This window comes from Podarcis melisellensis (assembly GCF_964234715.1).
Source record: "Podarcis melisellensis genome assembly, chromosome: 15".
NCBI lineage: Eukaryota > Metazoa > Chordata > Lepidosauria > Squamata > Lacertidae > Podarcis > Podarcis melisellensis.
Genome location: NC_138532.1, coordinates 10711625 through 10821567, shown reverse-complemented (window position 1 = coordinate 10821567; position 109943 = coordinate 10711625). Strand labels below are relative to the sequence as shown.

Here is a 109943-nt window from a genome sequence, read left to right as displayed (position 1 = left end):
AACAGGTGAAAGATGAAGGAGCTGTTTCAGAGTATACATACATGTAAGCTCAGGCAGCATGACTGATATTACATTAAATGATATGAGCCATTGATGCTTGTGCGGCTGAGCCATAATCTTGGCAATGTCAGTACAGTGGACACTCGGGTTGCGAACGTGATCCGTGCAGGATGCACGTCTGCAACCCGCAGCAGCGCGTCTGCGCACGAGCGGGTTGCGATTTGGCACTTCTGTGCATGCGCAAAGAGCGATTTAGCGCTTCTGTGCATGCGCGACCACCAAAACCCATTCCGGTATTTCTGGATTTCGGCAGTCTGCAACCTGAAGTCTGTAACTGTATGACTGTATAGGCAATGACTGTATAGGCAATTGTCTGTATAGACTGAGGTATGACTGTATAGGCAATTGTCAAGAGCCTAGGCAGAGACAGGATTAACAATCCATTACCTTATATCCAATCTTCTTAAGATCTTATCATTTATGTAAATGCTGCCTTTCAGCCAAAATAGCCCCTCAAGGCAGCTCACAAAGAATAGAGAAACATAACTGTAAGAGTGGGAAGGACTATCTAGTTCAACCCCACCCCCAATGCAGGAATCTCAACTAAAGCATGCATGACTGATGTCATGCAAATGTCAAGGATAAAAATTCAAAACAATGTATTTAGCATTTTTAAGGTATTGAAAACCAAGTACATTCCTGTGCCTGAAAAAAGGGCAAAAAGCATTCCCCACAAAAGTATTGAGAGAGAGCAAAAGTTAAAAAACAACAACACCTGGGCAGCTGGTCTTTCTTATAAGGGTCCCGGGCATCACCATCACCGTGTTGTAAACTTACGAGCAGCAACTTTTTGCAAGGTCTGCTTTGTAAATCAGTGGTCAGGGTGGGTGGGATGCCTTCAAAAAAAACCCCATGAAAATCCCTGGGGCACCCATGGCTCTAAGTAAATGTTTCAGAAATCCTCGGAATCCCCTTGCTCCTCAGCTTCTCTTCATTTGGGCATTTATACAGGAATTTATGTATCGTATCCTTAAGATTTATACAACAATTTATCTCTGCGTGTGCTAACTCTTAGCATGAATAAGATTATAACTTTTTTGTAACTGTGAGAAGCCACTCAGCAGTGAGGAGGCTGGAGAAGAAATACACACCCCTATACGCTGCTTATGTACTGTATTTTTACGTCTATAAGACGCCCCCATGTATAAGACACCTCCTATATTGGGGGACTCAAAATTAAGAAAATGGGGGGAGGTTGCCCCCATATATAAGACTACCCCCTTTTTTAACATAATTTTTTAGTAAAAAAAAGAAAACCTAGTCTTATACATGGAAAAGTATGGTAAATTGATCTGAGCAGTCAGAAAAATAAACACACAAGCTCATTTTTATCTCTGCTAGCACCGCAATGCTCACACAAATGCTACAGCGAAGTTGCCTTCCCAGGAAACAATTCAAGGTCTAACCAACACAAAAACCAGGCTGTGCACTCACAACATCTTTTAAAAAGCATATTTGAAACCACCTTCTTTCCCTAGAATAGTTATGGGCACTGTACATTACCACCCACAGAAATATGATTCTTAACTAACTATAGGGCCCAGCATTCTTTGATGGAAAGAAGGTGCTTTGAAGGTGCTTTAAAATCAGAGTGTGTAGAGAGACAGAGATTTAGTTGCCGACAACTTTCTTTTTCTCTCTCTAGGCCATCATAAAATAAAGACTAACAATGCAACAGCAGGCACAATCTGTTTCCCAGCAGGAATGATAGGTCTTAACACATGTGGAACTCTGTGGCAGTTAGCTTCCAAACTGTATGTAGCATTAGCCCCACAATATTTTGTCCACACCAGTAGGCATGGCATAGATGCTGTGAGTAGGTGCTGGAGCAGTACAATCCCAAAGTGCTATTTTATTTTATTTTTAAAAAAGAAATAAAATACTTGCCAGTCACCAACATTTTAGAAACATGGTTAATGGCAGCAACCAGAAATGGTTTAAAAACTAATTTGTGAAAAAAGAGAAAAAGTTATGGAATGATGTTATAGTGCTATACTCAATTTCACTAGAAACATACATATATACACATACACATACACATACAGGCACATACACACACACACACAGAGAGAGAGAGAGAGAGAGAGAGAGAGAGAGAGAGAGAGACCCTTGTGCAAATTAATTGAAACAAACAATGAATTTAGTACAGTAGTTTATTCTACAAAACTCACATATGCATATACAAAACTCACATATACGTAACGGATATGACCTCCGCTATTTTTAAGCAGCAAGCTGACTCTTTGGTGCTTTTGCCAGGGGTGGGAGGGTTTGCAGAATATTGGCGGCTGCTCTGTGTGTGTGTGTGTGTGTGTGTGTGTGTGTGTGTACATATATGTTTCTGCAGACTGAAAAAAAAAACAGGATCTCAATAATTGGATGATGGCCTTGAGTGGATGTCCCAGGGGAGGAAAAAAAGTCAAGGAAACATGGCAGTTTGACACCTGCCAAACAAATATGAGTGCTTTAGTGGATGGATTCACATCAGAGCTTTTTGGGAGCCGGAACTCACTGACACCCAGTTCCAGCACCTCTCAGGTGGGTGCCATTGCCATCACAAGAGAAAAAGGGAGGCATTCGTGGTGAGTTCCAGCACCTCTTTTTCTAGAAAAATAGCACTGATTCACATGATTCACCCCCCCCCCAAATGTTTAACTAGCATGTGCTGAACCAACTCTCATAACTAATTTCGGCACCAAACTGCAGGGCTGCATGCATTCCTTATATAGAACTGATTTGTCCTGGCTTCCTCTTGCTTTTCTCCATAACTACACTGAATACAAGGAAGCCGTCCTATATCCTCTTGCAGATTCCTCTCCTCCTGCTGCCCTGGCAGCCATGTGACTACAATTGGAAGCTCTTTAAGCTATAAATTTCTGCCCAGGGAAGCTGAATTAATTGGTTCCTCCTGCGGAACCCATTCATACAGGCATTCCAGTATCAAACTACTCTGGGAGGCCACCACGGCAGGAAGTTCATGAACTAGTTTAAATGACTTTTTTAAAGGCTAGGAGAGAGATGCAGTCCCATGTGAATGCCGCACTAGTTAAATATACCTCCATTCCTGTTAATAATAATAATGATAATAACAATAATAACATCTGGCTGGGTTTCCCCAGCCACTCTGGGCAGCTTACAACACCCAAAAATTGTAAAAACATTAGACATTAAAAAGTTTGGGAAATGCTGATCTACTGCAACCGCCTGCAATTCAAGAATATGCAGAGGCTCCATACAGGGTTTGAACCTGCAACCTTGACATTATCATCACGGTGCTCTCTAACCAACTGAGCTCGGTGCAAGTAACATTAAGTCATCTTAGCTAGACCTATCAAGGAAGAAAAAACTATTCTGCAGCATCATACAAGCACAGCATATTCGTTTTGTTGCCTCCAGTGGCTACCATGTCCAAACTGAGGTGTGCCCCAGCGTCCCTGCAACAGTGCAAAGCATCTTGTGGTCTACCTCTCAGATTGCATCCTCCGCCATGGTCAATTCCCCACCCCACCCCATCCTGGCAGCCAGCTTTGCCCATGGGAGTCTCCATCACAATGGATAATGAAGTCTTCACCTGGCTAGAAGCGGTTCTAAAGCACACACATATCATCCCTTTCCTTCCCTGGAGGGTTCATTTGGTCAGAATAGAAGATCAAAAGGAGAAACAATTAGCAAATTGAAAGAGTTTAATGATGCTAATTAAAATGTATTAAGCGTCGCCTCTGCCTCTGCACCAGCTGCTTGGGCAGGCCAGCGGAGGCTGGGGGGAGGCTTCAGCCTCACCCCAGTGTGCAGAACGAGGAAGGAGGACATCTGGCATTCCTCCCCCATGGTCTATCACAAAAGGTGGGTTCAAGGAAGCCCTCGTTTCGTCTTGTGCCGTTCGGTGGTTTTGCATCCAAGTCCCTAATTAGTTCTCTCTCTGCAGGGTCCCCGGGGACCTCATTAAGCATCTCAGTTAGTGGAGAGGGGGGGTGGAGAGAGAAAAGGTTTGATTTGAAGAGAGACTTAGGAGGTGGGTGGGCGCATCTCCAGCACTGACCACAATTAGTTATGCAAGCAAAAGTGGCAGAAGCAAACCTCTGTTCCAAAAGAAAGATGCACAAAGCTAGGAGCACGAACCACAGATGCTACCCACACTCAAGAGGGCCGATAACAAGCTCTTGAAAAAGTGCTTCACCTACCCTCAGCCGCTTAATGAGATGTCCAGTAGATCCCCAAAGAGGTACAATAATAGTTTTAGGACCTGCCTACACAAGCTCATTATGGCAGGGGAAAGGGGGGTGTGGGGGGGGAAACAAAACAACTCCCCCCACCCCCGCAAACAAAGGCTTGGAGAGGGTGGAAGAGAAGAGCAATAAACTGCCACGCAGGCCTGTGTGCCTTTTGACAGCCCAGACGAAGACTATTAAACTCCCAAGGGAAGTCCATTGGGTTTCTAGGAGAGGCTTGGGGAAGTAACTTGAGAACTAACTCTTCTGTTATGTCTGCACAGCTGCTGGAGGTAAGCTAGAGATTTACCATTTCAGTTTCTTATTATTCCCCACCCCCCAGCTCCAGCAGACTGTTCCTCCAAATTGCTGTGCTGGCCTAATGTTCCAGCCCTCGCCCCTGCTCTTGCCAGCACTGATGCTGCTTGGGGCTACCAGAGACAGGCAAACCACAAAGATACCAACAAGAACCAGACAGGCACTGGCGGTACCAACAGCAGGATGCAGACATTACCTGCCATAACCTGCATAACTGACCAGTGCTTTTAGAGGCTTATTTCGGGGGGTTGGGTTGGGTGGAGAGCAGGAAGAGCAAATAGTTATACTGTACACACATTTCACGGGTGAAAATAGGGACAATCTTGAACTCCCCCAATTGTCAAACAAAGGTCACATTCACAGCATACATTGAAAGCACTGTGATATCACTTTAAACAGTCTTGGCTCTCCCCCCCCAACAATTCTGGGAGCTATAGTTTGTTAAGGGTGTTGATCGGTGATCTCTATTCCCCTCCCAGAGCTACAATTCCCAGAGCGGTTTAATAATCAAGCCCTCTTCATAAGGAATTCTGGAAAACCATGCCCTGGTTTGGAGGGAGCCCTTAAACCACAGTTTCCTGGTTCATGGGAAACAGTGGCTTAAGAAACTAACAGGGTCGTTCCTGGGCTGACATAACCATGACGTTTCAGACCAGGATCGTTACAACTGAACTGAGCCAATGGGACGGATCTAAAGAACAGTTTTCAGAAAGGACGCAGCCCCAGAAATGTGCTGCAAACGCCTGAGCAAGAATTTTCACAAGCATATACTCAATGTTGTAATGGTATTTCTTACACATCCACTTGTGCAAGCATTTGACAGGCAAGAATCTGTACTATCAAAGGCACATCCTAGAATTTAGTTTCACTTTTTCTTCAAGCAATTCTTATGTAGTGCAAGGTGTAAAAACAGCCAGGAAGCACCTTCTGTATGCAGAGGGGTACACTCTTTTTCTTTTCTTTTTTAATCCATCCCATCCACCTCACAAACACTGGGTTGGTAGTTCACACTTCTCAAATGCTATAAATAGCACAATCAGTGCCACAGGTTCCCTGTTGGGAGGACTAATGTTGTTAATCTGCTCTTGATGTTTTAGCATGCCTAAGAGAATAGCAAACTTCTGGGAGCTTTAGGCAGCAATCCTGTGCACTTTTACTAATGAGTAGATCCCACTGAAGTCAATGGGACATGCGTATGAGTTCCCATGCACACAGGACTGTGCTGTTAGAGAGCCAACAAGACACAACCTATGATGCCAAGAGACAATGATGCCTATGGTAAACATATTAAAAGAGCCAGCCTAAATTTCAGGGCCAGTTTCACAAACGTTACAAGTCTAAAACCATTGTGTGCTGTCTTCCCCCCCCCCCATCAATGCCATTAAATGCTGAAGAGCCATAGGTCTGTAGAGAAGGTCCCAGGCTCAATCCCCATCAGTCCCCTACCTGAAAACCTGGGGAGCTGATGGCAGTCAAGTGTAAACGATTCAAAGCTAGATGTCCCAATGGTCTGACTCAATACAAGGCAGATTCCTAAGTGGATCACCAGGAAGTGTATCCTACAGCTTCATCCGGGATGTCTCTTCAATGCCACATAACCTGCCTAATTTGCTTTCATGAAGATATCACACACAAACAGTTCCTAGTGTACATACACCCTGAGGTTCTGCACCAGCTTTCACCAATCAGGTGCCCTCCTGATGTCTTGGACTACAACTCCCAACAGCCCAAGCCAACCCTGGCTGGGACTAATGAGAATTGTAGTCCGAAACATCTGTCGAAGGCTGTTCTACCCACAAGCAGAATGCAGGAATACTAAAAGCAATAGGCGACTGATAAATAATACAAGCTAATGAGAACAATCATTCCAAAAGCAAGAACACAGGACTGTTATCACCAAAACACACAAATGGTATGAGCTTTAGAAAACCCTTGTTGGAGATTAGCAGACGCTTCTTGGAGGAGGCTTTGCAAGAGAACATTTTATGTGCGGCTGCTACAGCTGCTGCTAGTTTTCTGGGGCCCGCAGGCCTCTCTTTCTCTTGGTTGCTGCTGTTGAGACAGGCTCCTTACTGTGTGTTGGATCTGGCTAGTAATTCACTTCCTGAGCTGTGACATCAGAGCTCTGGCTGGGTTTTTTCGTCCTCTATGAAAACAATGAAGTGTTGTGTTTCCTCGCAACTCACCTGAGAATTGAATTCTATTCAGTTCAGAAACATAGGGAAAGTGCCTGAAGGTCTACTCTCATAGGGGCAGTGCCCAAGCTGCAAAGCCAGTCATGAATGAAATCTTGTTATTCAGCAACAACTGGGATATCAGAAGCTGCAGAGAAATAGCAAAGGATCTAGGTAGATCTCAATTTGTCTTCATTTGAGTGGTGGGGCAGGACGCTCCCTGCTTGGGGTGTGGTATGAAAAAAAGTCTCCACAACTTGTCATCAAATGGTAACCAGTTAAGTTGCAGTTAAACTCCACAGATGTTCTTTCCAATGAGAGCTGTGGACAGCATCATCAGGAAAAATCCAGGATTCATAGACTTAACATGATGAGAAAAGTGCAGTACTGCTAAGATTGAGACGCTGGTTCTGAGCTTTTAAAAAATAACCAGCCTGCCATTTTTAGTATTCATCTCTGTAGGTTTCCAGCTTACTAAATAGTAAGAAAGACTTGTTTGGGTTGCCTGGTTGAAAAAAATGGCAACCATACTCTGCCACTGTGGTGATCAGCTTAAAGGCAAGGGAGTGCCTAGAACAGCTTCACCCAATCTGCTGTCCTCCAGATATTTTGGAGTGACAAACACGAGCCTGACTATCTTCTTAAAGCCAATTAAATTAACTGGGGCAATTAAAAGATGTTTTATTGCTGCTGCACTGGATGGAAATCTGATATGGGGACACATACCCAAAGACATTTGTACCTGGTAGACTGGAAATTTGTTTTCTTCCACTTCCTCTTCTGAAGGAAAAATACCAGTCCAATGGTGGAGCATCAGGCTGCTCTAAGTGCAAGGAGCAAAGAGAGGAAGTATGCAGGGACTCTGTGGGCCAAGCAGCTTTTCTGAGGGTGTGAGACTAGAGAAACTTAACAACTAAGTGACTTCATGCCATGCTTCCTACTCCAGCCGCTCCGGAAGCAGACAACGTGCTCCTTGGCACAAAGCAGGGCTGTGGGGCTATTTTGCCTGTTGCCCCCCTTTAGCTGGTGGAGAATCCAGACCCAAGAGAGCAGAGGGGCTGTGCAAAAATCATCCAAACAGATGTTCTTTTCCGTATGGGAAAATGCAGTGTAAAACAAAGAAATATTCTCCTGCTGAAGCCCAACATCTGTTTGAAGCTGTCTGGCCCTGGGTCAGACTTTAATTATTCTGACAGGTCGCTTCATGCCCTTAATTTTCCATGAAATCTGATTCAAGAGGCTGCTTGTCTGCAGGCAGCTCTTGGGGTTCTCAGAGCGCGGTTGCACATGACCCAGGTGCTCCTTGCCAAACAGCCAATGTTTTCTTGAGACAAGACTTCTTCTTTTCTTTTCTTTATAAAAATCAACTTGTGCTTCTCAGAAAAAAAGGCCATTGTTGAACGGTTAACAACACGGAACCCTCGAATCCTGTTTTCTGTGGAAAAATAAAAATGATGGAGACACACACACAGTTTCAGTAGCGCTTGCTGGATGATCTTCCTGCCAAGGTTTTGATTCCTTCTTAAAGCTGCATCCCGAGACACTATAGAAAATTCAGATAATTTGTTCCTTTGCCTCTGGACCTGGCTTGTTTCTTCTTCTTTTACTGAAGATCAAGTTACTGATATACGAAGTTATTCTGCTTCCTTCCTTCTCTCTCTCTTTCAGCTCTTTCTTCTATCAGGTACTTTTCTGAGGCAATAAATTGCAAGCCCTGACATGCAAGTGTGCTCTCTGCTTTCTCCCCCTGGTGTAACTGGCAATGAGCACTCATCTTTTTCAACCTCAAAATCCTGGCTTGGGTAAGTCTCATCTTGCTCTAGGAGCATGAAGAGCTTTCAGGAGTGGCTTTCTTTTGGCACAGAATGAGTTTCAGAGTCTGGCAGCCATAAGCTTGCACACCAAAATTCTTGGCAGAAGCCACTGAAATGCAATTTGGAAAAATATCCTTACAAAGGAGGAGCTATAGTATCATATTTGCCCATTTGCAGCCCTTCCAAAGTGCCAGGCTAATAAAGTATTTCATTAAAAGTGGCCAAGAACGCAATCCTGCAAAATCTTGTAACATTAAAGAAGTGGAACCATACCTGCGAACATGGGACTCATGTCATGGCCAATCAGGTCTCATGTGTGTGTCCAGCATGTGCCCTCTATCTAGGTAACAAGTATCTAATGGGACACACACAGCAGACAAGTAGGAAACTGGCTGTTGTGGAAAGTGAGGCTCATTTTCAGAGGGTTAAAACTGCCATGAGGACTACAAATCTCCCACGCACAACAGGCAAACTTGAGCAAAATGACCACAAAGTTACTCCCTTCCCTGCAAAACCTGCACTCACTTTTGGCCAGGAATGCCTGTAGAAGAGGTGATACTTTTACTACTGGATGTCACAATTGTAGATTTTCACCTTGCTACAGCCTTCAAAAACATTGCACATTTTCTAAATGGAAAGCGCTTTCTAGTACAACTTTCTAGTACTATGTCAGCAGATTCCCCATGCATAACAAGCACACATAGTTATTTTGCTACATACAAATACAGCAAGGAGCTACCGTATGTGCTTCCTGATGGTCCAAGAGTGGATCGTTACTGGAGAGACAGATTGAGGGTAGCGGAATGCAGCAAGTACTGAGTATAGAGAGTGGGTAAGCTGTTAACACTGAAGAGCTGGCAAGCAGTCTTGAACGTTCTGATAGCCGTTTGCTTTCATGCTTAAAGGAGCCAAAGCAGAGTCTATGAGGTAGATTTCCACTGGGCAAACGCTCTCTGTAGAAGCACTGTCACCTGGCCAACTGCACTGGTGATGCCCAAGTATAAATGGATAGCTGGCTAATAGCTTTGCCTTCTGATGGCAAAACAAGGCACTGGAGTCTGCTTATCAGACTCCCTATTTCAAGACCCTAGGTGTCATACACTAAGACCAATTACAATTTTCCCATGTACAATAACTCTGCAAAAGACACATGCGCAGTCACCCCATGTTGCAATCTACATACATTTTCCACATGCTGTTTCTAAACAGAGGTGCTTTCTGCACAAGGAAGTCACAGCATATGAAATACTCCTGCTTTGCAATCCTTCATGGCCCAGCCTGCAATTAAAATGCTGTGCAGACTGAATCCAAATCTTAAGTTTCATTTCTCAATGAAACTTTTAGCCCTCCAGTTAAGCAGCTGCGGACCAGATGAGTATTGGGATGGAAGGCCACCGGGAACCTCACAGAAAGCACTTCTTGACATTGCTGAAAAGAGAAAGAGAGCGCTACACTGAACTAACCCAGCCTAGCTTTTAAAGCAAACAAACTATTATATGCTAGTCAATCAATTATATTCGTCTTTGGTACCGAGCTGCATGACTTTTTGATTCAAAGAATTCAAGTAATAATTTTTGTCCAGTTGTGAGACTACAGCACTGTAGTTGCGGGACTACATTGTTAAGATCAGAGATAAGCCTTTGCAGACTTCCATGGATCAAACTTTGAATGGTAATTAATGGATACGTGCTTGTCAAAAGGGCCTGCAGAAACTGGGCCAATTCCAGGCCAGATGCAATTACCCACATTTCTGTAGTCACCTGAGATACATTTTAGGCTCTGGGGTGTGCAAGTGTCATTTTACTAAGGGGCACTTACATGCAATATATTACTCACTTGATCGTACTATTAGGGTTGGAGAAGAGTGGGAATTCAAATTGAAGTCATTCTTTCTTTCTTTAAAGAGAACAGTTTTACATTACATAAACTGAGTAACCATATGTAGTGATTAATAAAATAGAAGAGTAGTCACAATCTAGAATAAAGCACATCTACCAATACCCAATGAAACAGCATATGCGTGCATGAGGGAAATCCTCTTTTTTGTGCTTAATACTCAAGTCTGTATGGTGAAAGTTGTTGTCTAAAGAATGTTAAGGGGTAACTAATCTGTGTGGCATAATGCAAGTTAAAGCAAAACGGGGTGAAATGAGAAATTCCCTAATGTGGCACATATTATTTAAGGCTTATTTATAGTTCATATATGGTAAACTATTATGGCTTTGCAGTAGAAGGCTGTCTTGCCAGGTAGGCAGTTACTGGAGCCTCATTATCTTTCAAATGCTTCGTGACCGCTCAGGCTCATTATCTTCCTATTTACATAAATAAAATGTAAACTAATGCAAATACCTATTAGTGCTGTTCATACTGGTTCAAACCTGGCTGTAGCTGTTTTTTTTATGGCTCATTAGTGCTTCCTAAAAAAAAACCTGCAGGAATACCAGGAGGCAATATCTATTCAGTGACCCTTGAGAAGGGTAAGCCTAACCTTTCCAAAACATGCCTGGGTACTGCACCTATTCTCTACTAATTCTTTCTCCTTTCATGTAGCCTTTGAAAGAGAGATTTACAGTGGTGCCCAAAGCAAACAGGGAGAAGGATGTAACCTAGTTGTGGTTCTTGAGAATGAGGGGGAAGGGGTTCATCACTTCTGGAAAGGGATATGACAAATACCCATTATCTCTCTACGACATGCAGATGCTGAAGAGAAAACTGTTGTGGAATATTAGAAGAGGAAGAGCAAATAAGGAAAAAGGCCAGTGGTCCACAGGATAAAAATAATCAAGGCTACACCTAGAATGCAAATGGAGTACAGGATGGAAACTCTTCCAAGTTCATGTCACTCTCTCATTGAACACTCGCACACAGCAAATTTAGATGCAGATTTATTTTCCTTCGTTAAAATAACAGGCGATTCCCCAAAGCCTTTTCCCCTACTTCCTGCTACACAAAATAATTCTGTAAGGAAACAGGGTGGATTGTCCTGCCATTTTCATGGATCACTCCAGAAAAATATAGGGGCCTCCCCAAGGCTGGGCAGATCTCAACATGACAGCGAGGCACTGTATTTATCTGGTATTGTGTCTTCTAGTAAATGTTGGAAATCTTTTATAAAAATGATGGCACTGCAGGATGGCTGGAGCAAGTAGGTAAAATCAACACTTCGCCTGGCCAAGGGAACGGGGAATAGTAAAAGCAATATAACAAAACATGCAAACACCGTTGAGAGATGATCCATCTGTACAAGTCCATGTGCCCAGGGGGCTCTGACAGGAACATAAGGCTTGGCTTTTTTTTCTTTTCCATCCTGTTCAGGGTTTCATAAAAAAAAAAATATTGTGGGTTTTTTTTGTTTCTGTTTTTTATAAAAATAAAAAAATGGTCTTTAGATAGACTACTGAAAACAACTCTGAGAGTAGAGCACTTTCTTCCTCAAGAGTCACCTTCTGGAAGAGTTCAGAAAGGGTCAAATATTGACCAATAATGGCTTGTCTGCTTTGTAATCTCAATTGTGGCTTCAGCAGGGAGGCGGGGTGGAAATTCTTCCTCATTCAGCCGGTTTGGTTACCAACGAGAGCGGCTGGGCCTGCAACATAGCCAAGGCAGCTTGAGGAGATGGAATGGCTGCAAAGGAAGGAGGCGATGTCAGGAGGGCGGTGTGGGGCATGGAGGCAAATGGAAGGGGCCTCGAGAGGAGTGACGATTGGCTTGTCAGGCTAGAGGAGGAAGAGGAGGAGGCAGCCTTGCTTGACAGGAAAGAAGCAGAGTGCAGAGACAGCTGGGCTCTGGCTTCAGGCTTGGTAGTCAGGGAGAGAGGCTGAGCCTGTTCAGAATGAGTGGCAGCAGGAGCTGCAGGTGATGCCAAGGCTGTGGAGGGAGTGGCTGGAGAATCCAACATGCTGCCATGAGAGGATGCAGGGCTGTCACAGGATTTGTCAGCTGGCAGGTATGGCACACAAGGCTTCTTGCTCTTTGACACCACAGAATCTGTTAGTGACAAAAAAGAAAGTAAGTTATTTATCGGTTCATTTCTATCCTACACGCCCAGTGACTTGCTCATGGCTGCCCCATCAGCGACATATGGCTGTTCAATTCCAAATGCATTACTGTGTTGACAATGCTAGATTCAGCGGCAGATAAATGCCACTTCTATGGCCAGGTAGTAAAAGTAGCCAAATGGTTAGATGGGGGAAAGTTCCTTTGCTACAAAAGCCTGCTTTCTGTATTTGAAAGAAGGCATTCCCAGGCAAGTGTTGCAAACCGGTGTAGGGACTGGCTTGCATCAGAGCAATCTTTCCACAACAGCAGAAGACTCTCTAGAAGGCCACACTGAAAGCCCCTTGAATTCAACTTCAAGGATGCTAGACAGTTTTAGGGATTTTGTGAGTTTCCTTAGCTTTATCTCATAGAATTGTTGAGTTGGAAGCGATCCATGAGGGTCATTGAGTCCAACCCCCTGCAATGAAGTAATCTTAGCTCTAAAGCATCCATGACAGATGGCCATCCATCCTCTGTTTAAATATCTCCAAGGAAGAAGAATCCACCACTTTCCGAGGGAGACCATTCCACTGTTGAACAGCTCGTAAAGTCAGAGAGTTCTCCCCAATGTTTAGTCGGAAGCTCTTTTCTTGTAATTTCAAGTTATTGGTTTGGGTTCTACCTTCTGGAGCAGGAGAAAGCAAGCTTGCGCCACAAGTTTTTGCTCTCACAAAAGCTAAAACTGGTCTACAATTTAAAATGTACAGATCCTGGAAGTTCTTGCACAAACTCTAAAAAGTTTGGAATTACCGGCTTCTGCCCCACATTCAAATCTGGTTTCTTTGGATTCTCAGTTATTTGGAAGTGGCATCCCTTACTTATAAAATGAGAGCAACTGTTCAAAAGTTCAAATGTAGCCATTTGATATTAAGTGCATATCTTGTTCATTATGCAAAGGGGGGGCGGGGACTTGCTCAATGGCTAACTCTTTTCTCCTCTCCACCTGCCTCCTCCATCTGCTTTTCTAATAATCCTAGTTGGCATCTTGCTATCCCTGTGTGTAGAAGGAAGCTATGTAATGCTTGTTCTTAAATGTTTGTCCTAGGATGGGAGTAATTTACACTTCATTTTCTATTTTAGAAGGATTGGAGAGGGGACTGACAAGCAGTAGCAAATATTAGGAATTCCAGACTCTCAGTTTCCCTTCACAGTGAGGGAAAAATTAGAATTGTCATGCCCATTATGGACTGGGGCCAGACTACAGAAGGGCAAGGCATTGGTACTTACTTCCTGTTTCTTGGATTTGTTGCTGAGGTTGTTTCTCTCTTTTTCTCTTCTTTTTCTTACCCTGAAAGGGATAAATTTACAAAAAGTTGTGAAAGGAAAGGAAAGGAAGTCAAGAATATAAGACTACTACTGAGTTTCTCTGAGTTGTAAACTTGAATGAAAAAAACAACAACTGTGAAGCATAGGTAAAGGAAGACAGCAGAGAGAAATACTAGGCCAATAAGAAGGTTTACATACTATCATAACTATGTTTATTTTGGTTATAATAATGCTTGGAAATCCAACTGTTTTTTGCTTAAATAGGAAGAAGACTGCTATGACAAAGAACCGCCATCCAACTCGCAGCATGCATCTTGAAGAAACTGTCTCTTCACAAGGACAATTCCTTCAAGATGCATGCTGCCAGTTGGATGGTGGTTCTTTGTCATAGCAGTCTTCAATGTGGAGTTCCAAGGAAGCATTAAACAAGTACTTAGAAAGCAGTTAGATTAATCCCTCTACAAAAACCCTTGGAAACCTATATGCAAGTGTTCAGCCAACACTTAGAGGTCAGGTGGTGGCTACCAGCAAGGCTTTTTGTTCAGCTGGAACTCAGTTCCAGCACATCTCAGGTGGGCACCATTGCCATTATAAGAGGAGAAAGGAGTCGTTCATGGTGGGTTCCGCCACCTCTTTTTCTAGAAAAATAGCACTGGCTATCAGGGTTATCTTCCCCCTCCGAAACTATTCCATCCCATAATTGGCCACCTAATCCCATACTTCCATTTCCTTATTTTAATATTGTCATCATTCCTCTGCTTTCTCCTTGTTCCACTTCTCTCTCCCCATTTTTTAAAATCTCTCAAATAACAGCAGCAGCAGCAACAACGACAAAATCCATGAAATGCAGCTTAATTTGTATGATCACAAAAGGGTAGACATAGATTTCCTGGAGCCAATTATTTATTTTTTGTAACAGAATACATACATCCCTGATTATAAACTTACATAGTTATCTCGTGCAGACCAAGTTGGGTAGAGCTGAGAATGAAGTTGTCGCTCCTTCCGGGCTAGCTCATAGTACTTGGCTTGCTCCTCACGGGACAGCGAATGCCACTAAAGTATGAGGTTAGCAGAAAAGATATTGTAGAAAGTCATCTAATGAAATTTGGGGTGCCACCTCCCCTCTCTAAAAACATGACTGAAAACTTTCCTTTCCTTTCTACATAGCTACACAGTTTGAAACAATATGCTATGTTTGGCTCAAGGCCTACATATGCGCAGCCATCTTTAACTAGAAGCTTGTAGCCAAAATATATATATACGAAAGCCATCCCCCACCCTGCTTTTTTGTTCCCTTTCCCATCAGGATCATCAGATCACAACAGTGCAGCAACAACTGGTAGAATGACTGCTCTGTGCAACTCTTAAAGGTACAGGAGCCCTTCAGAAGATATATGGAACACAGTGCCCAGCCTTCCTAGTTTGTCCACATATTTCCTGCTGACAATGCAAACCTCATGCCTCTAGGGCCTCTTTGAAATATTGCTTCAGTCTTATATTCTCTTTGATTTCTTTTCTTCGATGTGGTCTCTGTAACAGGTCCCTACTTTTTCAGAATCCTGCCTGCATTGTCCCATCTTAACATTTTCCACAGCACCCCTATCCCTCCACCTATACCCTACAGGACCTCTAGACTTTTCATACTGTGAAGTTTCTCCAGGGCTTCCATTTGCCCCAGTTCCAAGCATCCTCTGCCATTTTCCTCAGGTTCTCCGCCCCCCCCCCCCCAGTTTTCCTTCGGGTTCTCTCTTTGGTCCACTGCTTCCTTCAGTCGTCTTGCGGTGGATTCCCTGCCCCTGGGGACTCTGTCCTGGCCTGTTCCACAAAACCTCTAAGGTTTATATGCAAAGTCTTCATCTCGGCCAAACTGACAGAAATCTGCCTTTCCCCACAAGAAGCTGAACATTCTAACAGCTTGGTTCCCTGAACAGTTCCTGGACATCCTAAACCAATACAGGAGCTCAGCAAATCGGTACGTGAGAATCCATTGTCACAAGAACAACAGAATATGGATGAAACTACAAGCCAACTCTGCGCATGCAGCCCAGTAGCCTAGCTGTCGAGTGAAGAAGCCAATAATTTGTTTTGTACCCTTCTTCCTAGAATCTGGTTGATAGCTGCACTCTCTTTCAGTGTACACTCTGCCACCACCTTGGCCCGCATCTCCTTCATGTACAACATGAATGCATTCAATGGTTTTTTTATATGGGGTTTCTTCTCCTCCTCCTTCTTCACAATAACAGGTGTTTTTCTGCAATAATAATATCTTTCATTACTGTCCCATAGTCCCAGTCATAACCCACAGGCTCTCTCCTACCAACCATGTGCAGGCAACAAAGAATAAGATGTTTGGAGTGAAGAATGCTCTTTCTAACAGGCAAGGTATACTGGTACCTCTGGTTGCGAACGGGATCCGTTCCGGAGCCCCATTCGCAACATGAGTAGAATACAATCCGTGCCTGTGCGTTGTGATTCGTCGCTTCTGTGCATGACGTCATTTTGAGCGTCTGCGCATGCGCGAGCGGCGAAACCCGGAAGTAACCTTTTCCAGTACTTCCGGGTCGCTGCGGGACACAACCTGAAAAGACATAACCTGAACCGAACGTAAGAAGAGGTACCTCTACTAAAAACCAGTCAGTTGGTTAGACCACATGCATATTGTAATGCTCTTTCAATTTATTCCTTGTCTGTGAATTAAGAGGGCATGTTAGCAATGGAAATGGCATCTTTGCAGCAAGTCGCCTATCCCTCAAGTGTAACATTTAGGAGCTCTAGCTGTGTGAAGTATAGCAGTCGTGTTTTGAGAATTCTTGCTCTTGGGTGCAAAAGGAAAATACATGTTGCAAAATGGCTGTAATCATATGTAGGAGTTAATAAGTGTTACTGGAGTTGGGCAGAGAGGTTGTGCATGTGGGCAGAACTTGCTGAAAGGATGCAGTTCTTTTGCAATACCTCCATGGGAAGAGTAACTTGTGCTCCGGTTCATGCACACTGCTTCTTGCAACATATACTAACTGAACCAGCAGCCTGGATGAACAAAAATCTCTTCACCTGCTGCCCAAAATAACAGAGAGAAGGCAAGCCTCTAGGGAGGCTATTCCATGACTGGGGTGCGATCACCAAAAGGCCCTCTCTTTACAAGTCACCCACCCCACTTTGCTTGATTAGGGCCTCCAAAGAGGATATGCGTTCTGGAATGTGAATGCCTCTGCCATGTGTCAGTTGATTCAAACATCTTGTATAGACAGATCTTTTTTGCCCCGGCTTTCCCTGACCCGTACAATTTGACCCTGTTACTACTGAATTTTTTGAGGAAAAACCCACAGTGTAGCATAAAAAATGGCAGTGGTAGCAGCCTTCCACAGCTAGACTAAGTTGTAGTGACCTTATGAGAAGGGGTGGAAATTCAAATTCAAAAAAATAAGGTAATAATTACACTACAGTGATAGTGGCCCCTTTCCCATCATATGTCCTGACAAAATAAAGTATCCAGGCAGCACCTGGCTAGTCTATTACTTACGAGCTTCCTTCAGGACTCAAGCTGGGTTGTGTAGGCTCTTGTTTTACAATGGGTGACACAATGGTGGGATGTGGGATTCCTGAGGGATGAAGTCCATGACCAGGAGGAGGAACCATATGAGGAGAAAACCTGCTAGACATCAAACTGGAGCACAATTGCAAGTGAGATGATGAAAGCAAATACCTCTAAGCTTAACCATTTCAGACTCTAAACATCATCCTCGTGCTCCTATTTCCTCATGCCCTGCTTTCCAAAAATACTGAGTGTCCTATATTTCCTCTCTCTCTTTTTTGTGGTACCTTGCCAGGCTTCTAGAGAACAGTGAAGCCGATGACCCAAGGATTATGCAGAAGGTCAACGGCAGAGATAGGAGGCAATACTATAAATAATCAACTTATTACTGCCCCTACTGAATCACAGATAACTTTCATCAGAGCTAACACTTGAACTATAAAGGGGGGAGGGAATGAATATACACCTGTACATTCTATTTTTTTGCCTTTATTCTGAAACAACTCCATACATTTGTCATATTGAGTATATATGAATGCTAATTTATTTCTGTTCTGTTGATCTCTGTTCATTATTAGAAAAATGTGTTCATTTTCCTTTACAAGCCTCACTCGCTGTTAGTCAAGACATCTATCTGTAAATGCATGCAGTACTCAGCATGCCACAAGCACAAAATTGCCATTGAGTATAAACACAGAATCATGGGCTGAAAAGTGTTCCAGTTTCTCTATCCCCTGTGGCTTTATTTCCCATTCAGTATGCAGTCCTTTTGCTGACATGACAACCCCATGCAATCTAACAGACAGTAGCATCTACTGGAGAAAATGGATGATTTACACACACATGGAACAGTAACCATTTCTGTAGGTGGGAGCTCACATGTCTGAATGCTCCTTCATGGGGGGGAGGGACCCTTCACAGAGAAAACTAGATGCAAGGCAAGAGGCATCTGGGTTAGTCCTCTGACACACAGTTTTTCTATGTGCTGAACTCTTTTTCATGAGGAAGCATGTCCCCATGTGAGCTCTTCCCTGCCATCTAAAATGGTAGGTGCCAGACATAAGTTCACCTCAGTGAGAATTAGGCCTCTTTCTCCTACTTGAACCCACCTGGACATTGAGGCATTCATAGCCAAGGCAGGGTATGGATGTCTGAACCCACCTGGAGGAATGGAATACACTGGCTGTCCTTGCCTAAAACAAACAAGAAAAATGAAATCAAGAGCAGGTTCTTCAGTGCAATTGCCAGCCACAGATCCAAATACATTTATAATCCAAAACTACCCAAAATTACAATTTTTTAGCACTGTCTATGAATTTAAGTATCAATCTAGAAAATGTTTGTGTGTTAAACTAATATTAAAAAGGTAAAGGACCCCTGACAGTTAAGTCCAGTCACAGACAACTCTGGGGTTGCGGTGCTCATCTCGCTTTACAGGCCGAGGGAGCCGGCATTTATCCGCAGTTTTTCTGGGTCATGTGGCCAGCATGACCAAGCCGCTTCTGGCGCAACAGAACACCAAAACTGGAGCAGCGCACAGAAACACCGTTTACCTTCCCACCGGAGTGGTACCTATTAATCTACTTGTACTTTTTGGCATGCTTTCAAACTGCTAGGTTGGCAGGAGCTGGGACCGAGCAACGGGAGCACACCCCATCGCGGGGATTTGAATCACCGACCTTCTGATCGGCAAACCCAGGAGGCCTGTCAAGATTCTACTCAGCCATGGAAACACTAAATATGCATGGAATCTCCTATCAGGCAACAGTTTTTCTTACTGAGAATCACAGCTTTCAATGTTTTTAAAAATATAATTTTTGCAAATAATGTGGCAGTTGTTTTGACTTGGAAAATATAGTATTAATGGCCAGGGAAGGAATACATTAACTGTTTGTTTATATATTGTAAGTTGCTTAGAATTACTTGGGTAAAACAGTGACTAATAAATTTAATAAAATAAAATAAATAGCTCTCCATATACTCAATGTAGTTAGTGTTGCTGATCCTATTCATCATCAGACTCCAAACCACACATTTTGCCCCCCACCCCACTTCAATCCTCTCCACAACTACATTCCATGGCCGAAACGACATGTTAACTGAAAACCTGAATTTTGGAAACAAAACTTATTATACCAAGTAAGTGAACATATACATTGACACATATATACACTTACGTAATTTATTCCAAACACACTTGCTAAAACAACTATCACCACCTCCAGCCAAGGACTCCTTGAATATATGAGAAGCCCAATACACATACAGAGTTTCCACAGATATATACTCTATTCACTTCAGTGAAGGGCGTTGTTCCCTACATGCAAAGGAATACATGCATAGAATACTCATGGAACTCTGAATAAGGGCACTGTCTTTTAACACTTTATGGTGTCTCCCCATTGAGCAACACGCTCAGTTACAGCTACATCAAAATATTGGATTTCTCCACTGATTTAAAGTGAACATGTATCCTTTCTTGGGGGCATTTAAAAATAGTTTCTCACTGTGAACGAGGAAATATCCATATTAAATTGTTTACTCTGTCCTTTTTCATAAAGCTATGCCTCTTTCTCCCTTTCTAGTTACTCCATTCCATTTAATTCCACCTTCTCCCTGGTCCCCAAGCTTTCAGGTTGTTTCCCTTTTAGTCAGTTAATATTCCATGGCCAATGAGTCCTTCCCTTGATTATTTTTTCCTCACTGAAGATTTTTCTTAATATTCCTGCAAACCTCAGAGTAACCCTGAGTCTGCCAATACCTCCCTCTTCTGCATGAGTAGTACCATTTTTGTTACATGTGGATGAGCACGGGAAAGCTTGAATCGAAAATAGAAGAAATGATGCAACAGACTCAAAACTTACCATTTTTTTTAAAAAAAACACCACTTAATGGTCACTTCTAACATTTTTATAATAATATTTTATTCTTTTTTCCATATAGAAAATTACATTTGTTACTCAACAATTATATTCTAATTCAAGAAAACTAGTGACTTCCTCCTCACCCAACATCAACTTCTGACATTTTTACTGACAGTAAAATAATGACTTTCTTGACAGATAAGTAATTTGAAAATTAACACCTGTAGAAGGCAATAAAAAGACCACTAGCCATGTGAAAATTTAGCAAAGTAGTCTTTGTCTCTAAATGCTCTTGATGATCAGAAATCATTTTTCCCCATGAATAAGGGACTGGGCTGGCCCAGTCTGTGCTGTTCCAAAGCTCTAGGGAATTTTGGAACCTTCAAATCCTCAATTACTCAACTGGGTGAAGAAAGCATAGGATACAAATGTGATAAGTAAATAAATAAAATCTAGCTCATCATATTAATCTATAAGGTTTAGTACCTTATGCATGTGACTCATCCTAACAAAGCAAAAACCAGAGGTCCCTTGAGCAGATGAAGAGCTAAGAACCAGAGATTGTGGTTTTATGGAACTGCAACAGAAACTTATTTCAGATGCTCACTGATCATTTAAAGGGGGGGGGATTTCCACAAGACCAGAGAGGAACCGTTCCTACTGGGCAGGGGAGCAAGAAATGAATAGATTTAAACTGGTGGTTCTTACTGTGGTACGAGCCACCCCAAGGGATGAGGAATTTGCCCAATGGCACCAGGAGACAATGGGTAATACGGAGACAGCTCTGAAGGGTGAGGTGGTCGTGGAATTCCTGGTGATGGAAAAAAACCAATGGATGTTAACACAGTTGTGATGCCCCCAGTCCAACTTTCAGTTTCTAACTGGAATCCTACCTTACCTGAATTTAGAAAAATATAAACATGTTTTCCCCCAGGAATTTCACAGGGCACTGTTCAATAAACCTGCATGCTTCTTTTGACTTTGTTCTGCTTCAATTCACATAACTATCTAGTTAACAATTATCTGGCAATTTACCATATGCTGGGTGGGGTTTTTCTGGGGCGGAGGTGTTTCCACGTGTTCTTAAAACTCACCTGTCTTAGGGTCAATTTCAGGGGAGAGATGGGAAGGTGGTGAACCAGGCGAGAAGTGGTCATTACTGTAGGTGATGAGTGGCGTCAGCGGGTGCATATGATGTGGATGCTGCACTACAGGAACTTTGTTTGACTACAAGAGAAAAGCAGGACTTTAATGCACAATTTATTTGAATTTCAAAATCTTCTGTTACCTTAGAGAAAGTCAGCTGAGAAGAGAAATAAGTAACTTTTATTCATACCAGACTTCCTGTAATAATATAGAAGAACTTTTCTCGGGTAGAATGTCCATTAGCAGCCTTGGCAGGGATGTGTGCACTATTAAAATGAGCTATGGCATTTCAAAGTATTTTGTCATGTATTAAATATAAAGTAAATGTTTACGTTTTTGTTTAAGTTTTCAAAATGGCAAAGAATGGTTTTATTCAGCTAAAATCAGTAATCTAATTCTTTTCTAAAGGACAAAATTACCCAGTTTGGAGAGATCCTTCTGGACCTCTTGCAATCCACTAAGTTTTTCACAATCCTGAATCTTGCCAAAAACTCTAGATAATCTATGAACAAGTTAAATACTACCAGTCCCCACATATATCCTTGGAGAACTCCACTGCTTACTTCCCTCCATTGTGAGAGCTGTCCATTTACTCCTGTCCTGTGCTTCCTGTTTAGCCAATTACAAATCCATTATCCCATGACTGCTAAATTTATTCAGGAGCCTTGGCAAGGGACACAGTCAAAAAACTTTTTGGAAGTCAAAGTATATAACGTCTACCAGATCCTGGATCAGCCCTATTTATTTGCTTCATACTCTCAAAGAATTCCAAAAGTTTGATGAGCCGGATCTTGTAGAAGTCATGCTGATTCTTCCACAGTAACATTTGTCCTCCTGTGTGCTTAATAATTCTAGTTTTAATGTTTTCCAACAATGTACTTCAAGCAGACATTATGCTCACTAGTCTGTAATATCCTGGCTTCCCCCAACTCCCTTTTAAAATTTGTTATGTTGGCTAGTCTCCTCTGGCAATTCTTTCACGCCTTTGTCATCTAGTGGTTCAACTGCATACATTCTTTTTCCACTTGTCTTATTAATTCAAATTTACTTTGCCATAGTTTGTGTTCCTGTTTATTCTCCTTGCTTGGATAAGACTTCTACTTTTTAAAGGTGCAAGCCTTCTTGGCTTTCAGTGTCTCCTCTACTTTGCTCATGAACCTCACTGGCATCCTCTTGAACTTGTCCATGCCTTTCCTAATCTGTACCAGGCCTGCTCTGGAGATTATCTCCTAATTCTCCTGCACAATCCAGGAGTAGAACTCAAAATGAGACCTTAAAATCACTTCATGAGAAAATCATGAAACCAGACACAAAAAATTAGGAAGAATACAGGTTCCTTACAACTGGAGATGAACTGAAGTATAATTTTTTTAATGGTCCACCTACAAAAGAAAATGAGGATCATAACCTGCAATACTCATTCTCTTTAAATCAACCTGCTCCTGGTAAAATTTGGGTCATTTGACAAAAACTGTATAGAATATGATGGAAGAACTTTTGCTTTCCAGTTACTAGCACACTGTGAAACTGGTTGAACAGCACACAATATACCAGTCTTGAAACAACTCTGTCCATTTCTGAGCACAGTTCAGTACTGGTTCTCAAAGTCCAAAGTAGCTCAGGACTTTAAAAGACACCTTCTACTGCATGAACATGCCTAGGTTTTAAGATGGTTTTTGCAGGCCCTGTACCATATTCATCTGTCTTTGGAGGCAAGGCAGGTGGTGCCCAAAGTCAGGACCTTTTCAGTGGTATCTTGATTTGGAAGCTTCTGTCCAGAAAGACAGTCCTGGTACAATGCCCTTACAATGCTGAGTAAAGGCCCTTTTATTTGCAAATGTTTTTAAATATTTAGTTTCACTTTTCTTTTATGCAGTAGGTTTAGTTTGTTTTGTTTTAATGATTTCAGTCATTTTACTGACATTGTTTACTATCATTTTAATTTTTAAAAGCTGTTTCTAAAGCTCTTTGAGTGAAGAGAGGGTAATCAAATCAAGTAATTGTAATAAAACAAAATGAATATCCCTCAGTAACTATTCTCTTGCAGTACTCGGAAACGGGATCCATGCCAAAAGACATGCACAACTCCAGAATTGTGCCCCTCAAGGTGACTGCCATGACTGTAACAACTACTGCGAAATCTCCCTGTGATGGGGGTCTCTCCATATTATTACAAATTTCCTAATGATTATTTTATTATTACAACTTTACTAATGATAAAGGGTGCAAAGGGTTTTAGGGGAGGGGTAGTACCTCTGGTAGGGGGCACACTGTGCTCCTTCCCGAGTAGTTGTCCACCTTTGGTCCCCACCTGCACTTAGCTCTCACCTGTGTCTCCTAGAAACTGTCAGCCTGCAACAGCAGCCACACCCTGGGAAACGGCTTTTACTGGCCTGCTAAATCAGGTGAGGGTAGCCAGAGGGTCTCAAACCCTTGGTGAGTTAGGGACTTCCCCTTTATGCAAAGACAGGCTCCAGTGGATTGAGCAGACAAGACCAATAGTGGGCCCAATGGTCAAGAAGGAGGTAATTGCACATGCTGTAGTGAAAAATGAGGAGCAAATGGGGCTCATCAACCTGGGAAGGTAGCCCATCTAGTGGAAGGAAAACCTCTGCTGCCTTGCAGCTATTACTCATTCATGAAAAAGCCTTCAGGAACCCTTCAGGAAAAATCTGTGCCTGCTACCTTGTGGGACATCTTCAGGAGAAGAAAAGGCTAAGGAGTAAATCCTATAAAATCTGGAGTGAAGTCCCCAAGATAGCTGGATGGCACCTTGTATGCCTCCTTCCAGCAAACTCCTGCAGCCAAGCTGGTGCCAACGTATTGCTCTGCTTTCCTTTGGACCACATCAGCAAGGCTGAAAGTGGGGTATTGTCATCTGGGCAACTCAGGACCTCCATACACCCTGCCCAGGCTCCCCCCCCCCTCCCAGAGAGGTGACTTTGGTGCTGCTAACACAGTGTTTTGACTTCACACCCAGAGGCACACTCCACTGTCTCAAGACTGACAGGTGCCAACAACAAGTGCAAGTATGCAGCATGAATTTGTGCAATTTCAGTTTCAATACAATGAATACTTGTGCTTTCTCAAGAAGGTTGCATAAGGCAACAATATGATTTTCAAGGAGACAAACAATCCCTATATGACAGTAGTGATAAAGCCAATGAAAATAGTTTGTCCACACATATATGCCATGTGGCATTTATCTATATGCTTCCAACTTTCCTATCACCAAGCAAACATGGATTCATGATACTGGGTCAACAATTTACCAATTTTAAAGATGGGAAAGTGCCTAGTTGAGTGTGCCTAGCACAGAGGTTTTCAACCTTTTCGAGTCCACAGCTCCCTTGATCAACTACATCTTTCTGCGGCACCCCATGTGGCTCAGGTGCCCCATTATGTCATCGCTTGCTTGCAGAGCTCTCAGCCTCTCACCCTTTTTCGAACACCCTCCCTTTGGGAGTGTTTCATCAGCCTCCTCTCCCATCTCCTTGGGAGTCCTCTGGGCAGCCACAGCCACAGCTGCCGCCCCTGGTCTCTCGAGATGCAACCTGTCCCAAAGAGAGGTGCCTCCTCACACTGCCCCACAGGACCTGGGACTTGTTTGTCCATTACCAACAGCAAGGTTTGGCAGGCTGGCTGGGCTCCCTCACTCATCTGCTTGCTTACTCCAAAGGCCACCTCAGCTCCTGGCAACCAGCACCCCTTGGCCAACACCAGAGACACCATTCACCTGGGGAGCGTGTAGCCAGGGCTGCTGCAAAAAACAGCTGTGCAAGCCTTTGGAAGGCAGAGACGCAAGAGGGCAAAAGAGGAGGGAGGGAAGGAAAGAGGGATAGAGGCCAGTGTTGCCCGCAGCACCCCTGACTATCATTCAAGGCAACCCAAGGTACCAAGGCACACTGGTTGAAAACCACTGGCATAGCAGAAACCTCAAAACCAATGCAAAGTAGAACCCTCAAGGGAGTGAGCCAATAACGCAAACCCACAGCAAAAACCTCAAAGCCCTTTCAGACCAAATCACTCAAGAAAGCAAACCACCTTATCCACAAACTGCCAGTGATAAGCCATTATACGATCAAGGAATTTGTAGTTTAGTCGTTTAGTAGTGTCCGACTCTTCGTGACCCCGTGGACCAGAGCACGCCAGGCACAAGGAATAAACCTCCTGAAAACATTTCTGTTTTCATACACATTAAACTTTCATACTTACATGTTCTTCCCCTTCATACAAACACCCCTCTTCTTCCACTCCCACTCTGAACTCTCTTTTTGAAACCCACTCAGCCAACATGGTTCCACATTTCTCAAGCTTTACCTATCATAGGCTATCGTAGATCACCCAATGTAAAAGGTAAAACTTTATATTAAGATTTAGTTCTTGGCGGGATTAGAACTATTACAAGTGGTGATTTTAGGTGTGGGAAGTGTTCCGGCTGTGCACAATCTCAGTAACTAAAACAATCCACAATCCTAAATATGGAAAGGTCTTTACACTTAGAAATTTTACCACGTGCCAATCCATTAATGTAAAATATGAGATTCTGTGCCCTTACTCCTCGGTATATGTAGAACAAATGAGCAGAGCACTAGGATTACAAATCAGTGTGAATATAAAAGTAGAATTAGAACCAAGAATATTGGAGACCCCGTTAACAGAATATATGAAGTTCATAGCTTCCGAACAGATCCACATATGTACTCATAAAGAGGAAGGTCAGCTTGACAGCAAAAAGAATGTTTAGATTTCCATGTTACAAAGAATAAATTTAAATGGTATGAATGAAAGATTTGATCAAATCAGCTTATTTATAAGGAAATTATTGATATTGCATTAAATTCATGTACCTTTTTGTCATCAGTCTGCTGTGGTTGTCTTGCTCACAATACCTGCCACCAGTTGACACTAAAAAGGGACTGTAAGGTGACCTGAGTAAGCCTATCTTCATTGCCAGTGCTTCAGATGCCCATTACAAGTGTAGAAGCCATTTGATGGTTTGAACACTTGGGTCCACCACACACTATTTCCTATGGCTTTAAAAATTGTATTGGGGGGGAGGCATTGTTTTTGTCTGTTACTATAGTATGTAATTTTTGTGTTTTCATATTCTAAACTGCCTTGTGATCCTCGGATGAAGGGCGGTATACAAGATTAATTAATTAATTAATTAATTAATTAATTAATTAATTATTGGTTCTGTCTGCTACAGTGGTGGTAGACATGTGTGCATAAATACAACATTTTGAAGTAAATAGGGAGTTGAAGGTCTGAAAATGGTTCAATCCCACTTTCCCAGAAAAAGGGAAAAGGGAAACAGCGGATAAAAAATCAACCAAGCAAGTAGTTGCATGCCTCCCCATCTATATCATTTATTGGATCAGGAGGAGAATAGTACATAGGCACAGGTTGCGATATAAATTGCATTTATGCAGAAGATGATAAAGTAGTCTTTCAAGACAAACTCAGGCCAATGAATGTGGACTCGGAGAATTTTGAAATAAACTGCTTCACTGGCGAAGCTTATGGGTTGCCTGAATGGGGAATATGCCTCTTTTCACCCTTCAAGAAGGGTGTTGGTGTTGTTTTGGTTGGATCAAGCCATCAACTTTTCAAACCCCTCTTTTTAAAGGTAGAATTTGAAAGTTTTGTACCCATCCTTTATCCACAGTAAAACATCAGTAATATTAATTTTCTCAAAAAGTTTCGCTTAATTTTTTATATTGATTTTAGATTAATTGGCAACGGACTACAGCTGGGAACACCTCTCTCAACATAAATACATGGACTGCATTTGTAGTGGATACAAGCAAGCAAATAATGTCTGTGAGGATTGGCACAAGAGGGCTGCGGGAGAACTAAAAGGTACTTTATATCACTTATATTGAGAATAGAGGGGTGGCTTTTATCGTTCATTCAAACAAAGCTTCCAGTAATGTTTTTGCCTCATGAATTCCTGAAGCCTAAGTCAAGGTATCATGGCTTGGGAATGAAGTGCCTCAGTTTTCACTCTTTTTGAATACTTGTGCACATGAAGTTAACTATTGCTGAGAAATGGTCATCAATTATTTTCACATGGGAAACTCAGGTTCTGTCTATTCTACCTTACTCTGTGGCAAGTGCGGGGGGCGGGTGTGAGAGAGAGAGAGACTGAAATGATTATCACAAAAGAGGAACCTGAATGCTTAGCAACTTATTATAAGTTTTCAAGGACTTTTACTAAGCATTGGTACCTTGTACTATACAGGCTCTTGAAAAAACAGCTAAAGACTGCAAAAGAATCCTGAATATTCACCCAAATGTCTAGTTCAACAACAACTTTTCTGTTTCTTCTAATTTCTTGAATTATTATTTGGTGGCAGAACTTGACAATTTAATTTAAAATAGCTCCTCTATAGACTGACAGTCCTTCTCTTTTATCCCTAAAGAATCAAGATTTGGGTGCTCCCTCAACAAAGGAAATGCTGAAGAAGAGTGTTTTCAGCTTTTCTGTTGTATCTGTTGGAAAACTTCTAACTCTAACTTTTCCCTGACAACTGTATCTTTGTGCAAGCTCCTCATACTGTCAAGATTCAACAACAATAGCGATTCTAATCTGACAAACCTTCTGATTTTCAACAGTCTTCTTTTTCACTCCTTTAGGCAGAAACTCCAACTTTTTTTAGTTTACATAAGAGTATTCCTATAGATACTGTCTGACCAGGAAGGGTTAACGCAAAACCAAGCAACAAACACTTACCAAGTGTGCAGGAGAGGGCGACCTTGCATCCTTTAGTGTAGCTCCAGCTGGTACATCTAGAAGTGGCCACTTTACCTGCAGATACTGAAAGATATTGAAATAAAGAAGATAAAGCCACAAAAAACCAAATTGACAACAGATTTCACAATAACTTCATGGCCCAAGAAACCAAAGAAATGCAACTTTCAGCATTGTTCAGATACAAAAAGGCTTGAAGCGCAGGATTATGTTTTTCATATCAAAAACCTCCTCACTAGTTATGATGCACTTTTAGTCCATCTCACAGGTCACAAAGATGGCATCATAGTAACGGGAAATTTCTCATGGTTGCCTCCCAGATCACCTTGGTAGCATATGGAAGCTCAGATCATATGGTTTCTTCTTCCAACACAAACTACGGACGCTGGATTGGAAAGAAAAACTGTGACTGGCCCAACTCCATATATTAAGAACATCTAAAATGTTGCAGATACACTGTATAAAATATGTAATCCACATGCAATGACATTAAGGCAATTTCACAATTAAAATGCTGCTGGTGTTTGTTTGTTTTTTTACCTTCTTGCTCATCTGTGATTTATTGATCAGCAATGCTGACTAACAGACACATACAAATACACACAGAGAGATTTGCAAGATAAGGATGGAAATGTAAAGAAAGAGGGAGGAGCATATAACCAAACTTATTCCCAGCAATATTGGTGTAGATGAGCTACTGCCACTAACTTGAGAATAATACCGTCCCATTTAACTCAATGGGGCTTCTGAGTACAGGCATAGTGTCTTGTGAATGTGCACAAGTATTTTGAGTGTAACACAATGATCCAGCAAATTCTTGTCTATGTTGGAGCTTCCACAGAATTTAAGATTAGGGAAATCCGTATCTCAAAGACAATAAACGTGATTTTCCAGAAAGTATTTAGTTGATTATTTTTTAACACCAACTATGTAAAACAATCTGCCAGTTTTGTTTTTTAAAACACTGACATTTAATACAGCATGGCACTAAATTTAATTTAGACCAGTTTCAATGTAGTGCTAACATGGAATTTTTATTTCATTTTCCCGACACTTTGCTAGCAAGAATACTAAAGCAATTTAAATTAACTTGCACTATTGGATCTCTCACACAATCAGTTCCTCTAACTGTAAGACATAATGCATCTTAGAATTACTAGGTATTTTGTGTTTTTAGCAGAGGAAGAAAATTATTCCATGCCCTATAGCTGAACGCAGTATGTCCTGTGAAATGTGGAGATTTGGGAATGTGGACAGGATGAGTTGCAGCTGTGCTCTGGAATTTCCCTAGCACACAAATCTTCATGATGTAAAACAGCTGGAAGGAAATCCCAGCATGCTCTATTTAGAGGCAGAACAACCAATAATTTAAATGGAAGATTAACCCTTCAACTTAAAACAAACCTTCACATTTCCTCCAACATATATTTCTACTATCTGTTGCAAGTAGAACGTGATGAATAAGTGCTGATCTGTTACAACAGGCCATCGGAACAGATTCAATCCTTAGAAGGCCACTATCTTCTGAAAAGCTTAAGTTTGACGATCACAGAACAATGCAAGAGAAGGAAAAGCTGTTTTGCTTCATCAGATGGGCTACATTTCTCCTGCCACCTAGCCCATTCACACTAACACTATACATTTAAATTGCTATATCATTTTAAGCAGTCAGGGCTTTCCCCAAATACACATAGAAGCTGTAGATAGTTAAGGGCACTGAGAGTTGTGTGTAGACCAATATTCCCTTCACGGGGCTACAATTCCCAGAGTATCCTGTGGAAGGACTGTTAAACCACTCTGAAATTCTAGCTCTATGGGGAATAGGGGTTTTATGATGTGAACTGCCCTGAGAACTTCATCTTCATCATCATCATCTTCTTCTTCATCATACCTTATAGTGCTCCTGTACAACAAATTGTGCTTGTAATATACGCTGACTTTTGTAGTGCTTTTCAGTATCAGTTGCTGGGAATCACAAGTGGAGAGAATGCTAATGTGTTTGTGTCCTGCTTGCAGGTTTCCCATAGGAATCTGGCCACAATGAGAGCAGGAGGATGGACCAGGTATGGGGAACTAGATCTAAGTTTCCTCCAATAAAATCATTTCTCCCATTGAGATGCTTGGCTCATGAGATAAAAAATGAAATGAAACAAGTAACAAGAAGTTGAGTTAATAACAGCAATATTTTACAATCTGTACAAGTTATCCTTTTTTGGTTGTGAAGACACTTTTGCTTGAAATGCCGTAAAGGGATCACTGCTGTTGTGCCAATGTTGCCACCCACCACCACTGCAGCTCACCCTAGACTATTCCTCTGAATTTGCTTTAGTTGCTTTTATGTGTTTTATACTGCTGCTTTATTGAGTTTTAGGCTATACACTGCTTACAGATTTTTGAAATATTAAGCCTTTTATCAATGCTTTTAATTAATTAAAAATACACAGGCCTTTCTAGCAGAAGAAAAATGAGGTAGAGCAAATTTCTGATGTGGCTCTGACCCCTTTTGAACCCCTCTTCCCTAACAGTACCCACCCTCATGCAAGAAACTATGTGGAAAATGAGAGAGGGCTGCAAAAGACAAACATATCAGCATATCCTTGTATATGCACAATGCTTTAGGAGACATCTAGGGCTATACAAAGGATAGCCAGCACTCAAAAAAACAAAAATAGTTTTACCCTCTTGCAAGAACCCTCCATGCACTGCACTGTGCCAGGAAAGGCATAAAAAGTCCAGAGGCCAAGCTAATGATCCATCTGGTTTCACTCTGTGTATTGGGACAAAAGCAGGAAAAAGACAGAGTTGTAATGATGCAACAAGCCTAGAAGCAGAAACTTAGTGAAAGGGTGAACAAATAACCTTTGGGCTGACCCATGAAAGAAGTCCAGAAAATCAGGTGGCTGGGCAGGAGATTATGTGGGAGTTAAAGCAAGGGCTTCCCATCTTGAATCAGTACAGTGCATAGGTAGAAGAGGCTGTAACAGAAGTTCCATCTCTCCATAATCAGATGGGGGAAGTTTTAATTGTAGCCTAGGTGTGTTTCTAGTTATTTCTCAATATTTCCCCCATATATTCTTATTCCACTTACCTTAAAGGTAAAGGTACCCCTGCCCGTATGGGCCAGTCGTGTCCGACTCTACGGTTGTGCGCCCATCTCACTTAAGAGGCCGGGAGCCAGCGCTGTCCGAAGACACTTCCGGGTCACGTGGCCAGCGTGATGAAGCTGCTCTGGCGAGCCAGCACCAGCGCAGCACACGGAAACGCCGTTTACCTTCCCGCTATAAAGCGGTACCTATTTATCTACTTGCACTTAGGGGTTCTTTCAAACTGCTAGGTGGGCAGGAGCTGGGATTGAAAGACCCAGCTCACCCCGCTGCGGGGATTCGAACCGCCGACCATGCGATCGGCAAGCCCTAGGCACCGAGGTTTTAGCCACAGCGCCACCCGTGTCCCTTCCACTTACCTTAACCTAAAATAAAACTCCAAAATATATCATGAAGAGTGAAGTGGCCTAGACTGGGAGAGGGACAAAATGTGGCTTCCCTGGGAGCAAAGGTCAGCTAGGTAAAGGCTTGAGTGGAGCTTCAAACTTCAGACCCCAAGTGATCTGATATTAAGGAGGGCAAGTGGAAGTTCAATTATGTCAAAGTGGTTCTCCTGTATTAAACGACCATCTACTGAAAGCAATGGGAGGATGATTATTTTGCAACTGCTACAGACAAAGGGAACCCATTCCTTTACACTCTGATTAGGGTCACCAGACAGAAGGTGATACACTCTCCATTTGTTCTTTACATCACTCAGCCAGTGTGGTGTAGTGGTTAAGAGTGGTAGATTCGTAATCTGGTGAACCGGGTTCAAGTCTCCGCTCCTCCACATGCAGCTGCTGGGTGACCTTGGGCTAGTCACACTTCTTTGAAGTCTCTCAGCCCCACTCACCTCACAGAGTGTTTGTTGTGGGGGAGGAAGGGAAAGGAGAATGTTAGCTGCTTTGAGACTCCTTCGGGTAGTGATAAAGCGGGATATCAAATCCAAACTCTTCTTCTCTTCTATTGTATTCTGTGATGTCTATTACTTAGTAGAAGGAGAAACACTGAAAAACATTGCAGGGTGAAATATTTATCCATACACCCTGTTCCTGTAATCTGAAATTTGGAAGAAGATGCAGAAATATGCATTTTCCTCTGCAAAAAGGAAGCGAGTCCAAGGCTAAATATGCATGGCTGTGAAATGTTCCCAAGACCCAAACAACATTACACATGCCATGGAGTTTGACAAAAACATCTGGTTTGGGTTGAGTTATAGCGCATGAGACATATGAATGCTCCTGACATTGTCCTTACGATGTATGCATCCCTGCCATCTTCAGGCTATGACATAACATCAAGAGAGAACACGCACAATGTTCAACTCCAGCCCAAGCAAAATTATACAACCAATATTACTCCATAAATGCTATTGTGTGTATTGAGAAGCTTGATGACTGTTATGGTGCTTGAGCGTGAAAAGAATGGTATAGCTACGCTGACTGATTAATAGGAGGCATGATGTGTTGGAACTTCCTGTTTTTCTGATTTAACACAGCCTACCAGAAAGGTGAATATTGGGCTTTTCTAAGGTTTGTAGTGGACAAAGACCTCTCTGTACTTCTGTGATGTAGTAAAGATATAGTTAACACCTCCACAGCAGCGTTGAGCTCCTATGGAAGGCTGCTTTATTTGCTCACATTTGCACCATATCCAGGCCAGATTCACATTCCTCTGCAGGAACAGAGCAAACATTTTAAAATAAAGAGCAATTGCCAAAGGTTTGCGAACACAGAAGATTCTGAATTCTCCCCCTCCCTTGCTTTGGAGATTGAGAACAAAAAATTGGAAGGCAACCAATATACCAAGCACCTTTGGACAAAGGAAGCAGGATTTGTGTACGTTTGACATGGAACAGGAAGAGAGCTTATCTCATTCCTATAAAACATACAAACAGTCCACTGTGACAGACCAGTCTTGCCCACAATGCAGAACTGTTTTCCTTCAACCTTTTACATTTAAACTGTAAAACTGAGCCTCCAAACTCAAAGCAGAATATAGCCAAAACTAACAACTCCATAGCACAAGTGAATGAAACATACAAGCGAGGGCCCTTGCCCTGAGAGAAGGAAAAGACAACTGTAACAGCAGCCGCTGCCACCTGTGAGCCAAGAGGAACATTTCCCGAGACAGAAAACTCTGGAAAATATTTAAAGAGTACTGTTCACATTTTACAAAACCTGTCTTCCCTCAGGAAAAAGACAATGCAGGCTACTGCAGTAATTAGACCTTATTCATATAAAATTGGCACCATTGACACTTGTAAGCACTGGTTTGCAAAAGTTTAAGGCAGAACTTTCCAAACTGTGTGTCGCGACACATTAGTGTTTCGGCTGCAGTGTGTAGGTGTGTTGCGTGAACGCTCCCCTCACTCCTCTTGGGGCTGAAAAGGGGTTAGTTTAATCTCCGGTTTGCTGGTAAAACTGAATTACTATGTCGCGAAATGATGCATGTCTAAAAAGTGTGTCACCAACGTGAAAATTTGTAAAGCTCTGGTTTAAGGAGATAGTCTCCACAATTGTATGTGTGTTTTCCTAATTCACTCACTGCAGTGATTTACAGAAGCTAGATGTCTGGCTGTACAATCATAAAAAGTAAATACATATAATCTGGCAGCCTCCAAATATTATCCCATAGTCCTTCAAAAGCTTACTTGCTATGTGCTGTTTACTCACTCACTCGCCTTAAGAAGGTATACTGTGAATGTTAAACCATAACTCAATTTTAATCCTACATACATTCCCATGTAGAGTATGGAAATTCAACATGGGCACAGACAGTACTTGTACATCTTATGCTTTAACCCAGTTGTTCCAGCAGTTTTTGTATATATATACTGTAGTTTTCTGCACACAAAAGCACAAACTGTGGAATGTATCCATGTGTGGTTAAAGAAAGTTCTCAACACACGGTGGCTCAAATCACATACTATTATTGTTAGTATTACAGAGTATATTTTCCAAGTTGCCCTTCTACTACTAATTTGGTATTTCTGGAAATGGTTTTTCAATTGTTTAAGTTTGATTTATATGCTTTTATTGTATTTTTGTCTATTGTTAAATCATCTTAATGCTCTTTTTAAAAAGCGAGTACAGTCCATAACAGTTAGGCAGAATGAAAGGAGCAAATACTTTAGGCCATTACTTTTTGACGGAGTGGAGAATCCGTAGCCCTACATGTTTGCTGGACTAAAATTCCCAGCATCCCTGGCCATGGCCGTGCCAGCTGGGCCTGATGTGAGCTGAAGTCCAGCTACATCTGGAGGGTCAAGTTCCCCACTCCTGCATTAGGAGGACAATGAAGTGAGAGAAGGAAACGATGCATTTGCTCATTGGAAAACTGTGATGATAAAATGTTACTGCGAGATTCATACAGCTAGTGCTGAATTCTTGCCCTTTACACAAAACTGGGCTGAGGATCTGTAATCAGATCTTATTCTTCAAGGCTCCTATAACAGCCAATTGTGGAAAAGGCAGGGAGCCAGGGCTGTCATCTGTACAAGGAGTATGTTTGGTATGCAGCTGGCCCCATGACCCCCAACTAGCTAGCGCAATGACCTACAGTACACTCTGGGCTCTGAGTACAGTAGAAGTAGTTTCCTAAATGACTGCCTTTGATCTGCTCTCCAAGCCCGAAGATCAAAGCATCTGGTTAGATTGGGGAAGTCCCTGGATCTGGCTGCTGTACAGCTCCAATCTGTTTCCAAACATTGAGTGGTGATGTGAGCTCACTTGCCGTTTACTGCAGAGTCATTTTCAAAGACACTCACACCACCCATAACTACTAGGACACAGTGTGCACCACCCCATTTGGTGAGTCAGCTTTCTAGGAAGCACTGGCAAGAGCTGAGAAGCCATGAAACCCAAAATACCCACAGAAGACGTGCAGAAAGTTCTACCCAATTAAAAGTTCTGTGTTGTCGTTTTCCAGCTGGTTTATTTTATGCTCCACCCTTCAACACTCTTGGTCACAAAGGGGGCTTTCTAATCCATTTGGTAAGCAGAGAAGCTGCTGGCGAATGAGGCGGGGGTGCCTCTATGAAGGTTGTATAAAGGCTCCTTCTCATTTTAAACAATTTAAGAGGGCAGCATGTGGGGGTGGGGAAACACTCCGAAAAATATACAAGGAAAGAGACTAAGCTAATGGTACAGGGGCAGTGTGGAAAACTGAGCACCCCTCTAAGTGCAAGACTGTGCCTCAAACAGACGTTCACTGTACAGCCATGTGTGTATATAAAAAAAAGAAGAGTTAATGGCATATTGAAGCTATAAAAGTTTCAAAATGGTTACATTCCAGAGAGATTAGAACAAGCCCTGGTTGCTTGTTACCTTCCCTCCTCCTCTGCAAGTGGGGGAATGAAAAGGATTTTAACCATTTCTCTCCCACATGCTGTTGTGCCACACACACAGTACAATGCACCCTGCTGTCTGCACATTAACCTGCCATTTGCCAAATAGCTTCCCCTCAGCTGGGGATTAACATTCATCAATTCAAACAACAATCCAGTGGTCCTGCAATCTTAGGCAGGAACAATGGGGTGCAGACAACAGGCCTTGGCTTGCCCAGGGCTGCTGTAGTCACTGCATGTCAGCAGTCTCTTCTCTTGGCGAAGAAGCCTGCAGCAAACCAGGAGGCGGAGGAAAGGAAAAACAAAAGAAGAGTTGCTACAACCAATTACAAACGTTAATGACCAGATTTCCTGCCCTTGCTACACACATGGCGTAGATGTTATCTGGACATGAGCAAATTTTACTCTAGTTTTAAACACCCTAATCTAGGGGATTTGGATCTGATTATATATGTTCCTCTTCTGTGTAGACCAGGCACTCACAAGCACCATTCACACATCTCATATTGTATGACATTTAGTTTTATTATTATTATTGCAAACAATTTTAATATTTCTCTCATATCTGTCTTCACAGTTGGGCAATACTATAGATTTTGGAATTGTTGAAAAAAAACCTCTCTATAAAAGCCAGTTCTCTGTGAAAATAAATGTACTTCACTTGAGTAGTGGGGGCAGAGAAAAACCTCCTCCTACTGGCCGCTTCAACAAAAATCATTGGGGCAGTGGATTGTCCATCCTTCAGGTTAACTGCAGGGAGTTGCACAGGGGGGCAAACTATTTCAGATAGTTTATCATCCCAAATACAGCTTCCTGTATATCACAAGTGATACTTACAGGCTCTCCAGGACCTAAAGACAATGTTCTGTTTGGAAGTAGAGGGAACAATGAAATATTTAGAAAGCAGGGCAGAAACCTGCACTGCCAGTCTCTTGAAAGAAACATGTACTCAATTACCCTGTTTTCAGGATAAGATGTGCCTGGGGCTTACAGTATTCTGAATGTTGGCTGATGAGGATAACTGGATTACTAAATTGCTACTGACTCCCCTTAGTGAGTGAAGATGGTGGCAGTCCCTATGGGGTCTTGCTGGGTCTTCCCAGTTTCCACGCCTCATCTATTTTTAGTGCTATTCTAAATTATAATAGCCATTTTTGCTGCAGAGTAAGATCAAGTGATGTAACCTGGCTGATATAATCTAAGAAATATGTATGTATAATAGAAATAATTACATTAGGTTTCCCTGTTTACCCCTGCTTCCCCTCCCCCCCACTGTCCCCCTTGCCCAAATCAAATCTAGATTGCAAGTCCTAACTAAGATGCACATCTATGAAGCGCTGTATGAAAAAACAAACAGCAACAATAATGCTTGAAGACTTTGGAGGAAGCTGAGCTTTTTTTTCAGGAATACTAAATTAATCTGCCAAATTCTTGCCAGATTTGTTTGATTTAGTTGCCCAACATCCCTGTACATGAGTGAAATATGGAATCACTTTTCCAGGTGTAATTGTTTAGAGGGAAGGGCTGAAAACCAATTCAGTGGAAGTTAATGTAACAAGTTTCACCAAGCAAGGTATTTCTGAGAGAACTGCCCTCAAATCAGAAGTGTAGTTAGGACTGGTTTAATTCACTAGAGAAAACAACATCACTGGCTGCTAAAATATCTCAATTGGTTGCTGGGGGGATGAATTGGGGTGGGGGGGGAGAGGTTGCATCTCCAAAAATGGCTGTTGGGGGAGAAACGCCTACCACTTTTCCAAATGTCCTTGGCGTTTTAATCTCACCATTCATTTATGGATACATCCTTTCTATACATCATGGTTTCTATTTATTTGACTGGGCAGAGGAAAGAGATTCACCACTGCAACTGATTTTTTAAAATCATCTTTCAAATTAGCAAATTAGGGGTGTTACATAAATGTTTCAATATATTTTAAATATTGCCAGGAAAGCATGTAATTTGAAAAATTGGTAAAAATTACTTGCTGATGACATGGCACCAACAGGAAAGCTAACTCTTTCAAACTAAGAACCAGTAAGGGTGAAGATGTGCTGAGTGGCAATAGGTTCATTTCTTGATAATGTCAAATACATATGTTGAAATCCCAACCCTTTATAACAATTAAACAAAATCACACTAAGGCTATAGACACCAAGAGAAATCACGCTAGCTTCCAGTCTTCTAAACAAAAACCCAGACTTTATGCAGTCCAAGAAAAGATGGAAAAACCACAGGAAACACAGAAGGACAATGACTGGATGGTGATGTTATGTGGATGCCCCATTAAAAATGAGTGAACAAACCTTGGCAATTCCATGCCAAAAGTCTTGTGTAGAAGCACCCATGTCTTTAACAAGTCAACAGCAGAAATAGTGGGGATTAACACTCTTTATAATAAAATTTATAACCAGCATTTTCTTCTCCAAATGGAGCATTCAAAACAGCTAAAAATACAACATATAAAAAGTAAATCATAAAGCATTTGAGTGATAAAGGAACTAAAAGGAGGCGGATAACACTTAAGGATTTATTATGTTTTCAGAATGTATTAGAAAAATTATACAGAAAGGTTTGTTGTTTTGTGTACATTCAAATGTAAGATAAAACATCTGCAAAGGGACTTGGCAGGAAGTCAAAGTTAAAGAAAAGATTTTGGAAGATAAAAGTGGAAAAATATTTACTTTCATTATTATCATTTTGTGTGCGGGTGTGGGTGTCTGCACATATGTGTGTTGTTGTATGTAATGTTTGGGAGGAAATAAGACGGTAAACAACAAATAACAAACTAAATATTGATGTATGTAATTTTTATTTCTTAATTATATTTGGTGGTAGTCTGGCTGTATTGTTTTTTGTAACATAAAATCATTCAATAAAAATTATATATATATATATATATATATATATATATATATATATATATATATATAGTAAATCCAGTCAATTAAAATACAAATGCATGCACTCGCACCGAAAAATGATTTTTAATATAAACCCAGAAAGCCAGAGCTAAAAAAATAAATAATACACAATTAAACAACAATAAACTTGAACTGAACTGGAAAAGAAATGTCTTCAAATGCCAGCAGAACACAAAGAGAAAAGTCAAGGTGTTCTACATATGAGGCGCTACCACAGTGAAAGCCCTTTTTTGCAATGCCACCAACTATGCCTTGGAGAGCAGTGGCAAGCACATGATGTCATCATCATCAATCTTACGAAGGTGGGCATGTTCAGATAGAAGGAAGTGGTCTTTCAAGTAGCCTGGTTCTAGGTTGTTAAGTACTTTAAAAGGTTGTTAAGGAGAACTTTGAATTGCACTTGAAAATGAACAGGCAGCCAGTACTGCTGATATAATAATAAATGGGTCACATGATCTCAATGCTTGGTACCAGTCTAAATTTTCACAGCATCATTCTGCTCTGATAGAAGTTTTTAAATGGTCTACACAGAGCATGTTGCAATAAAACAGTATGGTTTCAAGTTAAAATCATTCTCCTTCCTAACACCAAAAACAAAGGACAAATGCAAACCAACAGTACTATCAAGACATGGCAAAAGATACTGGGTTGTATTCAACAATGATCAAACAACGGTCAATAGATCTGCTGACATTAATAGATGTGTCTAACTTGGGTCTATTAATTTCAATGGGTCTACCACAAATGTAAGTTAGCTGGATGTAAGTTAGCTGGTACACAAACAGTTTCAGAAAAAGCAAAGTTGGTATACTATTTTCTAAAATGACAGCCGTAATTTTGCAACCAAATTCCTATAAATTTCCAATGCACTAGTAGGGACAAAGAAGTGATTAGGAATTCAATAGCTTTGCAAATTAAGCTATTATGTTTTTAAGCAGCTAGCCTAAAACGTGTCCTCAGTGCCTTTACACCACCCAACCCCCCACACCCACAAGAGGCACTTTCTTTGCCTGTTTACATAGCTACAGTATTAGCTGCTGGGTCACCAGGTTTTCACCCCCACCCTTAACAATTAAATAAAGCATTTGGAGAGGGTGGCGTAATTCAGCAGAGCATATTTGCTCCTTGAGGGATACAAGCTAATGTTTAAACTGCAGTTTGTTTGTTGATGTAACGTGACAGATCACAGGTCTGCATCCTAACAGCTGCAAGAGTTCTAGCAGGACGCTCTGCCTCGGGACTATTAACCCTAGGAATGAAAATGTTTTAGAGCTGTGAATTCCAAAAGCATAACAACAAAAGAAAAACTTTTCCAAATTGGGTTATGTGTGAGGAAATGCAAAATTCCAGGTTATAAACCCGCAGAGTCGCTTACATTCCTTAACAACAGCAAATAGACGGAATCCTTGGGCCTCTGTGGTTGTTCATATTTAGACCCTGAAGAAAAGAAGTGTGTGTATCTCTTCCTCAGTTTTCCATTATGGACAGCATAAGCCCTTGTTTTTAGATTTTCCTCCCCACCTCACAGGACAGTATAGAATGAGCAATTGCACTTGCCTCAAATGGGAGAAAATGTTTGCCCTCCCCGCAAATTACTGTTAACTTCTAAGGCAAAACAAAAACCCTCCAAAGGTATCACAGCAACTATCCCTGCTGCATGTCAAAATTAGGTCAGCTATTAAATTTAGTATCAAATCTGCTGGGTGAAGTGAAAAGCTTGTCTCTTATGTGCAATGAAAGGGCTGTATGACCTATGCGGAGAAGATACACTCACTGGGGGAAGGACTGAAAAAAACTGATGTTGTGGCCATAGACAGAGCTGCAGGAAGCCTCTGAAAGGCAACAGGGCCTCTCAACCCATGGGAAAAGGGAAGAGGCAGAACACTGGAGCTTCAAATCCAGGCATACCAAGGTTGAACAGGATGGTGGCAACAAGTGGGTCAAAGGTCAACCAGCCAGCCTGCTCTGGTTTCCATGGATATGTGGCCTATTCATACAGTGCACAGAGGGCTCTTCACAGCCACTTACACACAATTGAGCTTCTACTCCAAGCTCTGCAGGCCTCGTCTTGGTAGCACAGCACATTAGATGGTAAAGTTTAATGGAGTCAATTAAAGCAGAGAATTAGCACTGAACTAGTCCTAGAGAACTACAGAGACACTGTCAGAATTGTCTCATCACAGGAGAATGCCAGTGTAGCGTGGACGGAATAATCTGAAGATTTTACTCTGGTATGATATTACCTGCGTGTCATCCATGTTATGTGTTAAAACCAAACCGGGTATCATGAATAGCAATAAGTGCTTGTGGAACCCTAGACCCCGGTAGAAAGCATTTTTTGCGCCTTGAGAAAAGCTTTTTTAAAAACAAAAAAATATTATTTAAATTTTTAGTTTGTTTTACAAATATCTAAAGCATCTCACAAAGGAAGTGTAAAGAGTGATAACATATTGATTCTAATATACAATACCAAAACATTTCCAACATTTTAGTTCATATTGAAACAAAAAGAATCTTAGTTCTAAGAAATCTTGGGAGAATAAAAATGTGTTTATAGCAAACTCAGGAAATTTCCATGGGGAGGGAATTACACAATGAAGGTGCAGTAGCTGGGGGAAGCTATTTTTTTTCTATTAGATGTTAAACTTATCTTCCAGACCATGGTTCTAGAACCCTCTTAGGCCTTGTGGCTCATTTGAAAATCTAAGAAATGCTTGTGGGTACCACAAAATACCTATTTCACAGAAGAAAAACTGGTGATACTAAGAACAGCCCCAACACACACACACAACAGGCAGAACACCCACACATACACACCAAAGGAAGTAAAACAGACAAAAAGAGAGAGCAGGCAAACCCCCCAACCCAAAAGAAAACCAGGAAGCCCACATTCAAACAACCAGTCAAAGCAAAAGCCTCAATTTAAAAAAAAATAATTGGGAAGGGGAGGGTGCTTTGGCACATGCCATGAAGAATGTCTAAGAATTCTGTGGTGTCCACTGATGCCATACTGGGTTCTTCAACTCCAAACAGTGATTGCACGCAAAACATGTCTCCTGCAGAGGGGTAGGGGAAGAACCTATAGGAAATCATATATTCCTTTTAATAGCCTGGGCCCATACCCTCTAGGGATGGGGAACCAGTGGCCCAGTGATGGCCATCACCCTCAGACAGCTTGCTCAACAACCAGGGATGTTGGGAGTTGTAGCCCAGCAACATTTAGAAGGCTACATGTTTCCTACTCTTGATTTGAGCCATTAAAAATAGCACTCTGGATTTTTGGATCAGACTTCCAAAAAGCAGCAATTTCAGTTCAGGTTTCATGCAGATATTCAAGAGACTACAGTACTCCAGAGATTAGGTCCGAAGCTTCAAATGTCAGCATTTTTTAATCCTACACAAAGCTTTCTCCCAGGGACCACAGATCACGTTTTTAATCATAGGTTTGTATTTAAGACATTAAAACAATTAAAATTAAACACACACACATATACTGTAAAACCCAATGAAAGGGTTGAAGACTTCTGAAAAAAAACATAACATATACTTTAACAAGCTACTGGTGCATGTTTACCTAGTATGCCTTTGCAGCCTGCAAAATACAAAGCTCTTTAGAAGTGCCAAGTCCTAAAATATTTGCTAGACTTTAGCAAAGCTGTCACTTTTCTTGATTAATCAGGAAACAAATCGTAAGCGGCAATTAAAATTTACCCCTTCATGTCCTTTACTTATCTCCCCCTCTTCCCTATTTTAGACCATACATATGTCCACACTGCCCCCCTTCCAAAGCCTTTAATAATCCTTATCCTCTCTCCTCAAAAGAGGAGAGCTTGTAGTTGTCTGTGAAATTCACAATTTCACAGACAGCACCGGCAGTAGGGAAACTCTATTATTTCCTTTCAGAGGATTTTGCAGAGAAACATTCATGCCAGTATCATAGACCCAGTAAGACTTCATGATCCCATGACACTGTTAAGCTCTCTGCAACCTCTCGAGAAGCAAATGACATTTACTACCAGTGAAACAGGAGCAACAGAAAGAGCCTCCCTCCACCTCACCCCAGCTGAGAGAATGTGCAGAACTGTGAGCAGCTTCAATAAACCACCATTTCCAATCCTGCAGTCTGTTTTAGGCAGTAGGATTCTTGCCATTCCAGTCACAAGATCCTCCTGAGATAAGGGGACAATGAGAGTACACCCCTCCCATCCAAGATATAGATTGCCCCACCTCCTCATTCAAAGCCTGGGGAAATGTCATTCACATAAAGAGGGAAAGTGACTGCATTTTGCATGATTCCCTTTTGTTCTATGAAGAAAAGGCATCATGGTACACAAGCAGAAATAAATACATACCAGTGCTGGGCCTTAGGCAGCAGCTAGGTGAGAGCCAGGAACCAGGCACCGTAGTTATTATTTTACCCATGTGAAGACCCAGGCTCCTTGGAAGCCTTTGCATTTCTTCCAGGTCAGGGGAGACGCACTGCAGACCTTATAAAACAGGGTTGATTGTTTCTGAACTACAAAACCTATGATCTGACCACAGGCCATGCAGGCTGGGCCCTATGGGAGTTGTAGTTCAGCAACATCTGGAAAGCCATAGGCTAGCCACCTCTGCTATAAAACCACTTCACCCCACAAGAACTATTCAACCTATGTAGTGGCTGACTACACAGGGCATTAGGATACAGATCTATAAGTCCCATATTCAAGTACAGGCAGCTCGCCACTTTCTTGAAAAGCTGCTTTTTCTCAGATCGAGAGAGCTGTAGGGGTGTGGGTGTGGTGAGTGGGTGGGTGGGTGGGTGTATTACTCCCAAAAAATATGACCAACCCCCACTCCATTAACACCTCACCTCTCCTTCTTCCATTAAACTTGGCTGCAGCAATGTTTTGGGGGGTAAGCTTCACAGAACAGCTTGCTAAGCTGTTTCCCCAGCCCAGTTAAACCTTCCTGCAGCAGCATTTACCAGGAGGGGAGGTGTTTCATACAACAACTTTCTAAACTGCTGGGCTCTTCACCCTTCCTTGACCCTTGCTGCAGACACATTTAAAAGAAGAGGGGGTGCTTTACAACCCCTCCATTAAACAACTTGGATGGGCTGTCCGGCTGTTCCTCAAGCTGCAGTTGGCATGGCCACCTATTGGTGGCCACATGAGCTGCAGAGCATGACAACATTTTACATTTTTATGTATATAGGAAGATAAGAACACAAGGTTTCGTTTATGTGAACACTAATGCCACAAAATCATGTTCTAAGTTTCTTCAGTTATTGATAGTTCCCCATCTTGAAGGGTAACATTATTTAATCCAAGTAAAGTTATTTCAGTTTTACATACAATATTTTTGCAGCCAGATCACAGAATCAACCACGCAGATTTGGAAGCGGTCTTGTAGGCCTTTGAGCCCTAACCCCTTAAAATCCAGAGCTAGAATATCTCCAAGAGAGAGTTGTCCTCTACTTCAGGACCTCCCAAAAGGGTCTGCCTGCCTCCAGCTAATTGATTTCATTGCTGTGCTGCTTTTACCATGAAGACATTTCTCCCTAAAGCCCATGAGATCAAGCCCTGTAACCCTGGAACAGCAGAGAACAAGTTTTTGCCTTCTTTATGTGACAGCCCTTTGTGTATCTGAAGAATGCCACCACATCTCACCTCTGCATTTTCTTATTCAGACTAACCATACATATCTAGCTCTTTTAATCATTTTTTAATAAGATTTGTTTTCAATATTGCTGACCACCGTTGCCTTCCCCACCTAAACCCTTTCCAAATTTACATTCTTAAAGCACAGCACCCAAAACAAAACACAGTATAAGGGTCTGGTGACTTCTGTTTCAGTGTATCTGAAGAAGTTTGCACGCACACAAAAGCTCATACCAATAACAAACTTAGTTGGTCTCCAAGGTGCTACTGGAAGGATTTTTTTTATTTTGTTTTGACAGTATTCCACATTAGGTTTAAGTAGTGCAGAATGAAATGGAAAGGTTGCATCTCATGGCATGAAAAATGTGGTTCTATGAAGGCAGCCTTTAGCCTAAAATTATGTTTTTATATATGCTATAAGCCGCCTAGAGTGGCTGAGGAAACCCAGCCAGATGGGCGGGGTATTAATAAATTGTTGTTGCTGTTGTTGCATTAGCCTTTTTTTCAGCCACATCGCACTACTGAATCATACTCAGCTTATGATCAACTAGAATCCCTTTACACCTAAACAGATTAAACAGACATTACATATGTATATAGTTTTTATTCTATTAATGTTTAATTGTTTTTAGTTATAGTTTTTTCTATGTTTTTAGAGATTCTTGTTTTTATCTGTAAGCTGCATTTAGTCTGGTCAGAGGAAATGGCAGGGTATAATTATAAATATAATAATAGCTATCCTTTATTAGGCATAGCAAAAAATATAATAAGCCAGGTATTCTCCATCTTATAGCAGTGCTTCCCCCTGCCACCTGCACTAAAATGCAGAACTTCACACTTATCTCAGCTGAATTCTGTTTTATTAGTTTCCGCACAGTAGTCCATTCTATCAAGTTCATTTTAAATGTTATTACTTACTTCTAATATTCCTTACTTCTACTTACTTCTAGCTATCCCTCCTAGTTTTGTGTTATTTGAAAATGTGCTAAGGATTCCCTTTGTCCTCTGATCTAACCTGTGGTGGGGAACCACAGGCCCAGGAACAAAATCTAACTGACCCTTGGGACTCTCCCTAGGCCACACCCCTCACCAGCTCTGTTCCACAACCTCCTTCAGTAGCTTAAATGGGTGAATTATAATGCCTCTTGTTTGTCTGGGTGGAGAATGGAGAAATCTGACTTTTGTGTAGCTGGAATGTGGCCTACTTTACAAAGATAAGCATATCTTCCATTTCTCCACCCACTTTTGCCTCTGGACCCACTCTCCATAGGTATATAGTTCCTGGAAGGGTCCCTATGAAGGAATGTGGCCTCCTGGGCCGAAAAAAGTTTTCCCACTCTTGGTCTAAACTGCTAATAGAGAGTCCTGAATCACCCCAATTAAAAAAAAAACACCTCTCCTGTTTAATGAGAAACCAGTGATGAGCACTATTTGAACATGGTTTTCTAGCCATATATGAATCCATCTGAAAGTATAAAACATATAACCCTGTAAAATGTTTTTCAAAAAGAAAGATACTCCATAGGAGGCCCACAATCTATTGCACTAATAACCAAATCTAAAAGGGCTATTATTCTAGCAGAAATTGAGAGATCTATGGGTGGCATCCAATTATCAATGTGTTGTTATCGTTGTAAAGATGCTAACAAAATGGACTCCCTTGCAGCCTGTTCTAAGAACATAAGCCCTACTGGATCAGACAAAAGGCCCTCTACTTCAGTATCCTGTTCTCATAGCAGTCAACCAAATGCCAATGGGAAGCTAGCACACAGGTCTTGAGCACAACAGCACTGTCCCATCTGATGTACACCAACAACTGGTATACTGAGGCATCCTACTGCAGGTAGCTCACAGCCATAGTAACTAGTAGTCACTGATAGCCTCATCCTCCATTAATTTGTCTAAGCCCCATCTAAAACTATCCACATTGGTAGCCAATGCTACATCTTGTGATAGGGAATTCTATTATTTAACCACGCACTGTGAAAAAGTACTTTTGTCTGTTCTGAACCTTTTCACAGTCAGCTTCGCTGATGACTGAGAGAGAGAAAAGCTTCTCTCTATCTGCTTTCACCACACCATGTATAGTGGTACCTCAGGTTAAGTACTTAATTGGTTCCAGAAGTCCGTTCTTAACCTGAAGCGTACTTTCCCATTGAAAGTAATGGAAAAGTGGATTGATCCATTCCAGATGATGAAAAATACCCCTAGAACAGCAATTTAACATGAATTTTACTGTCTAACGAGACCATTGATCCATAAAATGAAGGCAATAAACAATGTACTTTGCTATAAAATAAATAAGACAGTATTGTAGATGAAAAAAATTAACATTTATTTTATTTCTTACATGCACTGATGATAGTCATTGTTTAGATGGGGGGCTTTTATCCATTTCTGCAGTCACACAATCAACCAGTAGCTGAACTGGGCTCCACAGGACCCCAAAAACAATGGCAGAAGGCACAATCCGCCAGAAGTCCCCCAAACGAAGAAGCAAAGCAGAGACAAAGACACAGGGCAGACTCACATAAACAAATCCCCAAATCCCTTGCAGAATCCCAAAATTTTCCACACACACCCTCCCACAGGGGAGGTGGACCTACTTGGCAAGGTGCCATCCATCTTGCTACAGCTGGGGGTGGGGCAAGGGTTGGTAAAGGGCTTTTCGGCCCAGGCTCATCTTTGTTTTCTTAACAACTTCACTGCTCTTGGTCTTCGTTAGGTAAGTGTTCCTTACCTAATTTTGGGGCTTGGACGCGACCTGCTGGGCATCCTGCGGAGGTCGGGGCCTGGCTTCCGGCATTTGCAGAGGCCTCAGAGTGCTCCCACTACTGGAGCCCACTTGTGGAGCCTCTGTAGGCCCTGCGGATGTCCGGGTTTGGCTCCGGTCAGCGGTGAGGTCTCCAAGAGCTCGGAACACTCACTTCCAGGTTAAAAACGTTCGTAACCCCAAAAAAATGTAACCCGGGGCACTCGTAACCAGGGTACCACTGTATAATTTTATGGAGCACACTGAACAATCATGTTCAAATCACAATTTAGTTTAACTGTGACATAAAAGTAAAGCACAAGCCAGGCCAATGCCATGTCTTACTTTTCAATTATTTCCAAAATAACTCAGGTGAATGCATCAAGCTGTATATTATAACTTTTAATACATTTTAAAACATTTTCTTCTGCAATTTTATTTAAATTTAACATTATTTTTACTGGACTAACTCTCTGTGCTTTCCTTCCCACAGAGGAAAACTTGATCAATCTGATTAAGAGCATCTAGATAGCACAATTATTACCTAAAAATGCAAATTTGGATGATCCTGTGCCTATCAAAATGGTGCCATCTAAAAACAAGATAATTGTTTTTTAATACTCTGGGGACTCCCTAAGTAAGAAGCAGCATGTTTATTTATAAATTAAAAGAAAACATTGCTATAGGTACTTAAACAGAGGATGGATAGCCCTATGCATTCCTGCACTAAGAAGTGGGTTGTGCTTGATAACTTCCCTTCAGAGCCTACAATTCTATTTTTAAAACTTTTGAATATTCTAAGGAATATTCCAAGTGTTTTTGCACTAAGAAAGAAACAGCTCAGACCAGACCAGAATTTCCAAGATTTTTTGTACAACTTCAGCATTTGTAAGAATCAGTGCAGGACTTCTATTTAAGTTCCACCCTTTTTAATACAGAGAAAATATTTTCTCTCCTAGTAAGAAAAGCCTGTATTATAGCCCCTAGAGCAGGTCTGAAATCCTTCCAAGGCCAAAACAATACATCAAGGTTGCCAAACCATTTTGCAGAGTTTCACAATAACTGAGACACCATCACAATGTATGGAGGCCTGCTTGCTGATATATACAGCATATGATCACAATGACCTACCTCAAATCTTTCATCCTTTTCTAGGCCTCAAACCACAACCTGCCCACAAAAACCTGGCCTCTGGTGTTTCTGAATATCAGATTCCTTCAACTGCACTTGGCGGTTTACTGCCTGAACAAATTACATTAACAATGCAGAGAAATGTATACATGGCCTTAAATACACGATTGAGCTGGGACCAAAACAAAAGGCAACAGTAACCTAGCAACAAGCCTGAGCCTGCTCCCTACCGGCTGGGTTTCTGGACCCTGCTATGAATTGGGAACCATTGAGTTTCACTCTTTGCTGCAAACAATTAAGGACCGAGAAGTCCCAATTACAGCTGGGATTTACAGCCAAAGAAACATTCTATAAATCACTGCCCCAGTCCCCCCACTCCTTCCCAAACCAAATAATCTCATCCAGATGTTTAGCTACAGCTGTCTAAATGTGTGGTATATTGTTAATCAGTAAGACTGATTTTCTCTGTAAAATGTCAAGGGCTGAAGCACAAGAGCTTCATATAAGGAGACAAGGTTTTCTAAGCCTGAAGTCATCAGCTACAACATGTGGCGATGATCGAATACTTATCAGCATGGCGGAAAGGAAACTTAGTTATGTTTTCCATTCTCAAGTAACATAATGTAACTAGTCCCTGCTGTAAAGAATGCTCCTATAGCCTCTTCAAAAACTATTCAATTGTGCTAATCCTTCAATCAATGGATACAACCAGGGCTCTTAAAAAAAAAACCAGGGCTTTCTTTAAAAATAAAATAAAAATCTGAATCTAGAAATCCGATTTGTGACCCAAGAAATCAGAATTTTGTAGCAATTTATGCAAGCAATTTCTTACTAATTTCTTGATTCATTTTGCACATTTCTTCTGATTTTGCTAGTCATGAGAAGCAGTAAGAATATGTAGCACACTGAAGCCACATTCCCAGACACTGGGGATCTCATTCTGTAACCCCTTTCCAGTCTACCTGCAAGATCACCTTACCTCATCCATAAATACCCTCTTGAGCGCGTCAATCTACAGAACTGACACTGTTACAAGTGCCACAAAATATCCGTTTTGCATTTATTAAAAGTCAATGTTTTAGCGTGGTGGCACCAACACTTTGGAACTCCCTGTCTACTGACATCAGGGAGGCAGAGGCGGATGAAGGGGGTTCGGTGGGGGCAGGCAGCCCCGGGTGTCACCACTGGGGGGGGTGACAAAACACCAGGCGGCACTCACCATGGAGCCTGCAGCGTGCCCGAGCCACATGTCTCTCCTGGGAGTGACGTGGTAACTCGGGCGCCCGCAGGCTCCATGATGCCCCAAACGGTCCACGCGCTGCCTCCCCCTTAGCTGTAGGGCGGCTGAATGGGAGGAGGCAGGCAGATGCTTCGGAGGCCCTGTGGAGTGTCCTGCCTCAGCTGGCCCCATCCCTGTGGGCAGCTGGCCCTGCGCGCAGCCCCAGGCGCCCGATCGACTTGCTCCGCCGCTGCAGGGAGGCACCTTCATTGCACTCTTTGGCACCTCCTGAAAACACTGTTGTTTGGACAAGCCTACTCAGATATTTAGAATGCTGATGTACTGCTAGTTTATTGCTAGTTTTAATTTTATATAAATGTTTTAATTGTTCCAACTAATGATCCTACTGTTTTATTCTTTTTGTAAACTGCTTTGAGGTTTTGTACAAGTGGTGTATAAATTTATGAGGTTCTTTTAATTATAATAATTACATTTATGAGGTTCTTTTAATTATAATAATTAAATTTCTATCTTACCCTTCCTCTCAAAGGAGCAGAGGGCAGCAAACATCAACATGTTAAAACAAATTTTTAAAAAACAAAACATTTTCTTAAAAAAACATTAAAAGCAGTTGAAAAAAAAACAATTGATGCTCCAGAAGGTAAACTCTGGACCCAGTATCACATTCTGCATTTTTTTCCTGTTTCTGTAAAATCACAGCATATGCAAGTATCTGCCTATAGTCAAGCCCTTTATTGCTCAAGCTAGTCCATTAATACAAAGGTCCTAAACACCACCTAATTCCAAATGAACTTTAGTCTTTAGTCATTCAATAGTTTGCACTTAGTCAGCATGTCCTGTCAGTCTCTCAGCTAGATACTTAAAATTTCACTAATTCTGCAACCAACAACTAAAAAGCTGCCCTTAAGGTGTTATCAGGTAGTAAAGTATTATCAAAACACTAACACCCACAAAGCAATGAGTGCTTCCAATAAGCACCATTAAATAATACCACAAATTTCCTCCTCCTTGGCTGTAAAAGTAAAATTGATGGTGCTCCTCCTCCTGCTAATAATAATAATAATAATAATAATAATAATATAAAAGCTAACCATTTGCTACTCCTTTGTTCACTTAAGTCAATAATTCTCAAAGTGGGTGGTACCACCACCTGAGGGGCATCAGGATTAACTTGGGTGGTGCTAAGAGGCAAGGAAGTGGCAAGGATCACTGGAAGTGTAAATGGCTATCCCTTTGAAAAGCTGGTATCACCAGATCAAGTTCATAATTTTTGTTGACTTAATTAAGCTAATTAGTTTTAATTTTATAAATGTGCAATTAATTGTAACTGTTTTGAATTTTATTGTTTTATTATCTTCCTTGGAGGATCGTGCAAACTGCTATTCTGAATAATCCTTTTTATAGTGTAAGGGGGCACTGGAGAGGAATTTATGGAACAAAGCTGGAGGTGTTTCAGAATCATTGATTTATGGGTTAAACCAGAGCCTAGGACTTGCTGATCAGAAGAGTTCCCGTTGCTCGGTACCTTTGCTCGGTCCCTGCTCCTGCCAACCTAGCAGTTCGAAAGCACGTCAAAGTGCAAGTAGATAAATAGGTATCGCTCCGGCGGGAAGGTAAATGGCGTTTCCATGCACTGCTCTGGTTCGCCAGAAGTGGCTTAGTCATGCTGGCCACATGACCTGGAAGCTGTATGCCAGCTCCCTTGACCAATAAAGCGTGATGAGCTCTGCAACCCCAGAGTCGGCCACGACTGGACCTAAAGGTCAGGGGTCCCTTTACCTTTAATACCACCATATACCCAATATTTGCAGCACAAAACGTCCAAAGGTTTGGAAGATATGACAAGGTTGGGGGTTTTGGAGGCAGCGCAATGTATGTCTATCGCATGGTTGTGAGTGCTGTCAGAAACCTGTGGGTTGTGGCTCAAAACTAGCACAAAACGTGAGCACAGATTTGGAGGCAATTTGACAATGTTGTTTTGGGGGATCGCATTAATTACAAACCTCAATTTGATCTGTCTCTACACACTTGTTTGTTGTGGCACAAAACCAGAGGCTTGAAGCAGAAAAACCAGCTCAAAACTTTGGCATAGTTTTTTTTGGGGGGGGGGGACAAGATGTGGGGTGTTGTAGTTAATACTGCTCTTTAAATGACTTCCTTAAGACCATTTTTTGTATTAAAAGGGGAACTTCTTACAGTGGTTGGGCAACGTGAGAAAGAAACCTGGGGTTTAAAACCCCCAAGTGAGAAAGAAACTTGGGGTTGGGGAACCCAGAGACACTTTTAACACACCATTCATACATGACACGTATGGGGGGGGGATGCTTTCTGGGATGGGGTAGCAATCATGTGGGCAGTGTCAATTAAGTGGGTCTTTCCTACTCAGCAGCTGTGCAGCTGGGAGGGAGGGTTAACCATAACTGGGTAGAAAAAACTTACATTATTAGCCTTGTACATTCCGTACTCTCCTTCCTGACAAAGCAGGAAGATGGTGCATGTGAATGGGATTCAAGGGACAAAACTTGAAGCCAGATACATTGAGGCTGGGGGGAGGGGGCAGAGGAGGTATTGGGCCTGTGAAATGAAGAACAGCGTAGAGTATATGAATGAGGCGAACAGAAGGAGGCCAGAAAGAGGGTTATCGTGAGCAGTCACAATTATGGCCTCTGTTCTCCAGTATCAGATTTAATGGCAGAGCTAGATATTGACCTTAGACTACTTTCTTAAACATCAGGATATTCTTTTCCTATCAGTCAGAAGAAATGAATTCCTTCCTAATTCTAGCCGAGGCCACTGTCTCCAATGAGTTTTGGCAAACCCAAATGATGGAGGCTGAATATCTATGAATTTCTTATACACCTGATGATTGGGGGGGGGGGCAAAGAAAAAAGAGAGGAGCAACAACCGCAGGGAAAGAAAGGACAGGAGAAGCCTTCAGGAGGATAGTAGAAAGGTTTATTTATTGAAAGCCCAATGCATTTTGAACAGTTGTTTTTCCTCAGGGGTATAATAAAAAATAAAATAAAATCATAGTACAAAGATTTGTCCAAGCTTTTCTCACAAAGCTATACACTCTCTCATGATTTCAATAAAGCAATGGAAAGGGACAGTCAAAGTATTTCACACAACATGTACCTTACCAACAGAAATGCCAATAAAATGAACTATGGAACAGAATATAAATAAAGCAAAACATAAATGGCTCCAAATAAACAAACATTGATTGCTTTTGTAAAAAAAAAAAAAAATCCCTATTACATATCATTCTTATATCAAGACTGAAAATCTTCTGAAAAGATTGAAACCTCTATTCTGAAGCTAGTATTTGCATTGGAAGGAAACTTTCACTATTGTGTAGCTTGGCCAGAAAGTTAGGTCTCATAAGACAAAGTAAGAGTTAAATTTCCTATCCAAGCCTGCTTTCTATCTCCATGACTCTTCTGATCCAGTGAATTATCAGTGCTGCCCCCCACCCCCAAGCTGATGAAATTTGCATTTCAAAAACAACAACATCTGCACCTTAAATGCAAGGCTTTTGCTGAATATATTGTCTCTGCTTCCTGAGTATCAGGTAACTTACACTAAAGACACTTGCAAACTGGATTACCGGTAAGTGGCATGTGTATTTTAGATTTGCTTTCATTGAGAGTTTGTCTATCATTTCACATAGTTGCACATTCTCTAGCATTAAAACTAATTACATAGATGTGAAATCCACATTTTATACAGTTAAAGGCTATACAATAAATAGGCACCAATATAAAGTAACCAAATATTTTGAAGAATCACAGCTGACAGTATCACAGAGGTCCTCTAGTCCAACTACCTTTTTCAGTGGAAGATGTACACACAGCACCCCTCACAAATGGTGCTCCAGTCTCTACTACAATACCTCTCCTGAAACAAAGCCTATCAACCCACCAAGCAGTGTTCTACTGTCAAGACAGCTCTTGCTACAGTGGCAACCATTTAAACAAAAATTACCAGCAAATGACTGTTTTACAACATCAATAATGTAACTGTTACACTGAATGCAATGAGGAATTATGCCACTGTGTCCAGGTGAAGCAGACTTTAACTTGTAGAGATAGTAGATTGCACAGATATAAAATTTGGCTTAACAGAATATTTTAATTGCCTCAAATTATCAGGGCCTCAATTTATCAGAATGTCAGCTTTTGGCACTTCAAACTGCTCTCAATCTCACACTACTAAGTACATTCCAAACATAACTTTTTACACCATATAACTGAGTCATTAAAGAGCTGACATATTTATAGAATAGACAAGTTGAGTCTAGGCACACAGAGAAAAACACCTTTAAGACTACTATAGTAGAGCTTTAAAAAAAACAAAAACGGTAACGTCATTTTAAAAATCTGGTAGGTGAATTAATTTACTTACTAGAACAGTTATGAAGTTTGAAAACATATGCAGTGCATACATCCCTAACCTCAGAACAAAAAAGAAATCACAGGTCACATTCAAAATATCACAAGTGGTCCCAAAAATATCTGTGTAGTTCCACTAACTTCTATGGAACTAACTGTGCTGTTATGTGTTTATGTCCAATTGTATTGCAATAATGAACTTCAATGAAATATTTAAATGTCAACATGTGTTCATTAACTGTACACATTTGTTTTAATACTATCAGGGTGACAAGAAAAACTGGGGTTTAAATTTACTGAAACTGATGATCCTATTAAATGTCTTTGTTTGCTATTTAACTATTACTAATTGACTACTGCATTATTATTATTCCTGGGATTTATTTTTGACTGAAGGTGTGGGGTACAAATAGTAATGTAAATAAATAAGACCCAAGTACCCTTCCACTAACAAAAGCCTCTTCCACTTATAAAATGACTGATTCCAACCTAGTGGAAGAAAAGTGGGGAAAAAGTGACCCCAAATCCAGAAAAGCTACTGGATTTTCACAGGCTCTTTCAGAGTCTGTTTAGAGGCCTCTAAAGTTCATATACTACAGTCTTTTCTTCTTTATTCACCACATATCTAATAGGCTGTGTTTGTGCATTAAATCAAGTTTAAGCATTATGAGGATAAGCCACAAGAAGCCTTAGGTGTTCATGTTCTTCTCTTTCCACATCCCAGCATGGCCATAATAATGAAAACCATAAACTTCCACTTCCATTTTAGATTGTCTTCATTTTATCAGGGCACCCCAACCCTAAAATGAGTTTGATCTTAGCTACAGTTCATTGAAACAAGACAACTTCACAATCCATGGCTTGAAGTCAAAGCTGGTAAGAGGCTCTGGCACCTGTGCATCCAGAGATGGGCAAGATCAGGGATAGGCAACCTAAGGCCCGTGGGCCAGATGCGGCCCAATCACCTTTTCAATCCGGCCCGCGAATGGTCCGGGAATCAGCATGTTTTTACATGCGTAGAATGTGTCCTTTTATTTAAAATGCATCTCTTGGGTCATTTGTGGGGCATAGGAATTTGTTCATTCCCCCCCAAAAATATATATATATAGTCCGCCCCCCCCCATGGTCTGAGGGATGGTGGACTGGCCCATGGCTGAAAAAGGTTGCTGACCCCTGGGCAAGATCCAGGGGAATCCCCAAACTGCATACTTGGTTCTTTAGAAGGAATGTAACCCTGTCCTTAATAGGTTGCATACCTCCATAATACAATATATAATCTATTTTGCACTCAAAGCAAACAAATGACTGTTTCTCTTTCTGAAAATATAAAAGATAACTGCTGGATATAGATATATAAGAGGCTTCTCAAGAGGCTTTCTATAGCTTGCTCCCTTTTTACTTTTTTAAAAAGTACTGCTCTCATAGGAATCCCACTGTGATTCAAAAGATTAATATTGGCCATACTTACTTTTACACTCCAGCCACACCCACTTTTACATTCAGCTCTTGGAGGGTTATGACCCTTAGCCCAGAAAAAGCTGATCTCACACACAGTCTAAAATATAAGCTACAGTTCATCCAATGTTCTAAAGTAATTTTGGGGGGAAATTGTGTGACACTCAATCTTGAATATTACATTTTGAGAGATCTAAATTACTTTAAGATTGACCAATTAGCAAAATAAAAAATGAATTAAGTAGGTAAGTCTCATTGGTCTCTCACAATCAGGTGCATAAGAAATCCACAGCCATTCACAATCCACTGTCTCGCTTTGCCAAAACACAATGGAAAAGGCTCAGCTATGATTAGAAAGAAATTCACTGCTCGTGTGTGATGTGAAAGGAAACTCCTAATTGATAAGGAAGCAGTCTGGGTCCAGGGTCAATCTATGCTCTGCTGTTCTTCCTTTCTTGTACTTGCTATTTTCCTAGTTTGAAGCCTCCTCTGCCCACTCACTCTTCTTTCTCTTTCATAGTACTTTATTTTTAAATTACACCCAAACTGAAGATGATACACTTGGAGGTACAGATTGGGGCAGGAAAAGAGAATAGGCAAGAATGCAAGAATGTTCAAGGTCTCCAAACAAGCATCAACCTTGAGACTGGGGCTCATAGCTGCTAACTTACAATGTACAGTGGTACCTCGGGTTAAGTACTTAATTCGTCCCGGAGGTCCGTTCTTAACCTGAAACTGTTTTTAACCTGAAGCACCACTTTAGCTAATGGGGCCTCCTGCTGCCGCTGCGCCACCAAAGCACGATTTCTATTCTCATCCTGAAGCAAAGTTCTTAACCTGAGGTACTATTTCTGGGTTAGCGGAGTGTGTAACCTGAAGCGTATGTAACCCGAGGTACCACTGTATTTGGTAAAACTCCTCTCTGGTGACAGGGAAGCTGCTCCAGTGTGATCCTATCTCAAGGAAAAACGAGACAATGGTATCTTGTCATATAGTGAAATAATCCTTTGCTCCTGCTTCCTCAAGCATTTACATCAACAATTTCCTTTGGCTTGCAGGCAGTACTGTAGATTTAGAGAATCTGTTTACTATCTAAAAGCTAAAAGGACTCGCAGGCATGCAGCAGACGCAAGGCAGCTAATCCATAATTTACTTCAGATATACATACACATGTAAATTGCAAGTTGCTGTGCTTCCCTACATAGATAGGGTTGTAGCAATCAGAAAATGATCGGAACTGTGTTCCCGTGTTTCAGGGAAATCCAGACATTTAAACATTTGCTGAAGTACAGAGTATGAGGGAAAAAATGTGAAATAACTGTTAGTATGAAACCTACATTTTTTTCAAGCACCCACCTACATGTTCAAGCACCCGTTTCATATTTCTTTGTAGAAAAGCATGCATTCCATCAGTGTGGGCAGAGAAATACGGTAGGTTTTAAGGACTTCCACCAACAGGTTCTACAGAAGCTTGAAAGGTGCTTCTGTTGCAGAATTACTGAAGGTTACATTGGCCGATACATGCAAGTTTTTCAGTTAAAAAAGAAAAGGTAAAACTCAAACATTTACTCAGAGCATTAAATTTCAAATGTTAATTTTCTACTATTACATAGCCCTTGATAACAAGGAACTAATATATGAACTCCTTCAAGAATGTCTACCTGAGTTCACCTATTGCCCAGTTTGTACATCTCAGTCAGTAACCAACCCATAATTAATGGCTTTCCATAAACATGGAGGAGGCATGCGGGAGGCATGCGAGAGGCAGTGGAAGACAGAAGTGCCTGGCGTGCTCTGGTCCATGGGGTCACGAAGAGTCCAACACGACTAAACAACAACAATAAACATGGAGATCACTCCTAGTTTGCTCCTATCCCAGAATTAACAGAATCAGCAAGCCACAAACCATAGCTTAGTATTGTGTTCAAACCAGGGATTGCTGTTTGTTGCTCTCAACAGCACTAGGGGAGGACTAAAATGGTTTTCTTCTGCATACTTATGGAAACTATGGCAGGGTTGGGAAACATCAAATTAGAGGGCCAAATGCAGCCCTCCAGGCATCTCTGTGGACTTTCCATAGACCACATCTCTTACTCACCCTCACTCTACACCTTCATTGAGTGCCTTTTGCTCAGTGGAATGCATTTTTGAACAGTGTTAACACTTCTTGCTTCTCTCTCTCTCTCTCTCTTTCTCTCTCTCACTCACACACACACACACACACACACACACACACTGGGGTACTTGACTTTTGCATAGTTGTAATGTAGTTTATTGTACAAAAGTTACATCTGTTGGTCCACCTACTATTGCCACTGTCCGCTGAAAAATGTTCAGCAACTCTGAACTATAGTACAGTGGTACATTGGGTTAAGTACTTAATTCGTTCCAGAGGTCTGTTCTTAACCTGAAGCACCAATTTAGCCAATGGGGCCTCCTGCTGCTGTCGCGCTGCCAGAGCACAATTTCTGTTCTTATCCTGAAGCAGAGTTCTTAACACGAGGTACTATTCCTGGGTTAGTGGAGTCTGTAACCTGAAGCGTATGCAACCCAAGGTACCACTGTATGTGCAAACATACCAGGTTGAACATCAGGCTGAAATACAGGCATATAGTGTGGTTTTCTTTTCCCTCCTCACACATTGTAAATGGCAAACTAATGTAATTCAGATAAATATATAGAACTAGAACAACAAAGTAATAAGGGCACAAACACCTGCTTCAGCTGCAACAGCCTTGGCCTAAAAAAAGTTTTATTAGGAGCAAGTCATGTGCTTGTTGGATCTCCATTTGCTCTGTCCCTTCTCTTCTCTGCCTCTGTGCCCGGTTTTGGCAAAGATGTCCTGACTTTTTAAACTGCAGTTTCCACCAGCGCTGCTTGTGTAGTGGTATCATGCAAGATTCCCATTATTGTGACCTGGGTTCAATTCCCGGGCAGCGCAAAAAGCATTTTATGTTTCAAGAAAAAAAACTAGTCAAAGTTAAACTGCAGTTTCCAATGACATCCAAACAATCAAATTCTGATTTGGAGGGAAATTTAAACAACAGTTTCTCAATTTGGCTTTTACAAGAAAGTATAGCTTAGGAAATCTCAGCCAAAGCTGGATGTACAAGCAAGGATGGGAAGGAATGAGGAGATGGAAGCATCCAGACACATGGATTATTCTTGTATGAACTGGGCAACAGTGTCAATTTTGCATGTCCAATGAAGAATTTTGTTCCTTTCTGTAGTAACATGCTTGACAAGTAAGAACAAGAGATCTTCTATCTTGAATAAATTGTTACAGCATAATTACGTTCTGAAAACTCAGTAAAATATTATGGCGGGGGGGGGGCGGAGAGAGACTTCAACTCCCTTTCCTCAGGGAGGCAGATTATAAATAGCTTCATTCCTGCAAACTACAGAAAACAGATTAAGGAATGTCAGATGGTGAGACAGCCACAGACAGCAAAACAAGCAGCTATATACTATCATACTTAAACTGTGCACCCTTGTGAGAGGGTACAAATTTTAGAGTTATTTGTACACTCAGACAAGTCCACATTTAGACTTTCAGGCATGTGAGAATCATCTATCATCAAAAATCAAATCTCTTTTAAATCACTTTTTAGTGATATGTCAGGGAAACACTAATCAGCATTAGCCACAGAATGCTACTGGCAGCTGCTTTTATTAAATGTTATCAGCCACTTTACAAGACATCAAGTTTGCCCATTCTGTCCCCCTCCGCGTCCTGTGTGCACACACACACACACACACACACACACACACACACACACACACAAACACACACCTCTCAGCTTCTGCATCCACAACTGATTACATCATCAGCTACCTGCCATGTCCATTGCCTTTTCTGGGTGTGGGGAAATGGCATCAATTCAAAGCCCCAGTAAAGCTTGTTCACTGTTCTTTGTTGTTTATCATCCTTGCCTTGCTAAGGCCTAATGCTGAAGCTGCTAGTTCTAGTGACTGCCCAGTGGCTTTTGTGTGCAGCTTTCAGCTCTTGTCCATCAACTTGAATGGCTCTATTCATGCCTATTCAGACATTGTCACTATCCAAGCCAAACTAGATACAATCAGTTGGAAGAGCCTTGCCCAGCAAATGGAAATCCCACCAGCCAAAAATGCCTTCAGGAGTCCATGATTGTTACTCTGTCTTCAGTTTGTTAGATAAACCAAAAGGAAGTGACAGGGAATGAACATGTGGAACCATAAACAGTTTACAAATCATGTAATAGCTCTTTAAGAATTCTGTATCAAAGAAAGTAGAAATTATTAAGAAAAATATCCCTTCACTCTAAAGACAGCAATAAGGTGTGTGCTCAATCTGGCAGCTGAGTAAAACCACCTGTATAAGGCTATATTAGAGCATTGTGATTATGCCTCCATTCCAGCAAGTGCTGAAGTGAAGTTTTGTTATCTTTCACTCACATACAATCCCTCCCTATTACTTTTTAGATATAAAAATACAGAATAATTCAATTTTAACTGGTGCATTTGTGAGAGATATTAGGCTTAAAGAGTTCTCTCCTCCCCCCCCCCCAGAACGATGAAAGACTTTCCATCACTATAAACAGAAATATTTATTGAATCAGTAATTCCATCCAATCTCGTCCATCAGCATTAGACATACAGAATTCACGGGCTAGCTCAGTTGGTTAGAATGTGGTGCTGATAACGCCAAGGTTGCAAGATCACTCCCCATATGGGACAGCTGCATATTCCTGTATTGCAGGGGTTTGAATTAGATGATCCTCAGGCTCCCTTCCAACTCTACAATTATATGATTCTGTTTATTTCTCACAATATTTAGTTCTCAACTCTTATTTCCCTTCTACAACATACTCTTATGAGAAAGAGCTGCATCACTGTGGTTTAGCAGAAAGAGTGCTGGACAAGGAGTTGGAAGAATGAAGATTCATATTTTTATCCTGACTTAGATTCTGTTGGTAGCCACCTTAAAATAATTACAGGAATATATTTTGTAAAATTCATACCATTTTCATTATTAACAGAGACAGAAATAGCATGGGGGTATCTTCCCCAACCACAGCCTTCAGTTATAAGAACAAATAAGTTATATTGAAGGTGGTCTAGCTTTTCGCTGTGGATTTCTATTTATGAATAGATAGATTTCTGTTCTTAGTAGAAAACCTGTCTGCTATTTCATATGAGGTTTGTTTGTTTGTTTGTTGACTGAATTCATATAACGTCCTATACCTGAAGATCTCAGGGCAGTTCACAGAACAAAATCAGAATATAAAACCACAAATATATAATCAAAATAAAAACAGCAACCCAATAACTGCCCAAAAAAAAACATTTTAAAGGGGCATAGGATTGAAACCTACTGATCTGGTTTCCAAGCCCTATAAACAATTTTCATGCAACTCTGTTGATATTCTACTAGCCCTCAACCAGCACCCAAATCACTTGATCAACTGGCATTTTGAGAATGTGCATTGAGTGGGACCCAGAAGAGTGGGTCATGGGTGAAGAAGTCACATAACTGCCTCATTGTGTTCCCAGCTTATAACTTCTATTTTTATTTAAAAGACTCTCAGAGCCTTTTGCAAAAGCTGTGCTGTTCTCAAGGTAAAGCAAGAAGTCAAAAGTGGTAAAGATGCAAGAAAGGCCTATGGAAAAGGCAGGAACCACCCAAACAGTGCTCAGTATCACAATACTATGTAGGCAAGTTATTATTGCAAATTCACCTAGATGTGACAAGTGAGCCTCTTTCACACTAATTATGTTAGGCTTTTAAGGACTGACTAGCCCACAGTAGTGATTTATTAATCACTGATCAGTTCCATTAACTGACCTGAAAGTTATCTTGGCAGTGAGGGATCTACTGCAATGTCATATCTTCCCTTGCCACCCGGGTAATAAGAGAAGACTAGAAGATGGCAGAGAACTCCTTTTACTCCCCAATATAATTCCTCTCTCTTAAGATGAGACTGACAAATTCTCATTTCTGGACTGCTGGAATGATTAGTCTATTTTATACACTTGTTTCAGGATACTCCTGAAACAATAAATGGTTCTTTTGAATTCCAAAATGAGTAATTGTATTCTCCAGTTCTTCTTTCCCTGCTACCAAAGTCAGGCCAGGAGAGAAACAATGGCTGAGTTAAATAATCTAAACCAGCTGCACTGAACAACATACATGCACAACACTCCTCTAATGAGGCCGCTTAAAGTGAGGTACAATGAAGGGCAGCCTGAAGCACTTTGTTGCTGTAAGCTGAAATAGAATTGGGGGAAAACATCTTGTAGGTCTTCTTTAGCCAAATGTTCAAGGTAAATTTTTAACCAACTAGCATAATGTAACAGCAAACAAATGTTAAGTAGCAAGAAACATCTAAAAAGTATCAGCAGAAGTTTTCACCTTCTCTACAAGAATTTCAAAAGGTAGTTAAAAATGACATATTTTGAAATATGAATAACAGAAAAAGTCATAGAAAATTCAGTGTGATAAACCTCCACCAAGAGCTCTGTGCAAGAATGCTACAACACAGACGTGAACTTAAAATTAACATCACAGCACTCACAGGCATAAGGTACTGATGGGATTACCCATTCAAACCCCTAGTAACTTATGACACAAAACCAAAAAGTGGCAAGAGGACAAAAGAAACCTGACAATTTCTATGCTGTTTGATACATTTTTATTAATTATGTAAACAATGAAGCATATGGCAAGGCAGTACCTGCAGTATATAATATTTGATGGTATGTATAAGTCATCTTACCTTCCCTGCTTTTCCTTTTTTTTCTATCCCTTCCTTATTTCTGTTTAGTTCAACTATGTGCAGACAATTAAAGGATGGAAATTAAAATATGTAAAACCAAATTGCTGAAGGCTTAAACTACTGCTTAACTGTGGTCACCAATCTAAATGTAATATGCTACAGCACGTCATATTGTAACTGCTCCAGCACTTTCTCATGAGCCAGTTTACAAAACTTAAGACTTAAGTTTTATTTTAATTTTTCTGTTTGTTGTTATTTACATGCTGTAAGTTATGTTGTTATGCAACAAAGTTCATATAATTTGCAAATAAAAGCCAATAAAAATAAATTTAGAAAAAGCAAACATGATGGTGTGTTCATGCTATTTCCTACAGGAAAGAGAAAATCATACCGGGAAATTGTCTTGTATAGAGAAGTTGTAAGAACTTTAAAGACTTTTTTTTGTAACTTATAAAAGACCTTCTGATGCACCATTCTATGAAAAATATTCACCACAAGAAATGCAAGATATTTTATGGTCTGATGGGGACAGAATGTAAAGGTGACAATTTAAATGGCTGGCTTCAAGTACGATCAAGAGTTGCTCCACCTTATTTTGATAGTTTTCTGCTGAACAACAATGGCGTTTTGCTAAACTTGCAAATTGATTACACAAATATCCAGTTTACTCAAGCTGTCTGTGACAAATACAAGATGGATTCCAGGAGGGAGAGGTAGGCAAGCAAGGACAGCACTAGGAGCATGCTTCTGATCCAACTGGACTGCTTTTTGTTTTAATTCTATGGCTTTAAATGTATTCGTTTTAGAAATGTTGTGAGCCACTTTGAGGACTCTACTCAAAAAGTGGGATATAAAGCAAAATAATATTTATTTTACTTCCCCCAAAACCTTGTTTCTAAACATCAATATTCTCAAGTTCTCTTAAACAGAAAAAGATCAGCCAGAAGGAGGGGAAAGGTATGCACCACTAACAACACATACTCAGGGCTAGTTACCCCAACAGCTACTCTTGTCTAGTCTCAACCTGTTCTCTGAAAGCCAGATCTATATTGTTCTCAACTTAAGATAATAACAGGTGATGCCCATGTTATTCATCACTTGGCAGAGCTATGTTCATTCCAAAAGAGAGAATGTTCTGTTAACCTCACTGCCGCAAGATAAGTAAGCTAATCTACTTTAGTTGCAAGAGAAGGAAATACCAGAACAATGGAGAGAGATTTGGAGAATATAGTGTGAGTAACACAATATTTCCACACTGCCAAACACCTGAGCTCCTAAGCATCACGCACTAACCCTCTATCAACAACAATTGCTGCTTTCATATATGATTCCCAAAGGAGGATTTTTCTATTAAGCTCTTCAGTCTATAAAGTCACCATGGTACCACTGTACTCTTAAGCAACACTGGCCTGGTTTGTATGTAATGGCAAGTCAAAACCATGGTTTCCCATGAACAAGCAGTGCGCTAATGCGAGCTCCTTTATTGCGTTCACCCCTTTTCTCCCTGTGCCATGAGGAAACAAACCAGATCACTAACTTAACATTACAAGCAAACCAATGCTTGTGATTTCTCCCTAAACAAACCACAAATGGCAAACCAAGAACAAACCTTGACTACTACTTGTGGTTTGCTTGAGAAGAAATGAAAAGTTAAGCCAGTGTTCACGTTCCTTTACTCTCAGTGCAGCACAGGAAAGAGAGGGGCAGGTACAATAAAGGAACATGATCCAGCACAGGGCTAGTTTTTTGTCTTTTGTTTAGCTAGTTTTTAGTCTTCAGTCAGATAAGTTTTTATACAGTTAATCATACTCTGGTACTTTTGGGGATGCTTTGAAAAACCTCAAAGACTATCGGCAAGGTCAAACAGCTCTGTGAGCAAGCAGAAGATATCCTCCCCTGACTTGGAGAAGACGAGCAGTAAGCCAACACTTAATTATTTGAGTTGCTTTAACATTCGTGTCTCTTGGCCAGGAATACACAAATCAAAGTGATGGTTCAGGCAGGCAAACAGGAATATAATTGCGTGGAGGCATGTCCCATGAGGAACAGCAGACCCTATCAACCATACACAGGGCTGGTTCAAGTCATGGTTTTAGACCATGGCTTACCATTACAGAGATTGATTTAGGGCATTGGGCGCCAAGTGACACAGAAATTTGAAAGACAAAAGTCCACCCCTGACTGTTATGTGCTAACTGGACCACTGATGATGTTAGAGTCTTTAGAACTTCAGAATGAATTCTGATATTCTCTCTGAAAGCCATATAAGCAAAAAAAAACCAAACACCTAGCATCTGTACCAGACTTATAAATTGTCATGATCCGGGGAGTGAGCAGCAACAGTCCAGGGCCAGTACACCAGAACGAGGCAGTGGTGCTGGTAGCAGAGGCAGTCCAACTGGCAGGTCAGGAATAAGTCCAACAGAGGTCATGAACAATAGAAGATCAGGATGCAGGATAACTGAACCGCAGGACCTGGACCTGGACCTTGGCAGAAGACCACACTATGGCAAAGGCCAAGGGGGAAATGCAGGCCTTATATAGTCCTCCTGAGCTCGCTCCCAGCTGCAGCGCATCTCGTCACCTGACTGCACTTGCCAGCCTGTACCTGATTCCGATAAAGCAAGCACAGCCAGAGCCTGATTCCTGCAAACCCTGACAGGTTTCCCATTATGTAAATCACCATTTCTCAGATCTCCTGTGACAAGTAAAAAACAAACAAACTTCCAGGTGACCAAGCAGGGAAGTTTTTAAGCTATAACCTAGTTTGTTGGATTTTTTACCTTTTAAGTTATCAATGTATAATACCACAAATTACTAGTGTAAGCATGTGTAAGTAAGCAGACATAAAACTTCTGCAGACTTATTCTGCATGGCAAGTTTGCACATAGCATTAGAAAAACATTTCCATTATATAGATTCTAATATCTCCTAGAACTATGCTCTTGTAGCCACTGTAGCTCAGTGGCAGAACATTTGCTTTGCATGCAGAAGGTTCCAAATTCAATCTCCAGCATTTCCCGGTAGGGCTGGGAAATTCTAGAGAGCTACTACCAGCAAGTGTAAGCAATACTGAGCTAGATGGACCAATGATCTGACTTGGAATAAGGCAGCTACATGTTCCTATGCAGAGTAGTAGAGAAAAGGATTGCAAATATGACTTTGAACAATATGTAACTCTCCACACCCTTTCCCAACTATAGCCCACAAGGGATTATATTAGTCATAATCCTACGTCAGTGAAGTTTACAGAAGCAAAGAGGTTGAGTGAGGGTTGTAGAAAACAATAAAATATACGGTAGTTTGTTATCACCATTGGCTATGCACATCCACCACCCAATTTATGTTATACCACTGAGTTACAGGAAAATATATACTGAACTCCCTTGACAAAACTACATGTGAACTAAGGTTTCAGAAGATGGGGAGAGTTACTAGTATATTACTAGCTGTGAGCATCATCTGCATTTATTAAAACTGCTATTATTAGAACAAATTGTTAACAGAGAGAAAGGTAAATAAGAACAATTTTCTTCCTCACCCAACCCACTATTGCATTTATGAATTGGTCCAGCACCTGCACAGACTCTCCCAATTCTGATAACAATGAAAAGGTGATCAGCATGCTGTTGGCACCACACACCCAATTCCTTTTTCTTTCCCCCACAAACTAGTGTTGAAGAAGCTGTTTGAACTGCCCTCACAGTCAAGAGTCACAATTAGGATGAAACTCATCTGTAGAAAATGTAACTTCAAAAAAAGAGACATTGCACGTACTTTTGTAAACCAAGAAATCTTTAATAAAAATACATTTTTTTTTTTAAAAAAGAAGAGTCACAATTAGGGTTGCCATATTTCAAAAAGTGAAAATCCAGACACAAAAGTTGTTGAGTTGTTGAGCTATTTTGCAAAATCTAAAGAAAAAATGAAGTTTTTGAGCTATTTTTAAGGAAATCTACACTTCCGGACATACGGCACCCCTAGTCACTACTGCTCCATAAGTTGGGTACAGACTTCTCCCACACCTTTCCACATTTACTTCTATTGACCTCTCCAGCTAACTTGACTACAGAAAGTTAACACACTCTCCAGTTCTTTTGAGTTCACTCCTGCTACTCCCAGATTGAACTTCTCTCCCCATTAGTCTATTCAGACAGCATCCCCTCACAACTTTCCACAACTGATACTGTGAAATAATCATCCCCTTTAGGAAGGCTTAAGTGTCTCTCACTCCCAGCTGGCAGGAAGCAAGTACATGGCCTGGATGATATTCAGGAAGCCTAATATAGCACAGCCCTGTTTGTTCACAGTGCCTATTTTAGTTATTGGGTCTGTGGAAGGAGAAGATTAGCACCATGCTTGACTTGGCTAGTGAGGAAAGTGCTGACTTCATGAGCATGCATCTCCGCAAAGCAGTACACCTCACAATTTGAGAGCCTGGTTTATTTATTTGACGTAAAGGAAACCAGAACACTAAAGCACAAAATCCCACATTATTGTGGAAAGCTTCGATTGCACAATTTGCATTGCTATGCTGCAAATAAATATTTATCAAGAAAGGAGTAGTTAGCCTGCATTATGGTACTGATACAGAACCTTTTAGAAAGTTGTTAGAAACAATGTTAAACTATCTGCTTTACTAGTAGTAGAGGTTCCTTCCACACAAACCGACATCCATGCATCCAAATCAGAGTCTTAAGTTACAACAGAAGAACTTTCCCAGAGCACCCTCATTCTGCATTTATTAGGTAAGAAAGCAGCTGCAACTCATCCCAAAAAACATTTTTTTAAATGCTACTCAGAACTTGGGGTTTATCTAATGCCTGAAGCAGTTACAGAAAGAATAAGAATGTAACAAAACAATAACTCTAAATAAGAAACAGACTTTTTACCAGGAAAAAAGAGAAGGCTTCCCCGGAGACAAAGCACTTAGGCTTCTATCTAACCTTCTAAACCCTTTCCCAACGCGAGGCACTCAAAAGAGCAGAATAAATTAAAATAAAGCAGCCAGCAAAATCAGCTCCTCAAAGCACAGCAAGGGACTTAAAACATGGATCAATTCCAAGTTCTTCTATTATAGTTGCTCCCAAAAAAAAACTTTGTCATTTGCAAATGACATTCTAGTGGGCTCCAGCTACGTATCAGTGCCACACATCGCACTATCACTACATCTAACCTAAAAGTTTTTCTTTTATCTGGTATCTTTAGGGAGAAAATCCTCAGAATTCTGCCCTTCCAATCTTACACAAGCAACTGCTGTCTGTGCACCCTTTAACAGGGTGAACTGATAGGTCAGTGGATGCAGAATATGAATAGAGTTTCAGAGATGTGTACATTTTGCTACTCTTGTAGGCTTGGCAGCATGGGTGCCAACTTGATTAAATATTGGGGAGCTCAGGTAAGCCCCACCCTGCATATGACACAGTGCACACACACCATTTGAATGTCAATGCCATCAACTGGGGGGGAGGTCCTGGCCCCCTCAAATATTTTATTGGGGGACAAAGATCCCTCTGCCCCTGGGATTTGGCAGTGATCCTGCAGGATATGAGTTTAAGTATATGTGGTTGTAATACTGTTCAATGTGGCTGGTTTTGCTATGAATGCTTGGCTGGTAGAATTATTGTAGGAGACAATGAATGTTGTAGTGGTTGTGTAAACGAACGATGAGTGTGACACTGTGCAAGTGATTATTCTTCATTAGACTTGTTAGTCTGCTGCAGAGTTCTCCAAGCGACTTACAACATATTTTAAAACATAAAGTGGTACCTCGGGTCAAGTACTTAATTCATTCCGGAGGTTGGTTCTTAACCTGAAACTTTCTTAACCTGAAGCACCATTTTAGCCAATGGGGCTTCCTGCTGCTGCCCCGCCGCCTGGAGCACGATTTCTGTCCTCATCCTGAAGCAAAGTTCTTAACCTGAAGCACTATTTCTGGGTTAGCAGAGTCTGTAACCTGAAGCGTATGTAACCCGAGGTACCACTGTATATGATTATATTGATACATTCCTAACAATACACATGCAATTCATAAAAATATATACAAAATCACACCTCACAGCAGTCGCAAGAAGCTTTGGCAGCCCAATGCAAGCTTTGGGGAACGATATGTTTTTACCTGGCTTTGAAAAGATTTCAGTGAAGGGGCTATGTGAACCTCATTGGTTGTTTTAATAGTGTGTGTTATGTCTGCTGGGAGTTTGTATCATGCTGCTGAGTAGTTTTCTCCAGTATTAGTTATATTGATATGGTTTTATGGATATTAGGGATTTATGTATTTTTTGTAAAGTAAATAAGCTGAATTTGCACTTCCCTCTAAATCTTTGTATTTTGCTTTTCAACTCACAGAAAGGCTCTGCAGAACTTCCAATGACCAGAGGGGTAAAGCTGCTTAATGTAATTTTCTTTAAAGTGAGTTTCGTCTTCTAATTGAAGGTAAGGGACATTGCAAAATCAAATAACCATGTGATCTCTCAGTTTGGACATTAACTTCTATTCATAGATGAGAGCAGGAGCAAAACAAACAGAGGGATCCATGCTTATTGTCAAGCTGGAATTCTAGTCAAGCAGTTTCCAACTACTGAGGGATAGCTCCCCAACCCCTAGCCAACATCTTCAGAGTCTTTTGTCATGTGCTTCTGGCTCTAATCTATGCCAAATTATTATAAATTTTGTGAAAATGAAGGTATGTTCAACATATATTACATACTGAACAGAATTGCAGCCTTAATATTTATAACTTATACAACAGTTTTGTTTGTTTTCTCCATAAGGCATATAATGCTCAAATACTTGCAGAACCAAAAGTCTAAATGTTAACGGACACAATCAGAACCAATCTCATGAAATTACTTTAATACTAGATGTAGTGGTTCTCACACTGGTGTAGCAGGATAGGGTGGCAAGTGTGACAGGAAGATTGAAGGACAATCAAAGAAACATTTAAAAAAATCAGTGTAGCATATTTTAGTAAACTATAGTATCAAAATGATTTCTTTTGTTTGCAGACTGTGGGTAAATATATTTTCAGAATGAGATGAAAATCATCAAGTGATACTGACAGCAATCCTAGTTGTGATCCAGAATCACCGTTCAAACAGAGAGCTGAAGACTCGTTTAATTTGACACCAGTAAAAGGCCCACGCAAACCTCCCAAAAATAAAGTTTGTAGACAATATGTGGCTAGCTATCTGAGTCTCAGGTTCACATAGATGAAAAGTTCCTCAGCCTATGTGTTTGATCTGCAATGAGAAGTTTTTTTCTTTTCATTTTAAAATGTATTTCTTATCAATAAAAAATTCAATGTGACATGAGTAATTTTTTAATTTTGAAAGTGGCCCAGAGAAAAATGTTTGAGAACCACTGCTTTAGAGACTGCTAGATCACAAATGTGACTGCCCAACAACTTGCTGGGTTTCATTCCCTTCAAAATCAATGCTCCTGCCTTTATTTCCTTTTCTAGATGAAACCAGCATTTTAAGTTTTGGTATGAATGTTTTCTTTATTTCTTTAATGCAGGGAATATAATGGTTGTACATGCTGGTACCAGGACATTCATGAGGCAGCAGATTCACTCATGTTAGTGACAGTAGAAGCTGTCTCTACTGTATCAACAGGGCTAACCAGACATACTCCTTTATGGCAATCAAGGCGGCCAGACCTCCTTCAATTTTCAATTTTCAACTAAGAAAATAAGATAGGTAGGTAGTTTAGAGACTTTATGGTACAGCAGGAACAAAGCCTTACAGTACTGAAGAGTGGTTTCTTTGACATTTGACTAATAAAGCAGGTACTTCTTTCCAACATGAGCTACCAAAATTGCAGAGAACTGATCTTATATTATTGGACCTGCAGCAACAAATTTTGCATTGCAGTGTACGAAGGAGGTGCAGAACCACGATAAAACAGCAAGAATAATTAAACACACTAGGCTACCTGTATTTAAATGATGTAGATGGCAATCCTAACCCCACTTTCCTACTAGGATAAGCCCCAGACAACTTAACATGACTCACTTCTGAATAGACATGATTTTCCCATACTGTATATTTTATAACTTCCCAGTGAGAAATCAAATAAGACTGCCTGCATATTTTCACCAATATCTCCATTAAAAATATGGCACAAAACTTAATTTATCCACAAAAATGGAACATCCAGGGAAGAAAGTCTAAGGCTCTTTTTATCCCTGCTAAGTATCCTGATGTTCAAGCTTCTATCACATTTATTGTATTTTTATCCCACTGTTCTACATGGAGATGTGTCTCTCAGAAGGCTAACACATTTCCATTAAAACAATTACAATAACTATACAAATAAAATCATGATCAACTACCAGCAAACAAAAGAACAAAAATAGCGGTAGCATCTGATGCATGAAACTGAGGAAGAAGTTCAAAGTCTGGCTGCCATGCCACCACAGAAAAGACCCAAATCACTCTGGCTACCCGCCTTATCTCTGAAAGGCAGGAGAATACTAGGCAAGAGCCAAGTACAAGATATTAATATATGGGCAAGTTCTTGTGGGAGTAAGCCTGCTCCCAAGCCATTTAGCTGTTAACAATAATGTAAAAATGCAGTACAGTGCTACAAATTAACACAGCGTTTCCCACTAATACTCATACAAAGCTGGCTAAATTACTATAGGTTTCCAGCATCTGCTCATTATTAGGGACACAAAGTTCAACTGACTAGGTGTTATAACAAATTGGTCAGCTAAAAAATTCCTGGATTACTTGGGCATAAAGTTATATTCAATATGAGTACTGTACTTAAAATCTGTGGATACCTGCCACCATCTTAAAAGCATTCCCCCTTCTCTTACACACAGGGGCATGCTTCTGGGATTATTGCTTGCTATAACACATGCCTACATCTTATTGAAACAAAGAAAAGTACAGTATACTGTGGTTAAGAGCGGTAGTCTCTAATCTGGGGAACCGGGTTCGCGTCTCCGCTCCTCCACATGCAGCTGCTGGGTGACCTTGGGCCAGTCACACTTCTGTGAAGTCTCTCAGCCCCACTCACCTCACAGAGTGTTTGTTGTGGGGGAGGAAGGGAAAGGAGAATGTTAGCCGCTTTGAGACTCCTTAAAGGGAGTGAAAGGCGGGATATCAAATCCAAACTCTTCTTCTTCTTCTTCTTATACAGTATACAGTATACATACATGGGGGGTCACATTCCAGTGATCACACCTAAACCCAAAACTGCATGTAGTCAAAACACATTGGGTTCAGTCGCAGATGGAACTGCCAAAGTCTTTTTCCTGGACATCCATCCCTTTTCTTTCTTTCTTTTCAATTTGCCCTGTGTGTTCAGCTGAATGGGTACCAGTTAAATGCGCATAAGTTGCGGGCTTAGGTACTATACTTTTTGCCCCAGAGCTACTGCTTCTACTCATAAGAAATGTATGCAAATAAAATCAATTAATTCGTTTATTCAACTAATACTCATGATTAAGCTACCGAGGTTTCTTTAATTGAGTGACAGCCTTATTATTTTAAAACTTTCTGGCACTACCAACATCTCAAGAAACAAAATAAAAAATAATAAAAACCTTCTAGTAGCACCTTAAAGACCAACTAAGTTTGTTATTGGTATGAGCTTTTGTGTGCATGCACACTTTTTCAGATACTTGTTACATCTTAAGATTTATGGATTAGTCTAAATGGAATTTCTTACTCTTCAGAATGAAGCAGTAAGGCTGGTGATCTTTGATGGGAGAACATATCACAGATAAGGTGTTCATTGCACAATTCAGAATAATAATAGGTTTTTGTTTAAGGACGCAGGCAGGGAATCCCCAATGGCCATAATACACAATGAGCTCCTGAGGGTTATGGCATTTGCAGAGTTTGGAACTGGAGTTGGGACATTTGGGTTTGTGCTTAGGGGGATTCAATTTGCTGTCTAAGGCTTGGTCAATTTCCTTAATCACTTCTTTTAATGTCGGTGAGGACACACAATGTCAGCCCATTAACAGCTTTTAAAAGTCTTAAGTCTCCTGCTTAAATGAGAAAAGCAGTGCAAACAAGAAAAGAAAGGTTGCAGTTAAATTTGCCACTGTGTAGTAATCCTTTTGTTTGTTTGTTCCTTTCCAATCAAAATTTAGTCAAATGTTAAGTCATTGCAAAACTTACTTCCCTACCCCTATAAAAGTAGGGAGGGGACAATTCAAAATATGGCAGAGATTTTCTCTTTTAACCACTCACTAAAGAAATCTTTTAGCAAAAACAGCCAAGTCATGTGGCACTTTAATAAGGATAAAATTCTTTATAATATATTCTTATAAAGTATTATAATAAATTTACTATTCTTTAAGATGCCACAAAATTATTTGTTGTTTTTGTTAAAGATATGCTTACAGAGCGGTTTGGTGGGGCTTCTTGGTTTCATTTTTTGGCCTTTTGCTAAGCAAGTTTCTACAGGACAGAAATAAAACAGTAATTGCATCAAGTTCAAAAAATATGCAAATTTGCTATATAAATCAACTTCAGTGGAACATTGTAGTTATAACTGTGTGCAACACAAGCTTTAAGGAAAGTAGCTTCTTTTAGAGGAAGAAAGCATTAATAATGAGTTTATGACCCATAGAATCATAGAACTGTAGAGCTGGAAGGGATCCCTGAGGGTCATCTAGTCCAACCCCCTGCAATGCAGGAATCTCAACTAGGTCATAAATGACAGGTGACCATCCAACATCTGATTAAAAACCTCCAAGGAAGGAGAGTCCACTACCTCTCATGGGAGTTTATTCTACTGCTGAACAGCTCTAGATAAAGCACTACAACAATATAGCCCATTCTTTTTCTATTGAAGCATTTATATTGATTCATTTTGTCTTCCATGAAATATGCATGATATAAAAACTAAAGCTCAAATATAAGGAATGAAAACAGCTTTTGAAATTCACAGAATCAATGACTTGCAACTTTAATTAAAATTGATAACAGCTATCAGTGCAATATTTCACTTCTGTTCTTTCAAGGAAATATCCTACATGCTTCAAAGTTATTTATCATCAAAGTTATTACTCAAAAGTGACCAAACAGTCCTCTTTAACACTGATGCTTACTCTTTGTATGTCTATTGCTATGTTTCAAGCAGCACCTAGATTTTGGTGCTTTGATTGTTTATTTTGAATTGGTAATATTACATTGAAATTGATAAGCGTTTGGTTTCTTGTATTGATCAGATAGTTGTTCACTTGCTGCCCCTCCAGATGCTTTGGTCTACAATTCCTATCATCCTGACACTCTCAACCATGATAACTGGGGTTGATGGGAGTTTAATCCAAAACATTTGGAGGATGCCAGATTGAAAAGGCTGATGTTACAGTTAATCTTAAACATAGTAAAGTCACCTCCTTTCTTGCATACAAATTCCTCTTTTCCATCTATCAGAATGTACCATGATGTAGCATTACATCTGTAGTTAATTTGTTTTAAACTGTTTTTAATGCTGTATCCCGCCCTAGGACCTTCTGGTGAACAGAGTGTAATAAATGTAATAATAATAATAACAATGACTAGGATTAGCTTTAAAAAGAACTTGCAAACCAGCTCACTCTTGGTCTATCAATGATCAGCAGAGTTATATCTGCATAAAGCCCTAGAATACCCTGCTCATCATTATCTGTAGTTATAAGTTGTTATTGATTGATATTAGGAGGACTGAAGCTTAGTTATACAAGGCACTTCTTAAACCCTTCTCCCAATAGGCAGACCTTTAAATCCTGTTGGAGAAACTTTGGTACCTCCAATAAGCACAACTAGAGATTGTTTCACTAAGAAAGTAGCTATAACTTTTGTTAAATAAATATAAGCATGTTGAAACACCCCTTACACCCGTGCAACCAAGTTGTCATAAACAGCAAAGCAATCAAGAGATTCTTATGCCATTCAATGTTTTTATGTGGTCATATAACAAGTGCAGGTACTCACTTCCAGACACTGCCTCAGCAGATCATATTCATTAAGCATCTTTGGCCACCCACCATGAACTAGTCTAAACAAGAACCTCCATGCATCCAGTTTAGAACACCTGGATACACAGCAGGGGATTCTAGATGGCTTGTTCTAAGAAACACACATATTTTACACAGGTCTGTTGAGAATCACTGTTAGGATGCAAGAACCGAGAGTGCATCCCAAAACATGAGCAAAACTCCTCTGTTGGTGCACAATGTGTGTGATGCACAGTGATAGCATAAGTTCCCCAAGATGGCATGCCTAAACTAAACAAGGTTTCTTTGGAATGCAGTTTAAAAATGAGTGCTATAGAATAATGCTTTTAAGTTAGCTGATTTCATGGCAGATAAAATTAGCATCTCTTATTTGCACTCCAATAATAACAAACTTCCTCTCTAAGCCTATCAGTACCTAAATAGACTTTAAATGTCATTCGCTGATATTATTTACTTCAACAATGGCAAGGGTAACTTCTTTTAGATCTAATCCTTTCAACTGAATCCTAAATTCACACCTTTCCCTCCCCAGAACTCTGATCACAAATAAATGAACTCCACAGAAAAATTGAAGAAAGATTATGAAATTCGCACATTTCTTGAGCCTATCAACTCTCTGTAGCAACAGCCTACACACTCATTTAAACAGTGAAATTGGGTGGTGTAGGGAGAGAAAGGATAAAACCCATTAAAACAAATTTTATCTTCTACTCAAACAGATGAAAACTCTTCAGCACTGTAAATCGTTAAGTTGAAAATGAGCAGAGAAATTATTCAGGAGATTGCCTATCTCCAAACTTCCTCACTGGAAAAGAGATATCTTTAACATTCCATGCAACAAGAGTTCCCCTTAAATGATGTTTATTATTCTGTGATATCAGCAGTAATGCAGAACTCTTCAGTGGGGCAAAGGGGCATAAAGGAACATCATCTATCACAATTCAGCTTTATAGAAGAGGAAGGAAAACTTTAATCACACCAATATCTCAAACCAAAACAAAGCACTTACTGTGCGAGCACCACCTGGGGACAAGGCTCCACTGGGCAGGTAGGGGCTTCCTAGTTCTGGGATCATCAAGAAGGGATAACCTGGATAGTGAGTCCCTTTAAAGAAGCCTCCATCTTGCTGTCTTCTGATTACTAGGGAAGAAAAAGACACTTAGCTAAATACACTCAGAGTAAAGGCTGCAAACACAGTTTGTTTCAAAATGCAGCCCTAGGGATTAAGGAAGGTAGGGTTAACTAGAATTACAGAACAGAAAGAAATAAGATGTGAGATTTACAAACCAACTAAGGCATCTTATGTGTATGTGCTCTATTTTGCAGTCAATATAGCACTCAGGTCTTACTTGAATTGACAGTATTTACCTGCAACTGAATTTATGCCCATGCAACTGATGTACAGTTTTGTTTTTAAAAAGGTAAAGGTACCCCTGCCCGTATGGGCCAGTCTTGACAGACTCTGGGGTTGGTGCGCCCATCTCACTCAAGAGGCCGGGGGCCAGCGCTGTCCGAAGACACTTCCGGGTCACATGGCCAGTGTGACAAAGCTGCATCTGGCGAGCCAGCGCAGCACACAGAAACGCCGTTTACCTTCCCGCCAGTAAGCGGTCCCTATTTATCTACTTGCACCCGGGGGTGCTTTCGAACTGCTAGGTTGGCAGGCGCTGGGACCGAGCAACGGGAGCGCACCCCGCCGCGGGGATTCGAACCGCCGACCTTTCGATCGGCAAGCCCTAGGCGCTGAGGCTTTTACCCACAGCACCACCCGCGTCCCTACACAGTTTTGTTTTTACTTGGGGGCAAAACAAAACTCCCAAGTAAGAACAAAAGTATACATATACTTCTGCATGTGATATTAGGCACCTACTTCATACTTGGTAACAGCTGGGTTTCTGTGGTTAGTAAACATGACCTCCAGATGACCAAGCAAGGAAGCATTACAAAAAGTAATGGGGTGGTTGTTGCTGTTTTATTTTTAGGTCATAAAATACTGAAATGGAATGCAGGGTACTGAAAACCCGCTGCGTACGAAAGGTTACTAGAAGACAATTGCAAAGCTGACTTACATTATTAAGTCACAATGAAATCAGGAAGATATGTGTCAATGTTAATATTTTTAAAAATCTGTACTATCAAGTAGATAAAATTACACCACTGCATTACAGGTTAAATCTTTCAGGAATAACTGTTTTCTTAGATACAAGCAAACACTAATGTGGATTACAACTTCTACTGCACTCACAGGTATGCAATTAAACTAAAGTGGAAGAAGCAAAGAGAGATGACATCCCAAAAGGGTGGCTGAAAGAATATAAAGCATAACAAAAATGATTTAAGGCAACAATCAACAAGGGAGTAATTCCCACTGAATTAAATGGGATTTATTTCTGAGTAAAGATGCTTAGGTTGGGTTTTTAATTTTGGTCAAAACCCAATCTATGTTTTCTTATTCAGAAGAACCATTGTTTTCAGTGGAATAACGCTTCCAAAAAAATATGCTTTGGATTGCAATCTTAAATTGTCTATGGGTTGTGACTATTAAAAAAGGCTGAGTAACCAAAATGTTATTTGGTAAGTACAAATATTGGTGTACAAATTCCTACTCCCCCAATCCAATATCTCCAATCTTTTTTTTCCCTTTTCATAAAACTTCGAGTTTCTGTATCTATATGGAAGTATATCCTCCTAAACCCAAAGGGGCTTACTTCTATGGAAACCTGCAATCCCATGTTTACTTGAATTCTGTAGGGCTCACTTCTGCATAAACATGCATAAAGTTCTGCTATACCTCACACTAACCCTAAATCTGTTTATTCAGAAGTAAAGCAACAGATCTGGCTAATCTGTTATAGGAAGCTCAAAAAATGATAGACTTACTGCACACTCTTATATGTTTACTCGGAAGTAAGCCCCACTGTACATAAACGGGGCTTATTCCCAGCAAGTATTGATAGGACTGGAGTCCTCCTGTGGTATAACATACGTCACAATAATCTTGAGAAGTACCACAAGATCTTCTATTTGTGTGTTTCCCCAAAGGCAAGGACTTCAACAGGTCTAACTCCAGAGAAATTTTGCCACTTAATGCTGGCTAAAAGTGGTCCCAACACCAGCATAGCAAACCCGATCAGGCCCCTATAATCCCATTAATTCAAATAACCCTGGGTGCAATCTTGCACCTACTTCCTTTACGGACTCATCTCCATACAACTCAGCGGCTGTTATCTGTGGAATCCAAAGTAAATCCCGCTAACTGGAACCCTCTCTCCCCGTAAGCAGGATCGCAGCTCCTCAGTCAGATGATAGGCGCTGTTTACTCAAACGCAAAGGCCTGCCGAGAATGCCTCGTTAAATTTTATGGCAGCTCAACTTGCGAGCAAGAGAACTTCAGGACGGGGAGAGAGAGAGAGAAGCAGCGACACACATACAAAAAGCGCGTCGCCCTGATTTCAAATCTCGACTCGCGATTCAGGGCCTCTTTCGAGTCAACACAGGATCAGGGCCAAAAGGGGGCAGCAACAAAAGCCAGCGAGGAGACGGGACGGCGCGGCCAAGGGAAGCTCCTCCTCCTCCTCATTCCAGAAAAGTGAAGGCGAGGCGGGGGGGAAACGAGGAGTCGTCGTCGCCGCCGCGGGTCCTCCGTCTTCTGAGGAGAGAGCGCCATCTCCCCTTCTCCGCCGCCCCACAACGCTGCCTCCCCCCGCCCCCCTCATTTCGAGGTTGGGGAGGGGGGAGCAAATATATATTATATAGAGATAGATATTTAAAGAGGGTTCCTCTACCTTCGGCTGGAGAGTCCCGCGGCTTCTGGAAACTTTCCCGGGGCTGCTGAGGCGGCCTCTCCGCCTGTGGGGGGGGAAAAAGGCACAAAGGGGGGCGGGTTGAGGCGTTTGCTTGGGACGAAGCCCCCCCCCGCCGCTCTCCCGTCCCCCCCGCCTCAAAACAGCAGCCTCCCCCCCTCACACTCGCTCTCTTTTGTCGCCCGCCCTTCCCTCCGCCATCAACTTTTTACCTCAGAATCGGAGCCGGAGGCGCTGCCGCCGCCGCCGCCGCCGCGGTTCTCGGACTCGTGCACGAGCGACGACTTGAGCTCGTCCAAGTCGCCGTGCGCCGAGCCGCGGCCCCCGGAGCCCTTGTCCTGCTCGTCGCCTTCATCCTGGAAAGGGATGAGCTCGTCCGGGGCGCCCAGGTCGTCGCCGCCGCCTCCGCCGCCACCTCCTCCTCCGCCGGCCGGTTGCAGCTGAGGCATGGTGCGGCGGGGTCCCGGTGCGGCGGGGGGCCGCTCCCCGCACCCCGCCTGCCTCAGCCCGGCCTCTCGACGCAGCCCCGTCCCGCCGCCGCCTCCTCCGCCCGAAGAAAGTTTTGACACTCTCCGGAAGAGAGGAAGGCGCCGAAGAGCTCCTCTTCTCCTCCTCCTCCTCCTCCCTCTCTCTTTCTTTCTCTCCTTCTTTCGGAGTCGAGGGAACGGGATAGGCGGGAAAAGGAGGAGGTCGAGGGGGAGGCGGCACCCCGGAGGGGGAGAGAGAGAGGAAGGAAAAGGATCCCGAGAGTTGCTCCGACGCAGCCGCTGGCGGGGTCCCCTGCCTAGCCCACCCGGGGAGGGTCGGGAATGCGAGAGCGAGGGGCCGGGAGGGAGGAGGAGGAGAAGGGGAAGGGAGGGAGGAGGAGCTCCCGCTGCAAATTGACACCCCCCCCAGCCAGCGGTGGAGGAGGGGGAGGGTTACGCCCCCCCCAAAGTGACGGCAAGTACACCCACCCACCCGCTTCACACGCCCCCCGCGCGATCACTTTCGCCCGGGGACCCCCCAGCTCGGCTTCACTCGGGTTACCCTGACCCACTCCTACGAACGCATGTCCTCCTTCCCTTCCCTCAAAATTTTTATTTTATTTGTTTTTGAACTACTATAGGGGGGTTTCAGGGGACGTGCAAAATAAAGTGGGGTTCAAAAAAAGGGGGGAGGGAATTGGAGCCCCCTGTGTTTTTGTGAACGCCCCTCTTCCCGCAGGGGGAAAAAGCCGCCCCCTTACAAAAAATATATATGATGAAGGCTCTGCTCTGCTGTGTATTTAAATGAGCCATAACCAGGGGACTTTAGTTAAAAAGGGGAAAAAAATGTTTGCAGCCCCATCCCGGGCTTGGTTGTTTTCAGAAGGCGCAATCCTAAACACGCTTTACTCCCATTTAGTTTAGAGAGGTTTGCTTACTCAAAAGTAAATGCTATGGAATTAAATGGGATTTTACTCCCTTGTCAGTAAGGGTTAAGCTTGCAGCCCTGCTTCCCAGTAAAGGGAGGGGCTTTTGTTCTGCAAGTCCCACAATGGCTTTCGGTGGGACTTACTCCCAGCTAAGTTTGCATAGGGTAGGTGCTTGGCAGCCTGATCATCTTGCATGTTTCTACAAGACTTGAAGTCTCAATGCGAGGCTTCCTTGCCAAGTACATGTGCTCTGAATTGCAGACATAATCCCGCAATGTATCTGGCAGTACTGTACTTATACCTGAAACTCTCAGGCACATTCCCCAACATGTTAGGCACTTCACAGGGGAAGGTGGTAGGGACACAGTCTGCTGGCATTTGTGCATCTTGCATGTGCATTAGAATCACGAAAATATATCCAACCTTTTGCTTCTAGAGACTTGTGGGAGTGGGCTGAAACTAACTAGAATAATTCTGCTGCAGGGTATGTGTTGGAAACCAGATTTTTAAAAGACATTCCCCAAAGTCAAAACGGGCAGAGTTTTACAGGTGACAGATACAAGAACATGAGATTCTTCCTAGAGCATGCACAAATGTTGTCTCCCTCGCCTTGCTCTCCAAACTCGCATAAAAAATAATTATCTCTTCCCTTGCTTTGATTTATCTCTTCAGACTCTTAAAGGCTACTTGTGTGTTTGGTGCTAGCAACTGCCTCCTGCCACACCTGCATTGATTATTGAGAGGCGCCCCAACTTTAAACCTCCAGCACCTATGATTTTAATCGGATTTCCTCAGCTTTCTTGCTTCCGTTAGAGTAGTTATGGGGAACCTGTGGCCCTCCAGATGTTGCTAAACTACAACTCCCATCAGCCTCAGCATGCATGGCCAATGGACACTCGCCTCTTGGTCTCTTGACAGCCATGTGTATTAGCCTTATGGTAAGTCTGACCATTAATCCATCTAGCTCAGGGTTGTCTGCGCTGACTGCATAGGAGCCAACTCCTAGGAGCCAAGGTCCCTTCAGCCCCCCCCCCCAATAAAATATTTGAGGGGCTCCCCCCCCCCAAGTTGATGGGCATTGCCATTCAAATGGGGTGTGTGTGTGTGTGTGTGCACCATGTCATGTGATTGTGCAGGGCGGGACTTACCTGGTCCCCCCCATATTTTATTCAATTTGGCACTCCTGAATGACTGGTAGCTGCTCTCCAGGATTTCATCCAGGGGGTTTTCCTGGCCATACCTGGAGGTCCCAGAGAGTGAGACCTTCTGCGCATACAAGGCACATTATGTACCACTGAACTATGGTCCTTCCCTAAAGACTGCGCCCACAGTAAGAGAACAAGGCTGCGGTTGCACCATACATTTATAGCACCCCTCCAAAAATTCTGGAAACTAGTTTACCTCTCATAGAACCATAATTCCCAGCTACACTTCCCAGAATTGTTTGAAGAGGTTTGAAATGTATGCAGAGCATGCAGCCCAAGTAAATGAGCAGCAGGGACAGCAGCAAGGAGTAAAGGGCTCTGCCCCAAAAGAGGGCAGTGTGTGTGTGTGTGTGCGCGCGCGCGCATGCCACTTTTCCACATAAATGTGCCCAAACTAGCTGAAAACACATTTCTCTTTTGAGGGAGAACTATTGTTCCTTCCTCTCTATCTATCTATCCAATTACAATAACATTCTATTTCATTTCAAAACTTGAAGTTGACCATCGAAATAGATACCGGTAATTCATTTTGATGATATAGATAATAACGTTTTAAATGCATTGTAAAATGAATAGTCATTAAAGCATATCAGCTGATATCAGCTAGTTAAAATCAACCATAATCAGATGTGATACACATCTCCAGTGCAATCATATATTCAGAACTGACAGACAGTGTGTAGCAGTGCTAGCAATTAAAAGGCAGTGTTAACAATACATTGGTGGAGGCACCTTGCTCAAAGCACCCATCCCCCAAAAAACTGGGGGCCAGCACTGCTACAGGAGTTATGGAACAGCCACCTTGCTCTCAGCAAAAAGTGCACTGGAGGCTGTGAATACGCTATACCTTTAAAGCACACCCAAAGCACATTAAAAAAACCCCAAACCCGTCCAATAATTCTGGGCACTGTAGTCTAATGGTTTCTGGGAATTATAACTGTGAGGGGTAAACTAAAGTTTCCAGAATTCTTTAAGGAAAAGAATGTGTGTCAAATGTGCTTTAAGGGTATTGTACAATGCTGCTCTCTATGTGCAGTGTAGAAGCAAGGTTTTTTAAAATTTTGGTTTCACAGGAGCAGTAGTTAGAAAGCAAACAAGGGGTCTGAAAAGGTGTACATGGACACAGCCTACCACTCCAGCCCTGGAAAACATGCAAGTCCAGCAGATATTGAAAAATCACAGGTATTTTAAGTGTTGCAGTACTGAGCTATTAAAAATATCACAGTTTTCTTTTCCAGCATAATCATCAAAGTTGAGGAATTGTGTGTTTAGGCATCTGAAGCTTTCTCAGGATTGTGCCGTTGAGAAGAGATGTACCACCCAATCCTATGCATGATTAGTTCTCTGAAGCTTTTCCCTAAGAGTTCCCTAAGATTTATAGCCTTAGTACAGTAGATTCATTTTATTTTTCTATTTATTTTTCTTCAAAAGCCAGACATTGAGACAAACCCCTTGGAAAAGCAGTCGTATTGAAAAACCATTAAATCTGTTAATGTACCACAACATGTAGGTGAATTCTACATGTTATCTGCTACCCATCTGGATTTGTGCGCGTGTTGGCGAAATGGTAACCTTTGGGGTCCTGCTTGGGAGGCCTGACTTCACGCAAGGAAAATATTTTGCTCCTGCACACAGGAAATCTAAGCCTGCGTCATAGCCATCTATGCAAGCAGTGACACGAGCACTTTTATCATGTGAATTTGGTGTCAGAATTTGGTGACGAGGTGTGCGGACATTAACTACTTACACAAGCACATGTTGAACAGTGATCAGGGTACAGGGCCGTCTTACCCATGGACGCTAGGGGTGCGGGGCACCCAGGCGCCGGGCTCTCAGGGGTGGCAGGTTGAGAGCCCAGGGCCCAAGAGCTGAGTTCGGGGAAGAGCTCGCCCGTCAGTCGGAGCGCCACGGCGGGCTCTTCTGCTGCAGGCAGCTCTGCGCTGTGAGTTCGGGGGCGACTGAGCCAGCGAGATGCTGAGGCAGCTGGCCGGCTCCACCCTCCTGTGTGCCTGGGACTGGGCAACCTGGGGGGCGCCGGGCAGATCTTTGCACCCTGGTGCTGCATATGCTTAAGACAGCCCAGTCGGGGTACATGCAGTGGCCTGCGAAAAGCCGCTCATCATGTGGCCAGCTATAATACACATGGATTCACTCCATTCCAAAACTAATTTCTGGTTAGGTGAGCTGGCTCACACAGCCCCTTGGAATTCGATTGCTCTTTATTGTGTGTGCTGTTTCACTCACTGCTGATTGCATTCCCATGTAGGTCCTCTGAGCCGCCTCATTTAAATGGCTCTCACTGAAGATTCAGGCCTAAAGATGAGCCTCACTGCTATTTAGAGCTAAATTGTATACATTTACTCCTCCAGATTACATTTTGGAGTTTTTCTACTTTTGTCACAGGTTTACTTTGGTGTGTCAACAGGTTGTTGTTAAACAATAATCTCTTTTCTTCTTCTTCTTTTGCCTTAACACGCAGAGAACACCGAAGCCACAAAGATTTATTGGTATTTTTGCCACGTGTGAAATTGCAGCACAGTGTCCAAGACAAATAGTGAAACAGTTTTCCAACTGGCAAAAGAAAGCAAACATGGTATCCCAGCTTATCATGCTCCAGGTGTAACATTTTGCTGAATAATGATGGCAGGAATTAGCTGACTATGCATTTACTTCATTTTGGCAGTGGCCTTGTTCTAGCCTTGCCTTTTCAACCCATCTCTGAAATATTCGGGGTGAGGAGTGCCCACTGAGACCCAAGGTTGTACATGCTCTTAGGCCATGACTGTATATTTTAACTTTTACTTTCTATGGAAGGACTGCTACTCAAAACATTATTTCTATAGTGTCCAATGTGTCTTTAAACCATTTCCACAACACTCTGGAAGTCATGTCTGTCTTCACCTGGAGAGTAAAGTGAAAAGTACTCAACACTTTTAGAGCCTGTTAAGAGCTGGGGAGGTATCACAGCTTAACAGAACACATGCTGTGTATGCAAATAGGTTTGATTTCTGACATATATATATTTTGGTCCTAGGTGATGTGAATGTTTGCATCTCTGGAGACAATATTGGGCTAGATGGACAGATATTCATAAAATGCCTGAGGTATAAACTCAAATGAAAATAGGTTCTGGGCAGGGCACTGAGTCTAAATGTTTGGAATTATGGCCATGAAATTATGTTTAATTGCTTTGTTTTTATGTTTGAAAATCTGGCTAGACAGAATAAAGTACTTTTTCAATGCAGCCTATAGTTAAATGCTGGAACTCGCTCCTGCAATAAGTGGTGATGGGTGCAAACCTGGGTAACTTTAAAAGAGGATAAGACCAGCGGCGTAGCGTGGGTTGTCAGCTCCCGGGGCAAGGCAAGTAATTTGCGCCCCCTAACCCCTAACCTGCTGCCGCTGCCAGCTTCTTCTTGCTGCTGCCTGGACTGGGGTATTTACGGTAAGGCAGCCACGGCGGCAGCAGCGGGTCCGTGTCAGGTGATCTGAGGTGAGTTGTCGCTGGCGCTGCCGCCCAAACGATGCCGCTTGCCCGGAGGAGGAGGAGGGCAGAGAGGCGAGGAAAATGCAACATGGCCCAGCAGCTGCAGCAGCAGCTGTGAGGAGGGGCTGCTTGGCGCGCCCTCCGTGGCCCTGATGTGCGGCGAGCGCTGAGAGCCGCTGCCTGCCGGACGCCTTCAGCCCGGACGCGCGCACAGCTTGTCGGTTCCGCGAGACATGGGGCTCTGCTACAGCCTGCGCCCGAGGCTCTTCGGCGACTCCGGAGGCGACGAGCGCGCCCCCCCCCAGATGTTGCACCCGGTGCGGCCGGCCCCCCCTGCACCCCCCACGCTACGCCACTGGATAAGACAAACTAAGGAGGGGGGTGTCTATGTTCTACCTCTACTGTCAGAGGCAGAATGCCACTCAATGTTAGTTGCTGGAAATCACAAGTGGAGAGAGTGCACTTGTGCTCAGGTCCTGTTTGCAGGCTTTACGTAGGCATCGGATCGGCAACTGTGAGAATAGGTTGCTAGACCACATGGACCAGTTGACTGATCCAGCAGGCTCATCTTACATTTTTTGTTTGCTTATTTTTAATGTTGGTAGGTCAGCTGGTAGAGCATGAGTTGTGGGTTCGAGCCCCATGTTGGGCAAAAGGATTCCTGTATTGCAGGGGGTTGGACAAGATGACCCTCGTGGTCCCTTCCAACTCTCAGTTCTTTGATTCTATGATCTGCCCCGCACCTCTCGGTATCAAAGCTCTCTACAGAGCTTGCAGTTTAGAACAATAACATGTTGGGTTTTGATTAAAAAAAACAGAACAGTGATGCTTTACGTTGTGAACTTTATCTGGAAAATGCCTTCTAAATAAAAAATTAAAAAGTGGACGCGCAAATACTCTACAAATATTTTTAATAATTACATTTATTCATTTAATTTGTGCACTTGGAATCTAGAAACAGTTTCAAGTTCAAACATAAAACATTTGCATCAATGGTATTTGTCCTTGACTGATAAACATGCATACACTCAAGCTGTTAGTTAACTATAAGAGTTCAGTGATATTTACTCCTTAGTAATTATACATGGACTTGTAGCCTGTTAAGATCGGACTTGTTTCACATTTGGTGGAACTTTCTTGTTTTAAAAGTATTGATTAGTAATAATCCACACTGAATACAAAATGGCGGAGGATTATATCCAATTCTATGTCCAATCAGAGTAGACCCATTGAAGTGAATGGCCATGACTACCAAGTTCATTCATTTCAATGGGTCTGTTCTGAGTAGAATTTAGTTGGATACAGTGCTATGTATACAGAGGAGTCCTATATATGTTTGTCTATGATTGCTGCTATAGATGAGAGTTCAGGAAGTGATTTTTTTAAATGTAGTTGCCAAGTGGTGGAATAGCCAGAGACAAAGCTTTGGCAATGTATCTATTTTACAGCTGCAATGATATTCTGGGCCAGGCCCTGGACATAATCACTAGCTCTTAAAAAGCAGTAGAAGAGGATGCAGCAGTTTGGGAAACAACGGCAGTGGAAAAGCCAATCAACTCATAGGAAGGAAATGGATCAGTGGCGGAATTTTGGAAAAGTTTACGATGATTTATATCAGGTGTGGGGGGGAACCTTTGGTCCTCCTGATGTTGCCAAATACAACTCCCATGAGCCTCAGCAAGCATAGCCCATGACCAGGGGGATGGGAGTTGTAGTTCAACAACATCGGCCAAAGTTTTCCCACCCCGATACATATATTGCTGTTGCTATGTATGGTACTGTACAAAATACAAGAGGGCAAGGTCCCTTCCGTGAGATAATAGCAATTTATCAATCAACACGGGAGAAACAGGAAAATGAGAAGAAATGGAAGCAGGGGTGAAGGTGTATGGTCCAGGTTAGGGAATCTGCAGTCCTCCAGCCGTTGTTGGACTACAACTCCCATCATCCTTGACCACTTATCCTGCTGGTTGGGGCTGATGGGAGCTGGAGTCCAACAGTGGCTGGAGGATCTCAGCAGCACCCCCCCCTTGCACACACTGAGGAAGAGGACTGCAGCCTTAGGCTTCTTTACGGCCGGGTATGGGAACTTGGGGATTGTGCCAAAGGGTTCACAAAATAATGATCATGCTCGTTATTATTTTTATCACACTGGAAGGGCAGTGTTGTTCTTGGGCCGTATTATGTTTTGCTGATTTAAAGGCTTAGTAGTTGATGCTGTAGCTTTTCTGCATTAATAATAAAGTACAAAGAGTCAGACTTTTGTGGGGAATGCTCTTTGCCCCCCCCCCCGCCTCTTTTTTTCCCCGGAACAGAAATGTATTTGCTATTCAACACTTTTGAAATATTATTTTCATTTTTGAATATTTATTGTTCGTATTTGCATTTGTATGCTCTCATGAATGCCTGCTGAAATTTCTCCAGAGGAGGAAGTTGAACTAGATGACCCTCATGGGTCCCTTCCAACCCTACAATTCTATGGTTGTTGTTTTTTTGCAAATATACATTTTCAGGCATCATAGGCTACATGCATTTTCAAACATGCACCACTACCCCCTGCTGGCCAAATTATCCTCTTCTGACAGGCCTTACACAAACACAAACACACACACGTGCGCGTGCACACACACACACGTACGTTCATAATGTATACATATTTTTAATATATATCTTGCCTTTCTACTGTTTAGGTGTCCAGGGTGACTTCCAAACTTCTTTGAAAATAACTGGTATCAATCTTAGTGGGGCACTTAAACCTTCATACTGCCCTAGAACAAAGGAACAAATTCCCTTAAGTCCATGCCAAACAGATCAGACCCACTGAGACTTTCTTCTGGTGCATAGTGCTTGTGCCACCTCAGTGTTAGTAGCAGGGCAAAGGCGAGAGACGTCCTCCCTGGAAGCACCCACCCTACAGACCAGTTTTGGAGCAGAGCACATGCAAACATCTGGGTTGGATTAGTTGGGCAGTGATTAGAGGCCAAGCTTGGCTGCTGCCACCCATGTCTTCCTTCAGACAACTGTCTTGATGTCAGGTATTTATTTATGTATTGCACTTATATTCCACCTTTCTTTGCAAGGAGCTCGAAATGGCATACATGATTCTCTCATCATTTAATCCACACAGCAACCTTGTGAGGTAGGTTCAGTTGAGAGGCAGAGACTGACCCAAGGTCATGGCCAAGTGGGGATTTGAACCCTGGTCTCCCAGGTCCTAGCTCAGGGGTCAGCAAGGTTTACCGGCCATGGGCTGGTTCACTCCCATGGAGATTGTCTGTGGGCCTGACTGGCGCAGTGCGACGCCGGAGAGCCAGTGTGGTGTAGTGGTTAAGAGCAGTGGACTTGTAATCTGGTGAACCGGGTTCGCTTCCCCGCTCCTCCACCTGCAGCTGCTGGGTGACCTTGGGCTAGTCACACTTCTTTGAAGTCTCTCAGCCTCACTCACCTCACAGAGTGTTTGTTGTGGGGGAGGAAGGGAAAAGGAGATTGTTAGCTGCTTTGAGACTCCTTAGGGTTTTGATAAAGCAAGATATCGAATCCAAAAAAAGCGCATCTGTGCATGTCCGCAGCACCGGAAGTTGCTTCTGCGCATGCCCAGATGCAGAAAATCGTGCCTGCGCAGAAGCGGTTTTTGGCGTGTGGGCATGCACAGACGCGATTTCTAGTATCTGGACTCGCCAAGCGAGCGGTTCGGTTCGGGGGCGGCTCATGGGCCGGTAAAACAGTCTTTGTGGGCTGCATCCAGCCCATGGGCCGCACATTGCCGACCCCTGTTCTAGACTGACACTCCATCCATTACACTACACTGGCTCTGCAATTGCCCTCTTCCTTCCCCAATGCCAGTGACAGCTCTATCTCTGTTCTGTTTGTGCACATTACTAGGAAGCTTGGTTTTGCTTCGTTTAGCTCTTTCCATGCGCTTCATTTGGATCTTCTGGTACAGTGGTACCTCGGGTTACAGATGCTTCAGGTTACAGACTCCGCTAACCCAGAAATAGTACCTTGGGTTAAGAACTTTGCTTCAGGATGAGAAGAGAAATCATGCAGCAGCGGCGTGATGGCAGCGGGAGGCCCCATTATCTAAAGTGGTACCTCAGGTTAAGAATAGTTTAGGTTAAGAACGGACCTCCAGAACGAATTAAGTTCTTAACCAGAGGTACCACTGTACTCTGTTGCACCTGCCAGTACTGAAAATCCCACTTCTTGCTTAGATGCCTTCCCAGATCACAATTGCACTGCAGCAGCCTTTCCCCAACCAGTTTCTCCCGAGTTCATCCCCATGCTACTTAATCAACTTACAGATGTAAACTGGTTTAAAAACTGGATTCTCTTAGGGAATCCTGAGGATTACATGAAGGAGGGAGCCTGAGGTTCTTAGGAATTTAATGGGACATAAGTTACTTGCTAGGGACGCGGGTGGCGCAGTGGGCAAAACCTGAGTGCCTAGGACTTGCCGATCGCATGGTCGGTGGTTCGAATCCCCGTGGCAGGGTGAGCTCCCGTCTTTCGGTCCCAGCTCCTGCCCACCTAGCAGTTCAAAAGCACCCTTAAGTGCAAGTAGATAAATAGGTACCGCTTTATAGCGGGAAGGTAAACGGTGTTTCCGTGTGCTGCTCTGGTGCCGGTTTGCCAGAGCAGCTTTGTCACGCTGGCCACGTGACCCGGAAGTGTCTCCATACAGCGCTGGCTCCTGGCCTCTTAAGTGAGATGGGCGCACAACCCTAGAGTTGGACACGCCTGGCCCGTACGGGCAGGGGTACCTTTACCTTTACCTTTAAGTTACTTGCTGCTAAGTTGTTCTATTGATTTCAATGGAACCTAAAGAAAGAAAGAAAAAAGATTCACAGGAACTGTAGTTTGTTAAGAGTGCTAGAAGCTGTGGCTTTGGGAGTGGTAAACTACAGTTCCCAGGATTATTAGGAGGGTACTTTAAATGTATGATGTGTACACATTCTTTATCTCTGGATTTGGCCCTAAGAAGCTTTCAGCTTGAAGTGCAGCACAATTTATAATCAGGAAAGGCTAGCCACACTCATTTTTGCAACGAAGCAAGTAATCATTGTACGTTGGCCTGTAGTTTTTGAAGCTTAAAAATAGGAAGTTCAAGGAGAAGTGAATTTGAATCAGCTTCAACAGCCTGGACTAACCTTCCACCCCATTATAACCATTTTGGTCACTGACCTTAGGTTTGAAATAACTATTTTCCCTGCCCTCCCTTCCTCCATCATTCTTCTTTTCCTCTTCTTTTTCCTCTTTGTGCTTAACACTGTTTCCATAATGGACAGGTTCTGCAAATAGTGTCCCCTTCCTCTGCAGATGCAAATATAAGTTTTGAGCTATGGGGGGGGGGGGGATAACACATGTAGCACTGACTGCGTCTTCAACTTGATAAGCACTCTGGGGAGGGGGTGGGGAGGGAGAATCAATTTCTGTTCCTAAGGTTATTTTGTGGTGGGTAGGTGTGAGAGAGGCGCTCTCACAGAGCAACTGAGCGACAGCTTGAAACTGCACTATTCCTTGATCTCAGGGAAAAGAACAAGACAGGAGTCCCAAATCCCAGCTGTGCAGAGCAGGGATCAGAGCGCTAATAATATGACTGTAATGATACATGAGGGAGTCTTCCTGGTCTCAGAGAGTTCAGCATTCCTTCAGAGAAAGCAGCTTCTCAATCTCAAGCATCATGTACACCTCTAGTTGGCTGCAGCGGCTGCTTTGTTACATAGACTGTTTTCTTATTTGGGGTGCGTGGGTGAGTATGGCGGGGGAGAGACATGTTTTAGGCACTGTTTATCTGCACCCCTTCCATATCCAGAGGCTAGAGTCAGGTAGAAAACGCATTTGGTGTTGGGGCGACTGTCAAGAGAGATTCTTGATTGACAAATTGGGGCCCCAACGGAGCTCATTAAACCCAACCTCACGTCTCTCCTGGGAAGCCTGAATACTAGACCCCTGTTTTTCTGCTATTAGAATATTTTGACTCCTCCGTTGATCAATTGAATGTGCCTTTTCTTTTTTTTCCTCCAGTATTAATTCAGTTTGGAGTCGCAGATGATTTTCCTGCTAATGAAGAAACACTGCGTGCGGTCATCAGGAAAGGTGAGGCCGCCTTTGCTAGAGGACCTCAGGCAGAATACAGCGTGATTATTCATGAAGACCTCTGTGCCTGCAAATACCCTTCTTGCCTTCCCTCCAGCGGGTCTCTTTCACCCCATCTCTTGTCAATTGCATTTTATTTTTTAACATGAACAAAAACTTATAAAACTACCGTAAATGAAGAAATGAAGAACAATGCAATCCGGTTTCATTTCAAAATAATTCCGGGTAACATTCATTCTTGCTGCTAGCAGCAAGCATAGCACGGGGTTGGACTAGTTGACCCTATGATTCTGTGAAATGGGCTACCACCAGACGGCATTTGGTTCACACAAGAAAGCAAAGGCAACTGTGTTGGCCTACACAAAAGATTCTAAAATCCACAGGAGGATAATACCTTTATTAGTCTAATCAAGATGTTGTGAGATCAAGAGCCAGGAAGAAGAAGCACATAGTTAATGCAGTGTATAGTTGAACTTTGGAACTCACTGCCACATGAGGCAGGGATGCCCACCAATTTAGATGGGTTTAGGATTAGGCAAGTTAATGGAGGATAAGGTACTTGTTATGTACTGAGTTGAATAGGATTCAGAATGCAGCAGTCTGATTGGTCCTAGAACAATGAGCAGTATGATTGGTCTGCAGGAGCCACCCAATCCAGCTCCAGATGGAAGTGAATCCACAACCTGATTGGCCTACAGGAGAATTCTGGAATTAGCCAATCATGTGCAGCCCATTGTGTAAATAAGGTATATAAAGCAGATACTTTGAGGGGACTTTCATTCCCTCCTCACCACTATGAGCTGAATAAAGAGCGTGAAATCCACTCTCGACTCTGAGTATATTTCAGTTCTCAATGGCTACTAGCCACAGCTGGAGAAATCCCAGTTTCTGGAAACCATACAGTGGGAGGGGACAGAGCTCTTGTGCTTGGCTTCCTGTTTGCGGGTTTCCCACAGGCATCTGGTTGGCCAGCAAGAGGACGGGATCCTGCACTAGGTGGGCCATTGGCCTGATCCATCGGACTCTTAAATTCTTGTGTTTTCATACAGCAAATGGCTATGGGGTCTTGCCCAAACACCAGTTCACAGTACTTAGCAAAGCTCAAACACAAGGCTGTAGCTGGGTGGTCCGGAGTAAGGGATTGTGGGAAAGGGTCCACATTAGCCCTTATGGAAGAGGAAAATCTCAATGCACACACTTTCTCACACACATACACAGTGCTCCTGGTCTTCCTTATATTCCTCACATATTGCAAGCACAGTGAAGATCATTAAGTGTGCAGGAATATCTAGACTGACTAATCCTGTATTTGAATGGCAAAGCAATTAATACAGTGGTACCTCGGGTTAAGAACTTAATTCGTTCTGGAGGTCCGTTCTTAACCTGAAACTGTTCTTAACCTGAGGTACCACTTTACCTAATGGGGCCTCCTGCCGCTGCTGCACAATTTCTGTTCTCATCCTGAAGCAAAGTTCTTAACCTGAGGTACTATTTCTGGGTTAGCGGAGTCTGTAACCTGAAGCGTCTGTAACCCGAGGTACCACTGTACTTACAGTATCTGGAACAACGGCAAAAAGAGAACTCGAAACGAAAGCTGGTTCACTATTTTGTGACCTTTTAGTTGGCCTAATAAAAAGCACTGTCCTATTTATGTTTTGCAATCATTTGGTGTTAGCTTAAGCCTTAACATATAAGAGTGGCAAGGAAGTGGTTTTTTTAAAGGTTTTCTTTCTGTGGTCCTCAGGACACAACCGAAGGATCTTTTAAAAAAATTAAACCAATCTGTATAGGTATATCCGAGTCTCTGTAGGTACAGACAGATTGATTTATGTTTTAAAAGAGCCTTCGGTTGTGTCCTGAGGACTTGGATTCGGAGGTATCTAAAATTAACTCAACATGTACAGCTGTGTTTCTCAAACTTTAGGTCACCATGCCCTAATGGGGAGGTCAGTGGCAAATCACATACTTTCCATGTAGAAGGCCTCAAGGTCAATCCCCGGCATCTCCTGCTAAAAGATCCCAAGCAGCAGGCTGGGAATATCTGCCAGATAGTGTGTGAGGTTGTTTTTAGGCAACTTCTTAGGATAAATTAGCTGGGTGGGTGCCTAGGAGTATCAATTCAAAACACACGAGGCCTTAATAAAAATAACTAATCCCCACACACCTTTTCTCTAAGCCTCCTCTTGATGCCAGTAATAATAAGCTTATATATTCTCCCTACAGAGGAAAGTACGCCTGGCACCATCATTAAACAGCTTCCGGCGAATGCCAAAGACTCTACTCTGATTTTTGACACTCGAGGTGTATGTTTTTAGGGCCCACCTTATTTTTGTGATCGAAATTTGTTTTAAACTGTTTTTTAATATTGTGTTTTACTGTTGTAACCCGCCCTGGGACGTTAGGGTGAAGGGTGGGTGAATAATAATAATAATAATAATAATAATAATAATAATAATAATAAATGGGAATAAGTATAAGGAAGCTCCTTATAGCCTTCTGTTGTACTAAAACATTTTGTGCCCCATCTACACATTATGGTTTGCACCTTCTCTCAATCTGCCTTGTACCACCCTATATTGCTTCACCTCCGGTCTAAGGGGCTCACGGCAGGCAGGGACTTGGCAGTCTCATTCTGGCAGGAGGGAACTGGTTGTTTCTGAGACACAAAAGTGGCTTTTTAAAAAAAGTTTTGCTTCCTATGCCCCACACATACCTTTATTCTGTCTTGTGGTTGCTTTGAGTGCAGGGTGAAAAACCTGCTTACCCCAAAGCAACGCAGAAACCTGTTTACCCAATACAAAAGTGGGACAAGTGCACTTACAGCAGGCATCAATCCTGCTTTTACACCACTTTCAACTCTCTAAAAGCAATCGCTGCCTTTGTTTCCAACCTCACACTAATACTGTGTACAGTTTCTTTTCTGAACGTGCTCTGTGGCGCTGTGGGTTAAACCACAGAGCCTAGGACTTGCCGATCAGAAGGTCGGCGGTTCGAATCCCCATGACAGGGTGAGCTCCCGTTGCTCGGTCCCAGCTCCTGCCAACCTAGCAGTTCAAAAGCACGTCAAAGTGCAAGTAGATAAATAGGTACCGCTCTGGCAGGAAGGTAAATTGCTTTTCCGTGCGCTGCTCTGGTTCGCCAGAAGAGGCTTAGTCATGCTGGCCACATGACCCGGAAGCTGTACGCCGGCTCCCTTGGCCAATAAAGCGAGATAAGCGCCGCAACCCCAGAGTCGGCCACGACTGGACCTAACGGTCAGGGGTCCGTTTACCTTTAATGTAACCTCCAAGTGTGATTGGAAGTCTGTGGAGGCTGCTTCCCTTTGGGGCAGGAGGCAGGGAGGATGACAGTAGGTGGCGCCAGAGCCAACGATGGGCAGAGCCAGCTAGTTCTAGTTTTGTACCCATCACCCTGCTGAGTTCCACTAGGGCAAAACTGAGACCAAGGGGGAGGAAGAGGACAGGCATTGCCATCCCCTTGGCTGGCGGTAAGCCAGAAGGCAGGCAGGTAAGTGGTGGGCTGAGGGCAGAATGAGTTTGGTGGGGCAGTGTCCTCTTCACCCAAATGGACCAGCCTCTACTGCAGCTTGCGCACTCACACACACACACACACACACACACACGGAAGCACCAAGGAGGGGTGTCTGAGGCTGCATGGTGCTCACCAGCACCACATTTGGGGACCCCAGAAGTAGAGAATACTAGGCTAGATGGACAAAGAGCCTGATCTGGTATAAGCTGGGTTCCTGTGTGGTATAGTGGTTAAGAGCAGTAGTCTCGAAATCTGGTGAACCGGGTTCGCGTCTCCGCTCCTCCACATGCAGCTGCTGGGTGACCTTGGGCTAGTCACACTTCTTTGAAGTCTCTCAGCCCCACTCACCTCACAGAGTGTTTGTTGTGGGGGAGGAAGGGAAAGGAGAATGTTAGCCGCTTTGAGACTCCTTCGGGTAGTGATAAAGCAGGATATCAAATCCAAACTCTTTTTCTTCTTCCTGTGTTTCCAACAACGTGAGAGCATCCATTTTTAAACCCTTTTTCTGTTCTCACATTTGTCGTCCACCACCAGCTTGCTTCATCTTCCAGGTGCGACATTCCAGGTGTCATCAATATATGGATGATGCCCAGCTCTACCTCTCTTTCAAATCAGAACCAGTGTCCATCGGTCTTGAAAGAGCTACACTGGCTCCCAGTACGTTTCCAAGCACAATTCAAAGTGTTGGTGCTGACCTTTAAAGCCCTAAATGGCCTTGGTCCAGTATACCTGAAGGAGCGTCTCCACCCCTATCGTTCTACCCGGACACTGAGGTCCAGCTCCGGGGGCCTTCTGGCGGTTCCCTCGCTGCAAGAAGCCAAGTTACAGGGAACCAGGCAGAGGGCCTTCTCGGTAGTGGCACCTGCCCTGTGGAATGCCCTCCCACCAGATGTCAAAGAAATAAACAACTACCAGACTTTTAGAAGACATCTGAAGGCAGCCCTTTTTGGGGAAGCTTTTAACAGACCTCTGTATTTTAATACTTTGTTGGAAGCTGCCCAGAGTGCCTGGGGAAACCCAGCCAGATGGGTGGGGTATAAATAATACATTATTATTATTATTATTATTATTATTATTATTATTATTATTATCCCCAGACAACCTGTTTGGCAGAGGACAACCATGAACCGTGGGAGGTTGTGGACTCTCCTTCATTTTTAAAAGCAGAGGTTGGATGGCCATCTGCCACACATTCCTGCATTGTTGGGGGGGTGGACTAGATGACCCTCAGGGTCCCACTCTGCAATTCTACAATTCTACGAAGATATGCTGTGGTTCAGCAGTGGAGCACCTGCTTTGTGAGTAGGAGGTCCCAGGTTCAATCCCCTGCAATTCCAGGCAGGTCTGGGAGAGACTCCCTGTCTGAAATCCCAGACAGCCACTGCCAGTCGCTGTAGATAACACTGAGTTATATCAACCAATGGTCTGACTTTAGTATAAGGCAGCTTCCTATGTCCCTATAAGTCCTGGTGATGTTAAGGGGGAAGTCTAGGGGGACTGATCCCTAGGTCTTTTCAGCTAGATCTCCTTCCCTATCTCTCTTTTAAAAAACCACAACGTTGTCGCATATATATATATATTTGCTTACAGAAATCCACTTGTACAATAACGCATGCACATTTTATTCAAATTTGGGTCATGGGCCGATGCGCTGAGCCGGTTAAGTACCTACCTAGTAATGCCCCTGCCTTGGGGGGGGGTGGGATTGTTGGTGGTGTATTTGACTAGAAGAACATGATAGGAAGCAAATCCCAGTTCTCTTTTAGGCAGTGCTTTTTTTTCTCTCTAGAAAAAGACATGTCAGTGCTCTCCATGAAGCGGTTACAGGAAGTGCCACACTTTTTAACAACGAAAAGGAAAGAGGAGCTGGTACTGTGCACCTTTGAGAATCCCCGGGGTGGGGGAGCGAGAGGCCCTGTTTTTAGGCATCATTAACTCTACGTCCCTCCAGATTTCCTTTTTATAGCATATCCATGAAAATTTGTGTTCATGGAACTACAGAGGATTCTTATGGGATCCCATTTCCAATGCTTTTCCCCCCTGCACAAGGCAGCCAGTCCCTAGCTTGCAACTTTCTGCCGAAATGCTGGAACTTTTCATGCCACAGGCTTATTCCTGTCCTGCTCCTGTTGTGCTGTAGCCCCTCCAGACGACAACAACGTTGTAGTAGTGGAGAAGCATTGCTGACTGAACCCTCCACTAACACACGGTTATTGCGTCGAGAACTGTGACGTTAACATATGAGAGTGCTGGAGGGGAAATAGTTAAACAGGTTACCCAATCAGGACCCAGGGGGTGGAGTCAGAGGGACTATAAAACCAACTCTGGGAAGGGTGAAGGGAGGAGTTCCTTGGGAGTTGGGTGGTTGGTTGGAGTGGTAGTGAATTGGGATAGAGTCTGTGGGTAGGTGGAGTTAGTGTAGCAAAATAAGCTGAGTCAGGAATAGTTAGGGGCCAGAATTAAGATTGCCAGTAGAAATATCAACAACCTCAGATATGCAGATGACACACCATTGATGGCACAACGTGAGGAGGAATTAAAGAACCTTTTAATGAGGCTGAAAGAGGAGAACACAAAATATGGTTTGAAGCTCAACATCAAAAAAAGAGAGAAGATAATGGCCACTGGGCCATCACCTCCTGGCAAATAGAAGGGGAAGAAATGGAGGCAGTGAGAGATTTTACTTTCTTGGGCTCCATGATCCCTGCAGATGGTGACAGCAGCCACAAAATTAAAAGATGCCTGCTTCTTGGGAGAAAAGCAATGACAAACCTAGACAGCATCACCTTGCCAACAAAGGTCCGTATAGTTAAAGCTATGGTTTTCCCAGTAGTGATGTATGGAAGTGAGAGCTGGACCATAAAGAAGGCTGATCGCCAAAGAATTGATGCTTTTGAATTATGGTGCTGGAGGAGACTCTTGAGAGTCCCATGGACTGCACGACTAAACAACAACAACAAGGAAGACAAGTAAATATCTGAGAGGTGGTTTAGTGAGTGCGAGCAGGTAGCGGAAGTTATAGATCTGGATAGGCACCCCATGATTGTAACTGACCGATACCATTTATGAAACCACACGCTTGTTAAACTGCAATAAATAAAATAAAGTTATGTTCCAATTTAACCCTGACCGGACTCAGTATTGTACCAGGTAGGGCCTGGGTGGTGGCAGCAAGAAGTAAAGTGATGGCACAGGGATCAATAGATGGTGAACCATCCGGGGACCCTGTGTGATCGCCACAAGAACATGCTGCAGATTACACCTGCAATAAAACACCAGTCTGGAGGGTCTCTGTGGACGGCGTTAATTTTTGGATAACTTGTTATTTTAGTTACAGATAGGTAGCCGTGTTGGTCTGCCATAGTCAAAACAAAAAAAAAATCCTTCCAGTAGCACCTTAAAGACCAACTAAGTTAGTTCTTGGTATGAGCTTTCGTGTGCATGTGTGTATCTGAAGAAGTGTGCAGGCACACGAAAGCTCATACCAAGAACTAACTTAGTTGGTCTTTAAGGTGCTAGTGGAAGGAATTTTTTTGTTATTTTAGGACATGGTGGCGTAGGATACAGTACTTTTCAAGAGTTGGCTTGCACATATAGAGCCTGGCGTAGTAGGGACTAAGAGACGGAGCCATGAACCAGGAAGTCTGCCCTAACTGGAATCTCTGTGAACATGCTGTACTTTAAGTAAGCCCTTAAGCAAGCCGTTCCCACTAAGCCTCAGGTCCCTGCACACACAAACACACACACACACACACACACACACACACAGAATTATAGAACCACTTGTTTACTAGATGACATGAAATATAGGTAGCACTTCACTCACCAATGGCATTACACAACTGCACTTTATTTAAACTTTCTAAATAGCATCCAGGAAGAATTTGCGGAAATCATTAAAATGTCTGGGGAAACCAGGGCATATGGCAACCTATGTCGGAAGTGTTTATTTTCTTTTTTTACGAATCTCCTAAAAAATAGCTCCAAAACTTCAAAAACAAATATATGGCTCAACAGCTTTTGTACACAGATGTTCACTTTTTTGAAATACGGCAACCCTAGGTTGTAAAGAATGTCTGGGTTCGACTGCAGCAAGAAAAACAATGCGTACAAAATGCTTGTCCATGCGCCAGAGTTCTGTTCTTTATGCATTTCTGTGCATAGCACCACCTTGTGGCCACCCAGTCACATAGCTTTGTGGTGTCACACCGCTTTATGGTATGTGTGTGTGCTTGGGAGGGGATTTTGTGTCTCCCACTGTCCTTTACTCAGATCCCAGGCTTTCCTTCCCCTCCACGGTTTTGTAAACCTTGCAGATGGCCATCATCTCTCATTATTCAGTCCTTGGAAAGCGCTGCTCAGGTTGTTGGATTTCTTTTTGATAGGTATATACGCCCAGAGCTTTGCCTTCTCTACAAAGCAAACTCTGAGGGCTCTTAACCGTTCTTGTTTAGGAATAGTGTTTGAATAAATATCGCCACTTAGCAGCTGTTTGTGTCTGTGGTTCAACTGTCCCCCAGCTGTGTGAGAAGGCAAAGCATTAGGAATGTTAATCCTTTCAAAACATCTTGTCAGCAAGAAGAATGTGCCTTTTCATGTAAGCATTGCAGCAAATTTGTCTGGTATTTATGAGGGGCTAGAGACTTTCCCAAACAAAAACCTTGGCCTTTCAGAAACTTTAGGCCAGACGGGAACCTAATTCTCACACCTCCAGCATCACAAGCAAGTCGGCAGTGTGTAAATCAGCTCCTTCTGTGGCAACTATTATTTCTGTTGGATTGCGGGACGGAACCTACGATTAGTTTTCTAAGAATTCTTCGGCGAAAAATATGAGCAGAAGTCTTTTTCTCAATGCTGTACCATTTGAATGCAGCTTTTAAGATTCTGAGAAACTGTTTTAAAATGATTACCGGATGGAATTCCTCCGCCGAGTTCTGAATTTGCCCTCTCCCTTGCGTGAAAAATGAAAAGAAAGGTGTCTGTTCAAAGCACCTGCCAAACTAGGGTAGGAATCTGAGATGTCAGAAATTTGGGCTGGATTGTATGTACGTTTAGGACATTTCCAGACTGCCGTTGTTTTCAGGTAGGGTTCGGTCACATCCTTGGAAATTTAGGTTGTGCAATTACAGTGGTACCTCGGGTTACAGACGCTTCAGGTTACAGACTCTGCTAACCCAGAAAGTACCTTGGATTAAGAACTTTGCTTCAGGATGAGAACAGAAATCGCACGGCGGCAGCAGGAGGCCCCATTAGCTAAAGTGGTACCTCAGGTTAAGAACAGTTTCAGGTTAAGAATGGACCTCCAGAACGAATTAAGTTCTTAACCCAAAGGACCACTGTATAGTTGTTTTGGTGCTGCTGTGCAACAAACCGACCTCCCCAAAAGATCGGACTTCTTCGATGACAGGGAAATGTACTGGAAAGTGTGGGATAATGCTTTCTTTGATGCAACAGTCATGTCTCTTCCCCCTAAACAAATCAGAATGGATGCTCATTAAATAGCCAACATTGTCTAATCTTCCTGCAAACAAATAAGGATGAATGCTCAATAAGCAGGTCATTTGGAGGCGCTTAGATCTCAGAATTACTGCCACGGGGTTCTGTGAGCGCACTGTACCCCTTACTAGGCTACAATTTCCACCACCCTTAACAAACTACAGCTCCCGTGATTCTTTGAAAGCCATGTGCTTTAAATGTTGGTGCGTACTCAGGCCTGGTCTTTGGCTGTGTACACACCTCCATTTACTGGTGTAAACACTGGTTTCAGGGTGGTCTGCATGCGATTAGCCACAGTCCATACCTATTGTGCATTTTTGTGTGTAGTCCCAACAAGGGAGGTACAGAAGGTGGCGACATGAGAAAGGACCTTTTAAGTGGTGGCTCCCCATTTATGGAATACTCTCCCCAGGCCTGATTTTATTCCACCAGGCCTTCAGCCATTAGTTTGGGAGGCACTTAGGTATGTGTATGAAATATACTCAGAGTCGCAAAGGGATTTTATGCTCCTTATTCAGCTCATAGTGGTGAGGAGGAATGAATGAATGTCCCCTCAAAGTATCTGCTATATATACATTATTTACACAATGGGCTGCACATGATTGGTTAATTCCGGAATTCTACTGTAAGCCAATCAGGTTGTGGATTCACTTCTATCTGGTGCATGATTGGGTGGTTCCTGCCAACCAATCATACTGCTGCATTGTTCTAGGACCAATCAGATTTTGGATCCTATTATTCTAGGACCAATCAGGCTGCTGCAGTTTGGATCGTATTCAACTCAATACATAACAGTGTATGACCTCTATTTTGAGCTCATCCATTTATGCAGGGGTCACTAGCCCTCAAACCAAACATGGCACCCTGGCCCTCTGAATTGGGCATGCTAGGCTGCTTTCAGGTATGGGGCAGGTGAGGGTGGGATTTCAAAGGAACAATTGGGAGCTTAAAGCTCCCAGTTGTTCCTTGGATCCAGGAAGGCATGCTCCTTTCTGCCTATCAGCTGATGAAAGGATTGGACCATGTCTTCAATCCTGTCCCTACTGAGCATCTCTTCAGACCACTGATATTTGAAGGGGAGATGCAGGGAGGAGTTGGGTGATGAAATACCTTTGTAAGCAGCCCTGTGGGGGAATGTTTTCAAAGGGAAGCATAATCCGACATAAGGTGATAAGACAGGCCAGCTTTGACTTACCAGGGTTGAGGGAGATAAATAAAGTTCTAGCCCTCTGGACAGAAAAGGGTCCCTGATCTGGTTCTGTGGGTTGGATGTGTCCTTTTTCATATATATCCTTTCGGATCAGCGTTTTAGGTCCTTGTTTCATTGCTGCCCTTACGCGTGGCTTTAAATTTCCTTGTTCCTCCATTTCTGTCCTTGAAAAGCGGTGAATGAATATAAAATACAGTGGTACCTCAGGTTAAGTACTTAATTCGTTCCAGAGGTCCGTACTTAACCTGAAACTGTTCTTAACCTGAAGCACCAATTTAGCCAATGGGGCCTCCTCCTGCTGCTGCACCGCCGGAGCACGATTTCTGTTCTCATCCTGAAGCAAAGTTCTTAACCTGAAGCACTATTTCTGGGTTAGCGGAGTCTGTAACCTGAAGCGTATGTAACCTGAGGTACCACTGTAATGATAAACATTCTCCGAGTGCACCCATTTGGGCTGATGGGAGGAGCAGCTTCCAAGCTCCTCTGCTAGGCACTTCCAGAAACAAGGCTCACACACAAAGCCATCAGAGCTGCTGGACCTGAATCACTAGCAACACTAGCAACTGGAGGGGAGAGAGAGAAAGAGAGAGAGAGATGTCCTTCAGGGCAAGACAGTGGAGGCTGGTCTATTAGGGCGAACAAGACCCTCCCTACGAACCTCTGTCTGCTCTCAGCCAGTTCCCACCTGCCTATATACATCCAGTCCACTAGGTGGCACTGCCACTCAGCTTCCCCCTCCTTAGTCTCCTTGCAGAACTCAGCAGGGAGCATAATGGTGGCAAGAGTAGAATTAGTTGGCTTCTGCCTGCCACTGGCTCTGGCTCCACCTATTCTTGGTCTTCCTACCTTCTGCCCCACCAGTCTCACTGGTTGCCAGCCAGCACAATGGGAAAGGGCGCTGCATTCGCTGGGTGACATGTTTTCTGGCCCAGCCCTGTATGAGTGATGGAGCTGCAGATCTGATGCTTGAAACATCGAGGGTGCGCTGTGTCTTAGTTTTCACCTTACGTTTTGAATCAGCATACACATTTCAGCCAACAGTGACATTTCCATGTATGGAAGTGAGAGCTGGACCACAAAAAAGGCTGATTGCCGAAGAATTGATGCTTTTGAATTATGGTGCTGGAGGAGACTCTTGAGAGTCCCATGGACTGCAAGAAGATCAAACCTCTCCATTCTGAAGGAAATCAGCCCTGAGTGCTCACTGGAAGGACAGATCCTGAAGCTGAGGCTCCAATACTTTGGCCACCTCATGAGAAGAGAAGACTCCCAGGAAAAGACCCTGATGTTGGGAAAGATGGAGGGGACAAGGAGAAGGGGACGACAGAGGACGAGATGCTTGGACGGTGTTCTCGAAGCTACCAGCATGAGTTTGACCAAACTGCGGGAGGCAGTGGAAGACAGGAGTGCCTGGCGTGCTCTGGTCCGTGGGGTCACGAAGAGTCGGACATGACTAAACGACTAAACAACAACAACAACAATATCCACCACTGTATAACTTCCATTTGTTGGGTTTTAACTTTCAGAATTTCCCCCCCTTTTGCTCTCTTTCATTGGTGATTGTGTGCAACTGACTTGGCCTCTCCTTGGCCAGGCGAACAGTTCCAGGGCCAGTTAACTGCATTTCCAGATGGTATTAACTGCTGGGACTGGAAGCGTTCACACAGTTTCCCCCCCTAGTGGGGATATCCCTAAGAAAAAGAAAGAAAGAAATTCCTCCCTTTCTCCTGGGAAACTTCCTGCAGTCGGGAACACAGCCAGAAACTTGGGAAGCAGCTGTGTAGACAAGCCTGCAGAGCAGGGACGGCTAACTTTTCCTGGTGGCTTGAGGGCCACAATTACCTTGGGTGTGGCCACCCCACATTTTCTCTCTCTCACATGCAGGATGCATGTGAACACACAGCAGCTTTCCCACCCTAGATGATCCCTGCAGATCAACTGAGGGTGGATCCTACTGCCCCCTCCTTGCCTATCAAATCATTGATGACTGGGGAAAGGGATGTGAAATATACTCGGAGTCGAGTGTGGATTTCATGCTCTTTATTCAGCTCATAGTAGAGAGGAATGAAAGTTCCCCCAAAATATCTGCTTTATATAAATTATTTACAAAATGGGCCACACGTGATTGGCTAATTCCGGGATTCTCCCGTGGGCCAATCAGGTTGCGGATTCACCTCCACCTGGAGCTGGATTGGGTGGCTCCTGCGGACCAATCATACTGCTGCATTGTTCTAGGACCAATCAGACTGCTGCATTCTGAATTCTATTGTTCTAAGACCAATCAGACTGCTGCCTTTTGGATCCTATTGTTCTAGGACCAATCAGACTGCTGCCTTTTGGATCTCAGTACATAACAGGATGCTTTAGGGCATTGAGTGGAGAGGTTTAAATCTCTCTGCACAGCCTTGTGCCATGCCTACTTTAAATCCCCTCCCCCCCTTTTTATCTGCTACCACCAACACCAAAACCAGTGAGATCTTGTGGTGCCAAACACATTCGCTCTGTAGTTCAAGTCAGGCCCCTAATCCTACTGTCAAGAGAACGCTTTCATTTTCCTAGCGTGGTTGAGTCACTGCTAGAATCTGAAGGATGGCAGCAAAGCTTTTCTCATGTAAATTTCCCAATTAAAAATGAAATGTCAGAATATATTGCAAAGGCTGTGGATATTTGGATAGGTATTAGGCGGCAATCCTATATCCATTTATCTGGCAGAAAGCTCCATTAAGCTCCATGGGACACTGAAGATATACTGGTTTAACCGTCATTCCTTCACCCAGAGAATCATGGGAATTAAAAAGAGTAAAGCCAGTTGTGTTGGTCCATGGAGGGTGGAAGGGTGGGTATTAAAAAACCACAGGCAGGCAGCATCTTAGGACCAGCCAAACTAGCAAGCAAGCATTTCAGTTCTTATGAGTTCTCCATTAGGCTGTATGTTAAAGCAGAAAGAGAACAGGCTTGATGTTAAAATACATGTTAAAGTCTGGTCAGTTTCAAAACAAGCTAACATTTAACCACACGTTATGAAGCTATCTTGTTAAACAAGCCAGTTTGTTATAAATCCACAACCCCTGGTTTGCACTCAGCAAGCCAAGAGTCATTGACAATTAAAAGAAAAACTGCTGAAATTATCATCCCTACAGTGTGGAAGATTTACTGTGATATGAGAATATGGCAATTATTTCCTCCTCCTTCTCTAGTCCTGCTAAACCCTGGTTTAATGTGACATGAGAATACAGCCACCCTCTCTCTCTCCTGTTCCTGTAGCTCTGCCTCTTCGTATTTGATTATTTTTTTAAAAAAAAATCAAGCAAATGTTCTGATACTTTTTCAATCAGGCTTCAGTAAAGCTGTGACTCACTGGTAGGTTCAAGTCCACTGGCTGAAGAGCAACAATCTGTAAAATCTTCATTTGTTTTGTGTTGTGTTGGTTTCCCTAAAAGTGACCAGCTGTTAATGTAAGAATAAAAGCTTGTCTTCTGATAAAGGGATTTGTCTCACTCAGACGCACACTGGTAATGAAGCTTTTTGGGTTCACGCTAACATTTTGACATGGATGCAAAAGAGAAAAAACTACTTTTGCCAATCCAGTGGTACCAGCAGGTTGCAATTTATTGTGTCAGTGTTCAGAGGCCTACGAATGTCGTGTTGAAAAGCATAGTAGTAGTGACCCAGTACAAACCTAGACAGCATCTTAAAAAGCAGAGACATGCCAACAAAGGTCCGTATAGTTAAAGGTATGGTTTTCCCAGTAGCGATGTATGGAAGTGAGAGCTGGACCATAAAGAAGGCTGATCGCCGAAGAATTGATGCTTTTGAATTATGGTGCTGGAGGAGACTCTTGAGAGTCCCATGGGCTGCAAGAAGATCAGACCTCTCCATTCTGAAGGAAATCAGCCCTGAGTGCTCACTGGAAAGACAGATCGTGAAGCTGAGGCTCCAGTACTTTGGCCACCTCATGAGAAGAGAAGACTCCCTGGAAAAGACCCTGATGTTGGGAAAGATGGAGGGCGCAAGGAGAAGGGGACGACAGAGGACGAGATGGTTGGACAGTGTTCTCGAAGCTACCAGCATGAGTTTGACCAAACTGCGGGAGGCTGTGGAAGACAGGAGTGCCTGGCGTGCTCTGGTCCATGGGGTCACGAAGAGTCAGACACGACTAAACGACTAAACAACAACAAATTGACCCAGTACGGAAAGTACATAGGTCAGAAGGCAGAGGATGGAAAAGCTCTTTCTTACTTCTTCTTTCAAGGCTCAGATTAATTCTACTGGATCGGACATTGACCCAGATCTTTTGGGAAAGTGAAAGGTTCACACACTTCCTTCTTTTGTCTCTGTTTCAGGGAGGTGGTGGTGGTGGTGGGAATGGTTTGGGGAAGAGAGACAGAAGTGACCAGAAGGGGTGGTGCCAACAGCAGTCAGTCAGAAATCCAAACATGCCCATGTGCCTAAGAAAGTTGGTGACTCTGCCCCCCACTCCACATTGCTTCCCATTTATAATTTGCTTACTGCAACAACAATATCTCTAAACTGAAGGCAACAGCTAACCTCAGTTCTGAGGGCATGTCACTTCAAGGTTCCCAGTTTTACTACCACAGTGACTAATGAGAATATTGCAAAACTTAAACTGGTGCCAAACTTGCTGTTTTCGCTTGCTGGAAAATAAACAGCACGACACCATAGGAGCAATTCTGCCACCTAACGGACAGTCCAAAAATTGCTTTCAAAATAATGGGGGGGGGGAGGCGGGCTATGGGGCGCATGGCTAGATTTCCATTCAGTTTCCTTAGATTAACTCTCCTCAAAGGACAACGGTGGCTAGAAAAGTTTGTTTCATCTGCTTTTGAGGACTATTGACTGCTTCGCTGGGAGTTAGACTGAAACCACTGGGCCATTGGAATATAGTGGGTGGGTGGGGGAAACTAGATGATTTGTAGAGGAACTGATGATGTTTTCAAGCAGCGATGGGGAACCTCAAATATGCCTCTCCCCCCCAGCCTCTGCATGTCTCTTAAGAAAGATGTTCTAGGGTAGTTGAGGAGCTGTTGCCCAATTGGCTAGCCAGCAACGCACGGGATCCTTTGGAACAGTACATTTATTTAATGAGTAAAATGACTGTAAGAATCCTTTATGTCAGGCATAGGCAACTCGGTCCTCCAGATGTTTTTAGGACTACAAATCCCATGAGCCCTAGCTAACAGGACCAGTGGTCAGGGATGATGGGAGTTGTAGTCCCAAAACATCTGGAGGGCCAAGTTTGCCCATGCTTGCTTTATGTTAACAGGGTATTGGACTTCTAGGTGGGGTGCGAAATTCCTTTTGTTGTTACTCCTCCTCCTTGTATTATTTTCTGTGGGCGAGGTGTGTGTTTGTCAGAAAAAAGTTCCCTGCCCCTGTTTTAGAGGCTAGCACACTCTAGGTAAAGGTAAAGGGGCCCCTGACCATTAGGTCCAGTCGTGACCGACTCTGGGGTTGCAGCGCTCATCTCACTTTATTCGCCGAGGGAGCCAGCGTTTGTCCGCAGACAGCTTCCGGGTCGTGGCCAGCATGACTAAACCACTTCTGGCGAACCAGAGCAGCACACAGAAACACCGTTTACCTTCCCGCCGGAGTGGTACCTATTTATCTACTTGCACTTTGACATGCTTTCGAACTGCTAGGTTGGCAGGAGCAGGGACCAAGCAACGGGAGCTCACCCAGTCACAGGGATTCGAACCGCCGACCTTCTGATCGGCAAGCCCTAGGCTCTGTGGTTTAACCCACAGCGCCACCCGCGTTCCACTAGCATGCTCTAGGGGCACCCATATTTAACTTGTACATTAGTAAATTAACCCTGTAAAAGGGTGCCAACTTGAAAAGAATGTTGTGGGGGCCCAAGTAAGCCCTGCCCTGCATAACTGATCACATGATGCAGTGCACATACACCATTTGAATGGGAATGCCCATCAACTTTTTGGGGGCCCGGCCCCCTCAAATATTTTGTTCTGGGGGCCAAAGCCCCCACGGCCCCTAGGAGTTGGCTCCTATGCTCTGTAATATTCCAGTGCCACCTTCTCACAATAAAATGGACCTTGTAGTTAACACCCCTGAGCTTCCTGCTACATTAGGGAAGTGGAGAACTCGGAAATAAAATTATTGATAATAGTGTGCACTATGTACTGCCCTGAAAGTTTAAAAGGCTTTAAATTTAATTTCAATTTTTACAGTGTGTCTACTCAGATGTTGGTCTTATTTAATTTAATCTGGCTAACTCCCATGTAAGTGGGAATAGAATCACAGCCTTATTGTGTATACAGCTTTTGTAGGCTTTAAAAAGGCTCTTATTTATTGAATCCAGCAATTTATTAAAGCTGGGTCCAACAAGGAGTGCAAGAAAAAGGACCTTGAAGTTGAATACCCTTGAAAATTACTACTTCTCAGGCAAGTAGAGAGCTGTACAATAAAATCCTCATCATAATCCTAACAATCACCATCATCATAGCAGCACAATCACTATAAGTTGTCCAATAGTTTAAAAGGTAAAGGTAAAGGACCCCTGACAGTTAAGTCCAGTCGCAGATGACTCTGGGGTTGCAGCACTCATCTCGCTTTACTGGCCAAGGGGGCTGGCGTTTGTCCACAGACAGTTTTTCCGGGTCGTGTGGCCAGCATGACTAAGCAGCTTCTGGCGCAACGGAACACCGAAACCAGAGCAGTGCATGGAAATGCCGTTTACCTTCCCACCGGAGTGGTACCTATTAATCTACTTGCACTTTTTGGCGTGCTTTCAAACTGCTAGGTTGGCAGGAGCAGGGACCGAGCAACGGGAGCTCACCCCATCGTGGGGATTCGAATCACTGACCTTCTGATTGGCAAGCGCAAGGCTCGGTGGTTTAGACCACAGCGCCACCTGCATCCCTCCCAAAAGTTTAAAAAGGCCCCTTTTAATATTTACCCTGTAATCCTGCTCATGTCTGTTCCATTCAATTCAATGGAGCTCGCTCCCAGCCAAGTGGGGCTAGGACTGCAGCCTTATTGCATATAATATTACAGTAGTACCTCGGGTTAAGAACTTAATTCATCCGTTTTTAACCTGAAACTGTTCTTAACCTGAAGCACCACTTTAGCTAAAGGGGCCTCCTGCTGCTGCTGCGCCGCCGCCTGGAGCACGATTTCTGTTCTCATCCTGAAGCAAAGTACTTAACCCGAGGTAATATTTCTGGGTTAGCAGAGTCTGTAACCTGAAGCGTATGCAACCTGAAGCGTATGTAACCCGAGGTACCACTGTACTGCCTTTGAAAAGGCTCTTATTTCTTGAATCCGGCAATTTATTAGAACAAGACGCAACAGAAAAAGCAGATGTGCAAATGATTCTTGCACCTCCTTTTGTCAGTGATGTTGTCATGGCCAAAGAAAGAAGTCATGCGCCTCCCCAGGGAAGAGAAGATGCAGTAATATGTTGCATATCCCAACTTCCCTTTTTCATTGTTGCACCAGAAGCACACGGGGCAAATGAACTGAACATTATGACTAAAAACTGAATGAAGGGGGTTGGGGAATTCAGGGATGCTTTTTCATATATCAGCTAAATTTAGGGTGGGGGGAAACTGGCTGATCGCCAAAAAAAAAAAAAAGCTCAACCACTAACTTTGGTCTCTTAAAAAGAAAGAAAAGCTCTGCCCCAGGCGTGACACACCGGACACACTAATATGTTGCGACACACCGTTTGGAAAGCTCTTCCCTAGACCAAATGTATAATATTAATAAGCAAGATTCAGAGCACTGCGGGAGAGGATGTGTGGCATTTTTATCTTTGGCTGTTACCACCGTATGCCTGCCGCAAATTACTATACTGCAGTGTGGAGTGCTTCTGCCCTTTTCCAGGATACTCCATTTCATATCTGCATCCTGGTGTTTCATTACCCTAGGACCCACGTACCTACGGGACCGCCTCTCCTGGTACACCCCGCGGAGGACCTTAAGGTCTACAAATGACAACACCTTGGAGGTCCCAAGTCGCAAGGTGGTTAGATTGGTCTCAACTAGGGCCAGGGCCTTTTCAGTACTGGCCCCGATTTGGTGGAACGCTCTGTCACAAGAGACTAGGGCCCTGCGGGGCTTGACATCTTTCCACAGGGCCTGCAAGACAGAGCTGTTCTGTCTGGCCTTTGGTTTGGACTCAGTCTGACCCTTATGTTTTCTTCCCCTTATGGTTTTGATCTATGGGCTACTATTAAAGTGAGGCTGCATATTAAATTATATTTTAAACCTGTATTTTAAATTGGTTTTTTAAATTATTATTTTATTTTTTTATTGTAATTTTACTGGTGTTAGCCGCCCTGAGCCTGGCTCTGGCTGGGAAGGGCGGGGTATAAATAAATTATTATTATTATTATTATTATTATTATTATTATTATTATTACCCTACCCCACCCTGTCAGTCAATCAGCAATCCATGCTACTGAACATGCTTGGGCCCAGAGTGCTTTAACTGTATGTTGTGGGTGTGACCAAAGGGGTCACCAGCTGTGTCTTGCACAAGTGGAACCGGTAACCATTCTGAGAGGGTGCTTAGACACATAGCAGTGCCAACTGAATAAACTATTATAGAGCCCTGTCCTGCATAATCGATCACATGACGCGGCACATGCACACCATTTGAATGGCAATGCCCATCAGCTGTGTTCCCCCCTCAAATATTTTATTGGGGTGCAGGTGGGGCGAAGGGACCTTGGCCTTTAGGAGTTGACTCCTATGTAGACATAAAAGCTATACCAAAAACGGTAAGAAATGTTATTTTATTATAGCTGCCCGATTTGACAAAGCATTAACATGGCAGCGTAACCATGGATAAAACCTCCAGCCCATATTAAAGGCGTAATTTGGGATGGTTTCTCAGGGAAGTGGCTCCCATTACTGCAATGGGATAGCTCAGTGGGTGGAGTGTGAGTCTCTTAATCTCAGGATCGTCTCTTAATTTCAGGATCGTGACACTCCCCCCCCCCCCGTGAAAGATCCCTTGCATTGCAAGGGCTAGATGATCCGCGTGGTCCCTTCCAACTCTTAAAATTATTTGATTCCTGAACTACACGGAGGACACCAAAAACAAATCTCAAGCTTCAGTTAGAAGGGCTTGCTTTGCGGCTCAATTACAGTATTTGCCTCCTGAAAAAGAAAAGAAAAAACCAAACCCGTAAGGACACAGCTTCCGCTTGGCTTGAATTATGTCCAAATATTTATTTTTATCGTAGGGGGGGAAAGAAAACAAAAACACACATACACTACAACCATGGAGAAAAGGCATTTTGGGAAACTGAAAGAAACACCCACCCTGGATCAAGCTCAAAATGAAATACAGTGGTACCTCAGGTTAAGTACTTACTTTGTTCCAGAGGTCCGTTCTTAACCTGAAACTGTTCTTAAGCTGAAGCACCACTTTAGCTAATGGGGCCTCCCGCTGCCACTGCGCCGCCACCGCACGATTTCTGTTCTCATCCTGAAGCAGAGTTCTTAACCCGAGGTACTATTTCTGGGTGAGCGGAGTCTGTAACCTGAAGCGTATGTAACCTGAAGCGCATGTAACCCGAGGTACCACTGTACTTACAACACTCCGATACAGTGAGGTTGAGGGTAAGTTTTTTCATAGGTGGTGGACCTGTAAAAGGGTAATAATTCATAATGAATTGGAAAAAAAAGGTTTAAAACACTTTTCCAAAAACAAAACAAAACCCAGAGTCCTTTTCGTTGGGGCTAATTTCTTTTTTTAATAAAAAAAAATTACATTTTGTTTGCATACATCTATATACATTTCCCATCCTTAATTCAGGCTAAGCCTAAGAATAAGCAAATACCTAAGATTGGATTGAAAAATGC

At 42.6% G+C, this 109943-nt stretch overlaps 1 protein-coding gene across 1 annotated transcript; it reads right to left on the bottom strand.

The window, feature by feature from the left end:
* Positions 1 to 11446: 11446 nt before the first annotated feature.
* Positions 11447 to 78134, bottom strand: TCF7L1 (transcription factor 7 like 1). Its single transcript, XM_081890974.1, has 12 exons — positions 77883 to 78134; positions 77653 to 77716; positions 74877 to 75007; positions 28163 to 28246; positions 21372 to 21504; positions 20986 to 21088; positions 18523 to 18606; positions 17402 to 17545; positions 15973 to 16132; positions 14827 to 14934; positions 13840 to 13900; positions 11447 to 12561 (listed from the first exon to the last, which is right to left on the bottom strand). Exons 1-12 carry the CDS (start codon positions 78117 to 78119, stop codon positions 12122 to 12124), a joined length of 1749 nt encoding a protein of 582 aa, XP_081747100.1. The 5' UTR covers positions 78120 to 78134; the 3' UTR covers positions 11447 to 12121.
* Between the last annotated feature and the right edge of the window lie 31809 nt (positions 78135 to 109943).

Coding starts and splice junctions, on each gene's coding strand:
- TCF7L1 (XM_081890974.1), bottom strand. CDS start 78,119: ATGCCTCAGCTGCAACCGGCCGGCGGAGGAGGAGGTGGCGGCGGAGGC. Junction 75,008..77,652: donor GCGGGACTCTCCAGCCGAAG/GTAGAGGAACCC, acceptor TTTCTTCCCTAG/TAATCAGAAGACAGCAAGAT. Junction 13,901..14,826: donor GGTCTGCACGAGATAACTAT/GTAAGTTTATAA, acceptor TATCCCTTTCAG/GGTAAGAAAAAGAAGAGAAA.